Source organism: Hypomesus nipponensis, chromosome 4 (assembly GCF_054491055.1).
Source record: "Hypomesus nipponensis isolate SF chromosome 4, ASM5449105v1, whole genome shotgun sequence".
NCBI lineage: Eukaryota > Metazoa > Chordata > Actinopteri > Osmeriformes > Osmeridae > Hypomesus > Hypomesus nipponensis.
In genome coordinates this window covers 6,543,092-6,686,233 of record NC_140364.1, presented here as the reverse complement: position 1 = coordinate 6,686,233, position 143,142 = coordinate 6,543,092, and the positions used below count along the sequence as shown (strand labels likewise).

The 143,142-nt window shown below is 46.6% G+C and overlaps 5 protein-coding genes across 9 annotated transcripts; all 5 read right to left on the bottom strand.

The window, feature by feature from the left end:
* Positions 1-9,903: 9,903 nt before the first annotated feature.
* Positions 9,904-16,718, bottom strand: oprd1a (opioid receptor, delta 1a). The gene is made up of 3 exons (XM_084695445.1): positions 16,483-16,718; positions 11,069-11,424; positions 9,904-10,433 (listed from the first exon to the last, which is right to left on the bottom strand). The coding sequence occupies exons 1-3, from the start codon at positions 16,716-16,718 to the stop codon at positions 9,904-9,906; spliced, it is 1,122 nt and encodes a 373-aa protein (XP_084551571.1).
* Positions 16,719-72,349: 55,631 nt separating this feature from the next.
* Positions 72,350-79,438, bottom strand: tent5bb (terminal nucleotidyltransferase 5Bb). The gene is made up of 2 exons (XM_084696875.1): positions 78,899-79,438; positions 72,350-74,062 (listed from the first exon to the last, which is right to left on the bottom strand). The coding sequence occupies exons 1-2, from the start codon at positions 79,052-79,054 to the stop codon at positions 73,037-73,039; spliced, it is 1,182 nt and encodes a 393-aa protein (XP_084553001.1). The 5' UTR covers positions 79,055-79,438; the 3' UTR covers positions 72,350-73,036.
* A 10,494-nt stretch (positions 79,439-89,932) lies between these two features.
* On the bottom strand, positions 89,933-99,603 carry zdhhc18b (zDHHC palmitoyltransferase 18b). Of its 5 annotated transcripts, XM_084696045.1 has the most exons (11): positions 99,129-99,603; positions 98,323-98,534; positions 98,197-98,242; positions 97,828-97,988; positions 96,620-96,772; positions 95,918-96,055; positions 95,681-95,732; positions 95,441-95,543; positions 95,227-95,339; positions 94,899-95,004; positions 89,933-91,835 (listed from the first exon to the last, which is right to left on the bottom strand). In XM_084696045.1, the coding sequence occupies exons 3-11, from the start codon at positions 98,223-98,225 to the stop codon at positions 91,482-91,484; spliced, it is 1,209 nt and encodes a 402-aa protein (XP_084552171.1). In that variant the 5' UTR covers positions 98,226-98,242; positions 98,323-98,534; positions 99,129-99,603; the 3' UTR covers positions 89,933-91,481. The 5 variants fall into 5 exon arrangements, with proteins under 5 accessions (XP_084552171.1, XP_084552169.1, XP_084552170.1 ...); XM_084696043.1 differs by lacking the exon at positions 98,197-98,242 and having other exon boundaries at positions 99,129-99,601; XM_084696044.1 differs by lacking the exon at positions 98,197-98,242 and having other exon boundaries at positions 98,323-98,515; positions 99,129-99,601.
* Positions 99,604-100,012: 409 nt separating this feature from the next.
* On the bottom strand, positions 100,013-106,245 carry LOC146295234 (uncharacterized). Its single transcript, XM_084695678.1, has 14 exons — positions 106,099-106,245; positions 105,784-105,894; positions 105,504-105,665; positions 105,302-105,391; positions 105,065-105,195; positions 104,860-104,980; positions 104,638-104,736; positions 104,393-104,516; positions 104,208-104,293; positions 104,047-104,125; positions 103,817-103,922; positions 103,639-103,675; positions 100,558-103,501; positions 100,013-100,438 (listed from the first exon to the last, which is right to left on the bottom strand). The coding sequence occupies exons 1-14, from the start codon at positions 106,108-106,110 to the stop codon at positions 100,071-100,073; spliced, it is 4,470 nt and encodes a 1,489-aa protein (XP_084551804.1). The 5' UTR covers positions 106,111-106,245; the 3' UTR covers positions 100,013-100,070.
* Positions 106,246-107,734: 1,489 nt separating this feature from the next.
* arid1ab (AT-rich interactive domain 1Ab) lies at positions 107,735-141,845 on the bottom strand. Its single transcript, XM_084696041.1, has 20 exons — positions 140,635-141,845; positions 131,556-131,822; positions 130,376-130,978; positions 130,095-130,202; positions 120,242-120,482; positions 119,819-119,908; positions 119,195-119,362; positions 118,202-118,502; positions 116,777-116,916; positions 116,516-116,622; positions 116,201-116,410; positions 115,835-116,039; positions 113,790-113,922; positions 113,417-113,586; positions 113,120-113,261; positions 112,647-112,766; positions 112,327-112,423; positions 111,266-112,103; positions 110,954-111,084; positions 107,735-110,815 (listed from the first exon to the last, which is right to left on the bottom strand). The coding sequence occupies exons 1-20, from the start codon at positions 141,544-141,546 to the stop codon at positions 108,869-108,871; spliced, it is 6,930 nt and encodes a 2,309-aa protein (XP_084552167.1). The 5' UTR covers positions 141,547-141,845; the 3' UTR covers positions 107,735-108,868.
* Positions 141,846-143,142: the final 1,297 nt, after the last annotated feature.

Here is a 143,142-nt window from a genome sequence, read left to right as displayed (position 1 = left end):
GGAAAATCACAGACCTTGTAGAAATGGAGAGGGTAGTCTTTCCTCCTAGCAGTACTGCTAGAAGTAAAGAAATGTCTGCAAAATGTATTCAAACAGGCTACTCTGCTTCAAAAGGCATGGAGGCTATGCTTGGCTATGCTTGGCTATCAGTAAGTGTTGCTTTGCAATTACGTTGCCATTTACTTTATTGTACGGCTAGCACTTCTGTATTACACTAGCATTGCTTTATGGCCTGTCCATGATGGAATATCCAGTTCAATTTGGTTAAATCTGGTTTTAAGCATTATAAAAATGTTGGTGGAATATAAGACAGCTCTCCACAAATTATTTAATTGAAAGGGCATTTTGTGAGAAAACTGCTGACTACTGTGACCAAGACAGTTTCAAGTGAATTAGTGTAAAACCGCCAATTTAAAACATCACCTAGAATGTCAAGGTTCACCCTCCTGGATGAATTCCTTTGAGACTTAAGATTTGGAAGTCATGTCACGTGTTTAACATAACATAGTCTTCCACATTGGGCCTATCTGTTTCCAAACAGTGTACATTACGCTGGAAAAATAAATCGTCTTTGTGGATCATTTGAGTTATGTGATTTCAAATATTCTCAAAAACAGTTTTTTTTTCCATTTAGCCCTCCTCGTTCAAAATAGGGACAAATAATGCTTGACGTTGAACTGCAGCAGGCAGAAAAATCATCAATTATTTCCACTCAAGCAGGGAGCAAGAAAGGCTAGCAGATTTTCCAATTACCACTCTGAAAATCGACTTGCCTTGTCAAATGTTCATCCCTTGCTAAACAGGGATTGAAACAACCATGTTTCTACAGCAACAACAAAAATGTGCTCTGCTGTGGAGCGCATGCAAAGAGTAAATCTTAGGCAAAACTCATTTCATTATCTGGTGAGAAATAAAAAAAAACTAAGCAGTGATTTGGGAAATATCTGTATGTCTTTATGGCACGTACAGTAGCAATAAATGGCGTTCACAATTCTAGTACATCAGTCTGTCCGAAGTAGGTGAAGGTGCTGAGAGGAGGAGCAGCCGATGTCAGTGACAGTCTGTTGTGAAGCCGCTGGAGATGGATTCCTGCTGCTCCAGTTTGTCTCCTCACAGCGACACCTGGGCACCAGCTGGGCCAAACTGACCAGGTATTGATTGCCTCCACTGCCTTGCTCTGCGTGACACCATGTCGTCATGAATGCCGGACCTCATTTATTTATTTTTTACTCAATGTCTTCAATTTTGATCTCATCACACAAATAGCTTGACAGGTCTATGCCAGGAATTAACAGCCAAACCAGAAATCTGACATGTTATTATGGCATTAAGAACAAAATGCCTGTCGGGTTCACACTGTCCATGAGATACACACTGTGTATTTCCAGCTGCAGAACACTCACCACAGCCCGGTTTGACAAGGAATGCAGACCAGCATTAATCTCAGTTTCCACAGTTATCAAGCACTCAAGGAGTCTGAGGATCCTGGGAGGCTGATTAGCTGCTAGTTTCTACGGTGTCAGAATCTGCCCCCTAGATTGCTGCTGCTTCTGATTTCACAGGTGTCCTCCCAGGCCACTGGTTCCTATTGTGGCAAATGTTTCTTTCTTAGCTGCTGATCCTAATGGTTTCAAGGTACACCTAATGGCCCTGCCTCAGGAGGAGAAAGATGCTCATTGATTTGAGTGGGGGGGGCGTACTGTAGACAGAAGGTTTTCTAGGGAGAATTTTATATTAAGAGACTTAATAAAATAAATGTTTTTCGTGTCTGAACTCAATAATGGGTTGTGCTGTAAATGGCAATGTCTTTGAAGGAGACCATTAGCTCTGGTATCTATGGAACAGTAGGGCAGTGAGGGTAGAGTAATCTGTAGCTTTGACGCGCTAATGCTAATTTGATGTCAAAGAATGAAGGGCTTTCAGGTAGAGTGCTTTGAAGTACACCAGCGTTTATCAATGCTGGGTTGTTAGTGCGTTTATCATGGCTAATAATAGTGCTGAAAATACCAATGAGCAAAAAACAACACCAAGTGTATTTTGTGGGGAGGAGGCAGGAAATCTACCCTACTAAGATTAGAAAACCTGTAGTGCTCTCTGTTCCCTGTTCTATTTGGCACTGCTGCGGTATGCGATTGTATTAACAACAGTTAGGCCAAATTTAGATCACGACTGTGGGCAACATAATTCAAGTGAAATCGTTCCCAGTTCAGCTTAATCTACTAAGGGCCTCAGTCAACTGTAGTTTATATACTTTACCAAAGAGGAACCATAATTCAGAGCTTGGTTTATAAATAGGAAGTGGTTTACATGAGGAATAAATCATGTAAATTAAATATAAATTAATAGGACATTAACAGTGGGTGATTGATAGTGATTGATGTGTGTAAGTAAAATAAGTGTTAATCTGGTGGTCCCACTGCTCAAGAGCGCTCTGTTCCCAACACAAGCTCTTCTCCTGTCTGGCCCCCCAGTGGTGGAATCAACTCCCCACCGCCATCAGAGACACTCTCCCCACCTTCAAGAAAAGGCTCAAGACACACTTGTTTCGGGAGTACAACGGTACTTAGGAATGATTTGCTGGACCTGATGTTAGTTTCCTCCAGGATCACAATTACTTTTATTGGGAGACTTGTTGCTCTTGTTGGTTAGTTGTAACTGATTTTAAATTATTGTACTCGCTGTGAAATATATTATTGTTGCTTGCTTTCTACAGGCACACTCTTGCATTTTTGAGGTTCATATTTTTTAATTGTAACTTGTTTAACTGCATGCTCTTTTGGTTTTTCCCTTTGGCACTTATTTGGTTTTTCACAATGTATGCTTCATGTTTGGCTACCCGCAATGTTTGGGGCTATCTTGTTGTTATGATCAGTGACCTATGCAGCTTTGTAAAACTCTCTCTTGGAAGTTGCTTTTGATAAAAGTGTCTGGTAAATGAATACATGTAAATGTATGTGTGTAAATCCAAAAGATTCTTGTCATTGACATTTACATGCGTGAGATGGTTTAACCAGCATGACCAGATGGTTATTCTTATTTTGTGTGTCACCAGGGACAACAAATACAATTAGCTTGTTAAAAACGAAAGTATCTCTTGGGCCTGTCTAGTATTATGTCTAGTATTTTGTGATGACAGCTGGATCTGATGGATCTCTGGCCACTAATGGGTAGTGGTCAATGAAGGTTTTCTGATGGGCCCATGGGCCATGAATGAGAGAGGGCAGATCTGAATGCTACTACCACTCCATCTGGCTTGCCCTTTTTTTCTCTTCCTCTCCTTGCCTCACTGATGTAAATTCAGCTTTGAAGATGTCCCTCTTCCATCGGTTCCATGTCAATGTCAAACCGCGTGTGGGCTTTTTTCCATTCCAAACAAAGACTGGCTTGCCTCCAAACACCCTCGTTTGTCCCTTTTTCAATTTTTTCGTCTCCCACATTCAGTCATAATGAACGTTGAGTTTGTGTAATGTAGTTTGATGTATGTGTGAGGGAGTGATACCACAATCAAAATTAGATTGGTTCTTTGAACAATGAGATGACGGGACCACAGAATTCTGAACCATCAATTTGCATCTTTCACATTGCGTTGTGTCTTGGATTCAAGCAGATTCAAAACCAGAGATGTGACAGATGGCCTGCTCAGACAGACAGCTGTCAGTTGTTGAAAGCATGCCCTTGGTGGAGTGCTATGCATAAAGGTAAGGAGAAGCTGCTGTTCTCACACAACAAGTCTGCAAGCAGATCTTAACATTCTCTATGGGAGGGTACTTTTTTTGATGTCACTCAAAAGAATATCAAGCTCTTTTGTCCACCGACGTCATACCATACAGTTCTGTGATTGGCTGGTAGTGTAACATCAGCCCCCCACCCCCTAAAAGTTGAATGGTTGCAACCTGAGTACATACTGTACTGTATCAAGTTAACCAGAAACATCAAATAGGTATTTGATGTTTTCACTCGACAGCATGTTCGTTTTTATCTGTTTCCTTTGAATAACAAGGTGAAAGCGGAAATTGCCTGGGGAAGATCTTGTTTACGGTAGACTCTGTTTATTCTTGTTTCTATGTGTACTTGTCTCAATCATTCAACCTCAGCAGAAATCCAGCTGTTTGACTTTGCCATTCAGTCATCTGGAAACAGGTGTTGAGGAGAAAGGTGATGTGTTCCCTTTCCAATCAGAATCCTCACTCAGTGTCTCTGGTGTAACCCTGACCACTTAGCCAACTCTGCAAGTTGTGTCCTGCTGGATTTATGTTTATTGCAAGTGTGAAGGAACACAGACAGGGGGCTGCAAATCAAATGTTGCTCTGCCCCACATGGCTGTTGGAAGGCGAGCAGGAAAGCAAGCAGGGAGGCATTCTTCCTCCCTGCATACCCGGTGGGCTACTCAGAACAGCCACCACAGACCTCCACAGTGCTGGCAGCCCCATGCAGGGTAGAACACAACCACCAACTGTCTGACCCTGATAAACAAGCCTCAAACTGAAATGTGTAGCATTGAAATGGAGATAGGCAATTCTTTTCTACATTTTGTATTTTATATTTATTTCACCAAGCAATATTCGTTTTTACAATAACGGGCAACAAACCAAAGTCTTCTTGCAAGGCCTTTTAATCAGTTTTTTACTGTTCCTGATCCATGTTGTTTGATTTCCAATCCACTGGCATAACTCTGTTTTACCTCCGGCTCCTTAACCAATTTAGTGACCAGTTCACCCACCAGAACACCAGGGGATGAATGCTGTGATCCAATTTCTCATCCCTTGCATAATAAACAATGTTATAGAAGGTTACTCTCAAAATCGTATTTAGTTAAGTATCCCATTATGGAATAACAAAGGAGTGACGTCACTTGCCCTTGTCAAAGCCTTGTCACGTCCTCCAATTTGATAAATGTTTTATCAAATTGTATTATTCAGGGAGAAAGGTGTGAGAAAGGTAAACCTTGAAGCATTTATAATTCACCATTTTATAATTCAGATGCAGTAGAATGGAGAAGGGTGCGACGGGACTGACAACCATGAGAGCGTAGCTCCCTGCTTGATGTAGTATGTCAGCTTGTTGACCAATGTGAGATTTGAGGGAAAAGGTTGTTTCTTCACTAAATATGGTTGACAGCCTCATGCTGGCACCTATGATAAACATTCAGCATTACTTAATTGAGGTAACTGTGAAGTAATTTTAATGATCATTTAAATAAGAAGGGCAGACTGTGATTGATCGGAAATGACTGGACAGACTAATAGCATAACGTATTGTGACTTTTTGTGTTAACCCCCTGTCACATATCCCAACATTAAGTCATCATTTTCCAAGGATGTTCTTTTCACACAATACCTCTCAGAAGGAGATATTAAAAACCATTGACCTTTGTGGTTATAACGTTTTTGAATTTTTTATGTATATCTTCAGTGTTATATCTGTTCCCCAACAGTTCATCCAACTCTTCAACTGGGACATGTTTATCCCATCTGACAAAGTCCTCAAGCAATAGGATTCCCATAATTTCTCTCAGACCATCACATTAACATTTAGATGTATTCAATGAGTCACTTTTATTTAGAGCAACACAGGGAGTGTGGAACAGGAACCCAGGCTGTTATGTGCACAAGACACACTAGTTGGAAACACCTATCCCACAATGTACAACACCAATCTTCAGGCATGCAGGCCTTCACGCTATCATAACATGAACTGTACGCCCAAAAGTTCGATTTTTTTTATTTTTTGAAAAGCTCTTCCGTTTGATTTGAAACTCATTCAGTTATAATTGACTATGCATGTTTTGGGGATCCATCATATATAATTAAAGATTGCAAAATCAGTGGATTAATTTCAACAGGTATTCCTCTGGCGTGGTGAAGGGATGTGCATGCCACTCTCTGTTCCTTTTGTGTTCAATATATTTTACACATACTTTTTTTTAAATCATTCTCCTTCATCCTTTGTCTTGTATTTCTTTCGCCCATCAAATTTGGTTTAACTCCACAATCCACATGTTCCATGCACTCTCTCGACTTTGCCCTTTATAAACTTAAAAGAAGATGAAAGTCATCTTTATATTTCATTACTCTGGTCACATGATTACATGTTCTATTCTACAAAGGCAATGTATGACTCAACATCAAAAAGGCTCACACACCAAGAATGAAAGGCCTTTCTGTAAACATTGCTAATGATCCTGTGTAAGTGGGACTGTGTATTCAGGTCACACACCTAGTTAACCTTTTTGAGCTTAAAACATTTTTGGAAACCAAGGTGTATGGAAAACCAATAACAGCTTCGCATTATTAGAGTCATGAGGATTTGCTTTCGGGCATTCACTGTTGTCCCTAAACGCAGAAGATCTCATTCTATGCTCTAGCCATGCTATGTAGTTCAGTGGCCTGTCTTCCTTTTTCGTTGCATCAAACATGTATTTCTTCTCCATTTTCTCCTTTATTGCCATCTAGATAATTAGGAAGTAGCTACTGGGAGGCGAACCTCCTTAATTAAAAAGAAACACTTCACTCCCTTTTCTGGGCTCGATGGTTTGTGCTGCCGGTCTCCATGGTGATGGCAATTGATGCTGCTGTGTGAATCTGCAGGAGAGGCAGGGCTGAAAGTTTCATTTACTGATAGCAGCTCTGAGCAGAATCTAGGCAAGCCTGCAGCCATCTCTGGCTATCCCAGATTGGAGGCCTTTGGAAATACTGTTGCTATTTGATTTCATGACTGAATTTTATAATAGACTTTGGATATTTAAAATGTATTTGTGTCACGGAAAGTGAGTAATTTAATAATTAAAGAAGCAATGATGTCTGTGCATGACAAAGTATTGGTAGCTCAGCAACTCAGTCCACCAGGACCAGGAAACAACAAACAATTACTGTACTGTTCATTTTCATTCACGTTTTCTCCACAGTTCAAGTTCAAGTCTTTTATTGTCAGATGCACAGACAAACACAGGGTCAGACTGGGCACTGAAATTCTTAGGACAAGACAATGCAAAGCAACCTGGCATAACATGACATATAAGTAATCAGAACAAGTTTACATCTATGACAAGTTAACACATAATATAATAGACCTTCAAAATATACAAAATAATAAACAATAGAGTATACTAAACCTATAATACACATAATATCATATACCAACCTTATAATCGACAGTATAGGGATCCAAAATTGATTCACCACCATGTTCTTTTTTATAAATTATTTATTGTTGTTCTCCACAATGTATTTTATGTTCAAAGGTTAGTTGAGACTTTTTAACAGGCTTTTGACTCTGAGATACTTTTCAGTCCGGCGCACAATATTAAGCTAAATTACTACTTGGACACGGCAATGAGGGCTTCAAGTGTGAACAGTGCAGATTTACGTTTTTAGCGCAGATTTAAACATTTAAGCAAGCTGACTTCATCTTCAAAACATTTCAAGTTTTTAGACACTTTTCTTGCACATCAACATATTCACAGTTTTGCTTGTACTAAAATATTAAAGCATGAAAAAACATTGATAACAGTGAACTAATACACATTAGTTCAAAACACACAATTTTGAAAGAGTTAAAAAAGGTTTGCTGATCTAATAATGAGATGGCAAAGTACAGTATGGCCAGAGGACCACACCTTTTAGTTATCCCCTGTAGAAATATTTATAATAATAAGTTATAAAAAAATCCTATTGTAACTGTTCAAAGAGGTAAAGTAATCACCTTGCATGTGATAAGGTAAGCCAGTTTTTAAATCTCTAAGTATATTTCTAGTAAAATGATTCATGTAACAGTTGCCATTGAATACTTCATCTCAATCTCGAGTCACACAAATTAGAAAATGTAAATCTACCAAGCATTGAGAATTCTACAAACCTTGCTAGAGACAGTAGTTGTTTGTTTTTTTGCCAATGTCCCAATACAGGAGGTGTTAAAACAAGAAAAGCATTAAGCGTCTGTGTGATGAAATAGACAAAAATCTGTTGCTGGAGATCAAGCCAAATGTTTATAAGAATGTTTAGAAACTTGTTTTAAGTTATTTGAGCTAATCGCTAACATTATGTTACATTACATTACTGTATAACCAAATCTGAACAATCCACATAGATAACACTTGAGATAAAGTAGTAGTATACACTGCAACTCATTGTTAATTTGTTTTTTTTTACTCTATATTTAATACATTATGTAAGTTACAGTAAACAGTCAGTCCACATTTGAGTACAGACAAAATATATATGGGAAATAATTACAGCATTGCGAAGTAGAAAAGCATTTACCCATTAGAGTGACAAATGAGTCCTCAGAACCTCTCACTCTTAGTTAATCTTTAGAAACAAATAAAACACTGTACTGACTCAGCAGACACAGACCATTAGTTGGATATTTTTCTGCCCACAGTGAGTATTCTGCTACTGCTGTTTGATTTAACATCAGACAGAGAACAATGCATTCATACAGTTCATAGTATTAAGTTGTGCTGTGTGTCCCAGAGTCAACATCCATTGTCACTGTATTAAGGTTTTGTATTCTGCCAGATACCACTCAGGCTCCAACCACCCCAGAAAGAGAAAGACGTTTATTTTAAGCAATTAGTGGGCATACAAGATTCAACACCATCTTAAATTTGGCACAAGCACAGAGAGGTTAATATACTGGTTAACATTTCACCAAAGTCTAAGACCTTACATTACAAAAGTTTTTCTTTTGGGTAAGTAATCAAGCTGTGTTTTTTCGTTCACTGTAAATTGGGAAATTTAACTTGAATACTCCACTTCCTCCAAGGTTACGTGCCTTCACACCATGGTTCCTCACCCCTTAAGTGAGTCTTCAATTCATTACATAGCTGACAAGTTGTTTTGTCTTGTCGGTTTGTTCTCTTTTAAATGTGGGTGTTATGCCAATGCTCTGAGGAGGATGAAAAGGTGAAAAGTTAAAGCTCTTATAGTAAATAAGCCTACCAAAAACATTTCTCTGATAGGCAAAGCCAATGTATTGATTAAGTCACGTGTCGCATGATTGTGTCTTTGGAGATCCTCGGCATTGTGAGTTTTTAGGAGTTCAAGAACTTCAACGGGCAACAGAGCTTCACATCCATTCCCATGGAAACAAAGGCCTCAGAAACTGGCCTTTCCTGTACTGCTGTGCTTATTTGCTCCATTTGAGTGTGTTTGTCAAGGCTTATGAGGGCTGCACTCTGTGTCTCTGTGTCTGCAGTGCTTGGACCTCATATTAGACGGGTGAATGCAGTAGTTTAACACATTCTGTTGTCTGTCTTTTTGACTGGCCATGGGTGAGTGAATAACTTGAAATGAATGTCTGAGTAATTTCAGAAAGTGATTTAAAGTCACGACACTGTATAATTTATAAGATGCAAACAGCCATATCACACTTAACTTGTTCTAACGCATTTAGTCAAACTCTCTCTCTATCTCTAAAAAGTCTAGACAATCGTATATTTTACACATTTCACATGTACATTTTATCTAGAACTGAATGAGTGTCTATTTGTATTTACCCTGTCATCTTCATTATAGAACTGACACCTAGTTCTAACTGTCGTGGTTGGGATGACCCATGAGAACATTGGGAACATGGCGGGTAAAAACCTGTTCAACTATTGGTGCCTTTGGGCCAGTACCCTTGTCCTCATTTTGCCTAAAAGACAAATCTTCCTCTTACTGTAGATAATCTCTAGAACCGTTGCCAAGGTGACCTTTTGGAAAGGCAATCAATTACATCTTTGATTGCCTGTTCTTGCAAGCTTCAATGGAGCTTTTGAGTCTAAATGTGTAGACTGGGTGATGTGAACCGGTCCTTCAAGGCCTCTTAGAACTCAGTTGTAGAGATTTGCGTGACCTCTGAATGTAGATCTTGCTGGATCCTTCTAGATCGTGAACCACGAGGGATCCGGTCCATGCCTAGTCATACCGGCTTCTTCCCCGCCCCCGAGGGCACGCAGACAGACAGAGGCTCCTGGGTGGCGTTCCGAGCTGTAGACAGGTTGTTCTGGTTCACCTGGGTCCGGCAGGGCAGGCAGAAATCCCTGAAGCACCTCTTGAAGTTCTCATCCAGGAAGGCGTAGAGGACGGGGTTGAGGCTGCTGTTGATGTAGCCCAGGGCGATGCACAGGTGCCAGCTGGCCACCACCAACGGGTTCCTGGTGTTGATGTCCACCAAGGTCTTGACGATGATGAAGATGTGGATGGGCGTCCAGCAGATGATGAAGGCGGCCACCACCACCAGGACCATGCGGGTGATGCGGCGCATGTTGCGATCTTTCTCCTTGGAGCCGGAGAGCAGGCGGACGCTCTTCAGCCGCAGGATCATCAGGCCGTAGCAGATGGTGATCACCAGGACGGGCACCACGAAGGCAAAGAGGAACACACAGATCTTGGTTACCCCGTCCCAGTACCAGTCAGGATCAGGGAACTTCAGCATACACATGATTTTACCTGGAGGGGGGAGAGAGGAGGAGGAGGGGTGGGGTGGGGTGGGGGGCGGGAATCCGTTAAGAAACAGATGTAATGTGATTACTTTGTTGAATTGGTGTGGGGTTGTATATACACTATATTGCCAAAAGTATTCGCTCGGCTGCCTTTACACGCAAATGAACGTGAGTGACATCCCATTCCTAAACTATAGGATGTAATATGATGTCGGGCCACCTTTTGCAGCTATAACAGCTTCAACTCTTCTAGGAAGGCTTTCCACAAGGTTTAGGAGTGTGTTTATGGGAATCTTTGATAATTCTTCCAGAAGTGCATTTGTGAGGTTGGACAGATGTTGGACGAGAAGGCCTGGCTGGCAGTCTCTGCTATAATTCATCCCAAAGGTGTTCTATGGGGTTGAGGTCAGGACTCTGTTCAGGCCGGTCAAGTTCTTCCACACCAAACCCGCTCATCCATGTCTTTATGGCCCTTGCTTTGTGCACCTGAATTCAATGATTTGGATAGCTCTGTGAATACTTTTGGTAATATACTTAGGTCTCTGAGGATGTTGAAGAGTATCATTAATAATCATAATTTGCCATGGTCTGAGAGCAATACTACAAGAAGAGCAACCAATTTCATTCAAATAACCTCCTCACCACTGTCTGACTCCTTGATCACAGCCATGACCATGATAGGCACACCAATGGCCGAAGACAAGACCCAGATCAGCACGTTGATCATCTTGGCCTTGGCAGGCGTGCGGAACTCCAGGGCACGCACGGGGTGGCACACGGCGATGTAGCGGTCCACGCTCATCATGGTCAGCGTGAAGATGCTGGTGAACATGTTGTAGTAGTCGATGGCGATGACCACCTTGCACAGGAGCTCCCCGAAGGGCCAGGTGTTCATCAGGTACTTGGCGCTCTGGAAGGGCAGCGTGCTCGTGGCCAGAGCGTCTGCCAGAGCCAGGTTGAAGATGTAGATGTTGGTGGCAGTCTTCATCTTAGTGTATCTAGTTAGATATGAAAAGAAATGTGTTGAGCTACAGATTTGTGTTAGCAGTGGTGAGAGCAGTGGTATGTGGAATTGTCAGTGTGGTATGAACGTGAAAGCTCCAACACAGCCCGAGCTTTCTTTTCCAAGAGATGATGTTTTTATTGCCCCTGATTGTATGTTCAACATATGTAGAACATTTAAACCGGTCATTCTTACTGTAATGAGTCATTGAAGATGATGTGTTTCCCAATCATGGGGATCCTTTTAAATTTGTGCACAGACAGTGTTTAAAGTATTATTATTCTGTCAGCGTTGTATAAACAGTGATTTGCGTTGTCTTGAGTCCTTTTACTCACACAAACAACTGCGGTTTTTAGAACCATTGCCTGATAACATTAGATGTGTAATAATGAACATTGTAGTGTTGACATTAGAGTACAAAGTGTACAGTTTTTAAAATGTTGCTTACAGAGCTGTTGAATGATATTACAGTGATAAATGGTTGTGTTTTTACTACTCTGAATGACACCGTCCATTAAGATCTGCCTTCACCATACAAGCCATTGGAGCTGAAAGGCACAAGGACAAACAAATAATCAAATAATGAAGTTGGTACAAATGGTTCCTGGAAATATGACTCACTTTGTTGCTGTTTTTAAGTTGTAAACATGCTATATTTATTCAAAATATGCAACTATAGTTGACAAACACTTTAAATTGAGCTTACATCAACTACAATGTAATCACATCCTGTAGCAATACTTAACAAAAACATTGTAGCTACTGTATAGAAATGACTATGTCAGTAAATGTCATAAAGGGGTATGAAGTGGTATAGGCTTTTACAAATATGTTGGAAGGCACAGTATGGGGGAGGTTTGTAATGGATGCCTTAAAGGGGATGTTGGGTTAGGGTTAGGGTTAGGGTTAGTGTTGAAGGTTGTGTTACCAAAACAACATCAATGTTAACATTTACCCTGGAAAGCCCAACCTCCTCATAACTTTCCCATATAACTTGTACCGCTAAACCGTAATGAAGTAAAACTGCATAGTAGTTCCAATGTCACTATATAGTAAAGTGTTGACCTAAACATATAGCTTTTTTTTGGGGGGGGGGGGGGGTCTCTAGCAGGGTTTTTCTTTCTTTCAGGAACAGTCCTTGCACAATTTTCTCATAGACACAGCAACATCACATCAATTTAAGGACTAGCAGATCTGAATTCAAACCTGAGAAGCTGGCTGTGCTCTTAGTAGAGCAAGGCTGTGAGAAATGGATAAGCTAGCTTGGTTGTCAGAGGCCATAGATGGATGGGCCTGTTGGTTTGTCCAAAGCTCCCATGAGTATGTTAGATCTTTCTGACTGTGCAGTTCTCCTCCTCCTTAATGATTGTAATGTGATGGCTCATGCGAGTGTGGCCCTGAGCCCTGGGCTTGCAGAGTCCTGGGAGGGTTGTTAATCATGTCTGTAGCTGGGAGAGGGGTTCTCACAAATCAGTACCCTGTTGCAATTAGAGCACTAATCTAAACGTACAGCACACCAGAGAGCCAGTTTTTTTTTCTTTTAGGCTCCTGGACATTGAAGTGAAGTATATATTCACTCTCTTTTTATGAATTTATTTGTCTTATAGTGTAGACAATGATGCTCTGAGTGTGTCGAGACAGCATCAAAAACGTAGAAGTAGCGCTCATAAATATAATTTGCCAATGTGTTGTTTTCTTATTCCTTGGCTACTGTCTCAAAAAGATAAATGGAGAAAATGACAATGTCTCATTAAATGTGTGTTGCTAGTTCATTTCAGCTATGAAACAGAATCTAAATCACACAGGAACCATACTGACACCAAACAAATGAGAAGACATTCTTTCATGAACAATGAGCATGTGTTGTCGCTACCAGGGCGTGCCATTGTAAAGCGATCTTGGTTTTGCATCTGTACTTTGTTCTGGCGTTTTCCTTTGCCCACATGACATAATGTGTCACGCAAATCATACTCCACATCCTTCAAAGAGGGTGTGACAGCTGTCTGTCTGCCCTGTTATGTCATGGACGCTGTTTGAAATGCCTGTCATGTCAGGTCAAAATGTAGCAGCTTTTAGGAAGATTACTGGGATTATGGGTCAGGTAATTGGATTTCACTTGTTTGTTTTTTTTAATGCAGTGCTATCCTGTCATGTTAGGACATTGATATACTTGGACTGATACAGAGGTAATCTCACTTATTTTAAAACTCTGTGGACTCACAATCTCCCCTTTGGATCAATAAAGCACCTTGTACTACTACTTGAACTGCTACACTTGTCTCCTCAAGGGAGGATCCTCATTGGCTCTTCCAATGGTTTCTTCTATTTTATCTCAAATTATTTTTGTCAGATGTTTTTTGATTCAGTTTAAAATGAGTAGAATTATTTAAATACATTTGACACAGATTAAATCATTTTGTTCTTTTCTTTTGCGTGATCCAGAACATTGAGAAGATATTGTACATCCCACAACACTGCCCACATTGCAGACACAACCAAAGGTGTTAGAAATATTCTGTTGGTGTTTAGGTGGATAGCGTGTGTTGACTGTGTGTGTTCACTCTATGTGTCTGTGAGCGTGTAAATGCATTGCCTCCTCTATCCATGTGACACTGTGGCCCACGCATTGTGGCACTCAGGACCTGAGAACACAGCAGGTCCTGGCACACTGGTGTGTGTGTGTGTGTGTGTGTGTGCACTGCTCACACCCCCAGCCGCGCTGGGCACTCTGTCGGTGCAGACGTGTTGAGGAAAGGTGGTCGCGGCCAGCCTGACACCCTCCCTCATGGCGCAGCACAAAACAGCAAGTCACGACAAGACGTGTCTAACCACATGTGATGGCTGCGCACGCAGAAATCCTGCAGACGCCGTCGACTCTTAACACGTTCTCGCGAGCCCACCGACTGGCCTCAAGCTGCACCGTAGACATCGCCACATGGCACGCAACCTACACACTGCCGACATCAGCATTCCTCCTGCGTTGTGGAACACCTGGGGAGTTTCAGACGGGGGCCACTCATGGAAGAGGCCTGAGGTGGGAGGCAGTAAGGGAAGGCTCCCTGCTCCCTGCTGGCTGCTTCATCCCTCCCTCCCACTCATCCTCATCTCACCTGTGCTTGTCCCGTGTCACCATGTCCTGTGTCACCATGTTCTGTGTCACTGTACTGAGGATGAGTTGATTTCCAGGAACCCGCCATCGTTCTGGAAAGTGTGTCCGGTTCTCTCACTGACCTCTACAGCCCAACATGTAAATGCGTGGCGGATCAAAAGGGGAGTCTTTCACAGTGATTGATGCCTCCTGATACCGTTGTCCTATAATCATTAACAATGTTCGTGTCCAAACACACTGCCCTAATTGACCAGGTGTTAACCTCTGCTGTTTGTATTTCATTGTTGGCCCTTTCACAAATAAATGCATGCCTTGAGAATGTACACAAGCCACAATCATGCATTGTATTCTCTGCAAGACCATGGGCTGAACACTGCCATGCACACACACACACACACGCACCCAAATGTGAACTGCGCATGCGTGTGTAGACGTCTGTATAACTTCATTTATGACATGAATATATATATACGGACGGTTCTCAATGGTAAACATTTACCCTCAGAGGTGCAACAATAAATTACTGCTGGAGAAGCCAGGCAGACAACAGAGGTCCCTCAAGAGGTCATGATTCCACATAAAAAAACACTAACCGATATCAGTCAAGTCCTGGCCTCTCCGACACACAGCACACTAGGGTGCATAAGTACCATGTGTGTGTGGATTAATAAACCTAGGGCACTTGTACAAATCTCTAAGGGCAGAGACTAAAGAGGGCTTGGCTGCCTGTGGAGTAGAGGGCTCTGTTGTAGACTGGATCATACTCAGCCCTAGACGTGTGAGCCTCTCCCCCCTCAGCTTCCTCCAAAGGGCCTCTTCTCCCCTGAGTCCCCTCAGGACTGGGAACACTGTGCACGCTTGTGAATTTGTTGACCTGTGTGGCCTGTTAAGTAAATTACCACTTGCCGAAGATGACTTGTGTTCCCATTCTGATAGACATGGCTCTCTCTAACCCACAGATGCAGGCAGAGGATGCATTTTGTGTCTTAGTGGAAGATGAATTAAAAAGTATATAGATTACTGACCTTTTAAATGAAAACAGATAGCTGTGGACCACACCACAAATCACCGGAAATCCCTTAGTCTAGTTAGTTATAGCTAAAAGTGAATTATATTTAATTACTCCTGCATTATTTCAGGAGCCAAGTAATTAACGTTAGATTGAGGAAGCACACACAGCATGAGTGATTGTGCCTATAGCCTGCTGGTTAGGAACGGGGAAACAAGGCAAGCAATCACCTTTACGAAGATACCGCTAATGCCCATTGTCATGACAACCAAGTTTAGATTTTGTTCACAGGGCTTAATAAGGAGGGGTCTATCTGTCATGAGAACTTCATTGCCATGTCAATGGAAAAGAAGCGCAAACACACCAAAACCCTACAGCAAATAAAACATTACATTTTCAGCTGATTCTGCAACCAAAGGGTTCAATTGATTAATTGACCCCCCCCCCCCTCCAACTGTACCTCATGTGTTGCAGAGTTGATGGATCTTTTTGTTGATCAATTTATTGATCTAAGAGTACCTGATCATTTATGATTCTAATATGTGTCAAAAGTCCTTTTGATTTTATATATTTATTTATTTTTGAAATTGATGGACTTGACTTTCAACCTTTAACTGTGGGATATAAAGTATATTGGCATGAAGCACAAGAACAGACTGTGGTACGTTGATATTTTTTTTGATGCATGTCCAACCACTGCTCCGAGATTATTTGAACAGAATTGTGTACTGCATGTTACTAATGACAGAGAACTGTGTGCTGTACACTAATACTGCTGTGTTACCGCTGTGCTACTGTGTTAGTTCTAATCAGTGTTGTTTCTCTTATCTCTTACAACTTTTTTACCATTTATTTCCGTCGGCATGCAAGTCCTTAATTTTGCACACAAAATATCTTAAATTGAATAGACTGAAGGGCATGTAAAAAGCGCTTACCTCACCACCCCGTACATAACAAGGATGTTGCCCAGTAGTCCCACCACACAGATCACGGAGTAGAGAGCCGTGATGGAGATGGCTATTATCATACCGGCGGGGCTCCGAGCCTGTCCCTGCTCTGTGTAGTTGCCGTTGGGCACGAAACTCATTGTGTCGTCCGGAAAGGTGACATTAAACGGGATAACGGAGTAAAGATCGGCTAGATCAGCAACGGGCGCTGTGGACGGCTCCATGTTGCGCTGCTCTGGTCGCTGTTCTCTTTCTGTGGTGCTGAAAACTTCACCCAACGCCGGAGTGAGGAAACACTCTACTCGATCCTTAATTGACGAGATGGTGTTAATCCACACACCATATAAAACCGAAGAAAATAGTTGCTAAAAGCGGAAAAGTGAAAGTACGAATGAAAAATTACTCTCGTGTGGGTTTTCATAAAAAAGTAATTTAATGAGTATCCAATGTCAGGACCGGTGTGTAGTCTTGATGGTAAACCTTTGAGCAAAATAACCTCGCGTAGTCATTTGCTCCCGCTCTCCAAATGTCTTTTACCAGCTCTTACACTGGTCTCTTATGTGTTATGTTACACGTCGACGTCAAGCGTGCGTAGTTGCAAAATAATCAAGTGAACTACACACACGGCAATTGTTCATCAGGGCACTGCTTTTTATGCCTATAATGTTCGCTAATTACCAGATGCCATTATATTTCCCCGAGCAAATTGCTTAAGCTTTACGTTATGGTTAAAGATGCGCTTGTCTGCAATCAATTGCCAAGGTTTGCTGTTAGGTCTTGCAGTGGATATTCTGTAGGTTAAATCAGGCTTGAGTGCATTATCTTTCAGATCTATAATGCATGTTTTAATCCTCATCTCTTCATCCCGGTCACTGGATTGGAAACAGCTTCTCATATCAAAACGAATGCTCCACTTTTCAGTGTATAATTACTCGGTGCTCTGTAGCCCTGGGCATTATCTATTTTGTCTAACTGTGAGATTGATTACCGCAAGGTAGAACTTTACCAACACAACAATTACAAAAGGGTCTTGTGGGTGAAACATGATCAATTTGGGGTTTTCTTTCAGCGCATCATCATTGGGCTGATAACTCGTCTCACTAGGGAAAACATTTTAGCAGATTCAAAAGTGCCTTTAAGCTTTAGATTCATTGTTCTCTCCTTTCTTTCTCCTTTCTTTCCCCTATCTGTCAGTCTCTCAGTCTCTCACGCACCCTCTTTCTTTCTTTCTTTTTCTTCATTTCATTTGTTTTCTTTCTTTCTCTTTCTTTCTTTCTTTCTCTTTCTCTTTCTTTCTTTCTTTCTTTCTCTTTCTTTCTTTCTTTCTTTCTTTCTTTCTCTCTCTCTCTTTCTCTCTCTCTCTCTCTCTCTCTCTCTCTCTCTCTCTCTCTCTCTCTCTCTCTCTCTATCTCTTCTCACTCTTCTCACTCTCTTCTCACTCTCTCTAGCTCCTCTCCCAAACCACTAAACCAACATTGATTGCTGTGTTTATCCCAGCCTTCATCTCTCTTCACCTAATGTATTACTAGTCACTGACAGAAATATTGATGCGCCCTTCATTGCCCCAATGTAAATTGGCTCCTGTGACTTTTACACCATTCAGAATCTCTTTGTACTCCAAAACCTACTCTCCAAAAAGCTCCAGGGCAAAGTCATTATCAAGTACTCTCCGAATGATACTGTGTTTATGGAGTAGAGAGAGAGACCAATTTGACTTGATTATTTCAGAAACACCATGTGACACGTGTCAGCCCCTCTCCACAATGTGACTACTATGATTCGTTTTTTTCCCCATCCAGACAAAAACCGAGAGAATCTCTGAATCTCTCTGAATCTCTGCAGAGAAAGCTCAGATCCTTTGTTCTGGTGCTATACACAGACCCCCTCCTTCATACCACAGGCGCTGTGTCATGTGTGGGTGTCTGTGTAGTGACAGCCTGGAGATCCCTTGTGGCAACAGGTCTTTTTTCCCCCTCCAAACCCGTCTTGATGTCACTGGGGAAATGGGCGACATTGAAGCATGTGGCTGAAGGATGCTGAAGGCTCACTGCCATGACTGACATTCATGAAGCGTGAGCCACATTCTGTGCTGCTCTCACAGACAGCAACACAATAGTAATGTGAGCGCCGTGGGTTACGGTAGAACAAGGAATCTCCGCGCAGCAATTTATGAATGAGAAGATAAGCGTCCCATGGACTGGCAAGGGGGCATGAAGAGAGACTGAAATCGTAAACTCAGATTTTGAAACCCATTAGTCAGTCTGTTGACAGATCGAAATTTGATAGATTTGTTTTGGTGACATCTGGTTCACCCTCTGGTCAACAGAGCTGACGTGCTCACATGTACTCGCTGTTTCTTGCTGGCCCGGTGTTCATGAACTTTTCATTGGCTTGTCCGTGTCTACTCACAAACAGGTGATCCTCCCTTTTGGTGACGGCGGCGGGGTTAGACTACACAACGGTTGGCTCTGCCCCCCCCCCTCCCCCCTTTTCAGTGCCAACCTTTTCCCTGCGTGCCCAGCGACACCAGGTGACGGGTGAGCGGCGCATGTGAAGTATGTTCAATCTCCCCGGCCAAATCTGTGCCCTCTTTGTCACGGACACAGCAGATGGGACATAGATGAGTGTCTGTCATCGCACGTTAGTTTTCATACTGAAGCCTCACACTCCTCTGGATACAGATATTAGAGAGGAACTGAATGGGTTTTGACACGGGCAAGGCTTCATCCAAGCCATACGGTCACCCCTGGTTGGCTTCCCACTCCAAGGACGCAAGGAGAGAGTCTCTGTTGTCACTGACATAATGAGTCATCTGTTCTCACTGAGTCACAATAGTAACACTGTTGGAAAAATTGAAGATGTTGCACATTTATCCTGTTTAAGAAGGATTCTGAGTCCAGCATTCCTTGTGTGTAGGGAGAGATGTCTGGCCTTATCTGTGTTGGGTGAATCATGTGGTCAAGCTTAAAGGGGTCAAAAGGCACACACACGCACACACTCAAACATGCACGCACACACGCGCACCAGGTCTACGCAATGAAGCCAATGAAGAAGAGCCATGGAACATTTGCATGCATTTGTCTTAACCAATGACTGTAAAGAGTGGGGCTGCTTAAATAGCTAGCTAGCACAACATGTTTTGTCTCCTTCTGGGCCGGCCGCAAGCAATAAACTTTCTTAAACTTGTTCACCTGACTGACTGACAATGCTTTATGGATTAATACAATTTATGTGCAATGCTTTATGGATTAATATTTCACTGTGTCACATTTATTAGGTATTGGTTGAATTGTTCATTCTGAAAAGGTTCAGTGTATTTGCACATCAAAAGGAAGACACTTCAGATGGTTGAAGGTACTGTACTTTAGGCACACTCAATGTGAGTAACTAAATACGCCATAAACAAAGTATTGACTAAGATGCAATCCTTTGACAAAGTATTATTGATGAAACAGATTTATGTTAACTAGATAAAGTCCCATTCATTAGAATCAGGTGTGTTGGAGCAGGGAAACATCTAAAACATGCAGGGCAGGGAGGCCCGAGGACCAGGATTGGGAACCCCTGTTCTAGAAAATACTATTGCATGCTGTTGGCATCCTACAAAAGCAACATCCAGTTGACCAAATGGCATAGTGAGCCACGAACATTTAAAGTTACAGTAGATTCAAAACGTACAATGACATAGCACTGCCTAGCAACAAAACAGCTGCTTCCTCAGCCGCACTGCACTATCACTGATCTGTTGGCTCACCAAGGCTCGGTTGAATCAAACCATACAACTTGATGCTATCTTTAGAAGGCTGTCTCACCTCTGCGTCACATCCATTGGATCCTCGCATTCGTCGGAACACCCTACAGTAATACCTATCTGTGCACATGAGTGGATTACACAGAGAATGTAGATCTAACAGGCATCACATCCCCTGACAGAGCAGGCAGTAATGGGAATTAGATTTAAATGTGCCCCCTGGTATGAACTGTGCCGGAGACCCTGACATTAGCTTTTTGACGCTCATTAGGGAGCACCCATCACACGGCCTGCCGTAACTGTGGCAACAGAGCTTCTAAATCACTGTGACACCAAGGTTCTGCTGTCGCTGTGGAGTAATGCTGTTGTGCTGAGTATCGGCCCAGGCTTGCAACACTGGGTGCTGCTGTTCTACGATGGCATCACGGCTTTAGATAATAGGATGCCCAGCAGTTTCTCACAATTACACCGTCGTGTAGTGATAGGTATAGGCCTATGTGTGTCTGTGCACTGAGCAAAACTTAGCTGAGCTGTGTTTTATCAAGACTGACTGAGGAAAGCAAGGATTTGGCATGAGGTATAAGAAACAAAAAACAAAATGTGGACTGGGGAAAATCAGGAGGGTGAGAGAATTGCCAGGACATTGGGGTTATGTGTTTAGACAGTTATAAAGCACCTTCTGCTCGGCTTCAACAGCTGTGAAGTGGTTGGCGGAAGGTGTGTGTGTGCGTGGCGAGTGTGCGAGTGTGTGAGCGAGCCTGCGTGTGTACATGTGTGTGTCAGGCATGAGATCAGAGGATCAGACAGGGACAGAAGGGAGGCGAACGTTGGAGGAAAAACAAGCATCGTCCTCATCTCATTACCAGCCAGCCATTTACTTCCCCTTCTGCCCAATGCACTCCTGCTGAAGGCTGGGGTAAGGGCTGGATTGAGAAGGACAGGACCATTTCTGTCATTTTACAAATAGCAAGTAGTCTCTCAGGCATATAATGGAAGCCTCCAGGTCATAGGCACATACATGTGAAAGTCAAGTCACAAAAGTATAGCAAAATATTGCTCATAGCATTTGGTGTGTTTTCACATTCATGCTGATAAATATCTTTGTGCTACAGTATAATCTGTCATGACCTCCCTGCTGACTTGACTAGAAACATTCATTGTTTGTCTGAGGTAACTTCCATAGGAGTGTTGCTGGAGCTCTTCCAATTACTTGTCTGGGTCCTGTGTATTTAGTGCTTCTGAGGAACGCCAAACAGTCATTTTTAATGCCCCCAGCTTATCTTCTATCCTTCTGGCAGGAATTACAATCAGCAGCACGCCAACCAGTTGGCTTTATATAAAATCTGGTTTCCTTTTTCCATTGAAACCTTACCCTGTCCCTCAGAATAAATATTGAGACAAAAAGAGAGATACATAAATGACAGCCAGCCATGAAAAGCACAGCCATGAAAAGCATTGATTCCTTCACAGTTTTTGTTTCTCAATTCCTGAGAGAGTGGGTCAGCTTCAAAGTCTTTGAAGCTGACCCACAGCCCCTCTAAGACAATATTCATCTGAAAATCAATTTTGTCAGAATGCATCCCTCGTAGACAGTTAGCAATGACATGGAAATGTTTGTGTTGCTGAAAGTAATGTAATTGTGAGTAATTGCCTCGAGGCAAAGCTTGAGCTGAACTAGAATTCTCCTTTTTGATGTGTGTCAAGGCAACAATGCTGGGGCTGAGGGTGGACCTCTCTTCTTCATGAGTGTGTGTGTGTGTGTGGGGGGGGTTGGAACAGGGCTATGTCACCTAGTTATCCATGCTGGGAGGACTGAATGCCAAACAAAACAATCAGGAACTTAACAATTCAATTGTGAAAACAAGCTTCCTGCTCTCCTCAGTTGGAGACTGTTTACACTGACATTAGAGTTTTATTGTAAAAGAAAGACACGCAGAACATGTCATGGGAGGAAAGAGAAAACAATGAGGTTTACTGTCATACTGTAATTTGCCACAGGAAAAGTCTGCGCTGCTTTACTTCTGTGGTTGCATGCCTCCTTTTCACCATTTGGGAACAGAGCTCAAGGTCTTACTGTAAGCATGAACTTTGGCCATTCAAATAAACAAAATAAACAACTAAATAGAGGCGAACGGAGCATGGTGTCAGTAAAAACGATATATCCCCTCTCTCAAACTTGATTCTTTACTGAGACACTGTCTAGCTGGCGTTGTATGCTGTACATTGAGAACTTGCTTTTCAAATAATCAGATCATCCTTCTGAGAGTCTATCCAGCCCAGCTGTTAGTCGTGCTACTTTGTAATGCGTTTTCATCTATCTTGGTTTCTGAAAATGAAACACAGGTCCCTGGTTACCTTACTGAGGCAGAGGGCATCCATCCAAACCCCGCGAGCATCAGGACCCCCCCAGGCCAGAAGCTTCTGGAAGCCACCTCCTGCCTGGAAGTAGGAAGGGGGCACACATGCTCTCCTGGAAAAGACTTCAAATACTGCAGGTGGCTGGGATAACCACAGGCAAATCAGCTTGTCCTGCTGCCACATGGCCGTTTGTCCGTCTGTCTCCAACTTTTGAACACTTAGAAGGGTCACTCAAGCTCAGCTAAAAGGCTACAGGGACCCATGTAGCCAACGGCTAGTTTTAACGAGGAATATCAAAAATTGTTAAATATTTGAATTTATTGAACTAACTCTTAGTTTGTTTTGGTTGTGTTGACTGATCCTGTAGTAGATTAATTGTAATCAAAGAGTATTTACAAATGAATCAACTTCCACTGGCAGGGCTATAGTTACATACTGCATACTGTACAATTCTACCCAAACTTGATCTACCTTGCCTGGACCCCAGTCTGAACTCTTGACTTGCTATCATTTGATAATTGATTAAAGCTGGACACTGTACCGTATCATCTTTGCTCTGATAGCTTCCTGTGCTGTGTGGACACATCCAATGTAAAGTATTGTATTTACTTTGTACTTAACTATGCTGAAGCATTAGTTATTCATATTCATAGAGATGTACTTGACCACGGTCAAAGATGAATTTGACAATTGTAACAATTAATCTAGTTCAAAAAAACTAAGGCAGGAATCTGCCACTAATGATCTCAGTTCAGTGTTTAATTTAAGTCATTAATGTACCTGCCTAAGGAATGAATCTGTGACTAAAAGCTCCAGAATATCCCCAATGGTGCCCCTAAAAGGAAAGGCCGCCCTATGCCTGCAGCCATGGTAATTAGAGAATGCTTTCCGTGCACTGGATGGCTGCTAATTTGTCTGCCTGTGTCTTTGATCAGCAGAAATGGTCCTATCTTAGTTTAGTATGCCCTGACCCAACCACCTCTATTAAAGTCATATTTTCTTTCCAGCCATATAATCTCCTCTTTTGCTCTTCATCATTTACCAGTCATGCTTGTGGAATTTTTTTTTCTTTTTTCATTTTTGTTGTTTGAGTTTTTGCCACATTTTGTTGGGTAATTAGTGCTGGTTTCACACAGAGCTGAGATCTTGGATCAAGTGGCTTATTAGAGAGAGGGAAAATTCTGTTACAAGGAGTTAATTTCCTACACTCCCCACATCTGGTCTTACAGACATGGCTTTTCACATTTCCCATTTGACAATATAGCTTTAAAGCGAGCAGAGTAATTAACATGTTTCATTGAGGATGTAATAAGTGTGGTTTGTCAAGAAAAACTTTTGCAGATAAAGAACTGTGATCATTAATTTAATTCACTGTAAATGATGGGAGGTGGTTAGGGAATTTGTCGGAAGTCGCTCTAGATATGATTAAATGTAAATGTAATGTAAATGTAATGAAAATATCCCGATAAATATAAGTCCATGTCTGATGGATGTCTGCTTCAACATGACTCTGTTGTTGTTGCTCTTTGTGCATGCATATTTACCCATCTGACTGGTAGTGGTTGAGAAATGCCAATGTATCAAATGTTGAATGTCTCTCGACCTTGAATTAATGCCAGAACACTCTCGCTTCTGTTTGAAAATAACAAACTTTCCATGCAAAGGGCCAATGTTACTCATGCTCTTGTAACCTCAGGCTACATTTAATATTTAATCACCACTGCAGTTGACTTCAGTGAAGATCTGGACACTAATCCTGAGCCTGGCAAACTTTTGATTCCATTACAAACATGCTTTTGTTACTCTAATACCAGTCCTCTCAGGATTCAGGGAGCCTGAGGTGTTGTTGACTGTATGCAATGCTGGAGTGACCCATCCCAGTTACGACTGCATAACCTCTGTCCATTACTCTGCCACTGCCTGGGCAGAGCAAAGACTGCCTGGAAGTCACTGCAACTCACATTGTCTAATGAGCCAGTCAATCAGTGAGTCTGCCAGGCAGTCCAAGTACCTTCAAACACACCTTCACTCATGGCAACTTTGCAGAATTTACCCAGGGTCCACAACAACCAGAACATTTGCTCTGTGGGGTTAGTAATTTCAATGATAGGCCTTCTGCTTTGTGTCCCAGGTTCCAGGATCGGGTTGCCTCGTAGTGTGTTGTATTGTCAGTCATTTTTGTTAAAAGGGTGCAGGAGTCACAGAGGTTAGCTGGGGGGAGGGTTTAATGTCGATGGCCCAGTTACACAACAGCCTTAGTCACTTCCTGGCTGGGCTCCAGCCCATCTAAAGAGAGCCCTGGTTGTCATTTGGGATTAGGATGATCAGGCTCATCGAAGTTGGCACTGGGCACTGATGTAGCAAAGAAGAGTGTAGTGATTTCTTCTCTGAAGTGGACCTATATCGCTATGTCGGCACAAAGCAGATGGCTTTGTTCAATTCTATTCAAGTTTAATGTCATATGTACAGGATACACAAGTATACAAGTACAATGAAGCTTTGTGCTGGTGAGCTACCTACAACAGTGCCATTTTTAATAATCAAAAAGTTCTATCTCTTCCTTCATATCAGCAAATCATATGTTGGCTTTGGGTGTGTATTGTACAATATCATGTTATTTGATGAAGTTTGGTGCAATACACTATGTCAATGGTCACAGTATATTTACTGCACAGTATGGGTTGTAACTACTGGACCTTCTCAATTGATGCTTGTGAATTGGTGTTCCTGTGATATGCTATAGCAGGAGTCATGCTTTCTCTCCAGCTCGGGCAGATGGAATCTCAGTGGAGGTGGAAGTGACACAGGAGCGACTGTCTGAGCCACTAGAGAGCTCTGTCAGAGAGAGTTCTAGCCCTCCATTAGAGTACAATACTTGCCTGCACTCCTGAGCTCAGCATCTTCAGAACAAGTCCTTTCTGTTTGATGTACTGTTTTTAGCAAGGTGAAAGCTTGTACTGAATGTTTGTATTGTGGGCACAAAATATGTGGCTACAAACTCAAGTGCAGCCTTGAGCCCATTAGAACAAGCTCTCCAAAGTAACAGAACTTTGGAAATCATTGTTTTGCTCTGTCAGAGTAGCATAATAAGATCTTTTCAAAACAATATTTTTTTTGTGCAAAAATGCCTTGTATATTCAAATATTTTCAATAGGGTATGTTAAATTTCAGATACTGTTCCTTTATTGTACTTTATTTCATTCCTTTATTGTACATTGTACTATCGCAATTGCAAATATTATAACAATTTATAAACGTTCTGTTTATACATGTTAATGCAATTCCATGTGGTGGCACATTGGCTGAAATACTGAATATTTAGCTACAATTCATGTTTGATACATACTTACTTTAAAGTCATAACCACTGGATTTCTCCTCACATATTCATTTCCCCAGTGACTTGTATAGTATGTTGACAATCTGAGATCTGTATGCTTTTTGAATGAATCCCACAGGTCTTACTGTAAATTGTTTGTTTTGTGACTTTTAGCTGCCTGAGTGTATTTAAACCTCTGGCAAATCAAGCACCCATGAGAACAACATGGGCCCAGATGTTTTCTTTTGTGATTTAATCAGCTTGACGAGTTTTCTTCTTTGAAAGGTGAGTAATAATGCAAAGTGTCTTCAATTAGTTAATAATTGCTTACAAGAATTCCTAATGAGACACGTTGTGGGACCAAGTTTTGAATAATCCAATAAATACAAATTAAGAAAGATAAACATCTGTCAATCCCACTGCCTTTTCGGTGTGGAATACCTAATGTCCTACTCCAACTGCTTCCAGACACAGCCATGGCTCACAGTGTTTCCTCATGTCTTACGTAAGTCAAAGGGTTGGCTTTTTGGCTCATCAGGTTACAGATGTTCTTCCTGGGTTGGACCACATCCCTACAGATCTTCTGCTCACACTTGTCTGGCCTCTTCCGTGTCTCTGTCAGACCTCTGTGAGCGTGTCTTTGATCACCCACGGTTCTCCGTCTGTTCCCTCCACCCTAACATGGTTACATATCCTGCCGTCTGTGGCGTCTCCCTCCTCCTGGGTCTATGGTGTTACATCTTACAGGCATGGGGCCAGGCGTATCAAGGCCTGATGTGTTTTGAACATTTCCTCAATCTGTCGATAAAAAACATTTGCTGGTCTAGCTGTCACCATTACGTCACTGCTCATTAACACCATAATGTTGACTGCTGACGTTGCCATCACCTCCTCTTGCTTCATGGCAAGAAAAGCCAGTCTTTGACCACTGTTACCGGGAACCAGCGTTTTACATTAGAGAGGTACACAACAGCAGAGACTAGTTGAGAGCTCACCCAATCTTCACAAAGCATTCTATAAGTTGTTTATCTGTTTTCAGCCACAGATAAGATACATACACACACCACACACACACACACACCACACACACACACACACAGTATTCACAATCACAAGAAGTTGCAGCAGCTCTGCCTGGTCTTTGTATGATTGTACGGTTTAGCGTGACTAAATTGCATTGGCATGGTGAGGATGTATAGCTGTTTAACTGGAATAGCGACCATCCATTGGAGTTAATGACAAAAAAACAACTTGTCTATTGATTTAACATGGTGTGCTATTATGTTTGAGACAGATATCAATAACTGTAATTGGTTCCCAGAGGTGTCTTGTCTTTGTTTTCACACAATATCATCTTCTCTCCTCTCAGTCATTCCCATCTGCAACCCAAAGGAAAACAGCTGATATGAAGACCCACACCAATGTATCATGTATTATACTGTGTGTACAATAGCTGTTGTTTTAATAAAAGATCTGATGAATCCAGATTGTATCATATTGTATTAGATCACATTTTCTAATAGTTTGGGAAGACATGAATGAAGGAAATATTTGGGTCAGCCTCTGAGCCTTCAGCATGTTGGTTCCACAATGTCATTATTTTGTAAACAACATCCTGCCAACAGTACACCTTGCAAATTGATTTATTCAAATACATTTTTTGGAACTAGTATAATTGGGGAAGTTTAGGAGAGAATTCAGAGAGATTGTCATAAGCCAGTCTTAGGACTAATGGCAGCAGGATGGCACCTTGATGCAGTCCTGTCACTCAAGGGGTCCTGTGGAGTGGGCAGAGCCTGAAGGCATCCCAACAACCTCACAGAGAAGGTGACAGACTGCTAAGGACCCAGGCAGGTCATGAAGACAAAGAGCTGGTCAGTTGATGAACTGAGTTCAGACATGGCAATCGGGTTGTGCATCATGTCATCAGCTGACATCACTCACACAGTCACTGCAGGTGTGTTACAGTAATTGAACGTCTACGGGCCTTCCCCTTTAGGGGACTTGAATACTGAATGCATATTGTGGAATTACTGCCACTTCCACCATCCCAAACTCCTCCAAACTGTCTGTTCAGGATGTTGTTAATGCTCTGTGAAGCCTTTTGACATTGCTTGAAAAGAGATATCCTCTACTTTGATTAGCTTTTCTATCCACCCAGGGATTTGTATCCTATGCTCCCTGCTATTGTAATAGTACTATGCTAGCTGCTAGATGGTACCCCTTTGTCAAAGACAAACTTCTTTTCAGTGCAATTAATGGCAAAATCAATTTGTGAGTGTCTTGACTGACAAAAAAAATACAGACTCAAAGACTAGTTTATTAAAAGTCTAAGTAAATCTAGTAAATCCTGTCTCTGCAAAAGTTCATGCACAAAGCGAGTTATGTAAGAATGCAGCCTGTGTCCAATCAGGAAAATGGGTTTGAGTTGTTAACGGCGCCATCCTTATTGTCAACTGTAACTAGAGGGCCCCAGAATGACAACTTCACAACTTGTGGTTTCATTAAGCAGACATAGGACTTTCCGTCCTATTACCACAAATGTTCCTGCTTGAGATAGGCTCACCGGGTGAGTGTGAGCTCATTACACTGAGAAGCTCGGCTGGTTCCTTGGTTGTAAAAAATACGAGTACCATGAGCTCGTATCCAACTGCAATTGTCTCACATATGCAACTAATCAGCAGTTGTGCAGACAGAGTGCTACTGCACAGACAATGAGGGACTAGAGACAGGTTCTGAGGAAGGGGGGAAAGTGATCTTGCAGGCGGATTTGCCTTCATCTGTCTGCATTTTCTTCCATTTACCAGCAGTATCTACATACCCAGGGGCTGCGTTGTGGTAACATGAGGTTCAGAGAGACACCCCCCAGGAGGTGTCTTTGATACAGCACCTAGAGATACTCCAGGAACAAGGACAGGCTCTGATAGACCTAGAGAATATGGAACATATGAGATGACATCGGTTGGCGTCGACTCGTTCTGTCCTCGAGGGCATACATGCCAAAGATGATCACCATCACTGTGTTCAACAGTGGGGGCCGTGTTTCGTTGACTGGCTCTGTCTTCGGGGCTGGGTGACTTCCCTCTGCAAATGCATGTTAGAGCCAAAACAGGCAGGCGTACTTGTCAGAAGGTGAGTGCCTGACTGTCGCCTCGGTGGCACCCTGAGATTAGATGCAGCCTGGTGGCATGTGCTGGGGGCTGACTAATGAACCACTGTGACCCCATGACCTCATGGTGTTAACCGGCGTGGTCATGACACCCGTTGGCTATCAAACTTTGTTGAAAATCACGTGATGGGTAAGCCTCTAAGACAGCCTTCACCTCAAAGACTGGTGTCTGTCTCCGCTGAATTACGCTGATTTAGAAACCCTGGCTTCGTCACAGCTGTCAAAAAAAATTTGCATCCAGGTGGTGACTTTTGACACTGGGTCAGCAAAAGATTAGCCAGGCATTTATGTCTTCTTCACTCGCAACTTAACCTTATTCAGTCTTACAGGAGACACTTTCCCTTTCAAGAACACGGTTGACCTTTACACAGACTGAAGGATTTAAAAGGCAATATTTTACGTTCTTTTAAATACCTAGGAGTCAGACATAGTGGGTTTGTTGGACATCATTCAGAACAATTATTTATAATTGTATATCGTCTTAAAACTCAGTTCTAGATATGATAGAATTCAATACCAATGTGAGTAGGAAGAGCCTCTGAATATGTTTATAATGCTAGTGCAGCACTGTGTGAATCAACAGTTCTTACTTTACAGGTGCAGGGAACAAAACTAAACACTTCAGCGAAACTATCAGTTTCAATCACCCGTGTTCAATCTCTGGCCACTTTAGAAAATGAACATCACTGATAGGTGTTGATGGAGGGAAAGCAATTTCACTGAGAGTAGACTGGTGCTTACAAATTGTATAGAACACATTCTGAAAGTTGTATCTCATTTTCGTTTCAGGAGCAGCAACAAACTGCCTTTTAGGAGGACGACCTAGCTGCATTTGGAAACAGCAGTCTTTAAAACACTCCACTTTGTCCCCATCTCTCTCTCTGCCCCCCTCAATCTGCACAGGATTTACTCACCTACTAGGTTAGACAAGTGTCCAAAACAGAGAGTGGAATTACTGTTTACTTCACATACAATTACAGTGTTGGTTAAAGCCCATAATTTGAATCACACCCACATTGGTGCCATTTTTAAAGGCAACAAATCAGCTTACTTTTGCTCACTCTGAGTAAGTTTACTGATCTAACATAGAAGTTGCAGTATTTCCTTTGTTATGGATCCTGGGTCGTTTTAAATGGAGGTGTAGTCAAAACGAATTTTCCCAACAGTTTTCTGTCATTTCTGGTTTAAACTCAATGTATTGGTATGTTTATTCAGACCTACTGTTTTGACTTGCTTGAACACTGTTACTGTGGCGCAAACAGCAGTGCTGTGACTCTGTAACATTGTGAATTCATGTGATTTTCTGGACGGGTTTCTTGTAGCTGCTCCATTCTTGATGCTCACATCTTCACACTGACTGCTTCTCTGTACTCTCAACAAAAGGTTTGTTTCTCTTTAAAGTTTATGTTATAATATGCATGAAATGTCATCTGTAGCACAGAGGGAATAGTAGATGAAGACATTTGTACTATCTCTCCTTTTGTCTGGCCAGTATTTGTACTCCACTAAAGCAGCTAGCATAACCATTCACAGAAAGTATAGATTTGAACCATAATAGCAACAGACGTTTAACGATCGTGCATTTGTTTTGATCCACTTCTACAGCACCCTCATGCATTGCTGGGTTAAGTTTGACCTCAAATATTTGTATGACTGTCCTGTGAGTATCAATAATGGGCAACTTAAACTTACATTTAATCATTTAGCAGATGCTCTCATCCAGAGCGACTTGCTCATGTTGTGCCCGAACCGACTTGCGAGACAGCGTCCTCACTTTCCTATACCTTCACTGTCAGTCTAATAGAAGCCGCCGTTCCCACGTCACGTTGTCATCTCTCCTCGGGCCTCCTGCTACGATGCCAGTGGACGGGGGCACAAAGAGCGTGCTTGCTCCCTGGGAGCAAACATGTGCTGATTAACCCAACAGCATCCTGGGAAATACTCGGCGGTGAAGGTGATCCATGTCACTGTTTAGGAGTCGGTCTGTTTGTGAGCTCATGAGTGCCCGCACGTGCATATTGTGAGTGTTAATGTTAGTTGCATTGTTTAGAGTGTATGATAATACTCGAGTGTATTGTAATACCAATGATAATACTGAGTTATTGAGTTTATTATGAATTGGATTCAGAAAATGGTTCCTTCCTGTGTTCCTATGTTTTCTTTTTTTGTATTTGTATTTGACAAATTCATTAATTTTATCTGCAGTATAACAAAGAATTCCTTAAGGCCTGGCAGTGACGTCCAGCTTTCAAACTAATTTTCAATCGGATCATTCTCTGTGATGTTTTCGTTCTCCTCTTCTTTATTCATCTCAGTAGTCTGTTGTCAGTGGTGTGACTGTTAGCTGGTAGCCTTTTGGCTGTTAATGTTTATTGTGCGATTTGAATAAACTGCACAGGACATTAATGTACACATACAGTAGTGGTCTTTCTTTGAACCATTTCCCAGTGTAGGGATGAATAGAAATATAGTTTAGAAGCACTGTACCACGGGCCATGATGATAACATATTATTCCATTAATGTCCATTGATGTGTAATATCAGACACTTCCTTTGATTTCCACAGTATGCGTTGCCTGCTGGGCACAATGTGGACAATATTGGCTGAAGCCTAGTTATACCACCAGCTAATGGTGCCTTAAAGCACTGATGTAATAGTGGCTGTCAGCACCTTTCCAACATTGTGTTCTAACATGTTTAAATAATTATCTGAAAAGTGTAGATGAGAATTGAAGTAGCTTATCACCATTGGTTTTCATTGATGGTTCTAAATAATCTGTAATTACGGTTGAGGTTATTGTAAGAATCAAATACACGACCGGAGCATGGTGACAGACATGTATAATTAGGTCGATTTTGTATACATATTTACTGATCATGTGGTGTTTGGATATGAATACATTAACACAAACATCTTAGCGACATCTCACAGTACTTTAGTCTACACATTTGCTAATGCGACACAAATCGCAATATACTGTATGTTTTTCCTAATATAAGCTATTGGGTCACATATTGTATTCAAGCTACTGTATCAATGCAACATCTTAGATGTTTATTATGTCTGCTGTGTCTTTTGTCTGTAACCTGAGAAAAGTTTGCGTACATTTGAGATGTCCAAAACGCTACCAACAAAAACTATTTGCCTCAGAGCTTCTTTGTCTTTGTCATGAGCAGGCAGGAATGAGTTCAATAGAGATCAGAGTTCAAAAATCCAACCACACCATCTTTCCCTTTTACAGTCAGTTACACGTTTCCAAAGAAAAGTGCTGCATTGAATACACAACCTGCACTCGTTTGAACACAGCTCCTTGTCGCACTTTTGTCTATCAACACTGAAAATGTTAAAGAACTTGTTATGCTTGTTTTTTTTCAGTTCAGCATTCTAAAGTCCCATGCTGAGCAAACATTTCATAAAATGGCCCCCCCAATTTAAATCCTGCCAATGCTGTAATATGCCTATTATCCACCATTTATCTCAGGTGTGACTGTCAGGATGTCGGAATGAGGGGAGTGGGAGGGCCTGGACCCTAACCCAGCATCTGTTTTTCTGATTGATCAGGACATGCCTTCTGTCCAAAGAAAGGGCTCAGTATCATTTTGGAAAAGGTTGAGAGTAATTCAGTTGAAGATTTGGCTAAATAAAGAGCTGAACTGGAACCACTCCAGGACCAAATCAAGAGGTGGAATTTCTCAAGGTTGGACACAGAGTGTTAACTTGTCCATTACAATATGATTTTTATTGCAATGAAACTCGAAATTCAGAATGTCCTAAATGTTTGAATGGAGGTCATTTAACTGGCTTGGTTCAGATCTGAATTAGAATAAGAGCTTAGCTTTCCAAAACTCACCGTTTGATTATTTCAGCATCCTGTCTTTCCATCATTTATTCTGTTTTATCTCAGCTGGAACTCTGTACATCCTCCATCTGTTGAAGGTCTGCAGTGTAACTCAGAAACGTTGACAGACATCCAAATCACAGGCAGCAGTCTCCTTCCTAGGTGTTTAGTTGTGTCTGGAAAGTACACTTATCCTTCACCTTTTGACAGCAATCCAACTGGCTCTGTTGAGATGAAGAAGCAGGATTTACTGGCCATGACAACATTTTGAGTGAAAGAGACTCTGTTGCAGCAGTTGTTTTTTGTACAACACTTTACATCATTTAATTATCATGGTAACAAAAAACACTTGGCAATGGCCCATGTGTTTGTGTGTGTTGGACATGCCTGCATCTGTGTGTTGTGTGTCTGTGAGCTCTTGTGTGTGTGTTTCCATGACAGCATCTGTTTTTGTGTTAGCTTCTCTATCAGGCAAATCCGTTTTTGCTTGCAGTTGTTTCCTCCATCTTCTTAGAACAGTATGAGATACTGTTCAGAGTTGCGGACATGTTGTTGCCTGGACACTATGCAGCTTGCAGAAGGAGAGCACAAACTCTGAGGTCACCATTTGTGTGTGGATCTCAGCTTCTCAGAAGTGAACACCTCGCTCTGTGTGAGTGCAAGGAACCCCAGCTGTGTCCATACTTTTAATGGATTCTTGAAACGCTCTAAATGAATTCCTGTTGCATTAGTCGATAGAACGCCTGTGTGGTCATGGCCAGTGGAGCAACCACAGCATCTACAAATGAGCTGATGCTTCAGGCAGGTTGGGGTGACCAGGGAGCCGGTCTTATCTCTCTTTCTCTCACTCCCTCCAAACAGAGAGGTCAGATGTGTGCTTACCGGGTGTAATGGTCTGTGTAGGTCACTGGCAGAGTGCTTGGCAATGCGGCCAGCAAAATATTGAGACTCTCTTAGGCAACGGTGTTTCAAGCAAACTACTCCTAACACTGCCAGCAATTTTGTCCGCGGCTCTTTGTGACTATGATGCTCAGTTGGCTCGTTGAATGAGGCTGCTGTGTGTAGAAGATGTTGGGTTGTCTGCCCACAGGGAAATGTCGGGGAGAGAGAGGCAAAACAGCCCCGAGGCTGACAGCCTAACAAGGGGAAGAGACTATGTAAACAGGGGGGATGAGGCAAGCAAGGATGATGGAGGAAAGGGGAACCGGGAGAGGGATATGGAGAAAGGGTGTGAGTGAGGCCAATGGATGAAGCAGGTGGAGAGGATGGGGGATGAATGGAGGAAATATTTGTGGTGATGTGGGGGTTGGAGAAGCAGGATGGCGGTGGGCTGCCCTCTCCATTAATCCACTACAAAGAAATGGAGAAGGTGAGGAAGAGAGGCTGGGTGCTGGCAGCAAAGTGATGGAGTGGAGAACAAGGGGCTTTCAAAGTTAGTGAAAAAAAGGGAAGAGAGATGAAGGTGAACGACAGAATAAGAGAAATACTCTCTGCGGACACTGCGAAGGAGGCAGTGGGGGCCTGGGAAGGGAGGAAAGAGGGAAACAGAAACATCAACTTAGTGATTCTAGGAGAGCAGCTGTCTCTTTAATTCTCCAGCCTCAGACCTAGACCAGCTCAAGATAGTCAATTAAAATCCCTGTCAAAAAGCAATCCCTAATCTTTTAACCGGAGTAAATAGCTTAGCTCCATTTCTTCACATCAGGCTCCAATTACGGGTCCTCACACATTATATTACACTGAAAGACCTGAGACTTTTAAGTAGCACTACCAATACTGGTAAAAGTTTTTCTTAAAAGGTGCATTAAAGAAAGCACATTTTGAACCGCAATATACTTTTGTCTGAACTATTAAAGCCATTACTAATTAATAATCACCCGCCTTCCTTGTCATGTCAAGCATTCAAGGTTGTGTGCATGACTGGGTTGTTGTAACCATTCATTTGACTTTGTTTACACATCTTGACCAGACCCTCGCATTGGTGACATTGTTTTACCAGCATCTGTGGCCGCAACTCCATAGTCCCCTGAGGCTGAACGATTGAAAACATTGTCACATAACAAAGCCTGAATTGTTCTCTCTCTCTCTCTCTCTCTCTCTCTCTCTCTCTCTCTCTCTCTCTCTCTCTCTCTCTCTCTCTCTCTCTCTCTCTCTCTCTCTCTCTCTCTCTATCTCTATCTCTATCTCTATCTCTCTCTCATGGTTCATGGCTCCATATAACTGAGCAGTTGAAAGTGGAGCTGAATTTAAACCTTTTCCTTGAATCAAAGTGGGTTTTGAGTATAAATTAGAAATGTGTAAACAGCACAGCACACTGTATCTGTACGCAGAAAGTGATTTGTATTCAGTCTGGTCGTTTGTTGTCAGTCTAATCCCCAGGACAGAAGAATACAGCTGAACAGACAATGATCTACCTTAAAGAAAATCGATCTCAGTCCATCAGTTTTGCAGTTGTTTCTCTATTTGTCCCCTTTATTAAATCTAAATCCCTATCAGGGCCAGGGGGATTGATGCGTTTAAGAGGAACTGTTCAGATACTCTTGTCCAGCAGCTGTTGTTACTGCTGCTTTCACGTTGTCACATTTCTTTTCAATTTTTTTATGAATTGAGTTGCTCCCAGTTATAGAAGCTTTATTGCAGTGACGGCAGTGGTAGCATTGCAAGTAATATAATAATGAAGTTAGAAAGATTCAAACGACAACGAAAGTCAAAGCGAGGGGACTGAAAACAATCTGGACAGATGCTGACAGCCCACTCTACAAAGCCGAGGTCAGCAGTGAACAGACGATTCCGATGTGAACATCTGTTCAGGAATACACCCCCCTAACACAATGATCAGGAAGGTCGTGACTCACAGCCAGTGACACTGATTGACAACATGACCGAGTGAGTGCAGATGAACAGTACGTGGGCACATTAGAATAGTGTATTTTGTCACGATGGAAGGTCCTATAGCTGTCATCACCACCACCAATGATTACATCCTTACAGGTGAGCTCATGTGATGTATATTGTTTTCTCATCTGCCACAAATAGACCCTTGACCCACATTTCCCTACAGACGCTGACCTTTCCATTGTAAATGAGCAGGGGACTGCAGTGATGTAGAGCCCTTATAAATTAGAGCCAAAAGCATCTTCAGGCTTGGTGTTCTTCAACGTGATAATGACTCTGGCATTTGCTGAGCCCTTCTCGGGTCCTTCTTTGATGTTCTATTCTCTTTGGATGGTTTCACCTTTTGTTGAAGCTATTCTTGAGTACAAATTCTTGATCAGAATACTGCACAATGAACTAAAGTTTCACAGGCCAATCTCTCCTTCTGTGAGCTTTATACATGGACACAGGTAAGAGATAAAAAACATAAAAAATAAAGTAAATGTGTTAACGTTTATTTTTGTATTTTTTAGGCTGCATCTATTCTCTGTTGGCAGCTTTCTGATTTCCTCCTAATCTTACCTTTCTGAATCCTGCAGCTACAGATCTTCACCCCCCTTAGCCTTTGTACCCACCTTTTGGGTTGGGTACAATGTGATGTAAATGTAATTTTGTTTAGTGTTCCCCTACAGAGGAACACAAGGCTGCAATTTCTCTGTCTGCATCAGTGCCACACATGGAAACTAACATAACATTATCTCCACATCATCTCTCCTTCTCTTCATCCATAATTCACTTCATCCATGCTACACTGTCCACCATCTTGGGAACGCTCTCAAAGACCCCCTGTTGGTAGAAGTAATTGAGATGTACATCAGCAAGTCAAGAGAGCTTTAATCATCTGGTTGCTTCATTTATTCTGATTTTGTTTATTGCTACTTTTGTGTGTATTCTAGTTGTTTCTGTAGTTTTTTTTCCTTTTCCTGACAATGTGCAAATGGGGTTACCTTGACGCATTGCTTTCCTTTGGGATCAATTAAGTGATTGGATTGATTGATACTACCATCTAAGCAAGTTTACTGTCTCCCCAATGGGAACTGTTTTGCATAATATAATGCCATTTACATTACTCATGCCAGTCCAGCTAGCCTTCTGTTTTTTTAAAGCCAGTCATTGTTCCATCCATGTTACTGTAAAGTCAAATATATATTTTTGACACATTTTCCATTTTTAGATGTAAATTGATTAAGGATAAGTGCATGTTTGTTTGACATGAACTATACGGTTATATAGTTAATGTGATGTTATTATGTTTGACTCGTCCTTCATTTTAAGAAATGTCAACTTGTGAGCTTTAATGTGACTGTAATTGCAAGCTTTCATAAAAATGTGCTGGAGAACCAGCCTCCCTGCATTTAGTTGTGTCTTGATCAGAATTACCCGAATGCTTCTGAATGAAGTCGGGAGTCAGGATTGTTGGTCTGACAGTGAGCTCTTGGCTCACACGAACAGGCTGTTTGAAGGAAAAGTTTGGAGTAGTTCAGAAAACGTTCGTACACTTCTGAGATAAACCATGAAGTTACTTTTCTAAATGGCACTGCTCAACAAAGCTTCTCACAGACAGAAATTGAAACTGTGGTGTAAAGACCCCGGGTCCTCACACTATCATGGAATGTGGAATCTTTCAGTGAGCTGTCGTAGGTTTTTATAGTTAGTTTTCCAGCTGATTGTCACTGCTGAAGCATCTGAGAAAAGTCATGACTATGTATTATCCAACCTGCTGGAAATGACATTGTTCTGGATGGTTGGTCCACTAGAATATTCAGAGCTGTAATATTCATAGAACAGAATTGCACCAGAGGTGGCAGTTTATGACATATTTGGGGGACATTTTTAATTCAGCTAGGACTAGTCAATAAGCAAAGGATATTATGAGCATGATGGGGTTGGCCTGAGTACAGTTTTGAACAATTACAAAGGCAATCAACCTGCATCGTATTCCTTTTTCCATCTCTGATTATTTTGTGCAATTTCTCTGTCGGGTCCTCTATTGATATATAGGTGTTTGCTTGAATGCTGGACTGAATCGTTCCAAAGGCTATTGACTATTGCCTCAGAGTATAGCAAGTGATTATCGCACTGATACGGCACAAACTGTATTGTCTGGGGAAATGTTAGCCGCTTGAAGTCCCCATTTGTTTCCATGGTACCGATGAATTTGCAAATGAAAAAATTAGACTGTACCAAAACAACCTGGAGGTGAGTGAGTCACTTGTTCGTCCACTATCCCAGCCTCCCTCTCCAATGGAAGGAAGTGTGAGTAATCTGAAAGTGTATGCTGTGAGCTGCAGACTAGGCACATGTTTGTCTTTGGTGTTCTGACATTAAATATGCAAAGGCTAATCCTTGTTTGTGTTGTCCCTGTTGGCAGTTAGGCCTTTTGTAGTTGTGCTTCAAACAATGGACACAAATGGTTTGAGAAATACTTGCCTACAAAGTAAAAAGGGATTATTTTAGAAGGGTCAAGTGTACACCACTAAACCATTTCAGCTTTGCAATCAACAAGTCCCCCTTTGGTGTTTTGGAGCTTATTTCAACATCTGACCTGTCTTCCTCAGAACATTCACGGTTGGATGACAGACAACAAAACAGCCCTCAACAAGACAGCAGCTTTCAGGCAGGGGAATGTCCGTAAAGGAAACTTTCACTATGATGCTTTAATAGAGGTAATCAGAATTCACAGTACAACCCTGAGAAAATGAATGACTCTTCCCAGAACAAATGAGGGATTATTGATGCGGTGTCAGGTCTGTGCAGGTGACCGCCTGTTTAAGGTTCTCATTAGCATCGTTTGTCTCCCGCAGGAAGAACTTTCATTTCAGACTCTAATAGCCAATGAGACGCTGGGATTTAACAACATTTATCTAAAGTGTATCTGAAAGGCCATGATGTGGCTAAGTATTCAAGGCTGAACTCATTGGTTGGGCTGTAATTGAATCAGGTCTCCCACAGCCACTTACTTGTGGCCACCTGCACCAGCCAAGCCATCTGCTAACCTTGGTCACAGTAGAAGCAAACCTTGTTTTACTGCATGCACTTACAGCGTTCTGGTGCTTGTGGAGTCCGTGAATGGGAGCCGCAGGCTGAGGTCCTTGAATATATGGGGAAGAATCATTTGACATGAAAACAAACCTGTGAAGCTGTGTCAGTCATGTATCAGGCCAGGTTCACAACACATGTCCATACTTTTTGAAGAACACAGGTAAGAATGATCTTACACTACGACTTCTTGTGAAAGAGGGAAAATATTTCAACTTTACCTTGAAGCACACAGTGCAAGTCTTGCCTGGTGCCAACTCCCATACACAAACACTTGTCACTGACACATTGAAAACCAATTGCCACCTAAGTCCACTGTATTGACAACTAAAGTCTCTGGTTATTTACACTGACGCCCTTGTCTACTCAGCCAGGTCCGTTCAGCTGGAGTGTTTGGATTTGCTTGGTAGTCACACTGTATCTGTGTGCCAACCACAGAGTTGCAATCTCAAAAAGGGCATGGAAAAGGTCACAGACCGATGAAACCCACCAAGTATTTTCAGCCACACATACCATGTGAGTTATCAAGTAAACTATTGAATTCGTTTGCTCCCTATTTCAAACAGGCACTTCTTCGTGTTTCTCTCTTTCCACCTCACAAAGTTTTCTCTTGTCGCACTGCACAAGTGGGTAGGTTTTCACACGTTAGGATGGTTGTTGACACATTTGGAGAAGGCTTTAGTGTACAGAACCTGACAGGCATGGTTTCTACCTGTGGGTGTGAAAATGCAAACACCAGTAGATCTCTGCTTAAGGTATTACATTTCGGTCATACATTATTTGAAGGAAAATTGTATTTCTCACAGAATATTGTAAGATGAAAGGAACAGCCTGGCTGTTTAACAGTTCAGGTTGTGTAACGGAGCATAGGATGGGCCCAGACACAGATACTTCTAAATGTGAGTCTTTTCCTGCATCAAAGAGTAGGCAACATTCAGAGACACATTTAATTATTTCCCAAGGTTTACCCAAAAAAGCAATTTAGCGTGCAGCTGTTGTGATAAGTGTTCTTGTGCTGATTGCCTGCATTTGATGTTACACATGCACAAGTCCCAGGGTGCTGATGATTTTGTGGGATAAAACATCGTTTTAGAGGATTCAAGGAACTTAGCAACCAGACAGTGTTTCAACGTTGGAGACAGACTCTCACCCAAAAAAACAACAGGTGTTTTTTTCCTCTTACACTTTAGTCAGACTAACACGTTCCCCTTTTGTGCCGTCATCCCGTGTTTTCCTACCCTTCCTTGCATCAGCAGAAGTTACAGTACTGCACTACTGGCAGGTAATGGCAGTGTTTTTAATAGTAGTTGATAGTTATTACTGTGATCGTACAGATGCAGGACAAAATGGGTCCATTGTTCAGCAACACTGTTGGATGTGTGACACTGCGACCATGCAGCCAATTGTTTCACCAGAGGTGACCGAGCTGGTGTTATCTGGATACCCGGACACCATTAATGTCTTTATGTCCCAGAGTCATTCTCTCAGTGGCAGTGTTGTTGTCTTCTAAAGATGTTTGCCTAATTGGTGGGAGCATCCTTGCCCCAAATTCCAATCTGTAGAGACAATAAATAACTGTGAACTCCAAGCCAAACAAGTGTTTCTCTTCTAACCCTCCAATGGGACGAAATATGCATGAAAATGACTGCCTATCTTTTGCTTGGAACAGACTCACAGATGTACACTGTAGACAATTCATGTTCAAATCCATTCACAGGTGTGGCTGCAGATTTGTTTCTGGAGATGAACAATCCATCTTCTGCTTGTTGTTTTTCAATCTTCCACTGACCTCATCTGAATCCCCATTTAGCAAAATGTTCATGATTTTTTTTTCTTCCTCCAAATGACCTCTCCTCCTCACCTCAGAGAGAATGGTAACTGTCAGAACCAGCAATGAGCCTTTGTGAGAGCCTTAGTGGATCAAACAATGATTTTGACAAATTAAAAACCAAAAGCCAATGAAAAGGCTCAAGGGTCCACTCCCTTTCTAGCCATAGGTAACTCACCTTCTATGGTGACTCGGATAGTTAAGTTAGGCCAGTGCTGCGGGACGCTGTGGAAAGACTTTGACTGGACAGCTTGGTAATTAAAAAGAGGGCAGTGGTGTCAACCATGCCACAAGACTTACGCTCAGATAACCTAAGTTAATTTCATTTGGACAAAAACCCTGCGTGTCACTGGCAGATGGAGACTCTGGGAGTCCCATGGTTAAATATGTCTCACGCCAAATCACAGGCATGGGTTAATTAAAACCTTCTTCTCCTCCTGGCTGTCGTGCTCACACAGATCCTCAGTGTGGTTCTATTGTTTGAGAGTGGCACAACAGCCGACAGCAACTCTTCCAGAGCAGGCTGCAGAAAGGAGAGGCAAGGGGACAGCAACACAACACACAAACTGTCTGAGTCATTGTTCACACCTGTTCACCCGGCTAGACCAATCCATCAGACGATGAAAAAAGGAAAGGATGAAACTGCGGAGATTTAAAACTGACTTTCAGTTTATTATTTTATTATTATTTCGGTTGACAGGATATCTCTATAGCAGGAATCTCAGCTGAGCTGTCTTGCGGTTTCACATCAATCCAGCCAAAAGCCTTGCAGCGTTGCCAGACTCATCGCCTCAACAGGGGGTCTTGCATCATCCACGCTGAGCCCACCGTATCTCTCTCCTTCCACACATCACCGCACCCCCCAGCTCTCCCTGAAAAGGATTTAAATCCTGTTTTGGTCTTCTTCTGTTGGCAGGCGGATCAACTCATTCAGCTAAGGATGGAATAATTTTTCTTTGCCTAATGCCTTGGCCAGCGGTCTAACCTGTCGCTTGGAAACTGGAGACTTTCCCTTGGTTTAGATCAGGGACCACAGGTGGCTGTGCGAATACTGTGGCAGTCTTGGCGAGGGAGTCAAAGCACTATGAAATTCACATTCCATGAGTGGCGATGATGAGTCAGTGTTTGTGTTACAAGAACACATCTGTTTGTCACGACAGTGCTCATTCTAATGACTTTGCCACAGGCGGCCATGTCTCTGACCTCAACCAACCCTTTTTGCATATTGCACCGTTAGGACTGACTGCCGAGTGTGTTTTTTTCTTCTCATCCTCTTCCTCTGGAATGAAATGGAAGACGGGGCTCCAACACCAGCCTGGGTGATCTCTCCAAACATCCCTTCAGTCACTCACCCCGCCCTCCCCCCCCCCCTCCACCTCATCCTCTCCCCCCTCCCCTGTAGACCGTCGTGTGAGGGGGAAGGTCCGTGAGCTGTGAGCTGACAGACAGCGATGGGGACAGTTGACGGTGACACAGAGAAACCAGGGCTGGAGGCTGGAGGCCACACAGAGGGGAGGATCTTCACACGCCTCTCCTCTCACTGATTTCATCTGCCCGGCCTCAGAGAGACGCTCTTGTCTTCCACAGTGAAGCTTCCCTGCACAGTTGGCCAAAGCAGGCTCCCCCACATGCTTACAGCCTTTCACTGGTCTCTCAGCCGGCTAGCCTTCTAAAGGAACGCTGGCTGTCCCAGCCAACATAAAAGCACAGGGCGTTTAGCTAGCTTCTCTGCAGGCAAAGAGAAAGATAACACGCAACAAGCAGAGGCATGTGGTTTATCATGAAGGGAGGCAGAACATCAAATCTCCATGCCTTTATGACATGCTCTTTGTCAGTCCGCGGGTATGGTCGCTGTACACTGTACGTCACGTCATCCTGAAAGCTATTAAAATGGAGAGTGTTCCGAATGATATTGTACTATAGATGCCTTTTTGTGCCATACATTCATTTATGGGAGCCTGTCCGTGTTGATTAAGTAATCTGTAATTGGCTCTATCACAAGGCTCCTGCAGCTTCTATTAAAACGGCCAAGTTCTCTCATCTCCCATGCCATTGTAAATCCCACTTATCCTGAGGTAGACAGTCTTTTCAAGGCCATGCATGTCTGGCGCTGTATGCTAATTGCCAACCATTTTTCACAGGGACAATTTCCTAGGCACTTCCCTGACCTATAAGGAATGCGGAAAGAGCTTCACACGCCCCCACACATATGCCCCCAGAAACACTCCCCCACTCCCCACACCCCCACACAATCACACTCTGATAAACGTCCAACGATTTCAAATGCTGCTGTGGAGTTGCCGACTTGCCATAAAACCCACACATCAACCCAGGCTTCGATGTCGGTTGGAGGGTTCAGTTGACAGGTTGAAAAACAAGGTATCTCACCCCATGCTGCCTCACCACTTTTCAGCACACAGGGCTTCGCCACATGCAGTGGTTCACCACCATCGTTTCCTTCTCTTCGGGGGGGCCTGGCAACCAAGACCGGACGGAAAATGGTACAGCACTTGTGGCCTGCGGAAACAAGCTGTGTTTTTATAAAGTTACCTTAAGGCAGCCACCAGAGACCTGTCGCTGTAAGAGAGAGTTCCAAACATCCACTGCCTGAAGACGACGAGGCGCTCGTCAGCAGGTACTAGCAGTGGTGGCTTCAGTAGCAGTTAAGGGCATTCAGATGGCAATGGAAGGAGGCTGTATCAGTTCAGGGCCCTTCCTTTTGTTCTTGGCTGTATCTGCTGTCTCTCTGCCAAGCTCTCCTGCCCACCAGGCCTTGATGGATGGAGCCAGTTCAACTGAGGTATTTTCTATGACAGTGTGTTTGTTGCTTGCCCATGGACTGGAACACCCTGTCTGCGACATCGACACAGTGTGAAGGACACCTACCTGCTTTCGTTTATTCCACTGTACAGTGTTCACTTATCTGGCAGATTGAACTAGTATTTCTCTCAGTGTGTGTCTCTGGTACTAGCTGACAGTCAGGGCCTGAGGACTTAGATGACAGGACTTGAGTCCCACCAGGCTACTGCTGTGAGACAGCTAACTGCTTTGTTGGCCAACCAGCGTTCCACGGCGTAACGCAGGGGGCGGAGTCGGCAGGGGGCAGAGACAGTGTCAGTCTTCTCAATCTGACTTGGGGCTAGAGATACAACGTCCTTACATCAACCCCTCCCCCAACTCAACTACACACACACACATCATCAGCTGGACATAATTCCCCCACCCTCATTCAACACCACATTGTCTCTCTTTGCCGACAGACACCGGAGAGGACTTGCTGAGGCAGCGGGTTTGGGAAGGAAGGAGCCTCGGTTGATGGAAAGAGGGAAAGACAAGCCTTTACCATGACCTCCTCTTCATTTATTTGGCATTGTTCACACAGGGTGCTGAGCATCAAAGACCATCGGAACTGAGCAGATTTCCCTTGAGACCAGGAACTACGGTGGCATACATGATTCCTGACTATGAGGCTGAAACACCACTCTTTCCATCAGCGAATCCAAGAGCGGAGTAAATGACCTTCTGGCCCAGACTTATAATGTTCTCATCGTCCACTGGGCTGGCAATGGAGACTTGGTCCTCAACCTCTCATGCCTTCACCACAGTAACAATGGATATAGGCTATGACTTGAAATGCAGGGTCTATTATTATCACCTCTATTGATGTTCTGTACTGTATGAAGTATACACAAGCTAATATGCTGAATCGAAAATTCAGTATGTGTTCACTGTCTGTGAAGGCCACACTTTTTAAAGCTTTTTGCACCCCAATGTATACTGCCCACTTGTGGAGGCGCTATCAAAAAAGCAGTATGCAGAAACTCATTGTGGCATATAATAATGGCATAAGGAAGTGTTGATGTATCTACCTGTCCTGCTGAACTCAGGAATCTCATGTACAGATCTGTGTGTAGATTAACTGAGTCATTCAGTCATTCAACAGCATCATTGTAACACGAGTGAATCCTGCAGTGAGTGCGGTTAGGTTCCCTTCAAGATTGTGGAACATATCTGAACATTCTTTTTGTGAACATTCTTTTTGTGTATTTTGGAACTCTGACTGTTGTAGTCATTTCTTATTGTATGCGTGCATCTTGTATTTGTCTGTATTTTGCTTTGTTTTGTATTGTGCTATGGACCATTTTTTGTATGACTGGAATAAAGAAATAATAATAGTATTGTTTTTAAAACTAGCGGGGGACCTGATTTTAGAGGCTTTTCTATCATATTCCTTTGACGTAGACATTAGACTTCTCAAGTAAAATCCCTAATGAAGCTTTGAGGAGAGGGAAACCATCTTGATGAATAATGCATCTCTTGCAGTTTTTGAAGGAAATAATTGTGATGCTTGACCTAAATAAACGATAAAACTGTTGTGAGAGGGGTGGAGGGAAGCAGGGAAAGAGGGGAGGAGTGGTAACTGAGAGGTAAATCTACTCTTTAAATCCACTCTCCAGGTTGCCACAGCACATCACTTTGATTTGTATGCTTGATTTTGGGGTGATACCTTGACAGGTTGTCACATAAGTGGATGAAACCTCCAGTAAGGTGTTGTTGATATCAATGATGAGATTGTCAAGAAAATCCTGAACACACCAAGATTGAAGACCTTGTGTTCAAATACATTTTGATGGGGAACTGAAAGGGTTGATGTTCTTTCCTGGCCACTATTATGGCATAAGAGACCTGTCAAGCCTCCACTGGAGCCAAATATTGATTCACCATTCAACAGAAAACAAATACACCTAACTGTCAATGGATCAAGGCATGTCTGGTTCCATTTTGACAAAATAAACATCATTATTTTGTTTCCATAGAAATCATGAGTAGTAAAAGAGATAGGGATGAAACATGAAAGGGGATTTCTTGTAATATTTTAGAGTGAGTCTTGTCCACAAGCCGGGTTTTGTAACTCTACTGGTGCCATCTTGTGGTTTAGGCAGAAAGAAAGAAGTTAGAAGGAAGTTAGACTTATGAAGGGAATTACGAAAATGCCTGTCAGGTGATGAATTGTTCATCCCATCTTTCTGCTTTGGGAAGATTTGGTCTGCATTGAAGAATGTTCCTATTGGAGTGGGTGTAGGAAGGCAGGTGAGAGAAGGAAGCAGTTATCACCAGTAGGGGTCACTGGTGTCCCATCATGAAATGTGTCACTGGGAGGAAAAACCTGAAGGAGTGAGGAAATAATTCATAGCAGAGACAGATATACGTTGAAAAACAGAAGAATCCTCTCTGAATAATCCTTTCACTTCTGACCCTCACTGTAGGAAATATTTTGAGAAATCCCAGTCAATAGAATTAACTATTGAAAATGTTGCATTGTTGTAACGTAAAGAGATCAAGCTTGACAATACACAGAGACACCTTCATGTATTTCCTTTTGCTATCCATACAGACAGCTGGGCAACAACTTTTCAACAACTGAATGATAACACCTGGATTTTTTCCAGACAGTCATTTTCCTAGCAGACCATTTATCAATATTAACTGGCTTCCCCTTTTTCATAGGATGTGGCTGATTCATTTGTACACCCAAGTTGGATTTTGAAAGCATAACTGCTCCAAGGAAGGGCTGTATTTTCTTTCGGAGTGTCACTGTACTTTCTGTGCTGGCAGGTCGGCTGGCTGCTGTTTCCTTCCCTGGCAGGGCCAAACAGTCTCTGCGAGCTGACAGTTGACATGAAGTGGTATGAAAGGGCTGGGCCAGGGTCAGCTGCAGGCCACACTTTCAGCAGCTCCTTGACTGTGTCTGATCACTTCTGACCTCGGTGGCCCCTTGTGTCTCATGCTCTGGAGGGGGAGCTGCATTTGAAATGTGGTCCGTCAGTGTCAGTGAACCTGTGTGTTTTAGTGGTCCTTGAAACCCACTGTATGAAGTGCCATATGGATGTTAATCTACCTCTCTAAGCTATGTCTTCCTGCAGCGCCTATGAGGAGATAGACAAGAGGATAACCTGAGAGAGGTGGTAATTTGACTCCATAATGATAGGGTTCAGAACAGGCCAACCACTTGGATTGTGTTTCAGTTGTGTAGCCGTGTGGATTGATCCGGAAAAAAGTGATTGCAGACAATCATGGTAATTCCGCTCCACTTTCCAAATACAATGTGCCATTCACAGCTAGCCCCATCCCGTTTCAACCATGCAAGTAAGTGCCTCTTCACCACCAATTCAAAAAGGGGTAATTTAGCCAAAGCGATCTAATTGCCCTGCTCTGATACTTGGAGGATCATAGACCTGCAGTTCATAAAGACACACAACATATCAAGTTGCAGGTTAGGCTACAGCCCATCTTCTCATAAGAGTCATCATGACATGATTACACTCTAAATCCATGGCCTCAATCTCTCTATCTCACTACCAACCGCCTCTAACAAGGGGGGATCACAACTGGATCCAACGGTTCCACACAGCACGGAGACGTGGTAATGAATTCATATTCATTGGCTCCGTCTGTGATTGGACTGGGAGCCTGGGGTTTGCTCTTTGTAATGCCCAAATGATCTGTTGGTTCAGTGGTTCAGTGAGAACAATTTGGGCGGAGATTAACTGTAAAAAAGGCTGCGAAGGCTTACGTTTAGCATGCCCAGGCTGTGCCCACATCACTGCGGCCTACGCTGCAGGCTACTGTACTGCTGCCCACACCAATCACAGAGCAGAAAAGGGCTAATTACAGGGCAATCATTTGGATGGGGAGATGACATCACCTCAGAAAGTTGATCTCTTTATTTGGCTTGCAGGCATGCCAGTGAGAATACTACAGTCCTGTGCCCATGGAACCAGCAGCAACCCTGGTTGTGAATCCTACAGAGCGTTTGTGATGGCAAAATGACAGAGCACAAGCATAAACAGTAGGTTGATTATGTGTAACATTCATTCACTATACTGTCATTAGCAGCCGGCATGGACAGTGCGGATGTAAACACTGACTCACCCATTCAGTTTATGAACAAATCCACTTTTGCTTCTGTGTGAATGTTTGAGACACAAAGAGAGCACAACTCCACAGTTCAGTTCCATTCTTCCTTATTCTGAAACAATGCGCACGCACACGTATGCTTGCAATTAGAATGTACAGTTTGAAACAATTGAAATGTCAACATTCAGTCCTCATTTAGAATCTCTCTCTCTCCCTCTCTCTCTCTCTCTCTCTCTCTCTCTCTCTCTCTCTCTCTCTCTCTCTCTCTCTCTCTCTCTCTCTCTCTCTCTCTCTCTCTCTCTCTCTCTCTCTCTCTCTCTCTCTCTCTCTCTCTCTCTCTCTCTCTCTCTCTCTCTCTCTCTCTCTCTCTCTCTCTCTCTCTCTCTCTCTCTCTCTCTCTCTCTCTCTCTCTCTCCCTCTCCTTGTCTTGCCCAGGCCCAAGCCCCCTGGACAGCTGCAGTGCCCTCTGACTCTCTTTCCGCCAGCCCGGCCAGAACCCACATACCACTACAACAGCTGGAGACACAGAGACCAACACAGTTTGGCAACTCAGGGTCAGGCCCTCGTGATAGCATCAGTCTCCGCGGGCCCGAGGAGGAATTCAAGAAAGGGACAAATACAGTTTTATTGCTACCTACCTAAAACAGTTAATTACATATGGTCACTGATGTGGAATCTGTAGGCTGAAGCTGTCTGTGAACAAACTTCTGCGGTTCTTTGCAAGCTGCTTATTTGACCTTCTCAGTTCATTTCCCTGGCTCTCGCAAGGCTGCCTACTATACATTGACTTTTGCTGGGAGCCCAGTGCTAACGATATGCAGATGCGAGACAAGGGCTTTCCAGTTCAAGGAGACAAAAGCTTCCTTGACCAGATTTACCTCCAGTCCCTCAAATACTCTGTGTCTGGAGCAGAGCAGTGAAGACTAAATACTCCTCTGAAAACCGTGCATGGGTCCTCCTGTGCAACCAGAGCCATCAGCATCGTGCTTCCGCAGTGCATGAAAATACTGCCATGTGCATGTCCACTGTATGTGCTGTTGGTACAGAGGGCCACACATACTGTGGGCTTGTGTGCGTGTACATTTGTGTGTGTGTGTGTGTGTGTGTGTCACACGCTGAGTGCACACACTCTCCGCTGTATAGGAGACCAGCAGTGAGTCAATGAAGTCATGCATGCATGAATACCCAATTCCACATATACAGTTCTACGTACAAGGAAAAACACATTCTCATACATATGTAGTTATGCAAGTCAACCAGGATGACAACTGTTCTGGATGTTTATTGATACACAGAGAGATGTGGACATTAGCACTCTATATTACTGTGGAAAACACACACAAAAGCCTCGGCACGCAGATAAAGGTTTGCAAACAATGATCGCCTCTCACTCGCGAACTTCCCGAAGGCATAGCAACGCTACCACACGGAGAGAACGCATGGCGAGTGTTAGCGCGAGGAGGATGAGTGTCGTCCATAAGCCTCGGAGGAAGAGAACCTGTGTGTGTCACTGTGCTAATACCTGCTTGTGCTCATTTATCGGGCTGACAGACTAATCCTGCAGAGAGGAGAACAGGTTTCTGATCCCCTTACAGTCCTGCTGGGGAACCTTGTCTTGTCCCGGCTTGTCTCAGCGGTACAGTCGACAGGTGCCCGTCAAAGGCTTAATGAGGCTCCTACTTTCCCTTTCCAACACAAATAGAACACCGCACGGCAGCCAAGTCACAATTGGACCCCGCAGGATGCATTCGTAATAGATGGACCATTTTGTTTCTTGTTTTGTTTTTTGTTTTTTTGTTTTTTGAAGACTTCACATCGCAGTGTGTAATGAAAATAGCATGATACCAGCCCTGAAATAATGTTGCACCATCTGTGTTTGTGTTCCAGGCACAAGTAACTCAAAGTCGTAGTGAAAGATAGATAGGGACAAGTCAGAGGGTCTCCGCAGTCTGGGCTGTTACCCTGTGTATTCTGGCCTGTGTGTAGGTTCTTCCTCGACCTGGGCACCACAGGAATGGACAGCACAGGGACTTCCTAATGTGAAACACATACTCTCCATAGCATATATGTTGCATATATCATGAACCAATGTTCCCGTGCTCAAACACTCAATCACAAAGGTCTACTGTGCTAGCTACGCAGACATGCACACACATGCACACATAAGCGCACCTCTCTACGTACCCTGAAACAAACTTAGGCCAGAGGTCACAAACACAGTGTTCTTGTTTGTGTTCCTACAAAGTGCTAGGGGAGCAGATTCTGACCAACCAATAGTCAAGATTCAAGATCAGTCAACATATAAGCCTATTGGAAGGCTGGGATATACTCTCCTTTGAATGTGTCTATTTGGAGCCATGTAACTTGAGACTTACTTACATTTGTGATTATTAAATCTTCCAACATGTAGTTGATGGATTGAGGTTTCTAGTTTTTTCAAGTTAAAAACGATGGGTTTGTTTGTTTGGGTGTTCTTGCCGACAGGCCAGCTACTGATGTGTAATGATACCCTGATGTTGTCGACTGAAGTGCTGCTGACACTTATTACATCGCAGACAGCTATTAAAAGCAATGGCGTTTCATGAATCACAATACCGTATCATGTGTCTCGACATTCAGATCCAATACCAGTTATTTTGAAAGGGTTCCCTTCTTTTTCATTTCATGTAAACACCGAAATGGAAACCGACACTTTATATTATTTTCCTATTAATCCAGGAAATCAGAAGCAGGATTTTTCCTCTATAATATTTCTCTTGTGCTGTGGTGTGCTTCAGGGCCAGTAAATAAAAAGGCTTGACTTCAGGCATGTCTTTTGTGGGCATAGCTTGTTGGCTCTGACCAGCTGTGTGATTTCATATTTGTCTGTAATAAAGCGCTGCCATGGTTTTTCTCTGAAAAGAGATCCACTATGGAGGAAAGTCCCAGAGATGAACAAAAAAACTAGACTCTCATCCTTTACCATGCAAGTGGTGAAGTTACTGTACCCATGTTACCTCTCCAGCTCGGTCTCCTTCAGCTTCTCCCCCCATCTCTGTGATACTGGGGTAAAAAAAACACACATACCTCACAATCATATTTAATGTAGTAAGTCAATGAGCCAACGTTTCAACTTTCAGCCCAGGACAGCTGACCTGATTAAGAAAATGTTGTGTATGCGTGTGTGTGTGTCTGAATCTAGCAGGCAAGGTTATGTAAGTGCACAGCACAGCTGTCTGGATTTCTCTGCTGATAAGCAAAAGATGAAGCAACAATGAATGTCTTTATCATGACACGGGATCTAGCAACGAGGGCATGTCAGGATTTTGACCTACTGTAGTTATTGAACACAACTCCAAGAAGTTCTTACTGGAATTTCATAGACAAGTACCCCAAAAGGCAAGCTCTGGTGTACGACTGCAGGCCATGACTTCACTGGCCCTGAGTGTGCCAATAGTTTTGAGGAAGCTAAGTGATTTGTATTTTACACAACACATTTTTACACTCTGACTGAAGAATTCACCATCTGCACAGAACATATATATCATGTCAGAAGGTATGGATTCCAGAGAGGCTCTTCCTTATCCACACCTGCCTGGGTCTTGGTCTCAATCTGGGTTTGGGAATGCCTCTGGGTCTGGGAATACTTGTGGATCGAGGTTTGAGCTGGGTTGGGTTGATTTGGGTTTCTGTCTTTGATTTTCCCCTAGATGGACAGGGGCATTGCCACCATCATAGCACAGCACATCCTGAGGTTAGCTTAGTCTAAGATTCAGAGTCTGTTCAAACTTTTCCATCAGACTCCCACCCAAGATGTTCTCTTCCTAACAGAGGGAATGGAGAAGGGAGGGAACGTTGCTGAGAAATAAGTGATTGGATGAACAGATTCATGAAGGCATGAATTAAAGAATCAAGGAATGAACAAGTGTATGGATAGACAACACAAGAAGGAAGTAGTTTTATGTCATTAACACATTATAAATGAAAAGATCAAATCTGAACCTTGTATCTGAACTGATCCATGACTTCTGGGGGCCATATGTGTCCATTCCTGTCTTCAAACCGGGAGGAAATGGGCCTGATCTAAGTCCCAAAATCATAAAAGAATCTGTGGAATGGCAAAGAGAAAAATGTGAATAGAGGACTGTGTATATTTTATTTTCAGCTGGTTATGCAAATTATAAAGTAGTTATGTTACATTCCTTTTCTCTGTGGCTCACACCAGATTGTTTGAAGGACAGTGAAGGATAGATTACCTGTCCACTTGACAGTAAAATGAAGATGTACTATATATTGCTTTATTAGTAGATAAGGTTCACAGCAGCATATTTTATTGTTATAACATAACCTGAACCAGGGGCGTAGCCAGAATTATCTTTTTGGGTAGGCCTAGAAAAATATGGACGGGCATCTTTTCAGTTTTTTTTACTTATTTACTTTGTGATGTGCACCCGGTGCAAATTGTTTCAGAGATATTTTTCGTTTTTGGGTAGGCCTTAGAACAAATTAGGTAGGCCTGTGCCTACCCAGGCCTACCTGTGGCTACGCCCCTGACCTGCATATATTTCCAATACAATAAACCTGACAGATATTGAACTCTCTGAAAGTATCAGTCATGGTTCTGGGAAGAAGGAGAAAGATGGGGAGGGAGGGAGGGAGGGAGGGAGGGAGGGAGGGAGGGAGGGAGGGAGGGAGGGAGGGAGGGAGGGAGGGAGGGAGGGAGGGAGGGAGGGAGGGAGGGAGGGAGGGAGGGAGGGAGGGAGGGAGGGAGGGAGGGAGGGAGGGAGGGAGGGAGGGAGGGAGGGAGGGAGGGAGGGAGGGAGGGAGGGAGGGAGGGAGGAAGGATAGAAAAGGGAGGGAGGAGGAGTAGGGAAATGGAAACTGGCAGGGTAGTGAGCAAATGCAAGGCCGAACTTGGCGGTGCAAAGGTCAGTACGTGAAAAGACTCATGAGCCCCAGATGAGGACACAGAGGAGGCTGGAGGTTCAGGATAATCTTCTTCTTTTGTCCCTGGGTGAAAAGGACAGATTATGGATGATGCTCGATGAGATAGGAATAGGTTAAAATCAGACGCAACCAGAAGTTCAATGCAAAGCAAACTAATGGACAGAGAAGGGAGGGAGGGAGTGGGGGAGTGAGGGAGGGAGGGAGGGAGGGAGGGAGGGAGGGAGGGAGGGAGGGAGGGAGGGAGGGAGGGAGGGAGGGAGGGAGGGAGGGAGGGAGGGAGGGAGGGAGGGAGGGAGGGAGGGAGGGAGGGAGGGAGGGAGGGAGGGGACCAGCTTGTAGCTGATTAGCCCACTTCTGTCACATCTTGTTCTCAGGGTCGCAGTAATACCCAGGCTGCTCTGGACGCCTCTTACATCACAGCCGTGAATAAGCGGAGGTAATCACAACCTGTCTGATCATCACACTCACTCTGCTTGGATTGGTCAGTTGCAGCATCATTGGAGAAACAGCCTGAGCAACCGTCTGGCTGACGGGTTGGGCTGCCTCGATTAGGAACCTTCACGCATCTCACACATGGCGTAATGCAATGTTTTAGCCATGACATATGGCTGCCACATTGCCTCTTCTTTATCACGTTCTTCCTCTGTAGTAGATGTCAATCCTGAGTTTCCTTGGATCCAGCCAAATCCAATGTCCCAGGTTATAGCTGTTTAGTGGTTGCTGTAATATGACCAAGAGTTATGATATGTAATCTTTAAGGGTTAGCTCCTCTGTGTTGCCACCCACCAGTGGTCGGGTTAGGCATTCCCAGACATGATCCACTCCTTGACATTCCATTTCGTTTTCCGCTTTTCTCCGATTTCCCAGCCGTGTGACACTGTAAATAGTAGTCCGTGAGCCTTCCGTCAGGCCGTGGATTGTGATTCCTGGAGCTGTCCTCTCTGTTTCCGAGCATGCAGCGTTTGATGGTCGCGCTCGCGTTTATAAGCATGGAAAGTTCCTTTCTAATTAGGGGTGCGATCGAGAAAATCGCTGGGAAAGAGCGAGGCCGTCCATGTCTCGGCCTGGCCCGTGGCGCTCTCCTAGCACCACAGGGGGAAAAAGATCTGACATTTTCTCAAGAAGCGATGATCCGTGTCCATCCTGTATAAACTTGACTGGTTTATTGGGGGGGGCGGAATGGTCTCGTTTTCTCTGTGAGGTTTGGAGAGGGTTTTCCAGTTCAATACTGCGAGGGAAATTAGAAGATGACCTCAGATGAGAGGCGTCCAGATGAGCAGTGCTGTGCTCTGGGATTCTCTTTGTCTACAGTGAAAAGGCCCGCTCCTTGGACCCTTCAGGACTCCATATAATAAAGGCTGGCCTCGTTCAATCAAACACTCACAGTGTGGGTTACGACAATAAAAAAAGAAAAGCTCTGAAGTGTTGTTTATGGGGTGAGAATGCTCTCAATAGCGAGCTGGTACTTCTTGATTTCCACTATACAGTACAGCCAGTGTTCAAAGGCTCAACATCCATGGAAAACATTAACCTGACCGGCCTTGCCCCAGGTGATGCTTAGCCATGCATCCAGTCTCATTAGCCCTGGTTGTCCTGTTAGCCTGACTGCCTGGCTACCGCTCAGCCTGGGATGCAGCAGAGCCTGTTGCCGGGCAACCATGACTCTGTTAAAGCCAGGCATTAGGATCCGGTGGAGAGTGGAGGAACAAACAGCTGTAAAGGGGTCGTAAAGTGGCCTTGAGTGTCTACAGCTTCACACGGGCGATGAAACGTGAGCGTGTGTCCCGTGTCTCTCCATCTCTCCTGCTGTCCCTCCCCCTTTCACCAGATCTCTCTTTCCCTCTCAGCATTCATCCTTGTGTTTGTGTGTGTGTATATGAATATATATATATATATATATATATATATATATATATTCATATTCATATACACACACACAAACACATATATATATATATAGGTGTGTGTGTGTCTGCGTGTTTGGAGTATGGGGTCATGTGCTGATATTCGGGGGCCTCCTCCCTGGGCCCAAAGTTGATTAATGGACATGGAAGGTAAACAGCAAAAGGCAGACACAGAGGTAGATCATAGAAGGGTGGCAAAGGACAGGAGGAAGACTGCCCCCCCATCTCTCTTTCTTTCTCTCTCTTTCTCTCCATCTGGGGATACCCAGTAGAACTAGCATTGGGGGGCTGGAATTTGCCACTGAGGTGATGTGGGCTTTTTGGGGGTCTTTTAACAGCTAACTGTCAAGTCGACTTATCAAATATGTCTATATTTCTCTTCCTTTTTTCCCAGATTAAGTTCGCAGTACACATTGAGGTTTAAAATGGTGGATTGGTCTAGAAAAACAACTTTCAGAATGAGTTCCCATGGCCAACCCTTTCTTGTGGTGTCTCTTTAAGGGACTGATGTCTTTCTGTGTTGAGATATGTGCTGTGGCACAACATAGCTGGGATTCTGAGAAAAAGTCTCTGTTTGGCAAAGACCTAGGGGTAAAGGGCAATCACACCAGACTATGCCGCCATTTGTGAAGGCCAGCAATCTAAGACGCACACACCTGTTGTGGAGAGCACAACTGTTAGCAGGCGTGAATGTCCTATTTTTGTTCACTTCTAAACTCTGTAAGTAGCTGTTGAAGGAGCTCACTTGCACGCAAACTGGTCTGGACGTCCACAGAGATCCCCACCTCTGCATCGTACACATCTGACACTCTCTGTCAAAGCTGATTATAGAGAAGTCATAAACTACCGGATGTCACATCAGGGTAAAATTGAAGCCAGTGGACATTTTATGAAAGGTCTTTACCTGAGTCGAACAAATAAAATGTTCATAGACCCTGAATGATTTGCTTGCAAAGGGCCTGTTGGGAGACATGAATTAACAAATCATATTTATTTTTATGGGAGATGACGCCACATTTTGATACATACACAATGGACATGAATCAAAGTGTCATGTTGCTGTAAACCATGGGAATCATGTTAGTATTTCATATACATGTTTTGTTCATCTTTTGCAGAGAGGTACATTTCATACAGTCCAAATTGCAGGGCCAGGGAGAACAGAATCCGTGAGACGAGTGGGAAAGGTATTTTCCAGTCACATGTTTATTCCAGATGTCAAGCAACATGTGACTCATTTACATGCACCTTATGCTCGGCCCTAGAAGTCCTGTCCAAAAAAAAACATATTTTCTGTTGCATATTTGTCGGTGTGTGACCACAATGGCGCTTGGAGCGTAATGAGACGGCTTCTTGATGACGCTATGGACACAGGGAACATACGGTATGGCTACATATAATTACAAATAAATACAAATACACGCCTGACACAACAGTCAGAAAGAACAACTAGAGAGTCGAGTCTCAGCTTAGCTGTAACTGTGTCACCCAACTGTTTAGCAGCCGGCCCTCAAAGGGGGACAATTTGGTCCATGAACCAGCTGAGAGACAGGGGGAGTCTGCCTGTCTCCAGCCTTGCCTAGGCTCCCTCGCACTCTGCTGAAGCCCAGGTCAGACACCACCACTGGGCCACATACAGTATGGAGGGTCACTGGAGATCCAGGGAGCCACCAGTGATCAGATGCAGGGCACATGGTGCATTAACTGGCCCTATTCTTCCAGCCCCTTCCATGTGAGCTGTAGGTGGAAAGGTAGTTAGATTGTCCCTAGGGTATTGTTACCCTTCTCTGCTGCTGAGGCTAAATGGCTTGAGGGTATGTAACCTATTAGATTCAGATGTCAGTTGATTCTTCTTTCCATTTAACCTTCATTAAAACCCAAATCTTCCATGACAATTGCTGTGACCTGAATTCCGTGAAAATGGAAAAAAAGGAGATATAGGGAGCAGAAGGGGAGAGAGGGAAAGGTGGAGAGAAATAGCCTAAGGTACAGAGATTCTGGATCTTGGTGCTCTCTCTCTCTCTCTCTCTCTCTCTCTCTCTCTCTCTCTCTCTCTGTGTCTCTCTCTCTCTCTCTCTCTCTCTGTGTGTCTCTCTCTCTCTCTCTCTCTCTCTCTCTCTCTCTCTCTCTCTCTGTGTCTCTCTCTCTGTGTCTCTCTCTCTCTCTCTCTCTCTCTCTCTCTCTCTCTCTCTGTCTGTCCCTCTCTCTCTCTTCTTTAATGAGAGCCATGTGTGAGCCATTAACGCAGCCCTGGTTTTCTTGGACAAGGAAAGGGTTGCTGAGGTGAATGAAGGGAGATAAGTTCCAGAGGCTGCAGGCTCTCCACCAGACATGACAGGGTGAGCCACGTTCTTACAGCAGCAGCAAAACCCACACTCGCACGACCTGACCCAGACCGAGGGAGATCCCATCCACTCTGGACTTGTATCAATCCAACAGAGACTCCAATTCTGGAAAATCGAATCATTTGCCCGGGAAAGTTTCCTGACCGACGAACCTCAATTTTAGCCCAAAGTAAACATACACCCTTCTCTAAAAACATAATACTGAGGCGATGCCCCCTTTCTGCAAAAGGCTTCACAAGTCTGCAAATCATCAACAGATTAAGAGACTACAGGATGACTTCAACACAGCCGGTAGGCCATCATTATGTGTACAGTACGTATTAGTTTGAATTTACTTAAAAAGAGGAAAGGAATCAAAAGAAAATGTTCACAAAAAAAACAAAAAAAACAACAAAAAAAACTATTTTTTCCCAAACTCCTCAAAAAGTTAGACTGGTGCTCTTGAACATGGCATCACTTGCATTCCTCTTTCATAGTGCAGTAAAGGCTCACTAACTGTACTTTACTTCAAGAAAAAACTGCAGAGGGGGGGGTTAGGTTAAGCGGTTGAAGCAGAAACTATTTTCCAGTGTATATATTAGCTTTACACAGCCCCCGAGCATGCAGGAAGATAAGCGGTAGTCATGACAAAATATCCCTAAGCTCTTAGCTCTAGCTGGAAGCCTGCAGGTCACAACATGGTATTTACTGAAGGCTGTGTCTCTAATGGAAAGTCAGAATTGTAAATCCCTACACAAACCTTGGCATTTCAAATAAAGATAAAGGTGTTTCAAGAGTATTCATTTGTCCTAATAACTTTAAACACAAAGAGGGATAAAGTCAAAGTTGATCTATCACTGTGGACTGCTGTTTAAATATCAAAGGAAAGAGAAATTAGAGAAATTGGCCATTGTATCATGAAGGGAAAGGCCTTTGCTTTTTAGCTCAAGCTTTTGCTTTTTAACTTAGCTGTGGAGTCCCAGTGGTGCATGGTAGCACATGTCACAGCATGCCCGTTAGCTCACTCAACACATTTTAAATTGAGCTCCGGATAAATGGCCTAATAGGCACTAATACCAACCTGGTAATTAGCACTTTCCCTTGCCTCTTAGGCCTCCCGGTGGCCCCTCGCCCCCCTTGCCCCCCTCGTCCCCCTCGCCCCCCTCCCAGCCCTCGGCTCCCTTGCCACAGCCCCTCTACAAACACCAGTCGCTTTGATGAGATAAAAGAGAACATGTACAGCTGGAGACACCAACTCCGTCCCCTTCCTTTTCCATCCTGGGGCTTTCCCCCTTAGATTTCCTCAGAACCGCCCCCCTCTTAACCCAGGTCCCTGACCCAGCAGGGAGCGGGGCCATGGCAGGGGGTATGGAGGGGAAGAAGGGCTTTTAACAACTGTGGGCCCAGGAGGCATGGAGGTGTTTCATATAAAAAGGTCCTGTAGGGCCGCTGTTAGGCCTCCCCCCTGGTGTGTGCCTGGAACTCAAGGGTGCAGTCGGCAAGGCGGGAGGCACACAGAAGAAGTGTTCACGTTGACATTTCCCTCCTATACAATAAGAGCCAATGTGTGCTTTAACTAGGGAAAATACTATGCCGAATCATAGGGAGAGGGGGTTTACAAACAAGCTGGGGAACAGTTTAAGGGTGGCGCAGAGGCACACTTCAGAAGCAGGCCTGTGGTGTGCGTTGCCTTAAGGCTTCCCCCCACCTTAACACCTATAGACATATGGACAATTTCTGCTTGAAAAGCTGAGGCTTGCAGATCCTCAGTAGCTAATCATAGCCTGGCTTTTTGTCGTTTGAACTAATGGCAGGACCTTTCTACCAGACACTTTAGAGCCAGCCCTGTCTCCTTAGGGATTTGATACGTATAGCATAACTGTTACTTTCCTCTGTCCTCTGGGATAATATGGAGGAGACGGGAATGTATCTTTATAAAACGTTGTACGTGTAATCCCTCAGTTTGTTCTCAAATTCGCTCAATAGCTCTTAAAGGGCCCATATGGTCAGAGCATATAGTGACTGACTCTCTACTGGGTGTGCAAGTCAAGTCAAGATGTTGAAAAGTCCCGTTGTGATAATTCCTTCGCGGTCTGCTTCATAGACACGTGTTCTCCTCTCACCCTTCTCTCAGCACCTCTTTTATTTGACTGGGTCCACGGTGCCGTGACGCAGCCAAGTAGGCCGTCTCTGCTGTGACGTTCACTGTTATTTCACGTGGGTCCGAGCAGGAAGGGCCCTGGAGAAGTCAGGAAGAGGCTAAGTCTTCCTCACAAAGGCCCCATTGTTTCACATACTTAATCATCTTTTAATGTATCGCCGGGGTGATTTTGAAAAAACAGGTCACCTGTTTGCTCCATTACAGCTCCCATCATCTGCTTTCATTGGACCAGTGGCAGACCACTCCCATCTACAGCATTACCTTTTGTAGGGAAATTACGGAAAACAACATGATTTATATTGCAAGTGGCTCTCTGGCATTAAGGACTGGGACTAGTGCAGAGGTAAAATATTGGGGCTTGACAGTTGGAAAGGAATCTGTATCTTGTGGATGATAATGGTGTTTTAAAAAGTGGTAGATCTTATGTCGAAGATGCAGTCCTTATCTGCAGGGCATGTGGTTACCTCCAACTAGTCCTCACTGGTAATGAACAACATAAATCACTGCTAGCGTTTGTTTTCATAGGAGAGTCTTGAGTCTGGGTCAGTTGTTCTGTGTTTACGCCAGGTTTCCTTTTTACTTAATGGGAATTTTTAGATGTACGGTTTATTTGCACTACCGGAGCAAGGACCCAAGTTCAACAGCTGTGTATTGGATTTGTCTTGGCCCTCCTGAAGTAGATAAGAGTATCGGAGTGTTTGCATCCTCCATAGTTCACACGAACACTACAATTGTGGAGCAGTCTAAGGATTATATCAATGGATCCCTGGTCTCCCTGTAGAATCCTGGCAGGGTACTATCACAGATACAAATTGTACAGGACACAGCCATGAAATGATCACAGATACCCATGATGCTATACAGAGTTATGAAATGATCTGCAGGTCTGTGGGCTAAGGGGCTGTTTTGTCAGGTCTGATTGCAATCAGGCCCAGTTTTCCTTGATCTCAGATTGTTAGTGATGCACGTGAGGAGACAGCGTGACCTCATTCTCCGGAGAGTAATTACAACACCGAGACATTGTCCAGATGAAGAACCTCCACCCCTCCCAGAATTTAAGATTGTGGAGATTACCCTAAAGGATGAGGGGAAAATGAACAGACATTGGCCTCTTCATGTAACTTCCATCCAACCAAGTCATACTGTGAGCTTCAGTTTTGGTCCAGTTTGTTGGAAAGTTCCACATGTCATTTAGGATGAGGTTAAGTGCCCAGGTTGACTTGTGGAAAGAACCTTCCCAGACTGATTGATGACTGGACTTTATAAAGGTATTACTGCGGTGACATGGACATGACCTCATATCCTGGTCACTATTCTCAGTGCCTCACAATGCAGCTACTGTGAAGGCGAGGGTGAAGACATTCATTACTTTTCCCACAATGATACACGGTATTTCGGAACTTGCCATGGAAATAGCACGTCCTTATCTTGTATGTTAATTCATCGAATTCTACGTGTTAAATGTGTATTCTGTCTTCTCTACATTTCACTGAGCCACCCAAGTGTGGCCAGTCTTTGTTTAAATCTGGAACGTGAGTGCTGCCAAACAGAGTGCCAGGGCAGGTGCCACTGTGCCAGCATCAACAAGCCTAAATGAATCTCGCCTCAAAGCATAGGCCGCTCTTTCAGTGCTAAATGGACCGTTCATAAACACACCAGCCCTGACTAGATCTGAACTAAACACCCTGGCTGACGAGGAACTTGCAAAGATCTAGGCTAGCGTTACAAGGGGACCCTGGGATGGGCGGGCTGGGCGTACATGTTGTTTTGTAACCATATCTCCGAGCCGACCGCTATTGTGTTAGCGCTAGCGGTATTTGTGTGAGTGATGGCCTCAGAAAGGAGCTTATTTTCCAATGGCCCCTTGACTGAGAACTACAATGGAGAAGCCTGGGAACTGAAACACAGGAGGAGGCGGGCGGAGGTGGAAACACAAGACAGTGTTCTGGTCCCCAGTCGTGGGCTTGTTTTGGTTGTTGCGGCACACAGAGTGCAGCCGGGGCCCCCCTCGTGGGGTTGATGTGCCAGGTGCTGTGTGTGCAGAGCCACAGTGGAGCTTTCCCAATCTCTCTGGGCTGCTCTGTTCTGGACACATGATTCATTGAGAAACGGATGGGCTGACAGGCTGATACGGTGACTGGTTGGCAGTATGTGTGGGTTAGTGGTGGCAGCAAGCCAGAGTATAGACACTGAAGGTAAAACACTGAAGGTTTGTTTCAGTGTTTCCTGCCAAATACATAAACCAACTGTCTGTTTTGTTGATCTGTTTACTGTTCCGTGTGTACTTCTTGTCATATCACAGTTCAATGTTGGTTCATTTCAAGTTTCTGTATTATTGCTACCATTTGTGTCCACTTCATTGGTGATGAGCATGTCCAAATCATTTGTTTTGAAAGACACTTTACACAAATACATTTCACAAAAGGCCACTATCAAAAATCCTCCAAAAACAAATCCTCCAAGAACAGCTGATTTGCATTACTGATGACAGCTTTTATCCTGTGGAGTTCAACCATGCAATGTTCTTGTTTGCTCAATCCTCTAAAGTTGCTCTTAGATTGTAATTGTGTGATTGTAGACAATGTCCAGTGTTGAGGAGGGCCAGTTTCCTATCTCCCTGGAGGACAGGGCCTGCACGGTGCTCTGGTTCCCATCCTCAGGCAGAGCACAGAGGAATCCCTGGTATGACACAGAGAGGTTTGTGTATTGACTTGCATTTGGCTCAACCGCTTTCTCTGTCCCGGTTGCATGCAAGCTTTCTCACCTTTGTGATATGGCTGCTGTTGGCATTGATTTGTAAACGGCCCTCCGGAGACTCACAAGTCTTCCAGTCCCGCTCCTATTCGAGAAGGGTGTCTAACACACCCTGGTTGTTTGACTTGTCTACACACTTGTGGAACTGAGGCTCTGGGGCCTCGACTGGGGCATTTCCTGTAACAGGGGCCTGGACTCTGGCCGCCTGGCAGCTATCTGTCCATATTTCTCTCCTCACCATCAGAAATCAGCTAGTTCCCATGGGCGGTCCTACCACTGTATATAGCTCATGACACCCTTCTTAAAACACTGCTCTTCACTTTTATGAAACAGATAGACTCGGCTGTTAAATCCTTTCTCTCTGTCATTTTCTCTCTGTCTTTTTCTGTCCCTCTCATTCTCGGTCTTTCCACCGCCTCCACTCTCGACTCTCTCTGCTTCTCATCTCTTTTTCTCTTTCTCTCTTCATCTCTGTCTCTCTCTTCATTTCTGTTGACTGTCTCTGCCTCTTTGTTTGTGCATGTGTGAGTCTCCGTGCTGAACGAGGGGCCACACTCCCACACAGTAGAATGCTGTCCGCCACATGGACGCTATGACCCCGCCTGGCCACTTCTCTAGCTCACTATAAAAAGCCCGTCAGTTTTCATCCAAAACCATGAAAATCAGAAGGGCTAGCCGCCACCCTTACTTAACCCTTAACACGCAGCTAAAGATCCATAACCCTGTGCCGTGCTGTTAACATTCAGGCAGCAGAGACCTTACGTGTTGCTCTGAGTGTTTTGTTAACAGTTGTGTAGCCAACTCCACTCCAGCCACGCCACAACAAGGGTATTTGGGGGTATTTTTCTTCACACAAAGTGCACACATACTGTAACGACTGATTCCGTGATACAAATCATGGATCTTGGTCAGATTGACACAGTGATAGACACAGTGGAAGTGTGTTTGTAGTGCCTCTCCTTGTAGGGACAAACTGAGCTCGCCAAACCATGGCTCCAGCAGGTTTGTTTTCAGATGGTGAAGTCAGATTTATTGCAAGTCAAGCCAGGATTACACACCCCCAGTAAACGAGACAGGATCTAATTAAAACGTTGGAAGTAATGTTTCATTTTTGCTGAACAGTTAGATGAGATCTCGAGGTGAAGTATGCAGTTGTTAAGTGGAGAGAAGATGAATGGACTAGAAGGCTCTGAAGCCATGTGAAACGCTGGATGGAAGGGAGTTCACGTCCAAAGGCCACAGAGGCCAATGGCTGTTCCTCATGTGCTGTTTACAGCCATTGATTTACTGTGTGAGGATTGTTTGTGTTTGAAAGTTCAGCCATTGTTAAAACAGGGCTGTAATTCAGAATAAGCCACTTATAAAATGGTACACATGCCCGATGTCAACATTCGGACTGTGCTGTGCATGGTTGACTTTCTGAAATTCACCATCCCAACTGTTGTTGATATATTTTGATTTAACTCAATAATGTAAATTGCGTAATTTCAGGGAATAATCTATTTCTGTCTGAGGTCTGCCAGACGTTGGCTAAATGTGTGTGTGTCTGTGTGTTTGCGTGTGTGCCCGCCCAGAGTGTGAGTCACAACTTGGGTTCTTTTCAACCGTTTGGAAGCACAATGGTCTTCCCTGTCTGACTGGCTGACTAGGGCTTTGGAGCCATTGTCTGCATTAGTGGCTTAGCAGGATACAACTGTAATTGGGTAGATGAAATACATGCGTAAAAAAATCTCATAAATGTGTTTTTTAATTTCAAGCCCAAATGGGTGTATATAAGCCACATAAAGAGTTCTGTAGGTTTTTGATAATTACATAAAGATATAAAGGTTTATAATTGTACTCTCTTGCATCTTTGAGTATAAATCTTTTGAATCATTTCTTCCAGAGGGAAAGAGAAGCAACAACGCTCTCAAAGGAATACCTTTCCTCCTGGAATAACAGTCATCTTTTGCTCAAAAAAGGTTAAATCTCCCTATTTTCTCTTTCCTGCTGGCACACAAACGTTTCATCCAACTTGGATAAGCGTCAGCTGTGATCTATCCTATAATGAGAATGTTTTGTGTGGGCACTTTGATATTATGGTGCAAAGGCACAGGTTCTTGCTGCGACCATTCATATAATTTAAAATCATATGGTTTAAATCTGGAATATGAAGACTTCTCTCTGTGAGAAGTTATTTGACCCTTTCGTGTCTAGATTTACATCTGACATTGCTCTGACCGTGCAAGAAACAACAAAGAAATTAAGCAAACTGTTACTGTAGTACCACATGTCTAACAGTATGTGTGTAACCTTAGAAATCACGTCTGCAAAAACAATGGAGCAAGTTCAACCATTGGGTTGGATTGCAGCACGCTAGTCTGTTCCAAGCCCAGTCCAGTGTTTTAGGAGCTTACATATAAACAGATAAAATCCTTTGGAAAGAGAGTTTCATTTGAATCAGGATTCCTTTTCTGTTTTATCAGTGAGTTCCAAGTTCTTAGATACAGTACTGTAAGACAGTACGGTAAGATTTCAAACAATTTCATATATTTCAAGTTCATCTTAATTTACATTTACATGTATTCATTTAGCAGATGCTCTTATCCAGAGCGACTTACAGTAAGTGCAGGGACATTCCCCTGAGGCAAGTAGGGTGAAGTGCCTTGCCCAAGGACACAACTTCATTTGGCACAGCCAGGGATCGAACCAGCAACCTTCGGATTAGTAGCCCAATTCCCTAACTGCTCAGCCACCTGACTTGCCAAATAAGTTGTGTAAAAGGCAATAAGGTTTACAGTAAGGCATTACTCAACTTTCTTGCGTTATGCCTAATGTTTAACCATAATGCAAATACTATTATACTTTCAAAGAAATACTAGTGCTTCAGAGGAGGAGTTCTTTATGTAAGAGAATAAGAGAATGACATTTCATATAAATATGATGACAATGCCAAATGGTGTCCATAAAAATATTACAATGCCCGAGATGGCTTTAGGATAACATTTTTCTCTGAGTCGGAGACTCTAGATCCAACTCAGAAAGAAGCCACAGGAAAGCCACATAGTATTCCTGCACAGTCCCTTGGTCCCCTTCAGGTCCACTTAAAGAGATTTGTTACAAATAAGATGTAATTATTTTCCATCAATGACCATTCATGTATGCGTAGCTGAACGTCTTCACTATACTCCATCAGCTCCCCAATCACTCATTCCGCCGCGGAAAAGAGATCATGTGATGTGATGATTGAACCTAATTACTGTGAAATGGCTACTTCATGCTGATTGGCCATAAAGCTGTGATCCTAAGCCTAATCTTTGGACTGAGTGTTTCTTCGTCTCTGTCGTGGTGCACCTTCAGATCTCTTGCTACTTCCGCTGATATCTTTGGAGTGTGTTCCACATTCTATTTGACCCCCCCGCGCCCCCTAGGGATGGGCTCAGACAGAGCGCTGGCTGAGTTGATAAGTGGACACGCAGTCACGTACGACCCCTGGCCAAGATTGTATAAATTAGAACTACAGGGACTGTGGCCCAGCAGGCCTGGAGGATCATGATTCTGAATATGGCAAAACTGTTTATGTGATGCGAGCTGATTCACTGTGTTCATTAAATCAAATGAAATGATAATTGGCCTTTATCAAGTTGTATCACAGACACAATCTGGCACGAGCTAGTTCTCCCTAGGCTCCGACACCAGCGGTAATCTGCTCTCTATTCATTTAGCAGGAGAAGGACATACAGCCAAGCTGTGTGGAAAACCAACTGTACTGTACTTCAATTACCCCCAAAAACCCAAACTAAAACGTGCATGGGTGAATAAAAAAAAAGGTGAATCATCACCAGGTGAAAGAGAATTCTGTACTTGATCTACACCACATATAATATGGATTCTGTTTCGCAATCCCCATCTTTAGCTTGCAGTTATTTCATCCCCCATAATTCTGAATGAGCCACGAGGGATGTGGGATTTGGACAGGAAATACCACCGCGGAAAGATGTGGCCCTCTGAAGGGTTCTGATCACCAGGAGGGCCTCTCTGAATGGCCTGACTACTGGAATATGCAGGGAGGAGGAAACAGGCCCATAATGCATCAAGAGATCCCTCTTAGGCCACTGCAGGTTTTCAAAGCCAGGGGAGTGAGAGAAGTAGAGAGAGAGAGAGAGAGAGAGGGAGGGAGAGAGAGAGAGAGAGAGAGAGAGAGAGAGAGAGAGAGAGAGAGGCTAGAGAGGGGAGAAGAGTGTCAGAATACCTTTTTTCCCAGAGAGGAACTGGAGCTCAGCATTCCTGGCATTGCCACTGGCCAGCAAACAATCCAGACTCTATCCTGTGTGTGCCCGGAGACTGAATGGATGCAGTGTCTGTGCCTGCCGGCCCCAGTTTGCCCAGCTAGGGAGAGGAGCCAACAGGCCGGTGCACCCAGAGCCCCGGGCCGGCCCAGCCTCTGTCCCCCGCCGCTAAACCAAACACAGGCCCGTCTGAGACAGCTCTGTTGAGCAACCACGCGGCCCGACCACCGCTGAAAACACACTCCAGAAAATAAACAGCACGAGGCCCGAGGAGAGCAAATATTGGATCAATTGGAGGAAGAAGAGGAGGAAGATGAACGTGTATGCTGCAGGATCTTGAGGGGAGGGGTCTGGGAGGATGCAAGTTGAAAGCTGGTTATTTTCCTTTCGTTAATTGGATGCATTCATCATTTTGAAGGCATCTATTGAAATGTGTGCATCATTATCCGAAAGTAAAGAAAGTTTGAGGGATCAAATGTTTTTTTGAACTGTAGAAGTGAGGTTGGGAGAGAGGGAGAAACAGATGGAGAGAGGGTGAGGAGAGAAATAAACAGATATAGAATGAGAGGGAGGGAGGGAGGGAGGGAGGGAGGGAGGGAGGGAGGGAGGGAGGGAGGGAGGGAGGGAGGGAGGGAGGGAGGGAGGGAGGGAGGGAGGGAGGGAGGGAGGGAGGGAGGGAGGGAGGGAGGGAGGGAGGGAGGGAGGGAGGGAGGGAGGGAGGGAGGGAGTGTGCTTGTGCGTCCAAGTGTGTCTGTGTCTTTGTGGACGAAATGGATAAGTCCAGAGAGACATGGGGAGTAGCAGAGAGGCGATTATCTCTCGGCTTCTGAGTGACTCACTGTGTGAGCCGCTGAAGATAGAGGTGTGTGTTACAGCTGCAGGCTCCTCCATCTCAGCCACCTCTTGAACCTCCTGTGGAATGTCTGCGATATGGCTGCACAGTCTGTCTGCCGCTCATGTGCACAATAACTCGCCACTTAACTCTTTTCTCGCTTTTTCAGTCTTAACCGATTGCTCCTGATAGCTACTGAATGCTCCCTACCGAGGAAAGGGGATCCTCCTGGGAAAAAAAAGAAGCCAGCCGATAGAGTACCTCGGCCAACCCCTCCGCTAAGGCAGCAGTTTGACTGTGACTGTGTCATTGTACATGGTCAAGCGAGATCATCTCAGGGAAGAGAGCATGAAGCGAGGCACCTCTCTCCCCGAGGACTTCAGGAGAGAGAGCACGAGCACGCATGGAGACAGCCACAAGCCTTTCTCCGTCCTCTCCCCTCCCCTCCTCCTCCCCCCTCCCCTCCTTCCCCCCCTCCCCTCCTTCCCCCCCCTCGCCTCCTTTTCTCCCCCTGCTCCTGCCCCTGTCCCTGTTCCTACGCACACGACACTCCTCCCTCTCTTCTCCTTCATCTCTCCAGCAGATCCAATGTCATTTCCCTGCTGGTAGCCAGCCAGGCTGAAACCTCCGCCATGTGGCCGTCAGCCCCCTCAGGACGCGAGTTCAGCCGTATTTTTGAAGGAAACATCAACACTGCCAGTGAAGCGTCGCTTCTCTTTAGCAGCCATCACACAGCCCTGGGAGATATAGACCACAGGGGGCCACACGGCCAGGGGCATTTCGAATCCTAAAATAATATGCATTTAAAGGGGACTTTCTCAGGTTGATCCTTTGGTTGACACACCAGTGCATTACTGTGGTAAAATGGTTTTAATGACAAATTCATCAGATTAGTATTGGCTAATTGTAGGATATCCATCCCAAAACATAACATTACAAATGCTGTTATTTCATGTAAAGACTTCATCTTACATAAGAAGGTGAACTCAAACCCTGTCAAAGTCATCAGTTATTTTCTCTAAGATTGCTTATTTTTCTTTTCTTTTTTATCTGGGAGGGGAGCATACTTCATGCTCAGTCACCTACACTGTAATTGTGATGCCAAGAGACTCAGGAACATCTTTGAAACCCACATGAGATGAGTTATGGATGCCAGCTCTTATAATGTGCTGCTTGTTTGTCATCCTCCAATCTCTGACGCTGGTTAGTTCTGCGCCTGAGCACAGTTTCTCAATGCCTACCGCACCTCCCAAGTGTGGGCTAAATCTGCTTAAGTGCCTCAAATCAATGGTCAACAGATGTGCTGTGGAGTGTTGGAAATGTGCATAGGCCATCCTGTAGAAGAGAACCTATGGGCTGAGGAGTCAGTCCAAGTCCTCTGTTATTGCAAACTTTGGTTACGTGAGCCCCCAGAACTGGGGGCTGACTGACAAATGCAGCCCAGTTGATTTGGCCGCAGCCGACCGGAACGCCCTGAATGGCAGGAATGTCAAAGAGCCAATCAATCAAACACGTGTGAGTATACGACCGCTCATCATTGGAAGGAAGATTTACAGCTGATGTGGCGTGTGATCCAGCTGTCTGATCTCTTTTTACGATTTCGCTTTAGCCATGAGGCTAACTGGGAGCCAGCTCCTAAAGTCAATCAGAGAGATCAGTAAACTAGCTGTCTGGGTTCTCCTAAGGAAATCCATGTGTCAGCAGGGCTCTCTGGAGGCAGAGGTACCGGAGTTCACCGGGGTGTTCTCTCAGAGCGTCAGACTGTGTTGAGAGCAGAGGCTCTTCTTCTATTAACAGTGTCCCCCTCCTCCCTCCTGCCCCCCCCCACCACCACCACCCACTATCCATCCGCCCTTGCTCTGGATTTCTATTAATATTTATGAGGAGAGAGCTCCTCACTGGTGCCCAGGGGTGACAAACAGTGCGACCTTTCAGAGGGCTAATGTTTACTGTGCCTGTCAGGAAGCAAGGCGGATAGAGGAGAGGACCACCCTCCCCCCTCTCTCCCCCCTTCCTTAGCCTAAATGAAAGCAAGCTGGTGTTTGGCCTCAAGCAGATGTTCAGCAATGGTATTTGGAATAACATTCGCTTTTTCTTTGGCCCTTTTGATGATGCGATGACACGGGCAGCAACAGTGGTGTGAGTGTATGCTCATGAGCTTAACCTCCACCTCTCTCCCAACATTCAAAGACAGCTTTTGTGCCATTTCAAGACGTGACATTTCCATAAATGGTGACTTTTTCCAGTTGTCTCTCATACTTCTCCTCGGTCTCAAACATTGTTTATGGACTACACCCTCTCTCTACTGTCTGGGTGTCTTCCTTGTAAGAGCTTTTATTATTTTAAGTCAGGAAATGTCTCACCGGGTGAACGGTTCCCTCCTATATTTGTCATGAAAACACAGAATGGTTGTGCAGAGTGTCTGTGGTGTCTTAAGCTGGTGAAATGTTCAAATGTGTCCCCGAAAGAGCTAAAATGGTACTGGAAGACTTTTGGTGCCACTTATCTTAGAAATGTCTCCACCCAGGAGATATAAGCCTTCTGCACTTTTCATGGAAAACTGAATAACAGAGTAATATACTCTACATTCATGTACTACCCCTATCATCACTGGAGGACAACATACAAACAAACAAGAACTACCAAAGAGTTTCAGCCACATTGAATGCTCTTGTTTCTACAAATAGTCTCTCAGTGAGCTCCTGGAAATTGCTTGCAAACAGCATGATGATGGAGCATTGCCACGTAGGGCAATAAACTGCTTTATGGGAAACTTCAGAACCACTTGCTTCATTTCTCAACAGTTAAAACTGAAATAAGGATCAATTCAATTCAATTACTGTTTTAAAAACAGCTCTTTATCCATTTATTTCCCTTGACAGTAAATATTTGTTTTACTTTTTTATCATTACTTTATGACATACTAAGCTTTTGAATGCAGACTCCCCATCTTCAAAAGCACAGCATGCCTCTTAACAGCTTGCCTTGATATGAAAGGAGCCTTTTAATGAGCTTGCTTCCCTTCCAGTCTCCAAGTATTGCTTCTGTCATCTCCACATTCTCTGCCACCTGGACTTTGACAGTTGGTTTGCATATTGTTTAATCCAGTTCAACTTCTTGAGTGTTCACTGTATGTAGAGGAGAACCTGTTGTTTATGTTAACATTACATAAACAACAAAAACATACATGGACTAGTATACAAACCGACACTCCTCACCAAATTTCTCACCTCGTTTTTACGTCTTTGAGATGATTTCTCTCCTCATTTGGTATCATATTTAGGAATGCGATGTTTGATTACATCTTTTGTGGTTTCCACAGAGACCGCCAACGCTGTGACATTGAGCCTCGGCACCACATCCCATTCCCTAAACAGGACATTCCTGGGCGCCAATCAGCCGGCATGTGAGAAGGATGGCGACCTTGACAAATAGACAGACAGGCCGACTCAAACAGACAGAGAGACACTCGTGTAAGGTTGCCGTTCGGTGCCAGATGACTCAGAGAGGAGAAAATTAGTAACGGGTCAAACTAAGCTACAAAATGTGTCGTGGAAAGCCCTCTGCATGGGGAGTTCGAGTGCTTTCCACCCAGGAGTACCAGGGGTGAGAGGACGGGATGAATAGGAAGAGTTGCCTCCACTAAGAGGATGGAGAAGAAAGCCAGTGAAGACAGAGGTCTACTCACCCATAATGTTCCTCACCCTGGCCGCTGGTCTTATATTTGCATATGTATTATGTTCTTGTACTGTTGCCGTCGGTATGTGTGATTGTAAGTATGAATGGGTGAATAAGAGGCAAACTGCCACAGAGGTAGAAGACGCGCTATAGAAATGCAGTCCATTTACCATTTTACTTGGAGCACACTTTCTGATGTGTTCACAGGAAATCTTATATCATATTTAAATGACTTTAATAGCTTATTTTTCACATAACGGATTCCGTTTGACATTCTGGTTGGGGATTTTTTTGGGGCACCGAAGTAACAAATGACTCTAAACTGTATTTGCGTTGGCCCATCGGGGATTGAAAATGAGTAGCATGGGAACAGTGTTAGCCAGGCTATGCCATTTAGCACTAATTGCTATTCCACATTTCCCCAAGCCATTTAACCCAACTCTGGGGATGAGTCATGTGGCCTGGCTATTACCCAGAAATCAGCCATTCGTTGAGGCAGTGAAACAACCCCTGTTTCAACGCTGAACTTTGTGTGTTTATAACAGTGGAAAACTCCAAGGGTGTTCCTTTTTTTTCAGGTGCTTTTCTCCAACAGTTTGGGATGAATGCCTGACAGCTGGTCCTGAGAGAGAGATTTTGCTTGTCATACTTTTATCTCAGCTCCTTAATCTTTCTTACAGTACTGTGTATACATAAACACATTTTTCTTTACATGTAACTACATGTCCTGGATGCTGTGTTCTCCATTTTTTTGGTGTTGTGTTTAATGATTGCTCCAAAGTGTTTATTTGTTGTGTTTATGATCGGAAAGCATTGTTAGATTTTTAGCACAGGTTACTGTAAATAGTTTAGGGGCGAGTGTTTGATTTTGCCATAAGAGTCAGAGGTTTTGGAAATTGAGTTTGAAGACTTGGTTATGTGTTTACAGTTTTGAGAAAATGGGTGAAAAACTGTAACAGGCAACTGCATTTGAACAAAAACTTTTGCGAAGAAAAACTTGTTAACATGGCATTCAACAGGAGTTACTTTTTGAGGGTTTGTTTTCCACTGTACTGATGAATGACCAGGTAAATATCCCACAGATGAAATAAATACATGTCCACTAGTATAATATTCAACACATTAGTCAGCCATCTCACACCCTATCATGTACTTCTGTGAATCACACAGAAGCGGACACAGTGCAAAAGCTATTATAGGGTAGAAGATCCCAGACTGTGTGGGAGAGATTGTTTGGGTAAGGGCTGAATACTGTGCGAGATACTCCAGCCTGAAAAGTCCTCTCTTGATGGAATGCAAAACGAGTTGTGCCGAGCCTCCCCCTTCTCCACTTTACCACCTGGTCCCCAGCAGTGTCCTCAGCCAAAACATACAGAGAGTGTCTCATCCCAGACAGGCAGCAGCAATCTGCCCTTTCCTCTGAGGCGGGGGAGTAAGGAAACCCCTCATTGGACACACATGAAGCCAGAACCAAAGAGCTAATGTATAGGCTGGAGCCAAGGGGATTCCGTTTCCCATGGAAACGCACCGGGTCCGAAACAAGCAAGTGTTTGTGTGCAGAGGCCTTAGTGTCTGGAGAGTAGAACCACCATGAGAGAGAGAGAGAGAGAGAGAGAGAGAGAGAGAGAGAGAGATAAGGGGGACAGAGACAGAGAAATTCAATTAAATAAAAAAAGACATATGGGTGGTGAAGAGGAAGTCCTATCTCAAGGCTTTGACAAATTTAGGGATTTTCAAATGTATCTTTGTGGTCATGCATGGTCATGCTTCTCTTGTACGTCCATTTTGAACAAACACACTGTATTTCTGCATACCATATTTGAAACCTATAGAATTGAGGAAGAAAGAATACAATTTTGTCACTTTTCTCTTTTTTTTTAATGATTTGAAAAGGAAATACCCTGACCCTGAATATAGAAATGTACAGTTACCTGGGTGGAAAAGTTTTCAAAAACAGTCCTTACATATACCGATATACCATATGTTGGTTGGTTTCAGGCACTTGGAATCACAACATTCTTTTCACATGCTACACAAGGAATGAATTCTTTGGTCCTTTCGTCTCTAAACAAGAGGTTCAGTTGAAACCACAGACAGAACAGAACACAGCTTTCTGGGTTTTTCACCCTATGCATCCTAAAAACTTTGACTAGATTGGGGACAGCAACAAAAAAAAGCACCCCAACAATTAAACCTTCTGTTTACATTACTGGACGTCGAATTTTGACAGTACAGTATATACAATGATGCTGGTTTTGAAACAACAACAAATATTACAACAACGGCTCAAATTAGATTTACAGCAGTTTTCATTGATATAACTTAGTGGAATGCGTTTAAATTGAAGATTTGGCAAAAAAAAAAAAAAGATACATAATACATCATTTTCAATTTTTTGGGTGCTCAGTGGGCCTCCCACAAATAGCCACGGTGCCACAGATGCACCGAGCTCCCTACCGAACTGCTCGACTCACATTAACAGAAGACCAAAACTAAAAGCTTTTAAAGGTGTCCCAGTCCTAACCCCCCCCCCCCCCCCGCTCAGCTGCAGGGCAGCCATGTCTGATAAGAGTTACTGCAGTGGGCCATGGGCGACTGAACACGGGCCACATAGTAGTTGCTGAAGTTGACGTCTCGGACGTAGGGCGCTGGCTGGTAGTAGCAGGTGATGTTGGAGAGCGCGGGGATGGCGTTCTGCTCGGCCATAACCCTCAGCGCCAAAGCCGAGATCAGCGCCAGCGTCTGTCGACGCTCGTGGCCCATCAGGCACACGGTGCTCTCGTCCACCACGCCCCTCAGGGTCACCAGGCACTCGTAGCGCTTGTGCTCCATGCCCGCAAAGTGGTTCTGCAGGTAGGCCTCCAGCTTCCTCTGCTGCTCGCCAATGTCCGGGAAGTCGATGAAGAAGCGCGAGCACATGTAGCGCTGCAGCTGCTTCATCTGGGTCTCGGAGGCCGGGCGGAACCCCCGCACCAGCAGGTGGCAGTACTTCAGCAGCCCTCCTCCACGGATCTCCTCCGGGCTGCGTGTGGCGATCGTTTTGGTGTGGAGGTGACTGAGGGCCTCCTCAAAGTCCCCGAACATGCTCTCCCCGAGAACAGTGGGGTGGAAGCTCTCAGACATGGGCGTCTCTGAGCAGCGATCAAACAGCAACAGAGAGTCCAGAGTGATCTGGAACGAGTCCACGCTGAACTCAAACTGGCGACGTAGAGAGTCGACGAACTTGAGCTCCACATTCTTGCCTGTGTTGTTGGAGAGCGAAATCAGGCTCCAGCGGTCCGTGTCGTTACACACCTTCACCAGCTTCTGAACGTACGCTTCCTTCAGCGTCAGAGCAGAGATGCGCTCCCTGCTCACCCCCTCCGGAAGGAACTCCACCAGGCTGTCCAGAACGACATCTTTAACCAGACGGAAGGTCTTGTCATCGGTCAGGTTCAGGCCGAAGATCAGGTCCAGGTCCTTGTAGCCCAGGCCGGTGTCCTGATGGAGAACATAGCTAGCCGCCGAGCCGTTGAGCTTCACATCTCGCACCACCACCCCACACTCCTCCAGTCGAGCCCTGACCACCTGGAGCACAGACAGAGAGAGAGAGAGAGAGAGAGAGAGAGAGAGAGAGAGAGAGAGAGAGAGAGAGAGAGAGAGAGAGAGAGAGAGAGGAGAGAGAGAGAGAGAGAGAGAGAGAGAGAGAGAGAGAGAGAGAGAGGGGGGGGGGGGGGGAGACACAGGAACAATGATTCCCCTGCAGGTCAAGTAAATACAGAAATCGATTCTGATATTGTACTTCTAACATTTCAACCAAGTCCAATGACATTTTAAGCAAACTCAATATCCATTCATCTGCAACAAATGGAAATAAGAAGAGGTGGTTGAAATAAAAGAACAGCTGTAGTAGATTTCTGTTACTATCTAATGTGTTTGCCTAATCTAAAATATAACTTGTCAAATCTAAAACACCAAATAACTTTACATAAATTCTGGAAATGTTTCCAAACAAACTTTTGAAAACCATCCAGTCAGTCCTACATTCAGCATCCAAGTATTGTTCTGCTCGTAAAAATATTCCTTCTGAGACAAACCTCCTTAGAAAGAGGAGGGTCCATTTCTGGTAATACATGAAGATGACCTCTGGGAAATGGCAAGTGGCCAGTGAATGTCTTTTTTAATAGGCTAATTTGTACTGGTAGAACTTCAGCTGACCTCGGGGGTTATCTATAAGAATGTGTATGACACTGGAGAGAAAGAATGAAAGGCAGTTCTGTTGTGAACTTTGTAACCCAAACTATGCCAGTTATCAGGTCACAGCAAACAATTGCTGAGCTGAAGACAGCTGAGATGGTTTTGAGAGGCTTCCTGTTTATCGCCTCGCTCAAACTGTGACCTCAACTTATTGTATTGGTGGAGACATGCCGAGGGCCTCTACAACAAGTTTTATTACACATCTCACAAAATGGATTTCCCTTTGTTCAGTTAACCACAGGCCCACAATCACAGGACAACTATTTTAGATTACCAGGGCAGAATGCATCTGGTAAGCCTGATACAGACATAAACTAGCGTGTGCCCTCCCTCACACAAAAATTCTACTTTCAAGGTGTTCTATATCTTTCTCAAGAGATATAGCCTCGGCCACTTTGGTGTGGGGAAATATCATTGAAGTGGTGCGGGTCTCTTGTAAACACAAGTGTGATTTTTTCAGCTGAGCTAGTCTGTTTAGTAGGCAAGCAATAAAAATGCCATTACCCAATACATGAAGCACTCTTGGCATCACCACTTTAGCAAAGAATGGTCCCTTAACTGACTTAGGGTTCCGTTCATTAATTGTACGGAAGTTGCTTCATCCTACCCTCCAAGACACAATGAAAGCCAAATGTGTGCTTTTTAGACTGTTAAGCAATCCTGGACTTTATAGCTACCCTTTTACCTGACTCAAAACGCACTGCATGGCACCTGGATGACATGAATTGCCCTTGGCTACTGTGGGAAACTCTATGACAATGTAATATACACAACCATTAAAATACAACAGCAAAAAAGGTTCAAATGTTAAACTAAAGGTCACGACATAATAGAGCTGTTTTTCAAAGGGACCATTTATGGGTATGGCATGACAGGGTATTGATTTTCCAACAAAAGCAGTTTATGGATGGCCATTCATCTGTATTTTTTCCAGTGAGGAAAGCAATGTGTTTATATTGGTAACCCAATCTCTTGAAACAGATGGTCAGTGAGTGAAAAAAAAACCCACAGAGAATATTAAAGAGACTGGTTCTCATTTCAGCGGAACAAACACAAGAAACGTTAACTATTCATTGGTGTTCCAATTGGGGTTCTAATGCGAATCACCTTTTATCCGGACAGCACATAGAAGTCTTTACTAAACTTTTCTAAATCAAACTAGTTAACGAACCATGTCTGCGCCAATCTAACTCAATCAAACCATGTGAAGGCTCCTTACTTAACTTGGCCTTCATGGCTGATTAGTGCTATTAATCAGTACAATATCAAACAATATGTGTTGTATTGTGGCCATGCAAATTGGTGTGGAATCTCCACGCCATAGCAGAGACCCCCCCCCCCCCCTTCAACCTCTTCCCACTTTCCACTTCCAACAGCCACAAAGCAGACCAGGACATTCCCACGTTTCACAGAAGCACCTGGTGAGCTGAGTTAGGGGGGACACATCCGCCGACGTCGAACTAGAGACTTGTAAAAGAACCACAAACAGACCAGACCGTCTGGTGTTGACAACGCCTTGGCGTCTCTCTCTCTCTCTCTCTCTCTCTCTCTCTCTCTCTCTCTCTCTCTCTCTCTCTCTCTCTCTCTCTCTCTCTCTCTCTCTCTCTCTCTCTCTCTCTCTCTCTCTCTCTCTCTCTCTCTCTCTCTCTCTCTCTCTCTCTCTCTCTCTCTCTCTCTCTCTCTCTCTCTCTCTCTCTCTCTCTCTCTCTCTCTCTCTCTCTTGCTTTTTCTCTGTTTTCCCACTCCAGTCTGTGCAGTTTCCTTTTCGCATTTAATTTGCTATGGCTCGAATGCATTTTATTATTTTGGTTTGAAACAGGGTAGGCATTTGCCAAGCCATAGTGCTGGACACCCATAACAACACTGCCGAAAGTAACTTCAGGCCCTGGCAAAGAAATAGCACAGTGAAGGAGATGTTTACAGGCTCTTCCATTCATTCCAGGCTTTCCTCTACACTGGCTGACACTAGTTGAGTAAGATGGAACAGATGATGGTTTTGTCATGGATATGAATGACTTCCTTGACTTTTCTTGACATGGGTGGTGGGGTAACCTGTATGTGTAGGTCTGAATGAGGCCCCTACAGTAAACCAGCCATCTAAATGCAGCCACAGAGATACCCAGAGGTGGATTCTGGACTCTTTGTTTAAAGAGAGAAGAACTTCTGCAACACAACAAGAAAAACGTTGAGTCAAAAATGATTTTTTTGGTGCTATTGTTCTAGAGACAGCCCAGTGAATCATGAATGAATCAAAAGCCAAACGATGTACTGCATGTGGCTGACTGGCTCACACAATGAACTCAAGCCACTCTCCTGCTACAGGGACTTGGTGAGTGAGGTGGTGTTCCTCGTTCCACAAAAGACCGCCTGAGGAGTTGGGTTACTGTCTGGCAGGAACAGCGGTGGAATCAGGCGACTAGTCTGCACTTACCACACCGATACCTTGTCAGCCCTGACCCACAAGTCCACTGTTACTGCGGTGGCTAATCCAGTTTTCACATTCTGCTCCAACAAACAGGGCCACGATCGTCATGCAGGGAAGTGGAGAACACTTCCAGTAATCGCACAATGATGAAATCAGAGAACTGAGGAAAAAGAGCACCTCTCTGTCATGGAGATACAAGCAGCTTTGAACTGTCTGGGTATTTTGGGGTGTTTTTGAATTTAGCAAAGTCTGATTTTTCATTTAGCAAAGCGAGAGCCATTCCCTTTCCAGGCCAACCAAAACAAGTTAGCCACCATACCTCCCGCCCCCACAATCTCACCCCGTAAATTGTGTAACCCATGACAAATGTTGACTTTTTCCACAATATGGTTATATCATCATGACGGAGGCGGGTCAGGCGCTACTGGTAACAGTGTGGAGAAGTTATTTCAAATGTGTCAATCAAAAAGGTTTTTGATGTGTGGCCCCTGAGGCTCTCCGACATAGCTGGATGGAAACATTTGAATGTTGTGAGCAGCGGAAAGGACCACACATCACAGCAGAGGTGTCGGCAACAGTGAGAGTTCTCATTTACAACCCCTGTTGCTCACACCAAGGATTAGGACCTACCACAAACAGATGTTATCTAGATGAGTTGAGTTTCAACAAACACCCAATCGAAAGGCCTGCTGAAGCCTCGAAAAAATCCATGAGAAGGAAACTATTTGCGGGTTTGTCTTTAGACATTGTAAGAAAAGAGAAAGCAGAGAGTAGGGTTTGAGATATGCTCAAGAGTCTAATGTATAGTGCAGATGGTATAAGCCTTGGGGGTTAGGAAACTTTTAAGGTGTTTCGGAATAATAATAATACACAATAATACACCAAATTAACTTACTCAGAACAGGCAGATAGTTGATATATTATTAATGTCCATTGAATGGAAAATGTAAAAGATTAAAGACAAATGTAATGTATTAATAAATTTCCAGAAAATCATACAGATTTTTTTTTTTTTCATCTGTGATTCACTCCCTAGATAATGGTGTTAAAAGGTAAAAGTACAGCTTAAGTCTATATTCTGATGATCAGGTACTTTTTATTTATAATAACTGTCTCATTCAAGTCCCATTCACCCCACACTATTTGTCCCAAGAAGCCAGAAAATTGTGAAATGTTCATAGAAAAAAACATAAGAAAGATGCAATCATATGGTTTGCATGTTGACCTTACTTTGTCTTTATATCTCACAGAAACTAACATTCTCTCTTTGTCTCAGTCTCTCTTTCTCTCTCTCTCTCTCTCTATCTCTCTCTCTCTCTCTTTCTCTCTCTTTCTCTCTCTTTCTCTCTCTTTATCTCTCTCTCTCTCTCCCTCCCTCTCTCTCTCTCTGTCACATGTATATGTGTGAGAGAGACATAGAAAGATGGAGGTAACTTATCGGGTATAACAGTACAGTTTGTTTATTGCTTTATTGAGTTATAGGATATTTTGCAGTGCACTTTAATAAAAAATAATAATTATGGACACTCATGGACGCTCGAATACATTTTGTGTGTTCCTTTACAAGTCAGCAGTATCTTTGTATTTATTTAATCTTTAACTCACCACCTGCTCGAACAAGCTATTTTGATTGTTTTGGAAGAAAATGCGTAACATTTACATGCATGATAAAATCACAGTTGTTACGCCATGTGATTGACAGCAGGCGCTGAAAGCGAGTGTATCCGGATGCTTTAACTCACCTGGACTATTTGTCGGGGTTGGACAGAGAGCGTGGGGAAGTTTCCACGTCCGTGAATAGGGACGCTTTCCCCGAGGATGGAGTCCAGACGCTGCACCTGATCCCAAGACAACACACAGAACCGCCGACTCTGCTCCGACGCATCACCGGAGGACATGACGATGTGACTGAAGAGATGTCCAAATCTGCTGTTGTTTTGGAGATTTGATATGGACAGTAGCAGAGCAATTTTCCAAAATCGAAGTCACTCGTCAAATTAGATAAAATCTTAAAATATAAAGGGAACTCCGCTGTAACGCTTCCCAGAATTCAGTTTAAACAGACGTTTACAAATGAGCAAATTTAAAGTAAAATCGAATTATGAACACAAGTAAATGATAGGCTATCAATGCACATTTCTGAAGTTTCCTCTTACTGTGATACACTAAAGTCTGTCTGTAATCCAGTTTGAGGCGTACAGAAGGGTTTTACGAAAATGGGATTAAGACAAGCGTTCCCATTGGCTGGTCCGTAAAGTTTATGAATACTTGAGCATACACAGAACTACGCAGCCAGCCTTGAGCACACCCACTTTCCCTGCGTCAGAGTCAAGGGCGCTGTCATTGGACACCCAAGAGATCCAGTATACATTACTGTAAGTATATCTGACGTAAATGGAGTATATTGAGAATATATGTGTCTTTATCTTATTTCCGTCATTACAATTATATTTAACTACTCAGATGGATGTTAGCATAATAGTCTCTTTTGTTTGCAATCTTTCTATCAGAACAGTTAAATTGCCAGAACAACTAGTCATTTAGTCATTTACCCCAATATGTGTTCAATTTAATCTCCAAATGCCCTTTAAAATATGGACAGAACAATAATATGTGTGTTTTTTATGCATCAGAACAACAGGTGAGTCACTGTTCCTGTAAAAGGCCAGACAATCCAAATCCCATGAATATGAAAATTGGTCAGCTAAGAGGCCGCATGAATTGGGCATCATTAACGAGCCACGTTAACATCTTAGAACCCTCACAGGTTCCCCTGGAAACCATATCAGCTGGTCACTGACCAGTGGACTACCACCTGCGTCACAGTGCTAAGAATAAGTCAGACCCCGATTCAAGGCCCCCATTTTCTATTGTCTCTCGCCCACTTTTTCCTGGTGTGTGAAGGCTCCCTAGACCCAAGGTGAGCCTGTCTGTCAGAGACGACAGCAAGCAGTCATTTAACTCCACAACAAAACTAGATTTAGAAACAGGTTTGGGAGTGACTTTTCTTTCTGACAGAAAGATGTCTCAGTGTGTTTCAGGGATGTGTCAGGGCAACAAAAGATATTCATGTGTAAACAATTCTTCCATTAAGACTTGGGCAACAATAACCAACAAGTTTTGAAACTGTTGTTCCTAAATAAGTAAAACAGGGACATGTAACCTTATATTATACCACAATAAGGATGTGAGTGGAGTTGGGTGAAAGAGTCACACAGGTCTTTGTTACCGTGGTAACACCTACAGCACAGACTCTCCCATATCGTGGTTTTCCTCACCCACTGATCACACAGACTAAGAATTGTGGTTGTACTACAACTCCTTTTGTGGCCTGACATCGTAATGGATTCATTTCTCAATCATTCTTGAGTTACCATGCATGCATAGAGGACAAATTGATTAATTTGTTGCTCACCAGCTGTCATAGGAAAGAATGCGCAGACTAGCATGCTAATAGTCGTAAGCACCACAGTGAGCTCAACACCCACGTCAACATTGAGATGGATAAACCTTGAATTTGACGCTACTCTATCCAGGCTCCCATTAGACTAACTGTTTCCAGGCAGTGTAAATGCTTTGCAGGCATTGGATATGAGCAGAAGGCAATATTATGTTTGAGCATAGGGACAACCTAGTAATGGTGAAATGTTCCATTACAATGTAGCGTATAGTAAAAAAAAAACGTAAAAACGGATCCACATGAGGGATGCAAGCTTCTTGTCCTTTGGGTGCATAAAGGGAAATCCATTACCAGAGGTAAGCAATGCATTAAGGCAAGATCAAGAGCGTACTGATGGATTGAAGTCACAGCATTCTCAGAATTCTGTCAACAGGGGCCTCAAAGCTGTGAGTGAAAGCTGTCCAGTCACCCGCATCAGCGACCTGCTGCCTCGGTCTGATCACTCCTGCTGTTTACAGACCTGCTGCCTCGGTCTGATCACTCCTGCTGTTTACAGACCTGCTGCCTCGGTCTGATCACTCCTGCTGTTTACAGACCTGCTGCCTCGGTCTGATCACTCCTGCTGTTTACAGACCTGCTGCCTCGGTCTGATCACTCCTGCTGTTTACAGACCTGCTGCCTCGGTCTGATCACTCCTGCTGTTTACAGACCTGCTGCCTCGGTCTGATCACTCCTGCTGTTTACAGACCTGCTGCCTCGGTCTGATCACTCCTGCTGTTTACAGACCTGCTGCCTCGGTCTGATCACTCCTGCTGTTTACATTCAACTCCCTCTCTAATGTCAGGACTTGCATCAGCACTTAAAGTAGATACAGCCCGTCTCCTTTCACCACAGTCTACATCAAGGTGGCAATAAAAAACAACCTTAACAAGTTCATCTTGAATATCTTACAGGTACAGGGCAATGATAGCATCAGGCACAACTGGAAGTTATGTCGTCTGGCCACCGTGACTTCCTCACGGCAAGGAGATGGAGACGCCATTGTCTCATTGAATTATAGGTTTGTAAACAGAGATTGGTCATTGTTTAAAGTGATTGACTTGGGTCTTTAAGGGGGGACTTCTGCCCACTGGTCTGTCACTATTATTGAGTTTTGTTTGTCTCCATTTTCTTTTTATGGACTTTGTTTGACTATTTACAAAATAGTGCTGCAACCAAATGCTCTGCTTGCCAGTTTTTCCATTTGTTGAGCACTTTGTAGAGCTCAGAGGATTTAGCCTAACCTTCCGAGACAGCTGGATTTGCACGATCAAGACCATGTGAGAATCCATCTTGCCAAGCTCCAAGTGATTTATTTGTGCTTGAAATACAGTGGTTCAGACCAATCAACGTTTTATGTGGAACTACTGGCAGCTGGGGAATGATTTAAGTTAACCTGTGATAGACGGTGATAGACAGATGGTTCATCCAATCACATGCCAAGTATTTTTTTGAAAGAGCCCACCCTTTTCCAAACTGTTTTCAAGGACGACTCCCAAGATGGTTCTGTGACCATTCGACTTTGTCAGGTTAAATTTGGTCTCCAGGTTTGAGAAGTACATATTGTGTAGAAGATTAAGTTCAGGTGGACACTGTTGTCATTTAATTTACTGCAGCAAATAAATGGTTTGTAATCCTATTAAATACAAACAACACAAGTACTTAAAGTTACACTCATTAATTAAAATCCATCCACCCACTCTGATAGTCTAATTACTGAGTGAGATTTGACCATTCATCAGCCCCACACAAACGACTTAAAAAAAAAAAACAGACCCTCCATCCTTCAGGCCAATAGAAAGCTGCGTGGGGCAACAAACTGGAAACCCAACATGTGATGCATCTTGATCTGGAGGGTAAACGCGCTTCAAGCAACATCTGTCTACTTAACCCTTGTCAGCCTATTGCAAAGGTCAAGTACTAAACAGAGACTGCTTACCTGCCAATGTTTTTGACAGGCTATCATGACAGATTGACCGAGAAAGGAAAGAGAAAGAGACAGAGGGAGGGAGGGTGAGGGCGGGTGGATGGGTGCTTGTTATGTAAAGGTATCGAGTTAGGCAAGTCACATCGGCCAAAAATTCTCTCTCTTTCGTCTTCCCTCTCTCCCTTCTCTCAACTTATCTCTCCCTCTCTCCTTCACTCTCCATCTCAAATCCATTCAAGGGAGTAATGCGTAACATAAGTGTCTGTTTTGTTGTGCTCCTGCCTACATTCTAGCTTATTTGAGCAGACATAACATTTCCTCACTCCATTCTGAACTGTGGGTACAGATAGGGACCCGAAGTGTGGTCCTTAGATGTTGATGCAGTGAGTTGAGGAGGACTGATAAGAAGTGCGAGCAGTCAGGTTCCCTTGTCTGTCTGACAAATGTGTTAAGGAACTACTCCAATGATTGATGGAGGAGTAATAAGATGAAGCGTTGTATGGACTTGAAAGACTTAAAGCTTCATTTGGATGATCTCCTTGAGTCATCTCTTTCTTAGAGTGGCCCGCCCCTTCTCTGTTTCCCTCCTTCCTCCTTCCTCCTTCCTCTGGCTGTCTCTTATCGGACAAACTCTGTTTTCTGAGATGCTTCATGCTCAGTACCCATGAAAGGAACAATACTGTCACGCAGCATGCTCTGTGCGGTGTGCTTTGTGTGCATTGCGATACAAGGAAGAGTAACAGTAGACTGAAAGTGGAGCCGGTCATGTTTGCACGATTGCTGTAATCCACACAGTTTTTTGGAATGAACACTGATCATAATCTCCCCAGTAAAACGACATGTGTGGCATGCTAGCAAACAGAAGCTACATCCTCCTCTTCTACTCACGTCTCCTCTCTTCTTTCTCCTCCTCTGCTCTTCTTTCCTCTTTTCTCTACCCCCCCCCCCCACACACACACACACACACTCCACCATCCTCTTCTATCCATCTACTGGCAGATGAGTCAGAAGAGAGGAGGTCAGGGTGTTCATTAATCTGTTACAAAATTGCAGAGCAGAGCTGTGCGCATCCTGCCCCCAGGGTATGGAAGGCTAATGACCCTATTACACACACAGGGAGCTGTTGCCCCAGTGGAGAAGGGAACGGACAGCCTGTAGTGCAAGTATTCACCGCCCCTCACTGGACTAAACACTCCATCTGTAACAGTTAGCTGAACCATCGTGCACTGAAAGGTATCCCTTTCTTTTCGCACGTGTTCATGAGCAGCCAAGCTTTAGAGACCCAGTAGGGCTTGCGACAGAGCCTTCCCTTTCAAAGCATTGGCCGCATAGTGCAAACAATCACTTAAAGTAGCTGTTTCAAAATGTTCCCTTGAAATGTTAGTGTTTGTTCAGAGATAGGCCTCTGAATGCTTGTGACCTTTTCCTTCTCAGATTTTTTGTCACATGTCGATCGACGGTTTTTGTGACATGCCTTGAAACATCGTGTTCCGTATTGTTCACCGTTGCGCAAGGCTCTTGTCTAATGCCATCGACTTGAATCGCTTTAGAGAACTGAGCAAACGAGATGTATGTGTTTGGTCTGAGAGACCATGCAGAATTTCCTCATCTCAGGGAGTGCTACAAGGTAACAAAATGCAAGGAAACATTTCCCAAGAAATCACAGAATAATCTGTGGCACATCAAAGCATCTGCTACATTTTCAGACAGGTACAGACATACCATAACATCTAGTTGGACAGTGTTTTCATCATTGTAAGAATTAATTATATTATTGAGCTGAATTAATTTCACTTGTAAGAGTGTTCTCGACCGAGAAACCAAGACTATGGGTTGGACGGGAGAACAGAGAACAGAAAGAAAGATAGTAGTAGTGGTAGGAGAAAATAACCAGTAATGGGATGCAATGCTAACAGACATGAATATCCTGATTCAAAGGACAACACTGACAGAGTGGGATTCCTTTGCAGTGAGAACCACAGCGTCGCAGCAGATCTGAACATGTTTTCAGTGAGGTGGATAATAAAAACGATTCCAAAGCCAAGACTCAGAATCTCAAGGACATAAAACTGTGACTTGTTTTCCGCCAAGACGACCAGAGGGACCCCAGTTTATCTCCAGCTGCGGGCTCCGGACTGGGGACGGTTGATGATCCCAGAGGCTGACACGCGTTCACACCTGCTGGGGTCTTTGAAGCAGCAGCCTGGGGTGCGATCTTTCCATAACTCTAGCAGTGGATGTCTCCCTGTGGTTATCTGGAGAGTCATCTGAAGCTGGGGATAGCTCGGGGATAGTTCCTCCGCCAGCTTCGCCTGCCTCCAAAACCCCAGAATACTCCCTGACAGTGGAGGACACATGTTTATTTGTTTGGGGAGGGGTGACACAGCAGCACGTCTAAGGGCCCTGAAACCTCACAGTGCATTGACACGTAACAGATCTGTCCCTTTTGATTGGGGAATGATCAATGTAATGATTCCAATAAGGCTCCTTGTTGCATGCCATTGGAGCTTGTGTCAGCAGACAGCAGGGAAATGGAGGAAAACTAACAACAAGCAGGCAAACCAGATCCAAAACAGCTGTGTTCCAAGATAGCTTGAGGGTAGAGAGGAGCATTTCAGGAGAGATTCAAAGATCTTTCAGACTTGCCAATTCACTACAAAGCTTCACTATAAAGCAACAGTTAAAGAACTAGATCAAGAAAAAACATTTGGGTTTATGCCTTGCATTACATTGAAACTGAAAGAATTGCTTTTCGTGTAATCAATTCATTCCTTAAGACTGTCCAATTTTGTGTTATTACGGAAAGTAACTTGAATTGTTTTATTGATGTAACCTTGACCTTATTTATCTTAAGGATTTGATGTTTTGTGTACTGTTAGTGAGGTAACGAGGGTTCTTACAGAGACTTTTCCATCCAGTCTGCTAGCCAACAATAATCCTGTTTTTACTATTACATCACTTGTGTTCATGGTACTGTATATTCTGTATTGTTTTCTGTTACATAAGAGCCTTTGACTTGAATAGCTGTAAAGTTCATAAAGAAAGAAGAGAAAAACCTTTTTGCTCCGGAGGTTTTTTAAAGATTTTAATCTCCTTATTTACATATCCTTGTGTGAAAAAGAACGTGGTTAAATATTTACCTTTTAACCATGTCTTCCAGGCAGATTGTTAAATAAACAGACAGCCATAGTTTAAATTCCTTTTTAGAATTGGATAATTATGCTGAATTAAATAATGTCACAGTTCCTAAACTTTACAAAGAATCTGAAACTGCTAGAAAGCGTTTGGAGGGACATCTTACTCTTGCTTTCAGTCTTCTAACCAACAACCACCCAAGTATTGACTGCCATTTGGAGCAAAGGGCTGCCAGGGCCCTCCTAGTTCATATGTTCACCTAGCCTCTGAGGACTTAATGGAGCTAAGGTTGTGTCTGTGTGTGGGTCTTTATGTGTGTTTTGAACACACACTCACGCACACAGCCTTTCCTTACTCTCTTACCTGTGTCTCCCAACATCGTACATGAGGAGGACATCGGCTTTATCAAAGGTTTATGAGCAGGCTATCAGTACAGCATGTGAACCATGTGTTCCTCCTCGGCTTGCTTGCATACTGTTTTCTCTATGTCGGCAATAGATCTACTGTACCTGTCATTTGTCTTCAGCTTGTGAATACTCTGGTCAGACACCCCCCTGGTTGTCTGGCTAGGTCCCCTGAGGCCCACCCCCTCCACCCCTCACAGATATACCCTTACCTGGCTGAGCCTCTCCCCTGCCAGAGAACCAAGGCCCCTGGGATCCCCATTACACGCTGCGGTAAAAGATTGAGCACAGATGTCAAACTGTTTGTGCTTGGTCCAAAATCCACTTTTATAGGCACAAAAATACATTCGCAGGCCAGCCTTTGATGTTTGATGGCTTTTGGAGGCGCACGTCATGGGATTGACATACAGCTTTTGGAGTCCATCACTGTGGTGCTCTTGATATCTTTCAGAAAGTGTATTGTAGGTCATGCCTTGGCGAATGGCTTGTTTTGTGGTTTTTGCTATGACACTAAACAAACCCTAAATGATTAGGGTTTGTCAATGATCAACTGTACACCAAGCACAATGCATTTAAGCACCTATAGCATACATTTCAAGTGATATTTAACTGATTGAAACTTGAAATGGGGTGAGTACATCTCCCCATTCTCAGATCTATGCCAAACAGTGAGTGTTGGCATCTAGTGCGACATAACTATAATAGTCTACTATAATCAACTGTGGAAAAAGCAATAAACACCCCCAAATTAGCATTAAATCGTTTAATTGGGCAACCTAGGGTTGGCAGCACCACAGTGGTCTTCTGCTTTGTAACCACTGCATGTCAACATAAAGCACCATTGTGTGCTGGCGTGTGTTTGGAAAATGATTTTGTCATTAGGTCTTTCAGGGGTGGTCTGGCATCAGCAGGGCAGCAGCTTACAGGGGGCTTGAAAGGCCTTGTGTGTTTATCCATCATCTCCACATGGCAACACAATGTACACACAGGCAGCCACACAACCAATCATTTGAGATACTGTAAACACAGAAAACATACTTAATGTGTTAAGAAGTGTGGCTGAGTGTTATTATTATCAACAGGTTCAGCAGACGTTTTAGGGGAATCCCTGTCCTGACCAGAAAAACAGGACAGGGAACTGAGGAGAGTTTCAGACTGTAATTCTGTCAATGCGCTGTGATGTCTGAGTTCAAATAACCTTGTGAGAAAACAACTATTGCTGTAGCCTCACTAAAACCAAAGTTGCAGTCGAAAAAGTGCTTCATATTGAAAGTGTTCATGAACTTCAAATTCAGTTGTGTTGAGGGTGAGGAGGTGCACCATAAAGTACGGTGATGTTTAAAGATATTAAGCCATGTATATAATTACAGACAGTTACTAATCACTTAGTCTTCCCCTAGGGCAGGAATACCTGTCAAAACGAGTGTAAACAGTCTATGAGATTTTAACTGACTGATATGAGATTTGACGACAGGAATCCTACATACAATATATTCCAGTTCATGCTGGTCCTCCGGGCACTTCATGTACCCAGACCCCACAGAGTGCAGGAGGCAGGAGGAGGTTTGTTATGGTGCATGAGAGGGCGTCAGACATGGGGGCAACTAGGACCCCCACCTCACCTCTGGGCACACGACAGAACGCCTGACACAGAGATTTCTGGCACAGTAATTGAGGTTGCTAAAGAAAAAAAAACAGGAGGCAAAATCAGAAGTTGTGTCAGACCAAAAACATCTCTCAATCTGGTGCTTTATCAGATGAGTTCATCAAGTAGTGCAGTCGAAATGAACATTTTCAAAACTAGCTCACTCATCTAGTTTCATGAATTTAACCTAGAGGACAAAGACAGGTTTCTGGTGACCTACTTAGATCTTCTAGGTATGATTAACAGGCAGTTATTTTTCTCTCGTTCTATTTCACTTTTTCTATCTCTCTCTCTCTGGTTCTTGCTACTAGTTGATACCTCTTCTTACCCTACGCTAGGCTAACCCAGTCTCTCCAAGCACTCCATCATATTTTCCATCTGGAAACTGTCAGACAGATGGCAACTACATATTTGCCAGAGGAGGAGAAAGTGACACAAAAAGCAACCACTTATCTGTTTTAAATTCAGAGGACCAGGGTGAGGGAAGGAGGGGAAATTTGATTCTGTGTAATTCGTGGCAGAGTATCCACAGTGTGTGAGGTTGGGGAAAGGAAGAGACTGGAACTTTCTAAAAACATTGGGAGCTCTCCAACATGTGTGTGGACTGGACATGTGACAGGGCTGACTAAAGCAATTCCTCTTGGTGTGTGTCTAACTTGGCCTGTCCCTTAATGCAATGAATATGTCAATAACAAACTGGCTAATGAACAGCATAGTAAAACATCCATTAAAAGTAAAGTAAATACACACTAATAAATCATGCACTGCATATAAACATAAACAGATGATACTTATCTGTTGCTCCTTCAATCTGAGTCCCACTCAATCCACTTTTAATAACTCAGCACTGTTCTTAATGACAGGAACAAAAACACCACTAGTTCCATTCCATTAACCACTTAAAAGACAAACAGATGGAGAAAATCGTATTTTGGAGTTTGGCAGATTTCATCTAATCAAATGTTATTTATCAAGGTTGAGGTCTTTTAATAAACCCAGGTTATTGATTCTTGTTTTTCTGGTGAGAGATGGACTCATGTGTGATGTCAATGAGCCAGATAAGATCTATTTGAGGCTAACAAACCTGACGGACCAGACACCCACTCACACTTTGTCTTTGTCAAACACACACGTGCACACAAACACAGCTGACAGCTCTCTTACACAATCCAGGAATAGGGTGCGACTTTTCCTAACTGCGTGTAATACTCTACAGCGAGACATTCATTTGAAGATGCATTACCTTTTTGGAGTTGAAAAAAACAATTTACTGAGGTCTAAATGCTTACAGTACTTACTTGTTTTGGCTCAGTATGAGCCATGATGGTTATCATCTTTGCTAAGTTGGGATCTAGAGTAAATTGTGATGAAATGTTGTGACCCGCAGCCTAACACACAGACAAAGGCTCCTCTCAACAGCTGCAGGAAAATGGGGATCTCCCTGGCAACTGGTGTGTGTTTCCATGCCATAGTGACACACACAGCAGGGCTATCCGACGCACAGCTATCCATAAAAACGTGTTCTTTTCAAGGAACTCATTAAAGAAGTCAAGACTGGGACTGCTTTGGGCAACCTTGCTACTCCTGACATTCCTGTGTGTGTGTGTGTGTGTGTGTGTGTGTGTGTGTGTGCGTGTGTGTGTGTGCGTGTATGTGTGTGTGTGTGTACCAGGAGAGAGGGTAGAGCCTTGTCCCATCAAACACACAGCACATGCTCTGTCTTATCCACAACACCAGACAGACGGGGAACCTAAACTGCTATTAGGCTTGCAAGAACCTGTAACCAACCTGAGGGGAAGACAACAGGGATATAAGCTCCTTTTTGTTTTATTGCAAACCATTTTCACATTCCTTGCATTTCAAGCTGTAACCCTCATGATGGTTAAAGCTATTTTGGGTCTAGTTCTTAAGGGTTCAAGTCCTTTTCAAGCACAAACATAATATACAATTAAGAAAACTGTGATCATATCAGCAATCTTATTGAAGCCATTTCCATTGAGTGGTTCTCAAGCAGTAACTTAACACAGTCTAAATAAATCCAAGAAGAGTTGAAGAGAAGAGAGGATAAAAGAACCTTGCAGGACCATTAAGGAACTGAACGTCTTCGCTTTGTCACTTGTGTGCTGCCAGCAGCTCATTTCTTTTTGTGGTCCTGATTGCCATCTGGTGGTCAGAGATGTAACATACACACCATCAACAAGTGTTGAAAAAAACCTTTCAGGTAAATCTGTTTTTAGTTTTTATTTTATTTCAGACCATGTCGAGAGATAAGGGAAATTGGCTGAAATAACCAGGCAAAGTCTGAGAAAGCTCAACATCATCACAATACAGTTCAACACAGATTCAATCCAAAATGCATTGTTTTTCTCTCGTTAGGATCTGAGGGTGAGAGAATCACTCTTGAATTACAAAATAGTTTATGGACGATCATTCACTACTTTTGAGTTTACTGGAGGTGAACACTGGTATTAGTGAAGACAAAGTGACGGTTCTGAGCACATACAAAACAGTATGGTCGTGGTCAGTGTCATTTCAGTGCATTTTCTGTGCAACTATTGCAAGGAGTCACAATGTGGCTAAACATGAAACATCACATTTAACTTGCATATGAGAACCAAAATCTACTACACTGCTGTCCACCTGAGACCAAAAGGTGTCTTCCTCCCCATTTCCACTAGCTGGAACAGAGTACCTTTTACATCAAACAACACCGTATCAGATTTGTCAAACCGCACAAATAGCACAGAAAGGTCAAGAGGACAATTGTTAAAAGTCTTGCTGCTCTTGGAACCAGCCTCGGCGCAGACTTCTGTAACCTCATCTATCCACACTCAATCAGGAACCTTAGTCTCGGGATCCCCCCCTTAGATCAGCCTGGACTGTTAGTGACGACACAAGCGGGGCTACGTCCACATGGTATGAGCAAGGACATGCATTTCACAATACTGTTCCACAGCTCCAAACCACAGAGCTACAAACGAGCAGATTTAAAAACACTGCCAGCCAAGGTAGTAAAACAGAAAATATCAATATTTATATTTTGGCGAGATGGATAGAGCTCTGCGACAAAAGAGTCTCTTTTTCCTCCACTTGACTCAAGAAACGTACATGGTAAAGTATCGTGCCATGTTGCTGTGAGGATCTCTTGGAGGGAAATATCGACACACACACAGAACACAGACCCTGGGTATGGGCATATAGGTTGCACACACGTAATGAGATGTGGCCCTTTCTAAGAGCTTGCTCGCTTCTTAGCGGTCAAACAAGTCGGGAGCTGTCATTCCTTCTGCATCCAATAAAACAGTATTACCGTTATTACAGTTTTTAATCACTTGGATTTCAATGAGGTGCTTGAAAAATAGTATATTTTGAGGCTTGGCTGAAAAATGAATGTGAATGTACAGATTCAATCTCTTTGTGCTTTTCACAGTAAACAAAGGGCAGTTTGTTTGATGGCCTACATACATAACCAATAGCTGCAGCTAGTGCCCCCTACTGCTAGACAGTAACATGCAAGATGAAGCATTGAATAGCCCCCTGGCTAGGAGGTGTCAGGAAGACTGTCCTTCCATGGTTTTCCGCAGATTTCTTCAGCCTGTCCTGGAGGCAAGGCCCCGGTGATTTCCCCTTCAAGGCTTCTATAACTGCTTTCCCAGCACTTTCCGTAGACTTAAAAGGGAATTCACGTACTAGCATCCATAGTGTGACTGTAGAACAGCATGCAGAGCTTCGGACGTGAGCTGCACAGGTGCACTCTGGGAGATGCGATGGCAAGTCAGTGATCTGAGGCGAAGCTGGCCCGCGGGGCGAAGCTGGAGCCGGGGCCCAGGTCTGGGGAGGCCGGGGGGCTGGGGACGTTGTATGCAGGGTTAGGGATGTGAAGCGCCGCCTGTTTGCTGCCGCGCTTCGACCGGCTCTTGGCCTGACGGAGGGACTTGTTTGGCAAGGGGCTGGTGGTGGTGTTGCGAGTCCCACAGCTCAGGGGGTTCTCTGCCAAATGGTCAGAGCTCTCAGCAGGGGTGCCGTCTAGACCGACCGGGGCGTTCTGGGGCTTGCCTTGGGGACACGGGGTGGAGAGGAGAGGGGAGCGCGTGGCCGTTTCCAACAATCCTTTGGTTCCCTGTGTGCACTGGAAGGGTGGAGACAAAGAGAGGGAGAGATAGAGATAACAGAGAAAGGTGGAAAAAAAGTCAACATGTTAAAAGCAAAGGTGGGGAAGAGGTGAAAAGTCAATGTAAGAAGCAGAAGGAAGCAGCTGGCTGAAAAGAAAGAGGCTCTGTTATCACAATATCTTCCAGGCAGGAAGAGATCAGGGCAAGACAGTAGCTTAGCATGAGGGAGCATGCAGAGGTCAGTACTATTAGAGGGCAACAACACTAATGATGACTTTGAGGTGACCCAAGAGGGAAAATTAATTTAAAAAATATATACTTAACAGGCAAATGTGAATAATTTACACCAATATGAATAATTTACACCAATATTTACACAAACAAAAAAAGATTTGAGACCTGTAGAGCCTTTATTGCATCTGCACGGTCAAGCTGAGCTGCTCTTAGTCTGTTATGTAAAAAAAGGCCTAGCTGTCAGCGAGTGTTTGAGAGATTATTCATAATGCCTTTGGAGTGGAATTTGTACGTGTTTGCATTTTCCTCTGTGGTACAACTCTCCCTGTCAACTTGGAAAATATTCATGTATCCACCCTTGAGGATAAATCTAATAATGGGCTGATTCAATCCTTTTCAGATATCACAGTATTAGAATGAAGAGCGTGACTGCTATCAATCTGAGCCCTTGCAATCTGTTTGTGGGGGGACCAATGACAAAATAAGCACAAGCAAAACAGAGACATTAGACACACATTTTACAGCACCACAGTCTAATAGCCTGGGAAAGCCCATTCCGGCGCTTCCCGTCTCCACATTCCATGAGTCAGCAGTGAAGATGAAACCAGGCATGGTGACATAAAGGACAGCCAACCAGCCCAGCAGGCAGGGCAGCATGCAGGCAGGCAGGAGGGCAGGCATGCAGGCCAGCAAGCATTAGTCAGCGGGGCCAGCCACACACCCCACTGCACTCTACCCACACTCCCTGATGGGAAGGGGGGGGTTACCAACCTCTAGTGCTGCCCTGTCTCCACTAAACTGGCTCACATCCATCATCCAGTGCAGGACTGAGCAAAGTCCAAACAATTCTCCTCCTAATGGCAGGGGTAGGACATGCATGCAGACAAGAGACAAAACAGTGGTTGGTGTGATGCTGTGTAGATCTTCAGTGTAATCTACTGTTCTGAATAGTTTGGTACAATGAGTCTGTATGTATTTGTTTGGGCATAGTGTTGGAACTCAATTCTGTTTTGACTCTGTATGAAATCATTTGAACAGGACAAACCCAACATGACCAAGAAAGAAGAATGAGCAGAAAGGAAAAAATGAACGCATGCATGAATCTAATCAGGATGGTATCAAAATGATCTGTTTATTTACCATAATATGTCCAATATCCAAGAACATTCAGATGGACACAAATATGTCTAAATGTATGTACGTAAACATGGACGACGACAGTAAACGATGACAAACTGTACAACTCGTGAAAAAGGCACAAGAGAACAGAAGAGGAAGATGACAGACTGATGAAAGGGTGGAGGCTGTGAAATCCAGTAGCCACAACGTCGTTGTATGCATGGTACACACACATAACTGCTCACTCCAGGAACAACATGATGACAGTTAAGTCTGAATGACGGACTTCAAACAATTAACACCAGACTGCAAACCCTGGACAGGACGACACTGAGGACAGGCACAAAAACCAGGACACTTCCAAGGCACTGGACATCATTTGAATAACATCATCATTCCCCTTGCTCTTTTTTCCCCCTTCCAGTTGACCAACTGAATAGAATCAGAGCACCACTTTTAGATACTTAAAAAAGCGGTATCCAAGTCCAGACTTAATAATAATCAAGGATCACACCCATGTACAGCAGCAACAGTATCCTGAAACCAAGGACCCGCTACGGTTTCTCTCCGGGGATAAGGCATTTGGACAGTGCAACAACAAAAAAGGAACCGAAATTCAAACAGCCGTGACAGTCTTACAACACCCTTATAATAAACAAGGAGGTAAGTACTGGGTTGTAAACAGAGTAGGCTAGCTGTTGGCTGCTCTCACAGGGCTCAGCGACAGTAAACAGGATCTGCAGAGGTCTGGATGTGTCCCCTGTGTCACTAATTACCCCCACACAGATGCTCTCAGTCAATGAATCTGGGTTTTGTAAACAGTAGTCCTTCTCCCCCTTCTCACACACAGACAGACACACGTACCGTACATTTGCAGCTGTGTGGGGGGGGGGGGGGGGGAATGAAGAGGATGTGAAACTACAAGACGAAGGACATTTACACTCCTACACTTACACTAGATCACATCCTGAGCTGGCTCCTAAAAAAACTAAGAGGCACTTATAGAAACATAACATGAAACTGTAAAATTCGACCTGTCGGAACCAGTCAGCATCACACGTGTTCCCTTTCAAACTTTTTTAAACAACGTCAAGTCTCATATAAAAGCTTTCAGCTGCAGCAGGTCCCTATCATGAGTAAAAGGAAACCGACAGTTGGGTTACTCCCTCGCTGGCCAGTTTCGCTACCTCTTTTCAGTCTGAGAAGGCAACATATTGTTTTACTGTATAATTAAGGAAAAAGGAAGCTGGCAAGGCCTGCTGCAACCACGAGCAAACACACAATGAATAATCATGACGGGAAACTGCCGTTGGAGAGTCGGGCCCAACTAACACGAATCTCTTTTGAATTGAACTGACTTCTCATGAGAAAAGACTTGTAATACTACGTCCAGTGTAACAGGCGGTTCAAAGGTGAACGCGAAAGCATAGATATCGCAAGGCGTCGGCGCCGTCTTGGTAACGTGAAACGGCTTGGCAATAAGTTGGCGCTATCGTGTTAACGTTAAAGGGCTTGGCAATAAGAGTTCACTTTAGGTGTTCATCATCCTGCAATACAATAAACAAACGGGCAAGCCCACACACAAGCCACGGGGCGGCAGGTGGGGTTGGAGCAGGCAATTGGGGGGGTGGGTGGGGGTGGGGTTCCGGTCAAGCGGTTGGGGTGCAGGAAGAGAGGAGGAGGACGGTTCCTGCCAGAGACATGCCAGCCAGGGAGGATCCTCATACCACGTTGATCTCCTTCTTAGCCGCCAGGACGGGCAGCTCCACCTGCACGGGCCCTGCCGGGGACGACTCCTCCTCCGCAGGCAGGAAGCCTCTCCTGTCAATCAAACTGCCGTGGCACAGCGTGACGGAGCAGAGAGGACGAGGGGGAAACACAGGGGGATGTATGAGAAATGGAGACAGTGAGTGGAAAAACAGAAACAAGGCAAAGAGAGAGAGGTCAGTTGTGCATGTGTGTGACCTAAAAGGTGGAGGTTTCCCGACTGGTAAGCTGGGTAGACAGAAGACGCATTGAGAAAACACAGGAGGAGTCCACGGCGATAGGCCTTACCTGGGTGGCATAGGCCCACAAAGCACAGAACAGCAGTTTTTGAAGATGTTGTTGGAGCTGTATGGATTGCTTGTGTCCTCCGCTCCACTCTTCCCCGACCACGAGCCTTTGATCTGGAACAGACGTTTTGAAGGGAACGTTAGTGGGACTGCAGGAGTTGAACATATTTTCTGTGATACATCGAGAGTGCTACACACTTGTTGGCAGTACTCACATCTTCATTGGTGGTTAGGTTGGAAGCCACCAGGTAGGTATGGAAGCCCGAGAGGCCCAAAATGGACCAAACCGAAAAGAAGCAAATCACCAGCTCCACTGCAGTGCAGGAAAGTGTTAAGGAAAATGTACAGACAATCAGGAGCTTAATTAATGTCTTTAAAACTGGACGCTTAAATGACAGTTTAGGAATGACGATGCCAGCCTCTACGTGGGCTGAGTCTGAAACATTAAAGGATATCTGGCTGGGCTCTCCTGAAGAGCAAAGATCAAGCCTTTCCCACCTTGGGACCCTGAAGGAAGAACCCAAAAAAACATAATGGCCAATGCAAAACATTTGACTGGAAATGGGTAGTAGAAAAAGCATTGGACAATACTAGCAGTGCAGTGACTAGTCACAAGTGTCTGTTCCGGTAAGTTGCCGTTACGGTGATGTGGTGAAAAACCTGGGGTAGGGTGCGGGCGTGGCGGCACGTACGCAGAGCTAGGTGTGTGGTCACACAGCCGAAGATGAAGGCGGTCAGAAACGCCAGGGAGACGATGAAGGTGTAGAAGAAGCGATAGTTGCGTTTCCCCACACAGTTCCCCACCCAGGGGCAGTGGTGATCGAAGCGCTCTGGGAGAGAAGAGCAGTGGTTGAAGTGGGAGGGAGGGAGGCTTGTTGAGTTCACCAGCCGCTGACAGGAGCGGATCCCTGATGTCTAGCTCTACGTGTGGCCATGGGTCTGAGATAACAGCCAACTCCAACAACATCCACTAAATCTACATCCCAAAACATTTGAAAATTCCCCCTAAAAAAAATGGTCACGTCACTGACAATAATGAGATCACTAGAATGAAGTACAAAGAACAGTCGACATTTCAAAAGTATTTTCAACAAAACCAACCATGCGTCATTCAATTAAAGGGTACAATGATAACTACATTAATGATATCGAAATCTGTCTGGGATGTTTGTCGAGAATAACATCCAGAATACAGCTAGGGAACGCAGTATAAGATTAACTCATTAAAAGGCCTTGGCCTTTACATAACGGCAAATAAGTCATTAAACGCATCCTATTAAAGCTGATTAAAAAGGGGTAATCTGTGCCAAGCAGGCGGTGGCAGGCCTGAATGATTCAGTATGTAAAGGTCAGGTGCCTGTGTCTCCCTGTGTCTCCCTGTGTCTCCAGCTCACCCACACAGTTGTCACACAGGCTGCAGTGGGAGGTGCGAGGAGGCCGGAACATCTTGCAGGTGAAGCAGTACTTGAGCTTCACCGCCTGCTGGTTGATGCAGATCTCCTTGGTGCGTGGTGGAGGACGGTAGGTGGTGGAGCCGGTGGTGTTATCTACAGGGAGCAGGAGAGAGGGAGAAGGGGAGGGAGAGGGAGAGGGAGAGGGAGAAGGGAGAGGGAGGGAGGGAGGGAGAGAGGGAGGGAGGGAGGGAGGGAGGGAGGGAGGGAGGGAGGGAGGGAGGGAGGGAGGGAGGGAGGGAGGGAGGGAGGGAGGGAGGGAGGGAGGGAGGGAGGGAGGGAGGGAGGGAGGGAGGGAGGGAGGGAGGGAGGGAGGGAGGGAGGGAGGGAGGGAGGGAGGGAGGGAGGGAGGGAGGGAGGGAGGGAGGGAGGGAGGGAGGGAGGGAGGGAGGCGAGAGGTGAGATGGAGAGGTTTCTTCCAGGAACATGTTATATCAATTCACCCCTCCCGTCGTGTTCCTATCCCGTTTAGACCTGGAGTCACGAGGAAATAAATAATCTGTATGTGTAAAAGCATCTTCCTTCAAAAGAACACTTGGTTATGGTAATACAGGCTCACAGCCAAGGCACAAATGAGAGTTTAATAATCTGTGTTTCCAAAAATTACAGTTTAATGGCCAAATGAAAAAGCAACTGATTGAAGAACTTTACTTTCAACTTTGAAACGCTGACTAGCACCACCAAGAAACCTTGCAACAACCGTGTGCTGTTTTCCGGAAAGAACTAAACTAGGCTTTGTACAAGCCATTATATCGGCGTTGTCAAGGGTAATTAGAGCAGAATGTCCTTTACATTTTCACACAATTAAACGGCAGTGGCCAAGCCTGGGGGCAAACTCACACTGAGCAACAAGCAGAACCATAGCAGTTCAAAGAGTACCATCTCTGCTATGGTTCCCTCAATAAGGGGTTGAGGGAGTTTTAAAAGCAGCCTGCAATGTATTCTGTTGAATCATTTGTGCTCCAATTAGGCTAATGGTTTTCTTTCAGGGGGGTAGACATGCAAACTCAATTGGAGATGAATAAAGAATGAAATCACTTCCAACTTTTACAGAGAAAAAAGGTTCTGAAGTAAGCAAACAACATACATTGCTGTGAGGTAATAAGTGTGTGTGAGTGCACAATCACGGCCTGTGCTTTCCATGATCTCACCAATCTGCTTCTCTATGTCTGCGGCCTCCTCAGGTGTGGCCCTGGGAAGGATGCCTGGGTCAGTGAAGCTGGTCTGCAGCAGGGTGATGACCACAAAGACAAAAAGCACTCCTCCAATCACAGGGATGAAGCTGGTCAGGTGCTTCACCAGGAAGGGGCAGCTGTGAGAGGTGGCCATTCAACCAAAAAGAGAACAAGATTGATTGCAGTGCTCTGTAGTGACAGTTACCATTGGGCTACATTACAATGTTCCATTAACCAAGAGTCTGTCTATACCAAACTATCTGACATGCTAAATTTGAAAAAGCAGCCGTGATTTACAGAATCACCCAGTTTTGAGTCTTAATCAACTTTTCATATTTTAATCACCTCTTTATCTCCCTGGAGATGCAGCACATATTTCACTACTCTGAAACTGGTAAAAAAAAAAAAGATGAGCTAAAGGAAGGCAATTTTAGTAGTACTATTCTCCCAAATGTTAAAGTGATGACTTACTCGAATATGAAGAATAATCCACTTGTCACAAGTATAAGACCAAGGGTGAGGGGCAAGACCCCACTCTGGCGGGCCAACATGATCCGTCCATCGCAGTAAAAGCGATTCTTGCCTGGAAAAACTTCCCATTTCCTCTTAGCCCTCTTAACTTTTTTCTTGACATTGTCAGCAGCGACTGGTGGAAGCTGTGTTGCTGCGGGGGTTGAGAGTGCCTGTGGGTCGATTTGCTGATATTCGCAATTTTTCATGGTTTGCGACATACAGTATAGAAAGTCAAGTGTTGTCCTTCCAGATGCGGACTTCAACAGTAGTTGAGCAATCGTGCAACTGTCTATTGTTTGACAGCTCCAGCTAGAAGCCGGATCAGCTAGCTACATTGCATTGCATTGCCTGTAGCTAGCTACAAGGACAGGAACTGGCTAGTTAGCTGGCTAGCTATCCTAACATACCCCCCAACAATGACACGTTCATGACCAAAATATGTCGATGACATTTGTCTTATCACATTAATTATCATTATTTAACTTTGCTGGGGCATGCCATCCAGAAGATATTTGTGTTCTTGGTACAACATTTCTGCCTAGTAAATTGCTACTAAAGTTTTCTCGATCCTGTCAACTATACATGGCTGGTAGCAGGTTAGCACTAGCTAGCTTGAAGTAGCTGGCATAAAGTGATTCACGACCTATAGCGGAGATATTGTCTCGCTAGTCTAGCCAATTGGTAGCTATCAAGCCGACAATAAAGATATGCGCTGGCAGCTTGTTAGCGTTGGTGCTTTTAATGACAAAAAAGGTTCATCATACCAGGTTATAAAAGTATGGTCTTCTTTGTGTTCTGTAGCTATGTGGCTCAAGTAGCTAGGCTAGGCTAGTTAGCTTCAGATGTTCCAGTGAAGCGTCAGAAGCGTTCTTTTAGTTGTGGCACCAAGATTGGTTGCCGATGTGATCCAGTTTTATGTAATTTATATTTACGCCGATTTTCTTTGTTACAAATAACAATGTATGTGACTTGCCGTTGGCGTTCCCGTACTTTCAATTGCATCTCGGTCTGACTAACTGACCTAACTCATATTAAAGCTAGGGAGAACAACCGTTCCGCTCTCAATGTAATCGCAACGGAGAGTTCCAAGCGTCAAACAAATGCTAAACTGAACTTTTTGCTAATTTAACAGAACGACGTTAACTCATAAAGCTACTGCTGCCCTGTCCCGATCATCGTTCAGCAATGTTGGCTTGATGTGTTTGCTAGTATCAACTGTTCGGTGATTTGCTGATAAATAGTGACGTTGATGCATCTCAGTGGAGCACACTTTAAAGTGCAAATCCTCTACTTCCCAGTCATCTTTAACATGACATGTTTAATGCAAGCATTAAACGCATTGTCCGACCGTTATCGGAAAATACACAGCTTCCTGGTGATTTGTTAAGATATAATTGTTTCTCTGGTAGATTAGCTGCTGATACAGTTTCAAAAATGTCCCTATTGTCCAGGACAGAGATTGTGACTCAGAATGCGTTCTTGGTGTCATACAGGCAGCAAAGGCTGATTAAAATAATTTGATACAGTTGTGGGAGTGTGGCACATTCGACTCCCTACTTATCTTATCCTCTGGCAACACTCCAAGAAGAAAAATGTAATAAGGGTGTCACTCAGAAGTCTCACAATATAATTCCCCTTCATTGTGCAAATACATTCACATAAACCAAACGGTTAACATTAGCTTATTTTTGCTTTTAAAAGGTTTTCTACAGCGAAGAGATCTTGCTGGCGCAGCTGGGGTCAGGAGAATCCCCCATGAACAGCCTAAACATCAAGTCATGCATGAGTTCCTTTGTGAGCTGAGATGTGTTGGAGAGGGTAGCAGTGGACCTGGAACCAAATGTAAGTGGCTCACTGAGGGGACTGTCACTGCTCATTACAGGGGGGGTGGTCTTCCTGCTGCTTCTGGGTACATCAAACGCCATGGAGCTAGCCACCCGTTTGGCAGGCTGAAGAGGACTGAGGGGTGGAACTTTCTTCCTGCTCTCCAGGTAATCCTCGTGTTGGTGGGGAACTCTCTGGCTGCTGGAAGCGGGGGGCCGAGAAGGGGGAGTTGGCACTTGCGTTTTAGAATCTGTGGAAACTCAAAGGGTTCAATTAACTGATACATAAGTGTATATCTATAAACTTACCACACCATTGTTAATTAAGCTTTGTTTTCTAATTAAGGGAACTTTCTATGAATCAACTCACACAGTGTGTCCATCAGTTGACCCCGTTTGATGTTATGTTCTGGGCACTCTTTTGTCACTAGCTGAGAAGTAGTAGTCACTCCAGGCAAGACCACACGTTCAGCCATCAGCTTGCGTGCAAACGTTTCCACAGTCATTTGTAAAAGATTCAAAGAGGACTTTGATAATCTTGCCTTCAGCGGGCCTCTGGTTTTAGCATCGCTGGTTTGACCTTTCCCTGTAAATGTGACCTCAGGGTCAGGGTTGGGAGTCAGAGGTACTCTATTCACACGTAGATTTTGCAGCCCCAAACCTGACACTTTGGCTATGTCCCTTTCGCTGATTTTAGGAAGGTAAACATCCTTTGTTTTTTTGGGTGGGCTTGCTTTCAAGCTATTTGTTTGGGACCGCTCTATCGGTATGTCTGCAGTAACAGTTTCAGTGATAGAATCAGTAACAGACGAGCAAGAGTTGAAGGAGCTGGTGACTTGAGCTGTTGGATCTGGTTGCGCGTGCTTAACTTTCTCTTGAGGACTACGAGCTTCACGTGCGTGCTTGAACATGGCGTTGGATAAAGCAGAGGCCAGATGTTCAACAGCCTGCTTGTCACCATCATCCACTGCTGTTTGATTATTACTGAGTGTCTGAAGGATCTGAAGGATGCCGCATTCAACCTCCAGACAGCTCTCAGCCATTGTCTCTGCCAGGTGCTGTCTTGGCTTGTGTGACTGACCTTGAGTGATGAAAGTCCTCAGCTTGCTTACCACCATTTCTAGGACCTCCTTATAAGCCTGATCAATCCTCAGCTCTTGCGGCGCCTCCTGCAAAGGCTTGGTACTATTGATTGACATGGCTCTGACAAAGTGGCGCAGATTGGTCATAGAGATGTTCGTATGACTGCTCCCCGAGGCCTCGGCAAGCTTCTGAACAACACTAGAACTGATATCAGTGGCTACAGCTGAGGTCAAGGTACGGCTTCGCATGTTAGTCAAGGAGACACTCTTGGTGCTGGTGTTAGGGGACCACTTGTTATTTCCGACAAGGCCCGACGTAGGCCTGACAATGTCGGCGGACATGTTTTCAAGGATTGCACTTATGGGACCAACTGTGGCCTCCTGCAACTTCACCTTGAAGCTGTCAGGGGGATTCACACAGCTGCTATTGGCCCTGAGGACATCTGTTTGGGCCGGTGCCATCGGATCTCCAGTTGTTAAAGTTGCTGCATACTTTTGTCTGATCTTACCCACAAGGATCTGGATGACCTCACAGAGGAGACGGCTCTCCTTTGGTTGTTTGCCACTGATATTCTCATGTCCCATCCATCCATGTCGTCTCTGAATGGTCTGCAGGATCCACAGTGTCACTCTGATGGAATTTGGATTGGCTGCTAGGAGTGACCTCAGGTCAGCCTTCTTCAAGACACGAAGCACGGGGATCTCAGACACTGACTCCTTGGAGCGTGATGAGTGGACACGAGGGAGCATCACATTCCTCCGCAACAATGTGTTTTTTACCTTTACACCACCCACGGGTTCACAAAGGTTACTGTCATTATGTATTTCATGCACAAGAACATTAATTATTCTGTTAGCGTATGGCAGTATCTCCGCATAGGAGACCTTCTCTTGACTCAGCTGTGGGTCAAGAAACAGGGAGCCAGAGCGACCTCCGAGAAGCTTTCCAGGGGGGTCAAGGTCTTCGCCTGGGCACTGGAGATGGGGCTCTTGACCCACAGACACACAGCAGAGGGGGCCACTGACAGGCCTAGACTCTGGGTAGGTGGTTGTCCAGCTAGGTGAATTAGCTGGGCTGTCCTCTGGAAAGAGGACTACATGCCTCTCCTCAATCAAAACATCTATGACCTTCTCCAGGATTTCATCCACCTGGTCAGAAGATAATGTCGTGATCCTTGCGAGGCTTTTGAACTGGCCTTTATGAGGCTTCCCTCCATCCTCTTCATCCAACTGAAACTCGAGGCCTCCTGCAGTGCAGGAGCTCAGTTCAGCCTGGGTGATCGAATCATTCCTGAATTCTCTCTCAGCGGTGACAGAAGGCTCATTTATGTTCACTTCAATCGTAGCTTCCTTATCCAGTGGATTCACTTCCAATGCCTCAGTAAGTTTGGCTTCTGTATCCAAACTCCCCTCTGCTTCAGCCTCTTGTTTGTGCTTAGTCCTCCAATCTGCAACAGTCTCCTCTTTCTTCTCCTTGGTGTCTGGCAGTACATAGACAGAAGTGTTCACTTCCTGTGCTGCCATAACTTCTTTCCTGTCCTCCACTGAGGCAACATCTTCTTTCTTGGTGTCAGACAGTGCATCCACAGAAGTGTCCACTCCATTTGCCTCCACCTTCGGAATGATATCCCCAATGACTGCTTTCTCCCTAATGGCTCTCTCAGATGCTGCAGCAACCTGGTATAAATCCCCTAATGGAATGTCCTTTTTTATTCCTCTCGATGCAGCCTCAACACTTCTGGATTCTACCTCTCCCCTTTCTTCCATATTAAGGTTGTTGCTCTTACTTTCATCCTTCCTGTCTCCCTGATTCACGGTTGCTTTGATTACATCCTGTAACAGGCCCTCTACTTTCACAAGCAAGCTCGCCCGGGAAGATTCCAAAGGTAAAGTGCATGAAACTGGGGGCGGCTCGTTTTCCGAGCTCATCAAAGGCGAGAGCGGGATCTCCGGCTTCTCAAGGGAAGTCGCGTTGCGGTTTTCCTCGGGTACAAGGAGGGCGGCACTGCCTATTAGTCTCTGTGGAGTGGAGGAGCTCAGGCTACCACTGAAAGGCCGGTAGTACTCAGAGGACGACAGAGTGCTCCGGGAGGTGGTTGGCGTGTCACTGGAGCGGGACATCAGGCGCTCGTACTCAAAGGCCATAATGGCTGGAATGAGGATGCTGTTCACCTCCTCCACCACTGTGACAACCACATCCCTCATGATCATCTGCAGCTCTTCTGACGTGATCTGCGTGGGTGACAAACTACAGGTTTGTATTGTGAAGTTGTCGATAAACAATGTCCTTGCAACATTTGAACTAAATGATCTAGATCATAGTCGAATGGCTGCAAAGCTACGACGACGCAAAATCAGACCAAACTCACAGTTCCCTTGAAATGCTCCTCCAGTAGTGTCTGTTGTCTGCAGAAAAGAACATGAGTTATTCACTTCAAAGATATACATAGCCTTCCCAATGCATTTTTATTCTGAAACAACATATAGAATGTTACATTTTTACATATAATTAAGGTGTATGAAATATATTTCGGCCTGTAGACCTACATTTCAGACAACTGCCAGGAGATGGACTGGAAGGAGTCAGAATCCTCAACCAAACTCCCACAGGTTCCGAGTACAGATGAGGCATTACTAGTACGTCCCTCATCAACTAAGGAGAATTTGCATTCGTACAAAACACTTGTTTACATGAAACAAGATCTAAAACAAGATCTAATCATTTTTAACTGAGTTTTATTCAATCGATCTGATGGACAGATTAAAGTCTGACTTACATGGTTGAGGGCTGTGTGCAGACACAATGGATCTCTTTGTCACTGCCACGACCAAGTTTTGACACAAAGATGATAGTTCCTACAATGAAAATATAACTTCACTGAGCATAGTGTTGTGTATCATACAATACTGTAGATCCAGAAGAAATAGATGCACTCACTGTCTTTACACCACAACCAGGATCTGTGTATGAAGGCCAGGGTTTAGACTCAAAGGAACATGGGTTGGCTGAGGCAGTTCTATCCACTGATGAAACAACCAAAACATTGTTGTCACTTTCACACAGAAAGCTAACTAGACTGATTTGTTGCCTGCTCTGAGCCTCTATCTAAGGGAAGCCGTCACCTTGTGTAATTGTTGGATCCAATGTAATGTTTTCTGCACATGAAGTTTCATTCTCAACGGCCTCACACTCAAGCCGTTTCCTCTGCGCTTTGAGATACCTCCTAAATTCACAACGGTCTTTTTTCTAAGTCGAGAAACAACAGCAAAATAAATCCAAGAACCGTATCTTTTTTTCACCCCCCCCCCAAAAAAAAGACATGGTTGACGATGAAACAAACTGAAGAAAAATTGGACACATTCAGTACCTGCTTTTCTCGCGCCCTCTGGTCAACTGCCCCCTTAGTCTTCAGCCTCATCTCTCTCCTGACTTCCCTGGTGATTTCCTCCAGTATCTGGCGGCACACCTAGGGATGATGAGGCAATAAGGGTACAGCTGCACTCAACCGCACCTGTATAAACCATCCTACAAAAAGAAAATCTTACTAGATGTTGGAACTCTTTATGAGGGCAATTTCTGCGTTACTTACCATCTCAGACCTGTAGGTGGCGCCTGAGCTGCAGCCGAGGCATACCATGTTGCTACTCGGAGCTATGCTTGGCAGCTTTGGAAACAAGCTGTCTGACTTTACCTCACGAGCAGAAGATAACCTGAAACATATTTCTCATCGATTATTCAATTGTTCATACCACAGTGCCCATATCAGAGGTCCAGTCTAGGGTGTGTTTCCTGACCTCAACCGGTTGGCCTTCCTCATCATGTTTCGCCCTCTCTGCAGCAGCCACTCGGTGACATCAGACATGGTCACCGTGGGGGCAATCATCCCCTGTTGCTGTAGGGTGAAAAACCTCTGCACAAACACCTTCTGTAAGGGAAAAAGAAAGGAAATGCAATTGATCCTTGTTCCTCTGATGATAATGGAGTTAATCCATTGGCGACATATGGATTGTAAGCAGTCAGGTTAGGCTCACCTGCTCTGCCCTGAATCTGCGGCACCAGTCCAACTCAACATCCGTTAAGTGTTCCTTGTACCTGTTGAGCTCCCGAAGGGTACATATTACCTGAAGGGAATAGGAGAATGGGGGAGGGAGGGGGGTTCATTAGGACATGAACCGGCCACAAGAAAAATTAGAGAATAATTTACAAAAGAAATCCAGAACAATTACAGCTCACTTTATCATCCTTGGTGATGAACCGTCCAGCAATCAGTTTTTGGTGGATGTCTTTCCGGTGGAGGTAATTTCGTAAAAAAGGATCGTGCAAACTGCTGTATTCTGAGTTCAGCAGGTGTCCGTTGGGATCAGTGAGGTCAAAGTGACTCTTGGGCTGAATCAACTGGTATAAAAATAAAACCCCAGTTGCCCCATCAGTCCCTTTTTGAGTCAAATAATTCACACACATTCCCCAAAACATATTCCTGGACAAAGGCTTTATGCTTTTTGTTATTCATTACCCTCTCGCCGAGTTGTGTGGTGTGATAGACGTTTGACACACCAGCAACAACAGCTATCTTTCCTCGGACAGACAGGTCCAACGGATGAATGTTTCTCGGCTCTCCATCATTCTGGAATTAATTTAAGTGCCAACAAGATATAAAAACCAAACGTCCCTGTCTTCATTTTTTTTGTCATCAATTAACAGCTTCAATTATTCTTAGCATGACAGCCCCCCAATGACATTATCAAAATTTCATTAAATTTTGATACTTTTCTCCTTAAACAAGTCCCACATTTTATGTGTTTTTACAAAACAAGTTTTACAAACTTACCGTATGATCCATGTTGATCAGTCGAATGATTGATACAAGCTAAATCATAATCATAGTTCTACTGCTTTTACATCTTACATATGTGTTCTGGGTTAGTTCATGAAGAGAAATATAAAAATCTAATTTGGGATTTCAATCATTGGTATAGTGCGTCATAATGAAGGGAACGTCACCTAATCTCTTAACAGTCTACGTAATAAACACGGCCTCTGAATACTCGCTAGGGGGCGCTAAAGGCAATATTTTTGGTACCAATTTATTTTATTGCTTTTATTGCCATATTCAACAACCATGAGTTTTTTTTATAAACTTCATACTCCTCTCTTCTTGAACATATAACGAAGTAAACATCTTTTTCACTTTGTGCAAATATCTTTCCTATCGCGTACCAAATGCAGTCATTGTAGGCCCTAAGTAACATCGTCTGTAAATACTAGGCTACTAGTACAACGACGCAGTAGGTGATTTAAGATGTTGGTAGTTGGTTATTACAATCGGTGTTGAATTAATTGGAGTGTGTCCCTTCAAATGAAAGCGGTGCGCTCAGCGGCAGTGTTTTTGCGTGATGCAACGCGTGTACATTTGTAGGCCTATTTGTTTTTTCCGAGTGTAAACCGGTCATCCAACAGCGGTCCTGCACGTCCTTGGGTCCTGAGCAAGACCATTTTAATTTAATGCCACGCCCCCGGCGTATATCGTGACACAAACACACAGATAACTGGAATTACAGTTAGATAGGTGAGAAACACGGCATCATCCGTAGCCCACGTGGCTGTGGCAGGGAACAATAAATGTCGGAAACGTCATCAGAATATAGTTTCATGTGACAGTGAGTTATGATACAAATTTGTGTAACCCGTCCACACCCCTACAACCTTAATTTCAGACTTTATTGTAGTCCTTTAGTTGCCAATCATGGACCAAGTTGGCCCTGACTCGAGGACATTTGTCATGCCATCTACTGCATTCTGAGAATGTAGTCAAACTATTGTACATGGTCTTACTATGGTGAAATCATTTCCTGCCCTTTTGATGAGCAAGGGATTTCTAATATTACACTATGCAGAATAATATGCACATATCCATGTTTTTTTGTGGCAATTGAAAGTACAGACATTTAAATCCAATCATCACCAAATAATAAAATGAATAAAACCATCACAAACGTCTTACGAAGATTTAATGTACATTTATTCTTAACACGTGGAACATATAGTATAAAGATTTCATACTGAATAAATGATATTCATTAAGCCAAAAAAAAGGAAAAAAAGAGGAATTTACATCAAGTTTTTAGCTACATTGTCTGAAATACAAATATGCAGAATCCATATCACTGGAAAAAAGAAATTCAAACGGTTTCTTCATTAGGGTCTAGATTTGTTGTTTGAAGGAGCTCAAATGGAACCGCAGACATCATGTTGTGATGTCATGTTCTCTACACCTGGACTGTAGACAAACTGAAACTTGATCTGTGTGGAGAGGTCAGGTGGGGTCGCAAGGGACAGCAGCTGCTCACCCCTGTAGCAAGAGACGGGCAGGGGGGGGGGCGCCAGAGGAGGAGAGGGGGGGGGCAGGGGGGGGGCTGCCAGAGGAGGAGAGGGGGGGGGGGAGTAATCACATGGCATACTTGATGTAGGGAATTTCACTTGAGTGTAACCTTTAATTCATCAAAGATTAAAAATGGTGTAGAGCAACAGAAGGTGAGAGAGAGAGCAAGAGAGAGAGAGAGAGAGAGAGAGAGAGAAAGAGAGAGAGAGAGAGAGAGAGAGAGAGAGAAAGAGAGAGAGAGAGAGAGAAAGAGAGAGAGCGAGAGAGAGAGCGAGAGAGAGAGAGAGAGAAAGAGTGTAATGTACAACATCATATATACACTGCAGCTTGGACTGCATCTAGAGTTGAGGACCAGTCCTAAGACGTGACTTCTTTTATAAGGGTCAAGTCGTACAATCAAGGGACAAAGAGAAGAGGTCGGGGTGTTGTAGGTTCACGATACTTTGGGGGGAAAGCCTTTTTTCTCTCTCAACATTAACTAAAATCGGTTTTAAAAACTACAGTTTGCTGCCAAGCCAGCGTATCTCAGTGTGAAACAGTATTATTACAGTATGTTTACAGTTTTCTTAAGGTGTACAGTACAGAAAAAAGTCCTACAATCTACTGCACAGGCCTCCCATAACAGATGTCTGCTCACAGCCGATGACCTGGTACCTGTGGGGCTGAGTATATAGCATCCAAGTTACAGCAATTATACCACACCAGAGTCCATGAGTCTATTTAGCCTCCAAACATGAACCAAAATATCGTTTTCCCCATGCCCTACCCCCCTGCGAACCCCAAGGGAGGACCTGGGCACATATATCCCCCAAACTCACTGTAAACGAGACAGCAACTTTGGTTACAGTTTTTAGTTTTTTCTTTTTTGTGTCGATTTTTCCTTTTCATTAAAAAAGTCCTTTCCGCAGGGCAGAACACACTCTCTCTCCTAGGCCAGGGTCCCAATCTACTCCTCCCCGTCTGTGTTAGTTGATCTTTTTTTCTTTTCCAGGCTTTTTGAAATCCACAGCTACTTCATGAAATTCCTTCTTTAGAGAGAAGCAGGGGGGGGGGGGGGGGTAGAAAGGGCAGACAGTGGAATCCGAGGTGATTTTTGCATAAATTAAAAAAAGGACAGTCAGTTTTGCTCTTAGTTCTCTCCACGCACACGCAACAGACACACAAACAAAAGAAAGGGGCGAAGGGAACGGAAGGAGGCGGAGCCGAGAGCCCACGGCTGTCATGACTGGCCGATCAGAAACAGTACGTCACAGATCACGTGGGACACCAGCGAGTTCATGAGGGGCGACACGGAGATGTCCAGGAGCCGCGACTCGTACAGCGTGAACTCGGAGTGGTTCTCCTCCACCTTGGCCAGCGCGTGCAGGGCCCGCGCCGCCCGCCGCATCATGTCCACGCTGGTGGGCTCAAAGTGGGCCGCGCCCTGCATGTGCAGCAGGGAGCTCTGGCTCTGCTGGTACTGCGTGGCCGCCAGGCTGTCCTCCAGGAAGCCCAGCAGGTTCCCCACGCTGCCCTTCTGCACGGCGATGGCGCGGGCCGCCAGGCTGTCGCCCTGGGCCAGGTTGGCCAGCAGGACCACCGCCATCTCCCGGCAGACGGCCACCTTGCGCTCCCCGACGAGGCGCACCAGCGAGCCGTACAGCTTCTCCAGGCGGCTGAAGGGCGGCGTGGCCAGAATGAGGTCGACGTTGTTGTCCTGGATGCTGAGCTTGCTGAGGGTCTCGAGGACCAGTCTCTGGGGGGACAGCGCCCCGTGAGGCCCCAGGGAGGGGAAGGGGTCCAGGGCCTCGGCCGACGGGCAGACGGCCCAGTGGAGCAGGCCATCCAGCAGCGGCAGGCAGATGCTCTCCGGGTAGACGGAGAGGTCGAGCTGGCCCGAGATGTTGGCCAGGGTGACGAGGCAGTTCTCCCGCAGCACCTCCAGACAGTCCCACCACCACTCGTCGCGCTCGCAGCTCACGCCCTCGTCCTCCTCCTCCTCCTTCTCGTAGGTGACGGGCGCCTGCTTGCGCTCCGGGTGCCGGTGGTGGAGCAGCACCAGGCGGCCCAGCAGCAGCAGCAGGCCCGGGTGCTTGGACATCTCCAGGTCGTTGCCGGGGATGAAGGAGAGGCTGCGGACGATGTTGGACACGCAGACGCAGCGGCGGGCGAGCGCGTCCTGCCAGTCGGCCAGCGTGCTGAGGGGCGCGTCGTCCTTGCTGTGCGGCTCGTCCTCCAGGATCTTGACGTTGCGCCGGCTCTGCAGTGCCGGGTTGATGCTGAACAGGAACTTGCCGTTCTCCTTGCGCTCCTCGGCGCCGCCGCGCACCGCCTCCTCCGTCACGGAGCCCGGCCGGGCCGACAGGACGTCGTCAATGGTGGCGGTGACGGGGGCGCCGGCGGGCGGCGGCGGGGGGGCGCCCTTCTCTTTCTCGGCGGCGGGGCGCCGGGAGGCGGACGACTGGGGCCGCTGGGACGCCGATGCCTCCTCCTCCTCCTGCTCGGCTTTCTCCGGGCACTCGCCCGTCGTCGGCGCCTCGGGCGCCGCGCTCTTCTTCCTGGCCTTGGCGGCGGCCGGCGTTCGTTTCCGCTGCTTGGCGAGGTCCGACCGCCTCTCGAAGTGGGTCTGGATGTGCTCCGTGGTGTCGCCCCCGCCGATGCTCCAGTGGACCAGGCCGCTGTCGAAGCTCTGCCGCCTGCCGAACTTGGTGGAGCGCCCCCCCAGGAAGAGGTCTTTCTTCCGGACCACCTTGATGGGGAGCTTGTCGAACTTGCTGGCCTGCTTGGGCTTCTCCTGAGGCGGGCTGGGGTCCGGAGCCGAGCCGGGCTCCGCGGAGGACGTAGACGTGCCTTCCCGCCCTTCCTCCTCCTCCTCCTCCTCCTGCGTGGGCTTGTCCTTCTGCGAGCTCTCCTCCTTCTCCTGCTTGACGTGGACCTGCGATGAGATGTCCATGCCGCTCTTCTCGTCCTCTTCTTCCTCGTCCCCCTCCTCTTCGTCCTCGCCTTCCTCCATGCCTTCCGCTTCCTGTTCAGGACCCTCCTCGTCGGAGCTGTCTTCGTCGGCGGCGCTGGGGTCGATGAGGGTCCGCTGGCCGGGGTCGCCCACCTCGTACTCCTTCAGGATGTCGAAGATCTCGATGAGGCAGCGTCGGAAGTACTCCACCACCAGCTCCAGGAAACCAGGAAGCTGCAACAGAAAAAAACACAGTTTAGAGATTCCCGTCCCGATTTCGTGACATGAATCTCAGTAACATGAACCATCTTCTTGGAGAACCTTCCGGGTGCCGTTTGTGTCCAGATTGGGGTCGTGGCCGGCGCCACCTACCTGACAGAGGTTGAAAGTGGAGATGCTGTTGTCGTCATACAGCAGAATGTTTATCGTGTCCAAGGCCCAAGTGCTTTCAGCTAGTAAGCCTGATTTTAGGGACATCATCACTCGCCAAGCTTCTGGTGTGCCTAAGGGGAGGGAGGGGGGGAGGGGGGGTGACAGTGTGAAATAACATGAGTGCATTCGCCCGCAGAGTTCTCCGTCAAGAACACCTCTGAACGTTGAGGTGTACCCTTTTCAAACGTGTGACAGCATTTGACTTCCGAATGAAGTGAGTCAGTAGTGACGTGAGTGGAGAGCGACTCGTACCGATCTCTTTCATGGTGAGCCTCCTGCGGGGCTTGAGGAGGGGCTGCGAGGCCTCCACGGAGCCCGGGGGGAAGGCCACGTCCCGCCTGATGAGCGGCGGCTGCACGGGGGCCTGGCCGATGTGCGAGGCGGGCACGGGGGGCGCCGCCTTCAGCATCTTGATGCCCGAGTGCATGTAGGGCGACTTGCTGGGCGACGTCCTGCTCTCCATGGGCCGCGGCATGGGCGCCGGGCTGGCCACCTGGGGAATGTGGTTCTGGGAGGACTGGTAGTTGGACTGCAGGGGTCTGGACATGGGCGGCCCCGAGCCCCCCGGCCCGTAGGGGGGCTGCCTCGGGTTGACGTGGCCGGGCCACTGGCCCTCGTGGTTCATGCGCTGGTCGGCCGGCATCATCTCCTCGGAGCGGTTCATGCCGTGGTAGCCGGGGCCCTGGCCCGGCACCGGAGGCCCTTGACGGTTGGGGTAGTTGGGGTAGCCCATCTCGTTGCGGCCCTGCCACATGGGGCCCTGGGGGCCGTCGGGGGCCGACTGCATGGGGCTGCCCATCATCTGGGGAGGCATGGGGGACTGGGAGTTGGGTCCTCCGGAGGCCGGCCCCCGCTCCCGGCCGAAGGGGAAGGAGAACTGTCCCTGGGGGCCGGGGGGCCTGCGCTCCCCCCCTGGGTAGGCGTTGTACTGGTTGTACATGTCCTGCTGGCCCTGGGGGCCCGCGGGCTGGGGGCCCTGCTGCTGCTGCTGCTGCTGCTGCTGCTGAGCGCTGAAGGGGACGTTGTACATCTCCCCCTCGTGGCGCTTGGCAGGAGGGCCGTAGCCCCCGTCCACAGGCCGCTTGTAGTTCTGGAGACACACAGCCAAACACGCGGCTCACTCCAACATGTCAATCCACAGAACAATGACCATCAAATAATACTGAATAACCTTGCAACTTAGCGATGCTCATTTTTATGGATGAAGATCATACCGATGAGAATGTATAACGTGTGCTTTCTGGTCGTTACTGTTCGCCAGGCCTATTCAGAAGTGGTGTGTAGACAGCGAGCAATGGACAAAGTGTTCTCACCGGTTGTTGCTGTGGATACATTCCTGGCTGCTGGTTGGGGTATGGTCCACCAGGGGGTGCTCCTTGGCCAGGGTACTGATTACCATAGGAATCAAGCCTGGGAGACAAAACAACATTCACACACTGACACACATTCCATCTGATCTCAAATATGTATTGAGTATAAAGAGGCGTTCCTTCCTTCCTAAAAGCTCACAGCGTACAGAGTACATAGTGCTTGCAACAACAACAAAAAAGTGCTGATAGGAACGGTTGCTGGTATGGGCACGGGATGATGACATGAGTGTGTGTGTGTTTGTGTTTCCTGCCAGAGCACTGACCGTTGCTGCTGGGGGGGGCGGCTGGGAGAGTACATCCCTGTGTCGGCACCAGCGGGCATCATGTTGGTTTGGGGCGTTCCAGGGACCATGTTGCCATCGGGGCCCATGCCGGGCTCCTGTCTGTGGGGCCAGAGAGAGAGAGAGAGAGAGAGAGAGAGAGAGAGAGACAGAGAGAGAGACAGAGAGAGAGACAGAGAGAGAGACAGAGAGAGAGACACAGAGAGAGACACAGAGAGAGAGACAGAGAGACAGAGAGAGAGACACAGAGACAGAGAGAGAGAGAGAGAGAGAGAGAGAGAGAGAGAGAGAGAGAGAGAGAGAGAGAGAGAGAGAGAGAGAGAGAGAGAGACAGTGAATCAGAGAGACACATCCTACACACTACAGATCGAGACTCTCGCATACAGAGTGGGCTGTAATGCTAGAAACCATGGGCTCGGTGCTAGTGGATTCTGGGATCCCAAGTGAGGCCGTACCTCCTGTCATATCCCGGCCCGTAGGGAAACTGCTGTCTCTGGCCCATCTGCATGGTCCCCATGGGCCCTGGGGGGCCACGGGTGAACTGCTCCCCCATCCCACTGTTGGGGCCGGGGCCCGGAGTCATGAACTGCTCTCCAGCTGCACACACAGAGAGAGAGAGAGAGACAGAGAGATAGAGACAGACAGAGAGAGAAGGAGAGAGTTAAAGACCTTGCGCTGCCTCGCTCTCGGCGGCAATGCTGACTCGGCAGCGCGGGATGCCGGAGCAGCCGGGGGGGGGGCCCAGCGCTCACCTTTCCTCATGCCACCGAAGGGGTCCTTGTTAGGCTCGTAGGGGCCCATGCGGCCCATCATCTCCGGCCCACCCATCCCAGGCTGGTAGGCCGAGTTGGGGGTCATGGCGTTCCGTCTGGCAAAGGCAGGGTCTCCGCCATCGGCAAAGGGGTCCTGCAAGTTCACACTCCTGGAAGCCGGCAAGCAGAGAGAGAGAGAGAGAGAGAGAGAGAGAGAGAGAGAGAGAGAGAGAGAGAGAGAGAGAGAGAGAGAGAGAGAGAGAGAGAGAGAGAGAGAGAGAGAGAGAGGAGAGATGGTCAGGAACCCCTCAAGACAACTTTGGGAAGAAAGAAAATGACTCCTCTCTGGTGCATGGGGGGCGTAGGGACGTACCTGACCACAGGCATGGGGGGCATCTGGCTGTGGGGGGTGGAGGCTGGGGTCGGGGGCTTCAGCTCGCCCCCCTCAGCCATGGAACTGCTGGTGGACTGGGGCGTCTGGGGGCCCTGCAGAGATCCAGACCCAGCTGCAACAGAGAAGAGGCGCAGGTGAGACACGCAGCACCCAGGTCCCCCCCTCAACAGAATGTTCCTCTCTCTGCTAGGGGGGAGGTGAATGCTGGAGGGGGCTCCTCCGTGTAGGAGAGCTCCAGGGGGAAACGCGTGCCGGTTTTTTTTCCAGGGCGACACCCAAGATCCCCAGGAGGAGTTTGGTAGGAGACGCGGAAGCGCACGGCGGAGCGCTCTCTTGTCCCAGCATGCCTCTGTTCGCTCTGAAGAGGCCACAGTACAGTACATCCACACCTAGCTGGCATCAGATTCACCATGGGGGTGGGGGGGGTGGGGGGGGTCTGTGGCGTAGGGGCGGCCCTCATCTTCAGCCCTGGCTCTGGACTCTCTGTAGTAGCCCAGCCTGTCTGATGACTCATGTGTTCCATTCATTAACTGGCACTCACACGCCGGCTGGGGTCATCGGCAGGTCGCAGTTATTCACATTTTCTCACTTCGCCCTGTCGCTCGCTCTCGTTCTCTCTCTCTCTCTCACGGGCGCACGCACATCAGCCAGCCAGCCTTCCCTCCCCCCTTTCCCTCTCTTCCTCCCTCCCCCCCTCCCTCCCTCTGGGCAGGGATTTCCCTCTACTACAGATGAAGGGAGGGTAGGAGGGGGGGGGGAGGGGTGGAATCTTACAACGGAGAGAGAGAGAAAAAAGACAGAGCAAGGGAGGGGGAGAAAAAAAAAAGTGTGCGACTTCACACACACACACACACACACACACATACAACCCACCCCTTTTTCCCATTCATCATTTTCTGGCTCAGCACTAATCTCCAGGGGAGTGTAGCCTGTGAAGCCCTGGGCGTCTGGGCCAAGCAGCATGCAGCAGGCATCAAGCCCTGTGTAGCACACTCCACAGTGAGAGGAGGGGCCACCAACAGACGAGCAGCCCCCCCTACACACACACACACACACACACACAGTCTCCCCCCAACCAGTAATGTCATGCCAGCAAACATGGCCCACATCAAAGAGGATTCCCCTCTCTTGTAACCACTCCACCCCCCCCCCCCCCCCCCAGCGGGCCGTCCTACGTCAGCCTTGGCCAGGCTACAGAGCAGGCCCTTGGTGGTGCTCAGCCCAGACTGGCATTTGATGAGGGAGGAGCCTGTCCCATCCAAACCAAACGGCTTTAATTAAAGCGTTCAGGCAAGAACCCCCCCCCCATCTCCCACAGAGACCCCCTCGAGGCCCCATCCTCCTACCCCCTAGGGCCCTCTCCCTCACAGGGAAGCCGTCCTCCGCCCTCCGCAGGCGGCTGGCCACTCGGCCGCCCTGAGCAAACACGGAGAGTTGACTCTGGTATTGGTATGCGGACGGCGGAGGGGGACTTCTACGCAGAAGACCGCCGGAGGCAGAAGGACACGTCCGCTCCCCCGGCGAAGTCTCAAAATGCCAGGGAGCGGCGGGCCCCCCACCAGACCCGTTCATGAAACTGTCAAAGACGACGTGGGGAGGCGCGCTAAACACACACACACACACACACTAAACACACACGCGCGCGCATCATGACTTACGGCTGCAGGGCTGTCATTTACAGCTACTTCCCTCACAGCCAAAACAGCAGTGATTTATGGAGAGACGCTGCTCGTCCAAACGACGGTGTGCGATTGACTTTTAACATCACAATTAATAGGACACAATAAAATTGCACCACTTTTATGGGCGCATTATATGGGCCGCGGAGTACAGCGCTGCATGTGATAAATATCAGAGTAACCACACCAACAGAACAGGGGGAAAGACCAAACGGGACTTTTGGCTCGGTTTCGCGGCCAACGCGGCGTGTTTCCCCACGCGCAGAACTTTTTTTTAAACCGGAGCCAGCCATGCGACTAGGATGGCGAAAGAGGGAGTGGAAGGTCCTGGGGTGGGGTACCCACCTGGGCTGGGGGGCTGGACCTTGGCCTGGTTCTTTTTGGCGTCCGTGTTGAAGATGTCCGGGGGCGGGTCCTCGCCGCGTTCGATCTTGCACTCGAAGGCGTACAGACACTGGATGTACTGCTTCTTCAGGGAGCTGGCCGCGCTGCTGGATGTGCCCACGCTCAGGTTGGTGGCCAGCTCACGCCACTTCTTGTTCTTGTTCACCTGGAGGACGACAGAGAGAGACAGGAGGGATATGGTTTACACGACAGTTTTTCCCCAACATGCGCAGCCAGGCCTGGGGAACGCATGGCTGAAACTCAACAGACGTGCAAATTCAAACACTAGTGCAGGATGACATATGACACACAGACAAACACACACACCTGTGTGAGGCCTCCGATCTCCTTGACAGACACGTAGAGCCTGAAGAGATCCAGGGGTTTGCGGCCCACCGCCGGCAGGTTGTTCATCCCCATGGCCTTCTCCTCGGCAAAGGCCAGGTAGCGGTCCACCCACATCTTCCTCTCCGGCTCGGGGCCCAGCTCGTACAGGCGCGTGATCTTCTCGTTGGTCGTCGTGGAGGAGTTTGACTTCTGCAGGGAGGAGTAAGGAGGAGGGAGAAGGAGAATTTAGGCACTCTGCAACCGGCCGACGCCCGAGTTGAGGGTTCACGGCCGAGGCTGTCGCCGTTTTTTCACCTTTTTCGTCGTCGTCTCGGGTTTGGGGGTGCCCTCCACTTTGTTGTTCATCTTCTGGGCGGGGTTGAGTTTGACGTCCATGCCGAACTCCGGGCTGGGCGCCATGCCTGGGAAGAGCAGCGGGGGAGGACGGTCAGACACCCTGAACCACTGTGTGGGTTGCTAGGCGCGCTGGGGCGGGGGTGGGGGGGGGGGTCGCCCTGACGAGCCCCTGGCGGCGTTCTATGTTCAAAGAAAACTGGGGTCTCCCAGCCAACTCACCAGGGGTGTTGTTGGCCATGTTGCCCCCCATGGGGTAGGGCCCTCCCTGGTTCATCATGCCCTGCATGCTGTTCATGCCCGGCCCGTAGGGGGAGCCAGCGCCCATCATGCCCTGGGGCATGTTGGGGTAGCCCGGCGGCCTGGAGGAAGAACAACAGCCATTACTTCGACGACAGAGAACGGCGCAGTGTTCTCAAAATAAAGACAGAAGACGATCACATAGGGCTGGGCGATAAATCGATAAAAATAATTATCGAAGTAATGACTTCCCTCAATAAAGATATCGTAACATTAATTAGTTTTCAATAATATCGATAATGTCGATAGAGAATAATTAGGAGCAGCAGTCCATTTAATTTCTGTGGTGCAGCAGGAAGTTGCGGAGAAATGGGAGCCTACGCTCACTAAAATATACTGACATGGCACCTCGAGTGGAGTAACTAATGTTAACCGCGGAAAATGAGTCTTATTGACGACAACAGTGGCAGCTTAGCCATGGAGAGGGAGCAACTTCCAATGAAGAAATTATTGATAAAAAGGGTTTGTCTTCTCTAGTTATTTGGAAGTGGTTTGGCTTTTTGAAATCCGACAAAGAGCAGAGCAATGTTCGGTGCAAATTGTGTCTTAAACAAATAGGTGGCTACCAAGTCTGGTAATACGACAAACCTTTTTTACCACCAGAGGCAAAATCACTAGTTGGAACATGCATAAAGTGTGAGTTTGCACCAAGGTATCGATAAAAAGCAAGGTTTTAAAAAACTTAAGTTACTTGACCCCAGGTATGTGCTCCCTGGCCACAAACATTTCTCTCACACCACGCTGCCTAAACTTTATGCCGAGTGTAGGGAAAAAGATGAGGACGAGACTTATTTTGCTACTGCTACGGATCTGTAGTCTGTCGTCTTAATTATCGATATAGAATGGAAATATAAATATTTATAATTTTTTACCCATATCGCCCAGCCCTACAATCACATGACGTTCTCAGACTGTCAACATGTCACGCCGTCTGTCTCCAGCTCCTACTTTTATAGCCCTCTGCGGCACCCTTTAACCTTCTCTCTCCCTCTCTCGTCACCCTCAGTAAAGCTCGTTCTCCCCTGGTCCTGGATCAGTAACGTCCTCCGGGCCCTGCCGGCGTGGCAGCACCCTCCCTGCCCGAGGAAGAGTGTCGACTCACTGCCCTGCAGCCGCTGACGTCACCCCTGTTCCTGTCAGCAGGGCTGAGGTCATCCTGCGCCTGCCTCTCCCTGTTCATCTCCCTACCTCTGCTGCCGCTACGACCGGCTCTACCCCCCATGGAGCGCAGTCAACGACTGGGGAAGAGGTCTTCCAGACCTCAGACGAGACACCCAGAGACCTCATACACCCCCCTCAGAAAGCCCCCAGACAGAGAGCTCCTCCCATAGGCGTGGGCGGGCCTACCTGTTGTGTATGGAGTTGGAGGGACCGTGGTGCATGGGGGCGCCCGCCTCCTTCCTGTTCATGCCCGGAGGGGGGCACATCCCGGAGGCCACCTGAGGGGGCATGCCGGCCATGTTGGGGCCCATCCCGGGGCCGTAGGGGCGCGGCCCCATCTGCCCGGGGCCCATCCTGCCGGGGGGCATGCCCGCGTACGGAGCCCCCCCGGCCTGGCCCGGGTTCATGGGGCTCATGGTGCCGCCCATGCCGGGGCCCGTGTAGTTGGCGTTGGGCATCCCGCTGTAGCCGGGCTGCCGCGGGTACCCTGGGGAGAGAGGTGGAGAGGCCGTCAGGATCGACGCGTCGCACGGCTCGATGTCATCGAATCAATCCCCCCCTCCCCCCCTCCCCCCCCTCCCCCTCCTCAAAAACGATCTGGAGATGAACATCCTGCGTCGACGTCGACGGAGCCAGTTGAGCCGCGTGACGGCGTACATGCGAGTGCGGACTGGCGCGCTCGACGCAAGCGAGAACTCGCGGTGAACCCTTGAGGTCAACCCTGAGGTGTTCGTTCGCAGAAACCATAGTGGGAGGAGTTTCAGTGGGCCAGCTCTGCGTCTAACCATGCTGTCACAGGATACGTGTAAGAGCACGATTTAAGGCTGCAAGTCGACCACACGGCCTGGTTGTGACTGATCTCACTACTTCAGAGCCACGTGGAGGGGGGGGGGGGGAATCGGGAGATGCAAATGTGATATTTTTGTCACATCGATATTCAAAAGCGGCTTCAAAGCTTTGCTGTATCTAGGCTAACTGAGAAATCGCAGCCACGGTTCTCAGATGACAACTGGGAAAGCTCTTAAGAGACTACGCATCTGGATCTTTCCTGAACATTCACACGGCTCCTTTGAATGCTTCGTCCACAGAGGAGATCTTTACCTCTGCTACTCCCTGCTTCCTCCCCTCCTTTCCTCTCCTCTCCGCTTCCTTTCCCCTCTTCCCTCCAGGGGTGGTTACCTTGCGGTCCGTACTGGGCGCCCTGAGGCCCGTAGCTGCCCATGGAGTTGTTCTGGGGGTAGGAACCCATCCCTGCATGCATCTGGCCTCCTGATGACTGGCGTGGGGATAAGGCGGAGCCAGACTGGGGGGAGCCGTACGGAGGCATCTGAGGGTTCCGCATGTACACTGGAGGGAGGGAGGGAGGGAGGGAGGGAGGGAGGGAGGGAGGGAGGGAGGGAGGGAGGGAGGGAGGGAGGGAGGGAGGGAGGGAGGGAGGGAGGGAGGGAGGGAGGGAGGGAGGGAGGGAGGGAGGGAGGGAGGGAGGGAGGGAGGGAGGGAGGGAGGGAGGGAGGGAGGGAGGGAGGGAGGGAGGGAGGGAGGGAGGGAGGGAGGGAGGGAGGGAGGGAGGGAGGGAGGGAGGGAGGGAGGGAGGGAGGGAGGGAGGGAGGGACAGAGAGATACGGAGACAGAGAGAGAACAGAAAGTGAGATAAGCATTAGGACCTTGGCACTCCCCACACACGATAGGCTAGGCAGCAGCCTGGCTAACACACGTTGAGAACGTGACAAACCAGCACCACCAACACAGGCTCCACTGAGAGAGTGAAGGAGTCTACAGAAGGGTCCCCCCCCCCCCACTCACCCCTGTCCTGCCCCATGGCTGACTGGTTCATGGAAGAGTGCAGGATCCCATCCGACTGGACACTAGGTGGCCTAGGAGGAATCTGGTTACCTGCACGGCAACAGAGACACAGTCAGTCACCGGGCCAGCTTTCAGATTCACCTGTCTAACTGGATTCTATTGGTGTCATGTATTGTTTAAGCATGATATGGAGATACAGCCCATTTGTTCTCTGTAAACAAAGAGACTTGGGTCACTGTGGGGTTTTTTGCCCCGGTTCTGTGCGTGTGTGTGTATGTATATGTGTGTTGTTTTCCCTGGTTCTGTGTGTGTGTGTTGTTTGCCCTGGTTCAGTATGTGTGTATACGTGTATCGTTTGCTTTGGTTCTGTGTGTGTGTGTGTGTGTGTGAGAGAGAGAGGATCTCTGTCCCTCGGCCACCCACCTGGCACAGCAGCAGGGGACAGGGGTCCGGAGCGAGAGGGGGTGACGCTGGCAGGGGAGCCCACGGGGGAGGGCGAGGGGCCGCGGATGCCGGGCAGGTGCGGCGAGGTGTGGGGGGAGAAGGGCGACTGGGCGGGGTTGCTCTGCTCGCCCTGGCTGCTGGACACGCCCGACGTGCTGACCCCCGGGCTCAGGGCGCCCTCCGTCCCCGTGGGCAGGTCGTCGATGGAGCCCGACAGGTCCTGGACCAACGCAAGGATGAGGGGGGAGGAGAGGGTGAGAACATGGAGTGAAGGGGGACGCGCCCAGGTTGCCACCGCCCCGGAGGCAAACGGTTGTGGTGTGTGTTTTATCCCCTCCCCCACCCAAAAAAAACACAATTACAATAAAACTAGGGGGAGAATTTATAGTATTAGCATTGTGCTCATGTCAATATAGTCTTGTGTTTATATGGTCTGAAACAAGGACGTTTATACACTGAAAACAGTTGCCTTGGTGTGACTTTTACATGGAGCAGATGGGCGGAGTCTAGCTACGACCATGTGGTTCTGTTAAGAGGCGGAGATGGATAAGAGAACCAGGCCAGAGCTAAGGCAGGTAGGCAGGGCAGGGAAGCGGTTTGGGGGAAAGTGTTTCCACTCAGAGTGTTTCCACTCAGAGTGTTTCCACTCAGAGTGTTTCCACTCAAAGAGTGTTTCCACTCAAAGAGTGTTTCCACTCAGAGTGTTTCCACTCAGAGTGTTTCCACTCAGAGTGTTTCCACTCAGAGTGTTTCCACTCAGAGTGTTTCCACTCAGTGTTTCCACTCAGAGTGTTTCCTCTCAGAGTGTTTCCTCTCAGAGTGTTTCCTCTCAGAGTGTTTCCTCTCAGAGTGTTTCCTCTCAGAGTGTTTCCACTCAGAGTGTTTCCTCTCAGAGTGTTTCCTCTCAGAGTGTTTCCTCTCAGAGTGTTTCCTCTCAGAGTGTTTCCTCTCAGAGTGTTTCCTCTCAGAGTGTTTCCTCTCAGAGTGTTTCCTCTCAGAGTGTTTCCACTCAGAGTGTTTCCACTCAGAGTGTTTCCACTCAGAGTGTTTCCACTCTGCCCGTCCTCACGTGGGTCCCATGTGCTGTTCAGAAATGCAAGCTCATCTGCCAGTCAGATCGAAGAAGGGGAAAAATGGAGGGAGGGGAAGGAGGAGGGAAAGGAAAAAAAGAAAACACACACACACACTGGACAGTGGCCAACTATTCCCATAGACATCTCACCCTCGCGGGCTGGCTGCAGCCCCGAAGCCGGCGGTTTTGCACTTGAAACGGCGCCCGCTGCTATTTTTGGGATGTGACCTGACGGAGGAACCCCAGAGGGAGCGACAGGAGGAGGACGCCGATTCAGGCTCTCTCCCTCACCCCCTCCCCCCTCACCCCCTCTCCCCTCACCCCCTCTCCCAGTGCAGAGCTGGGAGGGATCCACAGAAGCACAGTGCCCCTGCAAGCTTGACAGAGAGCACAGCTCCGTGCAGAACCCAGACCAGGATGCTGTTAGCAGGCGCGTGTCTTTTAAATACTTAAATATGTACAGAACTAAAAATACGGCGGAGAGCAGATATATCCCAGAACAGAGAGCCACTGACTCAGAAAGTACGATAGGGTTTGACTAGATTCAAAAGGAGCGGAGGGGGGGGGGGGGAATATATCAGCATTCCTGCTTAACTTGTTGTTTTTTTGCGTTTTTTTCCCCCCAGAAAAATCCCCAGCCGAGTCAGCTGACCTTCCCCCACTCTGGGCAGAGCGGAGGCATCACAAGACCAGTCATCTGACGACAGCAGCCCTGCACGGCTCCCGCCTGGCCTGGACACAACGACCACCTCTGCAGCCCTGTCCGCCCAACAGCCAGGGGGCCGGGAACTGGAGCACAAGGGCCCGCTCACACACATATACATACACACACACACACACGCACACGCACACGCGCGCAGGCGACTCTCCCACCTCAGGGGACGAGTCAGGGGTCAGGGGGTCAATCCCCACGGCAGCTCCGGGGAGTGTCACCTCCCTGAGAGGTTATCCAGGGACAAGCCCGGAGCAGACTAGCAGTAGGGATCAGAGGTTAGCACAGTGACCAGTGACCTGGCCAGGAGGACTGATCCGGCTGGACGCCCAGGGAAAAGGGAAAGCGTCGTAGTTGACGGCACAGCAGCGCGACTCACGTCAGAGCTCGGTAAAGTTTCTCAAAATGTCAACCAAGCGGACAATTCTAATGTCTGTATGTGGAGAGAACACACACACCTCCTTCCTCTTCCTGCTCGCTCTCTCTCCTCTCTCTCGCCTAGCTACTCTCACTCTGCAGTCATTGATTTTTCCCTGCTCAATATTGCACAGTGGCAGGCAGGCAGGCAGGCAGGCAGGCAGGCAGGCAGCAAGCCTGGGTTTTGCTGACTGCACAAGCTGGACAAAGTGAGCCTGATTCTGGACTGGCCACTCATTGCAGTGAGGGAGAGAAAAGGCAGAAGGAGAGTGGAGGGAACCGTGGAGAAAGGAGGTTGGGTGTATGTGGGGGGGGGGGGGGGGGGGGGCACTATTTACATAAACATTTTCAACCAGAACAATATTTACCCTCTAAAAACACAGCAAAATACACACAAAAATACCCCCTGCCTGGCTGTTAGCAACCATCTCACCACTGTGGAGAGAGAGAAATTGAGAGAGAGAGAGAGGCTCCAGTGCTGCAGTTCTGTGGTGCACCATGTTTCCCTCCCTGCTCTGCGGCAGCCATTTTGTGCTTCACACTGCCTCTCACAGAACTTCCACAGAGAGCTCTACCCACCATTTGAGAAACGACAGACCCAAAGCCAGGGTGCGGGTCACGCACATGAAGACCAACATTCTCTGAGAAGCAAAAGGCGCACGCAACCAACGATGACATCAAATTTGTGGTTTTGCGTTTGAGAAGAGTCGGAGCCCACGGCCATGATCCTTGTCTTGCTACCACAACCAACGTGGCCATGTTGCTCCTTAGTCATCCGACTGCTTCGCTGTCGCGCCCACGAACCGCCGTGTTCCATTTGCAGATGACTTCACTGAATCAAACAAGCCAAACTGGGGCCATTAAGCTGCCAAAGCTACACCCCCCCCCCCCCCCTTAGGAGAAACTGAAACCCAGACCGTTTAGTGTAGGTGAGGAAAAGCTAGCTAGTTAGCTTGCTGGAGGGCGAGTGTGGCTTGCATGTGACATACTGCTGAATGAGATGGGGAAGACAAGCTATCAGGAGGCCACGAGGCCTGTGGCGGAACAGGATCAGAGGATGGATGGGTGTGAGGGGGGGTGTGGGCTCTTGGTTCAGCTCCCAGTCACAGACTCTCCCTGACCCTCTCCCTCTCTCTCCCTCTCTCCTTCCCACTCTGAGGTTTTCGCTCATCCACACTCTGGCAGGTTTCCTGTTCCCAGACCAGCACAGTAACACACACACACACACTCTCTTTAGAGGTGACGGGCGGTGAGGGGGAGGGGTAGGGCAATAGAAAGATACATATTTTCAAAAAGGGGAGAGAAAAAAAAAAGAAAAAAAAGAGGCTTTCCGCGTCTCTGGGGCTGCCATGGTTACGGGGCTCCACGTGCTTTGACACATTAGCACAGACACCACCACCACCCTTCCCCCCCCCCTTCCTCTCCTCCCCCCTCCCCTCTCTTCTCTTGCGTGGCCTCCCTCTGAGCCTGTCGGGGTCACGGTGCAGTCAGCTACTACAAAGAGGAGCCCGTCATTGTTACGGGAAGCACCGACAGACCAAAGCCATCCTCCCCTGCACTGCTGTGACTTTAATTACACACACTCAGCCTCCAGGCTCACTGAGGCAGCCTGGGAGGGAGAGACACACACACACCTGCTCCGTTGCTTGGATCAGAGTGTTTGTGTTTACCACTCATTGTCATCGTGCAAGATCACAATGCAACACGTTGCTGTGTGTGTGTGTGTGTGTGTGTGGAGCCGTGGGACCACAGGTGCTTGTGATCCTCATCGCAGAGGGGTCATGGGAAACGTCACAGCCCTCCACCCTCGTCTAAGTGGCCGAGTGGAGAGCAGGTGACTCTCCACCCGGGGGCGGCGCGCTCCTGGTCCTCCGTCACGCCGGAACGCCGCCGCAAATCACCCCTGCGAGCGCCGCTGTGAAAGCCTGGCAAGTGCGGCCGCGGAGCCCCCGCGCGGAACCGTGACATTTCCGAAAAGCGGGTCTCTCTGCTCGGCCCTTATCGCGCCGGCCCCCCGCCCCCCGCCCCCCGCCCCCCGCGTCATCTGATATCATGCTACATCAGCCCTGGCTGCCGGGCTAGCTTCAGGAAGGGGGGGACTGGTCTGGCCCAGGTAGGGCGCAGGTCTTGATCTGGGCCCAGGGTAGGGGTGTACCCTGCACGGGGACCGTCCTGCAGCACAGGGGGGGTCTCTGGGAAGCCCTGGAGACAGCCAGCCCCAGCCACAGCCCCAGCTCTCGCCTTTGCAGGGCTGAGCTCAACCATAAGGGGGCACTCCCATCCCACTATGAAGGAAGAGAGGGAGAGGAGGAGGAGAGGAGAGAGAGAAGAGAGGCAAGGCCCCTGCCTCACACAGCAGCAGCCATTACACTTCCACAGCACAGGGCTCAGGAGAAGCTAACTGCCTCACTGGTGGGCCTTCCAGCAGCCGTCCTCCTACAGCACATACGCATCCAAAACAAATGAACCGACGCTTCCACGCCCCGCCCGCTTGATGACAAATGATCCCCAGAAAACGTGCCCGGGTGCGATATTCCAATTGAAAGTGTGACTATCGAATCTTCGAGCAACACAACCTCGGTCAGGATCAAGTCGGCAGCTTTGTACGATGCCGTATCCATTTCCCTGACCAGGCACGACGTCCCCCACCCCCCCACGATTAGCCTGGTAGCTTGTCACAATATACCACACAGGACTGGTAATTAATGGACAAAGGAGCAAAGGGAAAGTGTGGAGAATGAGAAGAAGAAAAAAGAAGACTTGAGTGCTATGGAAGTGAAAGGGGGGGGGTGGGGGAGAGAGAGAGAGAGAGAGAGAGAGAGAGAGAGAGAGAGAGAGAGAGAGAGAGAGAGAGAGAGAGAGAGAGAGAGAGAGAGAGACAGAGAGACAGAGAGACAGAGAGACAGAGAGACAGAGAGAGAGAGAGAGAGAGAGAGAAAAAAAACAAGAACTAAAAAGGGCCAAAGACACTAATCAATATAGCTCAGCTGCTGTTTCCCCAGGTCCTCCTTCTACGCTCGGATGGCTGAAGGTTACATTGTTGGTGGTGGAAACGGCCTTTCCTTTCGAGTGGCTAATAAACATTCAACATTTGCCTAATTGAGCTTCTCTGTGGAAAAGAGCGCGCACACACACACACACACACACACACACAGATACTCTGCGCCAGTGTGCAGTTTTGAAGGAGGGAAGGAAGGGGAGGGGGCGGCAGTCTGATTGCTGTGAATAACAGGGCGATGCTGTGTGCGTGGGGGGGGTGGGGGTGGGGGGCTTTTGTACTGATCACAATGGTAGCAGGGAGTCCCAGAGCTCCGCACAGATGCCCATGTGAGGCAGGCAGCTGCCCAGCCCGAGGTGAGGGGTGCTGGGGTACGGAGGGCTGAGGGGGCTGGGGGGGCCGTGGGGGGCTGGATGAGGAGGGTGAGGAGCCCTGGAGCCAGTCTGCCTCCCCAGCGCAACGCCCCTCCCACACACCCCTCGCAAACCAATCTAGTGGCCGCTGCCAAACAACCAACACACCACACCACTAGTCAATTTGTGAGAGGGGGGGGGGGGGAATACATGATTATTGTACGTATAGAGCCGTTCTCTGTCTAAAACTGAGCTGTATTCATCAATATAAACGGGGAGATTCATCCTGCCCCGCTCAGCAAGGCAGAGCAGAGGACAGACAGTGCTGCAGTCAGCCACAGTCTTTGTGCTGCAAAACGAGCTCAGCCCAGCAGAAATGGAGGCAGAGGGGAGGGGCATGGAGTGCGTGTGTGCAAGTGTGAGAGAGCGAGAGGGAGCGGGAGCGGGGAGGGGAGGGGAGAGCGTGTGCGTATGTGCTCACAAGAGCAAAACAGGGGAGGATTTTACAGCTCAAAACAATTCGCTGAGGCAAATCCAAAACAATACACTTTGTCAGCAAATTGAATTTTCTCAAGTACATTAATTAAAAATCACATACAGAGGGGAAACGGAGAGATAGAGAGAGTGAGCGAAGGCGAGTGAGATGGAGCAGAGGCAGAGGGTGGGGGAGAGTGAGAGAGAAACGAGGCCCCAGAATCTGAATACGACACGTACACACAGGAAGCGCAGGCCCCAGAATAGCAACAGGAAACACGCCCCAGACACTGAATACTGCAACACCAGAGCCTCGCAAAACAAGGCTGAGCCGTGCAGCGTTACGAAAGCTGATTTACAGAGAAGCAATGAGAGAGCGAGAGAGAGAGAGAGAGAGAGAGAGAGAGAGCGAGAGAGAGAGCAAGAGAGAGGGAGAGAGAGAGGGAGAGAGAGCAAGAGAGAGGGAGAGAGAGAGAGAGAGAGAGAGAGAGAGAGCAAGAGAGAGGGAGAGAGAGAGAGAGAGAGAGAGAGAGAGAGAGAAGAAAGAAGAGGGTGGGGTGAAGATAATTAGAAAAGAGAAAGAAAGAGGAAAGAGAGAAGAGAGAAACTCACAAAAAAAGAAGAGAAAACCAACAGATAAGAGAAGGAGAGAGAGAATTCATATTGAAAGGCAGAGGGGTTGGGACTGGGTAGGAGGGAAAAAGTGGGCCGGCCTAGCCAGCCAGAGCTGTGTCGCACAAACAAGCTGTACTCTGCTGCAGAGAGGAGAGGAGAGCTGCAGGCCTGAGAATGGGGGATAGCAGGCCTGGGAAAAGGGCTTGGCACCGTATCGTCAGTCTTGGCACAGACCCTGTTAGGAAGTGGGGTGCTGGTGTGGTGTGGGTGGTCCTTGGATATCCAAACCTGTGGAGAGCCCCGAGTGAGAGAGTCCAATGGTGAGGTCCCTTTGGAATGGATCCCTCACACACACACACACACACACACACACTTGCTAGACAACCTGGACCCTCCCCCCTCTAGAAAGTTCTGAATTAAAACTACTCCAGATGAAGCTTGGTTGGCGAGGAAGCCCAGGCAGGAGAGAAAGGAGAGGGGGGGGGAACAACAGGGCGAGTGTGTGACCAACATGTGACCTTCCTCTCAAGTCTGGAGCACATTCAGTCAGTCTGGGCCCATGGGGGGGGGGCTCGCCGTTCCCCTGAATCCTTGGCAAGGCGAAGGACCCAAACCAGAGGGGGCGGGCGTGAGTGGGATTAGCCCCACGTTGAGAAAAGGGGGGGTACAAAGGAGCTCATAGAAGGCAGGGAGGAGATTAAAACTCTTAAGGGGTTGGTGGCTGGGTGGCGGCGGTGGTGGGAGTCATTCCCTTTCCCACAGGCTGACACGGAGAGGAAGTGTCACTTCCAGGCACAGTGAAAGCCCCCCCGACGCTGACAACACAGGCAGACACTTTAACCAGGGCTCCTCCCTCCCCCCTCCTTCTCCTCCCTCCCTCCCCCCCCCCGCCCCACACAGACGGACAATAGCGTGCTTCCTCACAAGCCCGCTCACGCAAACCCAACGCGCGTTGGCTTTCGACTGTACGGGCCGCAAGTAAACGAGGAGTAAACGCCACACGCCGTGTTGCTGAAGGAGAACGTTGCTCGTCTCGTTGTTGATATGCTCGCTGAAGAGGCGTCGTCTTTGTACTTGCCTCCGTCGCGCGGCCCTGCGGCGCGGGCACGGGACCGTGGGTTTGAGGCCCCACACAGAGTCCGGCTCCCAGAGAGAGCAGCCATTTGAGGACGGTGGGAGGACCAGGCTGACCTGGGGTCAGCCGTCGTAAGCAGGGTAAACCCAAATCCCCTCAGACCAGACATATACCCTTAACTCTGTCATTCTTTACACCAACAGTGTGTGTGTGCCTCTTGACGTTTGTTATTAAGGAAAGGAACAGCAAAGCTGACACATTTTTGTGATGAGCGGGGAAACACTCGTTTAAAGACAAATACGAGTGAACGGCAACACTGCAGTTTGAGGGCAAAACTGTTTGCTGAACTTGACGGTTAAAAGGTCGCGAGGAGTGCACTGCAGTGTAATCCCTTCGTTGCATATATGTGTGCGTGAGGGGCGTGTGTGTGTGAGGGAGGTGCGAGAGAGAGCCCGGGTGAAAACAAACGAGAAGACCAGCTGGGCCAGTCGGTCTGGTTTCCACCCGCTCGTCCACAGTACTTTCCCGGAGGCTCTACCTGCTCCTTTCTAGTCGGTTACACCCCCCCACCCCCGTGCTTGGCAACGGCAGACCAACAAAAGAAAAAGAAAAAAACACTGTTTCCCAACACCTGACTGAAAGTACTGCCGTGTTGGGTGGAGGAGTCGACGTCTGGCCAGGTGTGACAAAGATTGTCTAGCTTAAGTGATAAGATCCTCTGCCATTCTCTCAGCTAGGCCTGCGCCACCTGGTCACAGCCTGGGAGTGGTGCTGGCTGGCTGGCTGGCTAGCTCTGGTCCACTGGCTTTAATAGCACATGGCTGACGATGCCAGGTTGAGAGTGTGCACGTGTTGTACGCGAGAGGGGAAGAAAAAAAAGCATGGCTAAAGTTGGCAGGGTCTAATCTGTGCAGTGTCATGTGCGCTTCACGGGAAGGGAGGGAGGGAGAAGGGGTGAGGGAGGGCGAGCAGAGTGGAATCTGCTCATCCAGACCTCAGCCAGATTAATGGCTCTCACGGCCAATCACACGCCGCCAACGGGGGAATCCCCGTGAACAAAACGGCCCAGGCCTTTCTTCTAGGCCAATGGCAGGGCTGGGAGTGAGATGTATAAATAAATAAAAGAAATAAATAAAAGAGGAGGGGAAACACATCCAGAGGGCTTCCCCCACTGGAACAGACAGACCCGGCTTCATCACATCCTCCCTCTCCCCCCCCCCCCCCTCCCAGTCTCTCCACACAGCCATCGCTCACTGTTTAAGTCATTTGCTTGCGTTCCCTCACTTATCCATTGCTCACTGCCTTCCACCCACCGTTCACCCTCTCTACCACTCTCCCTCTCCCTCTCTCCCTCTCTCCCTCTCTTTCCCCCTCTCCCTCTCTCTCCCCCTCTCCCTCTCTTTCCCCCTCTCCCTCTCTCTCCCCCTCTCCCTCTCTCTCCCCCTCTCCCTCTCTCTCCCCCTCTCTCTCCCCCTCTCCCTCTCTCTCTCCCTCTCCCCCTCTCTCTCCCTCTCTCTCTCTCCCATTAATGATCTCATTTCTCCCTCTCCCTCCCTGAAGTCTTGAATGAGGTTATCTCCATGGCTGACCTATAAACACAGCCCATATCACCGCAGGTGTTCCTGTCTGGTGTGCGGTTCCAGGGAGAGGGAAGCGCTCTCCACTTTAACTTCATTATCATCTCAATGTATACAAACGCGAGATGGAGATGTGTTTCTTTCTGGACAAAAAGACAGTGTGCCGTCCATATTTGGAACCCTGACTCGCCGTGCCACCTCTAAGGCCCGGTGTGGGAGTGCTGGAGCTCGCGGAGGGTGGTGCAGAGGGCTACCTCTACAGGGCTGACACCGCCCACATGCAAGATGCTGAGGATGCAAAACAAGTGGATGTGGGCGTTCCAACTGACAACCATGTGAACAGTCCAGGCCAGTATGGGGGGGGGGGGGGGAGGAGGAGGTTGTAGAACAGAGATGTTGGGGGAGGTGAAGGCTCACTCTTCACAGAGGTGAAGAGTTGCTTCATTGACAGGCAGGTACCATTTCTGGGTTGCTAGTGTTTGAGTAGCATCTCTGCACTAAGCTACGTGTGTGTGCGTGCGCTTGTGTTGGGGTCTCACCGGCAAGCTAGAAGGCCGGCCCTGCATGCTGTCTTCCTGGCCGCTCTTGTTGGGCTGGTTGGAGGGGGGAGCGCTGGACTGGGAGCTAAAGGAATCCTGGGATAGCTCCTGGTGAGGGGGGGGGGGACGGGACATACACACACACAGAAGGTGTTAGACAGGAACGCCAGAGACGTGTGAGGTGTGTGTGTGTCTGTCTGTCTGTGTGTGTGTGTGTGTGTGTGTGTGTGTGAACGTAGACCGAGGCACTGTATACTTGTGACATGTTCCTCTTTTTTTACCTGGGGAGGAGGGGGAAACCTCTGGAAGGGAGACTGCTGTTGCTGCAGGGGAGGGGTCTGGGAGTAGGGCGAGGGCTGGCCCTGTTGGGGCTGGGGCTGGGCCTGAGGCTGGCCATGGCCTGGAGGCTGCTGGGCCTGGGGAGGAGGCACAGGCTGCTGCTGCTGCTGCTGCTGCTGGGGCGTTCCTTGCTGCTGCGACGGGGCCTGCTGAGGGGGCTGCCCTGGGCCCGGGGGCTGTGGGTAGCTGGGCTGGCCCTGGGCCGGGCCCTGCTGGTTCGGAGGGCCCTGCTGCGGCTGGGTTGCTGAGTAGGGCGATTGGCCAGGCTGAGACTGGGGGGGCTGGCTGTAAGGGGGCTGGCCCTGGGGGGGGCCCTGCGTGCCCTGGGACTGCGGGTAGGGGGGGCCGGCCTGGCCGTGCTGGCTGGGCGGCTGAGAGGGGTGGCCCTGCTGGGGGTACGGGCCCTGGGCTGCTGGGGTGCTCTGGGACTGGCCTGGGTAGGGGGGCTGCTGCTGGCCAGGGTGGGAGGGAGGGCCGTGCTGCCCATAGTAGCCCTGGCTCTGCTGCCCATAGCCCCCTGGACCCTGCTGTCCATAGGCTGACATCTACAGAGGGAACAAAGCATAAGAAGACAACTCGCTGTTAGAATGTGTGTTCCTATATTCATATAGAGGGGATTTTGTATTAGGCCAGTGATCTGCCACTTGAACTAGCTGTTTTGAGGGCATTTGAAGCCTTTCAAATGTGCCGTTTCTTTATACAAAACGCTTTCAATGCGACTTTGCGTTTCATTACTCTCAAGTGGCGCAAAAGGAGAAAAACGCCAACCTTGCCCGGGTAGCACAGAGGGGAGAAAAAACAAAAGCTGTGTGTCGTCTGGCAAAGGCACTTAAGCGCTCAAGGATTCAAAGAAAATATGAGATGGTGCTGAAATGACACATATCAAAACCAGCCTGGAGTGGCTGTTGTGCGAGAGTTCCCACAAAGAAAAACAGCTACTTCTCTCCTCTTGTGAGGGGGTGATCGAAGCTCAACGCCAGGAGCCTGACGTAAGACCGCAGGCCTCACAGCCACAATTTAGCTGGATTGCTTTCATGCTCACTACCCAGTTGTGTTGCGAATTTCATGTCAAAACAAAGGGGAGGGCCGTGGGAGAATCCGAAGGGGAGGGAAGTGACCAACCTGTTGTCCGTACTGCATTCCTCCCATGCTTCCAGGGGTGCGACCCTGCAGCCCCATGGGGTACCTCTGTGGGCCTGTGGGGCCGTAGCCCTGGCCAGGGTACGAGCCTCCTTGCTGGGGTCCCGGTGGCGGGACCTGCCCCTGGCCCTGCCCCTGGCCCTGGCCCGGGCCTTGGCCCTGCCCCTGGCCCTGCTGCTGGGTGTAGGGGTTGGCCGCCGGGTACGGCTGTCCACGAATCTTCCCTACCTGGTCCATCGGGGTGGGGGGCTGGAGAGCAGAGAGACAGACTGTTAGAAACAACACACACACACACACACACACACACACACACACACACGATGCCCTCGTCCACCTTCACTTCAGCCCAACTCTTCAAAACACTGAGATCTGTGAAATATTCATGTTTTATATAAGATGAGCTCAAATAAGCATGGTTTGGTAGTTGTTCTACGCAAGCCGTGTCACGGGTTAAATAAGTTGGTCAATGAAACACTGAAGGGGTAAAAAAAAAAAAAAAAAAAAAAAAAGGAAATCACAGCGCTGGATAAGTTTCCCCTCACTTTAAAAAAAACAGGGAGGAAGGAATTGGCCCAGAATGAATGAATGAGCCCACTATATCCGCCAGGAGTGTTTCCCTGCCCAACAGATCAGTGCCAGTGGGCGGATCCTGTTACGCTGGAGACGTCGGGAAGGGTTTCTATGAAAATAAGCTCAAGGAAATGGAAGTGTCTGCGGTAGCTGGAGCCGAGCCCACCCCTCAGCTGGAGCTGCGTCAGGGTGGGGGAGCAGGGAGGGGGGAGGGGCTGACCTTGGCTGGGGGAAACTCCACATGGCCCGGGCCAGCATCACAGCCAGAACCAGGAAGCCCAGTCAGAGGGAGGGGTGGGGGGAGGGGGGTCGGGCGGAGGAGGAGGGCGTCCACAGGGTTTAGCAGTGGGCAGGTTGGCCTGTCAGCGGCCGGCGCTGTGGTCCTAAAGCCCGTGTGGGTCAACGAGAGGCGCATCGTAGGCGGCCCCCGTCCGATACCGCACAGCCCTCACCTTTCCAGGGCCCTTCTGTGTCAGGGGGCCAAACGCCGGGCTCTCAGAGGCTAACGGACGCTGCAGCGACAGGCTTGGGACTCGCTACACCTCCAGGCTCCAGACAAACCCTCCCATGCTTCCCACGCTTATTAATATGCTCCCCCCCCTCCACCCCTCGGTGTAAAAAAAAACAAAAACAAAAAAAAACTCCCCGTCTTAGTTAAGGGAGACAACCAGCCGAGCTATTTATAGCCTGTGAGACGGAGAGGGCAGTCTGCCGAAAATGTAACAGGTCCCAGCTGCACTGCTGTTTGAACCTGGGCCAGTCTCTGCTCTTCCTGGCCCTTAATAAAGCAGTCTTGGCACCGTATGAATGACACACCAGCCCTACGGGGGCCCCGGGCCTGCCTGACTACACCGCAGGAGGGGGGGGGGGGGCACTGCCTCCCGGGGCACTCGGGAGGTCACAGCATCCTGAGATAACAACACACACTCCACTCCATGTTTTCCCTCCAGCCTCCCCCAGGCCCCACTCTCCTCAGCGCCGTCAGGTTCATGGACAGCGAGTGAGAGAGAGTGCATGTGTTTGTGTGTGTGTGTGTGTGTGTGTGCGTGCGTATTACTACCCTCCCTTGGGTCATTACGGACCACACCGCAGGGAGGAGGCAACATGCCTCGGAAGGTTGTCTCCTGTGAGCCCTCCTGCACTTTTAACCTCCGGCCCTTTGGAGGATGCAAGCTACTCGATACCTTCACCTTCCACCACAACACCCCCCCCCCCACACACACACACACACACACACATTCAAGGGTATCACACGTTACACTACAGAGGCAGGGGGAGATCAGACATAAGACTATTTATTCATAACTTCTCTACAAGCGGTTTTACCCCCCAAATATACCCTCCACACGAGACAAAAAATTCCAGGAAAACTGAACATCTCAGTAATGTCTTCATATCTTACCACGCACAAATTCAGTCAGTTATCATTCCAGTGGAGTACCTTGTTCATTTTTGATACCCAACCATATTAGCCTAAAGGTAAGCTGAGGAAGAGCAGGAAGTTGTTTGGGTTTGTCGCTGTTCAGTAGGCTGTGCCACGTGTTGGCTACCTGTGTTGGAATCCCCATGACAACGCCATCTCTAGCTGTATGTACACTAGCGCTTCTGTTCCTGTGTGTGGCCAGGGTAATGATGACCCATCATTATCTTGTGCAGGTCCCGCCTGTCACGGGAAAACAGGTAGGCCTGGATTCCAACTTAAGAAATGTTGGTTTGAAAATGTTTTCAAAACGCCAAGACCTAGAAACTAGATTCTCAGTTCTCACATCATCTGAAATTCCCAAGAGTATGAAAGAAGCCTTCCCATAAGGTTATAACATTCAAATCATGATGTTTATGGTCGCTGAATATCACTATTTTATGGACAGTGGTTGCTATTGATAAGGTCCTTTTTAGTCTGGATGGTGGGGTGATGGCAAACACACAGGTAGCATTACCCTTAGCAGAAGGATGAGATATGTTTATCCTTATAATCCTTAAGAGGTCAGCCCACAAATGTTAATGCCAGGGAACTTTCCCAGTCAACTCTTTAATGATTCCTTTATGCATGCAAAGGCATTAGGATACATTTATCGAACTTACAATTTCTCCAATTATTTGTCAAAACTATGGCCTTCTTTGAAGGTTTGAATAATCCTTCCCACTGGCATATCAATTGAGAAACCATATCCATCAACGCTGCTTCTGGCAAATGCTTTCTAGGCCTTTGAAAATGGGCCCGGGTTGAAATCTGCCTGGGTTTGCTGGAGGTCTTTTCAGGTATTTTCTGGGGTGGGAAGTTAAAAGAAGCAGCCATCATCTAGGAGGTTTAATGGCGCTCAAAGGTTCACATGCTTCACAGATAACGAGACACACAAGACGGCACGCTCGCTAGCATTCCCAACCCACGCTGCTCTCCCTCCCTCCCTCTCTCTTGCTTTCTGCCCAGTCATCTAATCAATCGCAGGGGGAAACTCCTCCCCTGGCCTTTTCTCTTTTTTCCCTCTCTCTTTCCCCAAAAAATAAATAAATAAATGCAATTAGCACATGGCTAATCTGCATAGAGGAAAGCCAAGGCACTCTTGGCAGAAAAGGTTGCACTGAGTATATTGTGTCACGGACTGACGGACACACACACACATCCTTACAGGGTGTGTACTGTGTACATGTGAAAGAGTGTGTGTGTAGGGTGGAATAAGGGCTGGAGTTCTGCCTGATAGCGGAGATTGCGTCGACTCGGCCGAGTCAAACAGATGGACTGGGGACAGACGATAAACAACTGCTGCTAATTTAATCCACCACATGGCCACATGGCCGAGGCCTTGGACAGACTATTGTTCTGCAGTAAACCCCTCCACACGCACTCATGCACCCAGGACAGGGCCACCCTCACACACAACTCACATACGTGTTGCTGCTCTCATTCTATTCGGTCTACGTCAGATATCACTGGGGATATGACCGAGGACTAAAAATCTCCTTGTTACCGAGGACTAAAGATCTCCTTAAAACTCTACGTCACTTACCTAACACCGGACCTGATCCCAGCAAAACACCCTTAAGAGTGTGTGAGAGTTAATCCCAGGCCTGCTCCACTGACCAACACCTGTCCAAGGACAATTCTGATTCACAAATCCAACAGCGTTCACGAAACGCTGCACACACCAGCTAACAGTCAGTCTTCTCGGGCCAACTCCTTTCAGAAATGGTTTGAGTAAATATTGTGGCTAGGGGCCACATTGTAATTTGGCTGAGTGGATTACCCTTCAACGATTTATACCTATTTGAGACGTAACGAAAACAAAAACCTGGAGGAAAAAAAGAGAAGAAAGCACGGCATGTTTGCAATTAGGCAATTAGTCTGCCTTTCTCACTACATCAGACAGCTAGGAAAAGCACTGGTTCCAACTTAAAGCTGACCGCTGCATGACTCTGAGAGGAGGGGGAGGGGAGGGGCTGCTTGTGTTCCCAGTCAATGTGGAGAAGCTCCGCACACTTACTCACCCAGATGTTCCCCCAGCTGTTCTGAGAGAATTCTGAAGACTTAAGGAGGGGTGGAAGCGAGAAAGTTAGCGCTTACACACACACAAACACGGAGGGAAAACCCAATCAATTTAGATAGCTGCAGGCCAAATTTACAGAACCAAAAGTTAACAGGGCTGGATCGAGCTTCAAAACGTCAATCCAAACGGCAATGCTCCTTGGGATGCCGAGCCTAGCATGCTAGTAGGCAGCTAGCAGACCACCGCGCATGCTAAGCTCAACCCGAGTCGACACGGTAATAAAGCCGTCCGCACACTGACAAGTCATCGTCAGGTTTAACCATGTTAAGGACCTAACTGCCAGGCCAGATATTTCAGGGACCCTTCCCCAAAAAATTGCTCCTTTCTGAAGATTGGAGTAGAGCACGCTTCTCAGGTCTTTCAGGGTGGTGTCAGGTTAGACACTGAGGAACCAGCGAACGTCCCCACCGACAGTAGTGTGTCAACCTGTCAGCCAAACTCATCTTCAAGCTCAGCCGCTGCATTCCCCTTCCAGACGAGAGAGAGAAGGGAAAGGAAGACGGTCCCCACCACAAGCTCCAAATGGACTGAGACCAGACTCGGGCAGCGTGGCGCACGGCGGGAGCGGTCACGTGACTCGGCGGGGTCCGGACGCCGTCGCTGGGTGCTCGTGCTGAAGTCGCCTGTTTCGCCGACCGACGAGCCGTTGCCGTGCGTCGCTCACTGCTGCGGCCCTAAACCCCCCCAGGGTGCTGAACGAGCAGAGGCCGAGGAAGGTCACAGGAGGACTGGGGGTCAGCGGCTGGCTCGCTCACACCACGCCGGCCCTGACGTACGTCTTGCTAGACCGAAGAAACACGTCTCACTCACACACACACACACACACACACACACACACACACACACACTGGGGTTTTCTTCTAAAGAAAACGTTGGACTCTGTTCCCAGGTATCTGGTGAGCGCCTCCAAAGAGCCATGACTGACAGCACAGAGGACCGTTGAACAGGTGAATTTGCCAGAAGCAACAGTTAGGGCCTCTGCCATGCAAATGCTGAGGTCGAGCGAAAAAGGCCAACGCGGGGCGCATAGCGCTACTGCCACTCCTACAAGGTGTGCCCTGAGGCAAAACACACCACCGGTCTCACAAGACTGAAAGAACAAGGGAAATAATGAAACAAGTGATTAAAAATGGTCTTGTCAAAGCTCCCAATTGTGGCGTGTGGAGCACAGGTGAACAGGGCTCTCTGTGAGAGCTCGAAGGTAACATCCATCTCTACCTCCCAGAACCAACAGCTAACCCCCATTTGCTCTCTGCAGCCCACCCCCCATTTAAAGGTTAACCACTTTCCCTCATAAAACACACACGCCATACGTCATGTAAATGAAGTCTGCAGCCACATACCAGCTTGGAAGGGGATATTACTATGCTAATCTGGAGCATTTTTTAAAAGGTAAATGTCAAAAGAAATGAATTACCCTTACATTCCAATATAACCCAGTTTGACATTTTGTCCAAACACTGCAAAAGAGAAAAATTCTGATGGATTTGGAAAATGTTTGCACATCTGAATGTGCGGTTAGATCTTGACCAAAGGGCCACCGCCAGCATGTACCATCCAACATTATTTAAAACAAGTAAAAAAAAAAAAAAAATGTTTTAGGGGGACAAAGAGAGATAGACACTCAAAGAGTTGCAGAGACACACACAAAATATAATGTGTAAGTATATATTAAGAAAGAGAAGGTGATAAAGGGGTGGTGATGAGAGAAAGAAAGAGACAGGGGGCGTCTCCGAGACGGCCATGTCTGGCATTGCGTTGGAGGGTATCTGATGGCACTTGGAGCACGAGCAGGTCAGTGCAGCTTTTGGAGGGAACACCCTCCGCACCCCCCACCCCATCACCAAATAAGTGAGCCTACACTATACACACAGCTGTCACAGCCAGCCAAAGATCATTCACAAAAACATTCCCCCCCCCCCCCCCCATCCCCCATCCCCTGGGTATCACTGACACTTTTTCTCCCTCTCTTACTCACACACACACACACACACACACACACACACAGGCGGATCAGCCTGTCACACAGGGCGCGCACACGCACACACAAACAGAGCGCCGTGAGGCAGCATGCTGTCCGTGTGGCATGTGGAGAATCATTACTCAGCAGTGCAGACTAAGAAGTCAGGGAGCTTCCTTGAAAGCGGGCCAGGGCCCCTTCAGGCCAGGCCCACCTCTCCTCCCCCTCCATCGACACAACTCTTCTGGCTACAGCGCATCCAGGCGCTCCCTGGCCAACGGAAGACGTGGGTTCATGCGACCAAAACGCAACCGTGAGGTGTTCTCCCATCATCTGTTGATGGGACATGTCAAACTTCAGGTCTGCACATTTACTCCACTTAACAAAAGAGCCTTCGTCTTTCAATAGTGGAGCCGAAGCTATTTAGGCCATGGCTGTGGGAGAGGTGGAAGTCTCTCCCTCTCTGGATCTCACCACAAAGCTTGAGTTTGCTCAGCGCTGTAGACTTGGAGGATCCACCACTCAACAGGCCCCAGGATGAGCGAAACCCTGACATGACTAAAGCATCACCGCCTCAAAGGTCTCCTCAGGACAGATCTGGAGCAGAGGACATTCTGAGAAGCTTCCTAGTTGGACTTTGCCCCACAGGTTGCCACATCGGGTCCCCAGGATCAAACGTTGAAACCCCAGAGACAACTTTCCTCCTACAAAGCCCAGATCTACGCTTCCCCCATACGCCTGGCCTGGTATGATCTGCCCATGTCCTTAGATGAGACTAACCAAGGCCTGTTCAAGTCTCCCAAATAGTTAGGACACTTGACTTATTGCATGATCAGGGAAATAATGTGATTTGAAGAAATCTTCCTTTGATGCGCCCTCTTCTCTCAAGAAATGCTGTTTCTGCCAGTGAGACATCCTCCTAAATAGAAAATACAGCTTTTTCGAATGAAAATTCCTAACCTAAAACATTCAAATTGTGTTTTACCGTGTGATATAGTTAGTTGACAGTCCCTACGAGGATATCACTCTAAATGTCCCCCCTATGCATTCTCCGGTGCGTGTTTTCCTCCCAAACAGAGGTAATGTACGGTCAATTGCTCAAATGTGTTCAACTGCACCTGAAGAGAAGAATGAAAGTCTCAATGCATCAGTTGAAAGGATGACCATGTCTTGAGACGGATAGCCCCAACGGTAGAGCAGGAGCCCAGGGACGACATCATTGAACAGGGATTGGCATCACATTTTGCACTTCCCACACAAATTAAAAACAAAACCTTTATTATTAGCATTCAAAAACAGGAATTCTGAGGACATCTTAATTAGGGTCTGGCTCAGATCAAGAACACTATATTAGAAGATAAGTCAAGACATCACCAAGCTTACTGCAGTGCACCCAGGTGGATCACAATCTTCAAGATAAGAATGTGGGTTAGATGTGTTGACATGGTTACACACTGCATGGGAAAGTCATCATTGTAACCCAGTGAACAAAGCAGTGACACTTGGCTGACACCTTGACTGCTTGTAAACACAACTGCAGCCAGTCAGACTCACTCTCACATGGCTCAAGATATTCTAGCCTCAATAACTACTGTTCTGGGATCCGCCAGCAACGCTGCTCTCCACTGAAGTAAATGACCACACCTACTCTCTTAGCTGTACCCGAGTCAGCCTACACCAGAACACTACTGCTAGATTTTATACCAGATTGTCTGTAGACTTACTTACATCCTAAACAGAAACACTGTAGTTAACATGCAGACATATTGCAGAGATACTTCAAATGGCCAACATTTGATTTGAGAATTGCAAACAAGTGGGCTTTACAGCAATCATGCAAATTACTGCAGTAGGGCTTATACAACGGTACATATATTGCTAAATGCAACAAATAAGGATAAGATGAGAAACGTTAATGTTTTTTTCAAACAATTAGTAGCCTAGTTCGTTTAAGTACAACAACATATAATCAAATAATATTTATATTCTATTCCCAGAAATACAAAAAAGCATAATCTTAAATAACTGAAAAATAAATCAGTTTGTGTCTTTTACATAAACAAACTAGTCAAAATAAGCAAGCTTATGGTTTTGCAGCGTTACATTACATGCAATTATAAATGGCCAAGAGCAGAGGATGGCGAGCCAATCAGATCTCAGCTAGCATGTCAACCTAAGACCAACTGTCTCCTGGCTTTGACAGAAGGATTTTACCTCCATAATTCAAATCCCAAAGCAAAGCAATCTGCACTTACTCAAATCACTTGCCGTGTTTACAAGCGCACATGGAAAGAACGTCGCAATAACAGGGTGGAATGAACACACACCCCTCTTCGTTACAATGTAGCAATATCGGGATAATAATCAAACGATGCATTATTGTTACTGCGGATACAATTTTGCAACTTGGGTTTTGTGATAAACAGCCGACAGCGAAAGGAACACTTCGCGTTTCTTTACGAGCTGTGCTGGCTTGCAAATTAGTCGTATGTATCGTTCAACAAACAGTTATTAGTCAGACTACATCTTGGTAATTTGATAAATTGATAAGAACCCTTTCAACAAACTTTTACGTGAACACATCTGAAAAGCCATTTCAGCAAAGATTCCTTACAAGGTACAGCAATTTGTCGTGTATTTGCGCTATAAGGCATAACTTGAGGTTGAAAAGCACAGCCTTTACTAACATTAAATCACCTTAAGCCCTCAATTACTCCATGCAAACTCTTGTCCCCTTCGCCCCAAGTAAGCAAAGAATCACACCATTCACCTTGGCTCAGAAAGTTGTGTCTTTAGACGCAGATTCAGCTTATTTTTCTTTTTAAATGCTCTTCAGGAGCTGGTGTTAGGAAATAACAGAGGCAGCCATTTTAGAGAGCTACACATAGACAATGGCAGGTCCATAGCAATAGAAGCCTCTGACATTACCCAAAGCTGTGTAATGGCTATAACTTGTTCAAAGTAGATATGTACAATAAGAGAAGTTTACCTGATTTCTATTTAGAGGTTGTCCAGTGTTTCCCGGGCTCATTGGAGGAGGATGGTGGCTCCTTTGTTGCCAACCCGGATGGCCCCCACCATACTGGCTACTGCCCATGTCTGCTGGTCCCTTGCTGGCCCCTTCCTGGTTACTATAGTCTCCTTGTGGATAGTTCTGGTAGCTCCTTGTAGAACTAGGAGATGTTAGGAGCTGATTTAAAGTAGGGGTAGACGTAGGTTGTGGGTTCCCCATGTTATACCTCTGATTATTGTAAGAAGCAGCCATAGCTGTAGTTCCTCCTGGTGGCTGTTGCTTGCCTGGCTGCCCCCCAGCCGCCGGAGGCTGACTATTACGCGGGGAGTTCATGGCGTATCCTTGGCCCTGATAAGGAGTCCGATTCGGAAATGGGCTGTAATTGTTGTAATGGTTAGGGAAGCCGTGTTCATGCGAATTGGGTGGGTATGGGTCCATCATGCTGCCTGGCTGCACTGCCGGCCCCGCTGCAGCTGCCATGCCAGGGCTTTGTTGTCCGCCATGTTGATGAAAAGGGGCCCGGCTGTAGTGCTGGTTGTAACCGTAAGGAGGTGGAGGAAAGGGCCCCGGGTGGTGATGCCCAATTCCGGGATGGTTATTCCCCTCAGGTCCCCCCGTATCATTCTGGCTGTTATTATTATTATTCACCCTGGACGAATTCCCGTTCCCGTTCTTCATATCAGGATCCCCTCCTCCCCCTACATCTCCACCAGCGGCCCCGTCCTGCAGTTCCTTCTGTCCCGGAGATCCGCTGTCAGATCCCGGCTCCTTATTTTCATGTTGTTTCTCCCCCGGTACCGACTCCTCCTGTGGGTCCCGATCCGGTTTTTTTAGTTCGGATGGCGGGCTAGTGTTGAGAGTGGCTACGCTAGCGACCTGAGCGGCCATGATATTACTCTCTCCCTCTCACAGCAAGTCACTCACAATCAAGCTCTGAATAGCATTGAACATAAATACAATTATTTATAACAATGTACCCGTATCCCGGTTCATTCCCCCTACCTCCGGACCGAATCCGGCATCCACTCCCGACTCAGGTTCGACTGAAAAGTTAGTGGAATAATATAAATACGTATCCTGGGAATAAAATCAACCGACACAAAATGTGGGGGGGCTTCTGTTACAGAACGAGAGTATGAGCAAGAAACCGACCAAACCAGCACGAGGCTCCGCGAGACACAGCCATTTTACTGAAGCTCTCAGACAAACGTAAAAGACGGAGCGGAGTACCAATATGCGGAGTAGGACTACATGAGGAAGCTGCCATTAGAAGCTGCAGACTAGTTTTATTTAACATTTAGATAGGATCATTTAGTAAACAGACATACAAATTAATAACAACATAGTCTATATATTGTGTGACCATAATGTCTTACATTTCTCATTGCTGTAACCCTAATGCTAGACCAACATTAGCAAATGCTTGCAAGGGTTGCATTATATGGCCTCTAATACTCATTCAGTTTATATGTAGATGTCTCTAGACACATGATAAGATGTCAACAAGATGTTCACTTTAATAGTGATATTAACATTTCCATTTCTATAGCATCTTAATTGGGATCCAGGGTTCAGTGACTGCTCAATGCAAATATTTCTCATTAACATCACAGTTATTTTAAGTTTGTCTCTATTCTGTTCTATTCTATGTAATATTCATAAGTCATAATGTAAGTGTGTTTGACTCCATTCTTGTGCTGAGAGCAAATAAGAGGAGTAACAGCAGCAAAGAGCTTGATCTCTGGAAAGGAAAGCATGAAATTACAGCCTGTATGTGTGTGTGTGTGCGCGTGTTTTTTGTGCATGCATACGTGCGTTTATGCGTGTGTGTGTGTGTGTGAAAGAGAGAGGGGAGATAGTGAGAGAGGGAGAGAGAGAGAGAGAGAGAAGGATAGAAAAGGAAGAAGGATGGGGGATGGACTGAGCCAGTCAGAGAGCAGGAAGTGAAGATAGAAAAAAGAGAACACAGTGAGGGAGGGGAAAAAAAACAGTGTAGGCCACTGAAATCTAACACAGAATGCTATACTTGTGGTAAAAGTCACCATAAAATGTGTTCTGAGTGCGTATAGAATAGCCAGGATAATATAAGAGAGGTTTAGAGAAAGCAGAAAGTAAATAATCAAATGAGAACAACCACGCTCTCCCCCACTCTGCTAGTCTCTCTCTCTCTCCCCACCCCCTCTCCTCATTCTCTCTGCCTGCCTGCCTGCCTCGCGCTCTCTCCTAGCAGCAGCCTCACTGCTTGCAAAAGCAGCAGAACTTTGCTATCTGAGCGTGGGGGATGGGCAAAGCAGCACACAGCTCAGCACAGCCCTTTTCCTTTACAATGCAGGGCTTTCTGGCGGCGAGCTACATTGCCAAGCTGACATTTCTCACTCAGTGGACAGAGAAGGGTGTCCCTTTAGTATAAGTTGAGTTTAGAATTTTTTCCCCCCCTTGTGTGCATTAAGGGTAGAGAGACAGCTTGTGAATGTTTAAAGGGAG

Coding starts and splice junctions, on each gene's coding strand:
- oprd1a (XM_084695445.1), bottom strand. CDS start 16,718: ATGGAGCCGTCCACAGCGCCCGTTGCTGATCTAGCCGATCTTTACTCC. Junction 11,425..16,482: donor GTTATGTACGGGGTGGTGAG/GTAAGCGCTTTT, acceptor ATATCTAACTAG/ATACACTAAGATGAAGACTG. Junction 10,434..11,068: donor GATCAAGGAGTCAGACAGTG/GTGAGGAGGTTA, acceptor TCCCCCCTCCAG/GTAAAATCATGTGTATGCTG.
- tent5bb (XM_084696875.1), bottom strand. CDS start 79,054: ATGTCCTCCGGTGATGCGTCGGAGCAGAGTCGGCGGTTCTGTGTGTTG. Junction 74,063..78,898: donor AACCCCGACAAATAGTCCAG/GTGAGTTAAAGC, acceptor TCTGTGCTCCAG/GTGGTCAGGGCTCGACTGGA.
- zdhhc18b (XM_084696042.1), bottom strand. CDS start 98,582: ATGTCGCAAACCATGAAAAATTGCGAATATCAGCAAATCGACCCACAG. Junction 95,544..95,680: donor CTTCAGGAGAGCCCAGCCAG/ATATCCTTTAAT, acceptor ACTTTCCTGCAC/TGCAGTGGAGCTGGTGATTT. Junction 91,836..94,898: donor CTAAGAAGGAGATCAACGTG/GTATGAGGATCC, acceptor CCACCCTTCCAG/TGCACACAGGGAACCAAAGG.
- LOC146295234 (XM_084695678.1), bottom strand. Junction 105,196..105,301: donor GCAGATTCAGGGCAGAGCAG/GTGAGCCTAACC, acceptor TTTCCCTTACAG/AAGGTGTTTGTGCAGAGGTT. Junction 103,676..103,816: donor TCCTGGCAGTTGTCTGAAAT/GTAGGTCTACAG, acceptor TCTTTTCTGCAG/ACAACAGACACTACTGGAGG.
- arid1ab (XM_084696041.1), bottom strand. CDS start 141,546: ATGGCCGCTCAGGTCGCTAGCGTAGCCACTCTCAACACTAGCCCGCCA. Junction 130,979..131,555: donor GAATGCAGTACGGACAACAG/GTTGGTCACTTC, acceptor TTCCCTCTGTAG/ATGTCAGCCTATGGACAGCA. Junction 116,411..116,515: donor CCGAGACGACGACGAAAAAG/GTGAAAAAACGG, acceptor TCCTCCCTGCAG/AAGTCAAACTCCTCCACGAC.